The sequence below is a fragment of the Primulina tabacum genome, chromosome 5 (genome assembly GCF_025594145.1).
Source record: "Primulina tabacum isolate GXHZ01 chromosome 5, ASM2559414v2, whole genome shotgun sequence".
In the NCBI taxonomy this organism is placed as follows: Eukaryota; Viridiplantae; Streptophyta; class Magnoliopsida; order Lamiales; family Gesneriaceae; genus Primulina; species Primulina tabacum.
This window is the reverse complement of record NC_134554.1, coordinates 33,589,585-33,733,763: the sequence shown is the minus strand read 5'-3', so window position 1 is coordinate 33,733,763 and position 144,179 is coordinate 33,589,585. Positions and strand designations below refer to the sequence as shown.

Here is a 144,179-nt window from a genome sequence, read left to right as displayed (position 1 = left end):
ACAAATAAAATACTGTAGTTTAGAAAATGTGCCAACTCGGCCCTTAACCATGTATGAACGAAATTAAAACATGTAAAATACTGAATTTCATCATCATAACAAAATAAACGTAACAAAATGTTCATGTCCCCTCAAACTCATATAAACTTGATGTGCGGAAAAATGTGGTCCACGGGTCGTGTGTGCACATCCAGCCCTGCCTACTCAGTGTTCGGCACCTCCAGTTTTCTCATCCAAATGCTCACATGCATCACACACGCCTATGAATCTAAAGACTCAACACACCTGTATCGTTAATAGCAAGTACATATACATAGCACACAGCACTGAAAAATACTGTAATCAACATACATTTCTTGAACTTAAAAGCATAAATGTAAACGTGTCGTATAAAATCATAACGTGTAAAATATGTCTCAACATCTCTTCATATATATATATATATATATATATATAGATATACGTTTTCTTTTATTTTAATTCAGTTCATTAGTATCAGCTCTATTCGATGGATCCATCTAATATAACCGCGGTACCCAGCGGCGGGGATATCAAAGACGGCATTACCCGTCCACTGAGACTTGGCATCATCTCGTAATATCTCATATAATCATGTTAGTTAAAACCAACTCCCTTGCTTCAAAACGTGTTATCATGTTCCTCACTTAATAAAAACATGCATATACGTAGATTTTCCTTAAAACCAAGCATGCACCGTATTTCTCATAATTACATAAAAACCATATACATAATGCATAAACATTTAAAAACATGATAAATTTGTGCTCAAGGCATTGCCAGGACTAAAAACTCACTCCGGGTGTAAAAGGACCATTTTTCCCCTGGAAACCCAAAATGACCGTTTTACCCCTGGACCTCTAAATTTCGATCCGAAGTTTACCAAACTCCTTAAAACACCCCAAAACATATATATAAGCATTCCTTAGGTGTAAAATCGAGCCCATTTCCAAAATTAAATGATTTGTTTTAAAACCTGGATCGAGATCTTGGTTTTAACCCGAATCGACCCGAAATTTAACCGAATTTTCCCCAAAATTTTACCATACCTAAAACACACTCTAACAGCCCCTAAACCTCACATTCCAGCCCACTATTACTCATGAAAACAAGGCGACAAGCTGCTGGAAAAATCTGCATATCCCCACTCGAAAACCCTAGATGCAACAACCCTCCAAATTTCGTCCCTAGCTCAAGACCAAGCGGACCAGCCCATAACCAATCCTACCTAGACCACCTTAAGACCCTACTGGACCTTCCTAACCCAAGCTCATAGCCCCATTCTTGATGCAACTCGCTGGACACAGAGGAAGCACCACCCGCGACCATCCTCCACTCAACCTGATCTAGTGGATTTGGGGCTGGTTCCAGTAGGGGTCGGACCCTCCTAGGCCTTGTTTCAGACCCACCAGGGCCTGGTACGTGGCTTGGATCGGTCCTTGCGCTGCTGGCTCAGCACCTTACACGCTGTCTCTCCAAAATCGCAACACCTATGGGTAAAGCAACCCTCGGCCTACATCCAGCTCCCAACGTCTCAACTCCAGCCTAAAGCCACCTTGATCCTCAACATGTTCAGCCTCTTAGGACCCTAGTTCGATAGCTCCTTGCACCATATTAAGAAAAACGTGAGGTGCATGCAACAACATGTGGATTTCGTGTCAAACCAAGAGCATAAACATTTGGTCATGCAAATACCGAACACTACATATACATAACACACATGACAACATATATTCGATGTCAATGATGCGTAAAAGAAGATATATGGCGTGCCTTGATGACTTTATGATCGAAAGCTTGAAGAAAAGAGCGGCGGGGAAGCACCGGAGGAGCGGGGAAGGATTTTCTTGAAAGAACAAAGCTATGGCTGATGGTTGCTGCTGATTTTTGCTGTAAAAACCGAATAGGAGGGGCTGCTGATGGAGGGGAGGGGCGACCACTTAGTGAGATTAGGTTAGGGTTTGTTTAGGTTTAGTTAAGGTTTAATAAAATGCATTAATGGGCTTCCATTAAAAATAAAAAGGGTTTTGAGCCCATTAATAAATAAAACAAACCCAACAAGCCCAATAACACTCTCGAAAAATATTTCGTTTTGGTATGTTCTTGAAAATATTGCTTGAGCCCTCAAAAAGTCCTCCAATTTGATAAAATTTGCGTATCGATTAAAAATACGACCCGGCAAGTAAAAATACCCACCTAGACCAAATTTCGAAAAACACCCATAACAACACTTCAAATTAATTAATTAAAATTAATCATTCAATAAAAATATTTTTCCTGATAAATCCCCGGTCTCCGTTCCTCGTTCGAGCACCGAATGCAACTTAAAACCCTAATGCATGAAACTTTAAGATAAACATGAAATAAATCCTACTCATGCAATTACCATGAATTAAATGCATAAAAATCAATAAACTTATATTTTAAATAAAATCATAGATTGCATGCATTCAGGTTACGTCGTTTAAATTTCCTGGACCTTACAACTCCCCCCACCAAAACAAAATTTTTTCCTCGAAATTTAAAACATACCGAATAAATCTGGGTAGCGACTCCTCATCTCGACCTCAGTTTCCCAAGTAGCCTCCTCCTCATAATGATTCAACCACTTGACATTGGCCATGTGGATCACCTTGTTCTGGAGCCTCATCTCCTGTCTGTCCAGTATCTGAGTGGGTCTTTCCTCGAATGATAGGTGCGGTGTTAGCTGAAGTTGCTCATAGTTCAGCACATGCGAAGGATTCAACATGTACTTCCACAGTATAGAGACATGGAACACATTATGAACTCCCTCCAGATTCGGCAGTAATACAACTCTGTATGCGAGTGTCCCAACCCACTCTGGAATCTCGAACGGTCCGATGAATCTAGGAGCTTGCCCTTCTTCTCAAATCTCATCACACCCTTCATCGGTGCGACTTTCACAAAAATGTGATCCCCTACTGCGAACTCAAGTTCTCTACGTCTCTGATCTACATAACTTTTCTGACGGCTATGAGTGGTCCTCATCCCGTCTCGAATCCCGCCCACTAACTCTATTGTCTGCCTGACAATATCCGTACCCAACTCTGCTCTCTCTCCTACCTCATCCCAATACACAGGCGACCTACACTTCCTCCAGTACAGTGCCTCATATGGAGCCATATCGATCGATGCCTGATAAACGTTGTTGTATGTGAACTCCACGAGAGGTAACTTTTGCTCCCAGCTGCACTGGAAGTCGATCATGCAAGATCGGAGTAGGTCTTCCGAAATCTGAATCACCATTTCTGATTGTCCGTCTGTCTGAGGATGGAAGGCAGTACTGAACAACATCTTAGTACCCAATGCCTAGTGTAGAATCTTCCAGAATGCAGACGTGAACCTCAGATCCTTGTCTAACACGATGGACACTGGAATCCCGTGCAGTTCGACTATCTTTCTGATGAACAGCTCTGCGTACGGAGTCATGGTGAAATTCTTCTTGTTCGGTAGAAAATGAGCTGATTTAGTGAGCCGATCAACTATCACCCAGATGGCATTATATCCTCCAATAGTCCTCGGAAGCCCTGTCACAAATTCCATGGTGATGTTCTCCCATTTTCACTGGGGTATAGGGAGTTGTCTCAGCTTCCCTGCAGGTCTCTGATGCTCTGCCTTGACCTGCTGACAAGTCAAACACTCGAAAAAGAATCGCAGGATATCCCGCTTCATGCTCGGCCACCAACAAAGAGTCTGCAGATCCTTATACATCTTTGTACTCCCTGGGTGGATGGAGTACTGGGTGTTGTGGGCCTCACTCAAGATATCTGCTCTAAGAGAATCACTATCAGGAACCCATAGACGATCCACATATCTAACTATGTCATCCACAATTGTATACAATTTCTGGCCCTTAGCCTCGTCCCTCTGTCTCCACTTCTGAAACTGCTCGTCAGAAGTCTACCCTGCTCGAATTCTGTCTCTCAATGTCGGCTGTAGTGTTAGAGTAGCGAGATTTGGGGCATCGCCCTGGTATAAACTGCAAGCTCGAACCTCTGAATCTCCACCTATATTGGCCTCTGTACCGACAAATGGGCAATCACTACGTGCTTCCAGTTCAGAGCGTCTGCAACCACATTAGCCTTACGCGGATGGTAGCTAAGTCACAGTCCTAATCCTTCACTAGCTCTAGCCATCTCCTTTGCCTCATGTTCAGCTCTTTCTGTGTGAAGAAATACTTCAGGCTCTTGTGATAAGTGAAAATCCTGCACTTCTCCCCATACAGATAGTGTCTCCAAATCTCGAGAGCAAATATCAATGCTGCTAGCTCGAGGTCATGAGTCGGATAGTTCTTCTCATGGACCTTCGGCTGTCGGGATGCATAGGCTATAACTCTGTCATGCTGCATCAGAACCGCGCCCAACTCGAGCTTCGAAGCATCTATATAAACCGCGAACTCTCCTTGCCACGATGGCATAGCTAGAACTGGTGGATTTGTCAATGCTTGCTTCAATCTGTCAAAGCTCCCCTGGCACTCAGATCCCCAAATAAACTTGGCATTATTCTTCGTCAAGGTGGTCAAAGGCACCGCAATGGAAGAGAAGCCCTGAAAGAATTTCTTGTAGTACCCAGCCAAACCCAAGAAGCTACGGATCTCTGTCACGCTCTTAGGCACTGGCCAATCTCTGACTGCCTCGACCTTACTGGGGTCGACCTCAATACTATCTAGAGATACAATGTGGCCCAAGAATGCCACTCTGTTAATCCAGAACTCGCACTTACTGAACTTGGCATACAGCCGTCTGTCCTGTAGAGTCTGCAGTACGGTCCTCAGATGCTGACTTTGCTCTTCTCTGCTCTTCGAATGGATCAGGATATTGTCAATGAAAACTATGAAGAACTTATCTAAATAAGACTGAAACACGCGATTCATGATATCCATGAAGATCACTGGCGCGTTCGTCAAACCGAAGGGCATCACCATAAACTCATAGTGCCCTTAGCGCGTCCGGAAGGCTGTCTTATGCACGTCAGACTCTCTCACCTTCAACTGATGGTCTCCCAATCGAATATCTATCTTTGAGAACACTGATGCTCCCTGAAGCTGATCACAAAAATCCTCGATCGTTGGCAACTGATACTTGTTCTTGACTGTGACCCTGTTTAGCTCTCGGTATTCAATGCAAAGTCTCATGCTGCCATCCTTCTTTTTAACAAACAATACTGGCGCAACCCAAGGAAAAAAGCTAGGGAAAATGAATCCCTTATCTAGCAAATCCTATATCTGATCTTTCTGTTCTTTCATCTCGGCAGGTGCTAGACAGTAGGATGCCTTAGAAATCGACACTGTACCTGACATGAGCTCAATAGAAAAGTCCACCTCTCTGTCTGGTGGAATGCCTGAAACATCTTCAGGGAAAACAATGGAGAATTCTTTGACCACATAGACGTCTTCTAGCCTCTGTTTTACTGGTTCTTACACTGATACAATGCTGGCCAAAAACTCTGGCAGCCTCTCTTCATAAGCTTCCTCGCACACATGCAGGAAATGACGTGTGGCATCTGCTGGAGTCTGGCTGCCTAAAAAATAAACGGCTTACCACGAGGCGGTCGGACGGACACTGAACTCTGTCAAAAGTCTATGACGACTCCGTTCAAAGAAAGCCAGTCCATACCCAGAATATTGTCGAACTCCGGCAACGGTAGCACTATCAAATCTGCATGTACCGTATATTTCTGTAATCAAAGCTCCAATCCCTTCAATATCTAGGAAGTGAACATCTGATACCCGGATGTGATCAATACTCTAAACCCTGAATCCATCGCCACTGGTATGATTTGTGGTGCCCAAATTCAATACACGTAGAACTCATGCACCTATTTAATTATTAAATCATTTATTAAATTTTAAAATGAGTTTAGCAGTGCATGAATTATTTAATTGCATTATTTTAAATAATTTATGTTTATGTGATGCACGTTAAAATATTTCACGGGTTTCATGTTTCAGGCAACTATTCGATGCGGGACCGAGAAAAAGAGACCGGTGACGATTTTGGCAATTTTTAAATGCGGTATTTTATTTTTTTTGTTAGAATTGGGGCATTTTAAATGATTTATAAGTTTTAGTAATTTTTAAAAAGCCTAATTTATTTATTTAATGATTTTAGGATTTTAAAACTTTTCAAGTTTAGCAAGTGTGCATTTTATTTTAAATTAGGGGACTTGGCTTAGTAGGGAGAATTAATATTTTTAATTAGCATTTTAAATTAATATTGTTAGTGGTGTAATTAAGACATTTAATTCCCTAATTAAACCTAAAACTCACTCACACACACCTACCCACACACTTACACGTTAAACACACAAACACACACACAATTCCTTACACTCTATTTCAGATTTTGAGAGAAAAATATTAGGGTTCTTAGAGCAGGAGCAGCCGCCCCTCTCCTTTTATTTCTCCAGCAATTTTTCGCAAGTTTTGTTGCAAGAAAATCGTCGCACGATCTTCCCGGATCAACTCTCGCTTCCTTCCCGTGTCGGAGTCGTCGTTTCGGTAACGTTAAAGATTTAAAGACACGTATATTCTTTTTTCCTGCGTCGATCTTGTCATCGTATTTATGTTGATGTTTGTTATGCGTAAAATTAATGTATGATGTTCATAGTTTGAGCAGAAAATTGGTTGGATCAGTTTTGAAACAATTTTTTGATCTAAATTTTCGTTTTTTATTGTATTTTGAAAATTGAGACTTTTCGGTCGAGAATTTGGGAAAACTTTCAACATATAAAACGTAGAATTTTTTGATACCTTCGATTTGATATAAAATTCGAATTATTTCGATAAAATTTAGTGATTTATAGTGATTTTCGTGGGACTGCTCAAACTGCGTTTTCTGAAAATTATGCTATTGATGTGTTCTTGAATTGTTATTGTTGCAGGCTTCGTTGAGGATCGACGGGTGATCGCTGCTGCATTTAGGTATATCATTAATGAGGTTGGGATGATTATTGTTGATTCATTTCGCGTCGTTAGGCACTTGGGAGAATGAGTAGTCATAAAATTGTTTTGTTGTCAAAAGGCGTGTTCATGGGTTTGTTGTGTACTTGTCATGCGTGGTTGTTTTGGGACAATTGTGTAGGCTCGAGTCAGTGTTATAGTATCCTAGGATGGGTCTCGAGGTGTCGATTCATGATCGGGATGATCGAGTTAGGGGGAATAAGTCACAAGCATAGAAATTTTCGTGAGTTTACTCCTCCCGCAGGTACACGGACCCGTACATGGACCCTGGCACGGGATCCGTGCCTTTGTTTCCTTCGAGGTGTCATTTTCCATAGCCTACACGGACCCTTACACGGACCTAGGTGCGGGGTCCGTGCCTTCCCTTTCCTTCACACATATTTTACAGTACCTACACGGACCCGGAGCCAGACCTGGGCACGGGGTCCGTGTACCTCCTGTTTGAGAATAGTTTAGGCTTCCATTTGAGATTTGTTTTGGGGTTCTATGCCATGGGTTAATACGATGATTAAACAAGGTCAAGTACCGAGTGATTTAGAATGTCATAAGCTACTGATTTGACTCGATGGTGAGAGCGAGCTACCTAAGTCTAAGCTATGCAAAATAAGGGGTTGAACTCATGTTAGTATGTGCAGCAATGGCCCCAAGCGAGATCCAACGAATCCCTCAACGCCAAGTAAGTATGTTCGACGTGCAAAGAAATTATTTTAAGTTTTTGAGGTATGCTAGATGTCTTGTGACCAAATTATGTATGGGATTGGAAAGCGGTAAATCATGACCAGGGACCAATCCACCCCATTAAAGCATGAACATGTTTAGATCAGGATTGGAAAGCGGTAAAGCATGACAATGGACCACCCGTTAAAGCATGAACGGGGATCTCATGTATGTGGCAGTGGATCTTCCTTGTCAGCCCAGTACTGTGGTTTAGTCTGATGAGACGTATTTATGTATGGGTCACTTGTTTTGAAATATGCCTCTACGCAAAATGATGAAGTTTATGTATGTACAAGTATGCAAGCATGTTTAAGAAAAGTTTCATGTTATGACACATCTATGTTATGTATGTAAGTTCAAGCATTTAAGTTCTATTTTTAAAGTTGCATTTGATTTTATTTCGTATTACTTGCTACTTTCAGTTTATATGTGTTGAGCCTTTAGACTCACTAGACTTGATCGATGCAAGTGAGGATGAGTTTGAAGAGACGACGGTGGAGACCAGTGAGCTGGCTTGGACTGAGCGGGAGGCTAAACCCGAGGACCGCGATATTTTAAGTTTATGAAATGTTCAAAATACTCTGATTTTTATGTTTTAGTTTTGATCTTTAAACAAGAACTTTCTTTAGCAAAATTTATCGTGATCCATCTTATTGAAAATACTTTGTTGGATAGTTTATTCATGATCAATTTGAAAGTTTAGTTTATATTTAAGAAAATTTTTATTTTTCCGCAAATTTCAAGTAGTTTAAAAGTACGGTACGTTACAGTTGTTATCAGAGCGGTGTTCTTGTGAAGGGTTATGCCTACTGCCAGTTGCGAGAAGCTCACGAAGCCGCACCTCAGTCTGTAGGTTTTAATGTTTTGAATTATGTTATGTATTAAGCATTAAGTCATGATTTCAGCATGTCCATGTTTTAAGTTTAGATTACGTGCATCTTATACTATTGATAGTATGTTCATGCATATTGGGTTTATGTGTTGGGTAAATTGTTGGAACAGTATGCCTCCTAGACGCTTGATTAGCCGGGAAGCAAGAGAAGAGGACAGAGAGGCCCAAGAGGAGGGGAGAGACGCTCCTCCTCCTCCACCGCCAGATATGCAAGCACAGATGCTTGCAGGTATGACTCAGTTCTTCGCTCAATTTGCAGGGAACCAGGCTGCAGTTGATACGGGGGCTAGGCCCAGACTAGAGACGATGTACGAGAGGTTCAGGCGGATGAGTCTAAAGGAGTTTTCTGGGACCACTTACCCGATGATAGCCGAGGGATGGATTAAATTCATTGAGGTGATTTTGCCTTTATGGAGCTGCAAGATGCAGATAGGTTCAGGTGTACCACATTTTTACTGACTGGGGACGCCAGACTGTGGTGGGAGAGCGCGTCCGTAGCAGTGAATTTGCAGACCCTTTTCTGTGATGGCTTTAAGGAGGTCTTTTACTCCAAGTACTTCAATGAAGAAGTACGATCCAGATTGAATAGGGAGTTCATGACATTGCGTTAGGGAGACAGCAGCGTGGCAGACTTTGTAAGAAAGTTTGAAAGGGGTGTCACTTTGTGCCCCTGATAGCTAATGATGCCCAGGGGAAGATGAGGCATTTCATGGACGGGTTGCGGCCGATCTTGCGCCGTGATGTGAGGGTTGCTGGTCCTACTACCTATGCAGTTGCCGTGTCTAGAGCTTTGGCGGCAGAACAAGATCAGCGAGATATTGAGGTTGATAGGCAGGGCAAGAGGCCCTATCAGGCACCGCAGCAGCAGCAGTAATGACCTCAGTTCAAGAGGCCCTTCCGGGGGCAGCAAGGGAAGAAGCCATTTCAGGGAGCACCGAAGGGCAAGGGTCCTGTCCCTTAGCAGAAGGCACCCCGAGGCCGGGTGAGCACCCGGTGTGCCCGAAGTGCAACCGCCAGCACCCGGGACAATATTTATATGGGTCATTCAAGTGATTTAAATGTGGAGCCAGTGACCACATGCGGAAGAAGTGCCCACACTGGAGGCAGCCGACGCAGGGAAGAGTGTTCGCCATGCATGCTCAAGAGGCGAACCCAGACACGACATTACTGACCGGTAAACTTATTTAAATGAGCGCAGTATTGTTTTGCCATGCATATTTCAAATTTTAATTGGGATGATTAGTGTGCTAGTAGTATTTTGGGATCTTGGGTAGTGGTTTTCTACTGTGCTTGAGGTTAAGATTAGAATTGTTGGGATATAAGTTTTTGTGTTGTGCTGACGTCTCACAGGAAACATTTGCATAAAGAGAGTAGCAACAAAGCCCCTGATAGACTCATGAGCCACTCACTCTTTTATTTCAGAGACAATCGCTAGTCACCAGGACGTCAATTCTATTGGACTCGACGTGAGCTATTCAGTGACAGTCCCATCAGGGGAAGAATTGTCAGCTGCTAGCGTGGTCAGGGACATCGATCTCGAGCTGCAAGGCCACCTAGTGTATGTCGATTTGATTGTGTTGCCGATGCCAGAGTTTGATATCGTTTTGGGAATGGATTGGCTGACAAAGAACAGAGTTCTTGTCGATTTCCAGAAAAGTTCAGTGTTGGTAAGACCTTTGGGCATGGAGCAGTTTCTCTTCGAGCCAGCTAGATGGAGGAGTTTCCCTTGCTTGATCTCTTGCATGCAAGCGCGGAGACTTATGCACAAGGGTTGTCAGGCTTTCTTGGCCAGCGTTGTTTCTGCACCTGACATACCCACTCCGTCTATAACTGATGTACCAGTGGTCAAAGATTTTCCTGACGTCTTTCCAGATGACGTCACAGGCTTTCCACCAGAGAGAGAGGTGGAGTTTTCCATTGACCTTGTGCTAGACACTGTGCCAATCTCTAAGGCACCGTACCGTTTAACTCCAGCTGAGATGTTAGAGCTCAAGCAGCAGATTCAGGAGCTTCGAGAAAAAAATTCATTCGCCCTAGTTTCTCACCATGGGGCTGTTAGAGTAGGTGCCCGTCTAGCCAATTGTTGGCCGAGTGTTCACAATGAAACTCTATGTATGAACAGTCTTTATTTTAATAATATTTGAAATTATTATTTTGGCACATCTTTATCTGTATACCCATGCTAGTTGCATAGATAAAGCCCTTGAATATACAAATAGTAGAAAGCATATGAGATGCTCATATGATGAGTATCATGAAACTCATATTTGGAATACTGTATATTCTAAACAGTTCCTAGTCGATTCAGCCGCCACTAAGAAGGATATAGGCCGCTCGAGTTCGAGACTAGTATCTGCGATGTGAGTATCATGTTTCATTGGTAGGGGACATTGTGATGTCGAAGCATGCAGATAGGTGCTCTTGGTAGAGTGCACTGAACAACCCTTCATAAAGGACTTTCCAAGTGGTTCTCACTTATCGAGTGGAAAAGTCCTAGTTTATGGTTGTACACCATTAGTCCTTATGACCCGGAACAACATTGAGACTCTATGTGCTAGAATTACACTTTGACTTGTTTACCGACTCTCATGGGGTCATCAGGTGGCAAGGTTGGGTGTTCTGTCGAAACATATAGGAGTCGATGCATTGTAGTCGGGGATTCACCGCTTACCTTCGGGTAGGAATATCCTATGTGTTCTCATGTATGTGTAGTATGAAATCTCTGATCAGAGTATGGTGGTAATTATGAAAGGGGTTTCATAGATTACACCATCGATGCAACTACGACATGACACATAGTATCGATTCATTGACAACTCTCGATATACCAATGGTTGTCGCATCGATCGGGATATATGAGTTGAAGGGACCGTACTGTACACTAACCATAATTGAATGGTTCTTGCAGGCACTATCATTTGATACCTAGGGAATCATGTAAGCGATGCTGCTAGGCGTTTAACATGATTGGTTGGGTACTATCAGACTTGAGTTCTGACGTTCTTGTTATCAAGGAGTTGATAAGTAAGAATGGAGCAATTGGGGTATGCTCATATAAGGACATGTTTAGTCCGAATCACATGGAGATGTGAACCCACGGCTAGTTGTATCAATGAACCATTGAGGGCCACACAAGTACTAGCTTTCTAGATCCCGTTGAGAAGTAAAATAGTTCAATGTGTTGAACGGCTTATAAATGAGTTTATAAGCGTAAAGAAAAATAGAAGTATGACTTCTATGAGAGAAATGTATTTTTTAATTTATGAATGTGTTCCTAAATTAAAAGTAGGCCAAATGAATAATGTATTTGAAAATTGTGATTTTCATAAACATTATTATGGACTAAATTAAATTAATTCAAGTGTTGAATTAATTAAACACTAGTGGGCCTAGTAGAGTCCAAATAATTAAATTAATTCAAGTGTTGAATTAATCAAATAACATTGGGCCTTGTAGAGCCCAATTAGAAATAATTATTAAACTAGTGGGCTTGAGTATAATCAAGTAAACTTTAAATGGACTCAAATATGTTTGGGAAATTTAAATAAAAGTCCATGGGCTTTGTAAATGTTACAAGCCGACTTAAAAAACATGCTAGGAAGGTGAAGAGTTGGGGATTACTTTTTCATTAAAAAAAATTGCATGGCATGCCAAAAGTGACTACTACTTTTCCCACAACCAAGGCAACTCATCCCTCTCCCATTACCTCACCTTGGCCGAAACTTCATCAAGATTTTCTCCCAAAAATTCTCTCAATTTTCTTCTTCAAGAGTTGAAGAAAGAAATCACTTCTCCTTGAAAAATCCTTTTGTTTTTCTAGTGCAAAATAAGAGGGGATCTTCTCAGCAAGTGGTGGGCCTAATTTTGAGCAAGGTGTGCTCAAGGAAAGCTTGTAGAAGTTCATCCTTTGAAGAGCTAAAGTGTTTACATTTTAGTTGGAGCCATCATCAATCTTGAGAGATTGATAGGTAAATTTCTAAACACCCTATGAATGTCATAGTTTGTGTTTTTGTATATGTTACATACTAGTACTAAGGTGCTCGATTTTTCTCTTGCAAAAACCGAAAATTTTGTACCTTCTGTTGCGCATTCGGGCACCTAAAATCGATCTCTATCAATTGATATCATGAGCTAAGGGTTCTAGTTTTTTGTAGCATATACATAGTATTATATTGAGATCAATTTCTAACCGAATGAGATGAATATTTGCAACAAAAATCAAGGCCATGTGAGGGGATATTTCGGGCAGCATGTTGCTGCCCATTTCGGGGCTGCCCGAACAGCCCCTATTTTTAATTTAATTTTTTTTTTGTTGCCGAAATCCAGCGACGGAGCTCCGGCGACGACGATGACGACTAGGGTTTTCAAAAGTGTTTTGGATTATCAAAGTGTCATGGGCCTTGAGTTGTTGGGCCATTGGATGGCTAACACATTTGTGAAATTTAAATGGGCCAAAATGTTTTTGGGTGAAAAATGAATTTTTGGGCCCTTAAGTTTAAATTTACAAAAGTTGCAAATATTTTCTCATGAAATAAATAATTGAAGTTGGACTTTAATTATTTATAGTAAATGGTGATTTACAAGAAATTCTGTTATAAATAAATTAATTAGAAAGTAGACAAAGATGTTTGTATACTTTGTTAATTTAGTTTATAATCGTGGCGGTTAGTGATTGGATCAAGATATATAAGATTGGATCAATTAATTATTGTGATAATTAATTGATGGTGTATGATATGTGATATTATGCATGAAGGATGAACAAAAGCCCAAGCCCAATTTGCTAGGTGTATGCTAGGATATTTTGTGTTGAATGATTGTAATAATTATCAATTTATAAAGTGGGCTTGGTTTATGGCCCGTTCCCACCCCATGAGATGTATCCCTATTTGCCATGGATATTTACTTGTAAATATTAGTATAGTGGATGATCAAGATTGGAAGATGGTGGCCATGATGATTATGAAGATCGAAGACATGTAAATATTGGAAGCTAATGTAATAGTTGCATTTGCATCCCTTGCATTTCCTTAGGATTGGACCTAGGCCCGTGCTTAGCTCACACGGGCCATTAGTTTTGGGGTGATTGATCATCCTTGTTTTGTTTATTGTTTATAATATATGCATGATATGTTATAAATAATGAGTATGTGCGTTATTATTATGATAATAACAAAGTTGCATGAATCCGGCAAACATACGATCAAACATGGCGAGCTTTTAAATAAAATTAATGATGAGACCTTTCAAAATTAAAAACCTTCATTTTGAATAAGATTCAAAATTAATATGAAGCCCGAAAAGGGGAATTATAAATTTGTTTATAATTTCCATGTCTTCCATCGACAATGGGTGCATGATGAACGCTACCCGTACTCGGGGCTCGGCTCATATTATTGGGGGGGCCCCGGGTGCCGGAAAGCTGTGACATCCATTGACATGGTGATGTGAACTACGTGGAACTCCCATGATTTCGGCTCATATTATTGGGGAACTCACGGTGACCGTCCATTAAGGTTCAACATCGATGGGTAAGGTTTGACACGTAAAGATGAACGACGTCATATTATTGGGTCCTAATCAAACGTGAGACAAAAGTTTGCGTAGAGGGTTGCATGGTGATGCAATTGGAAACTACCTTTTAGGAATTATGATTGGCTGATATTATTCGGGATCATAATTCGCTTATTGGACCTTGCGTACCTACTGAGGAAAGGAGTTTCCCGTTTTCACTAGAGGGTAGTGAAAGATGTCAAAACAATGGGAGTAAACATTTATAAAGTAAAAGTCCATACTTTATATCTTATTAAATATTTTAAAATAGTCATTAACATTTATCTGTTTTACTTTTCAGTACAAAATTTGACAATGTCTTCAATTCGCAATCCGCTTTCTGTCATACTCGAAAAACATGTATTAACCGGACCTAATTACATCACTTGGCTAAGAAATCTGAAAATCGTCTTGAACTCGGGAAAGATTGCATATACATTGATTGAGTCGCCCCCTGCTGAGGCTCCGACTAGCTGCACTCCTGAAGAATTGCAGACCTACAAGGATTGGTGCGACCATGACTTCAAGGCCAGGTGTTATATGCAGGCTTCTATGAATGATGAGTTGCAGAGGCGTTTTGAGGATGCAAAGAGTGCTGTTGACATTCATTTGCACCTCAAGGGGCTCTTTGGAGAGCAAACACGTCCTCTTAGGCATGCTACCGTCAAGGAGCTGATCACTTTGCGCATGCGAGATGGGGCCTCGGTCCATGAGCATGGCCTAAAGATGATTGGGCTCGTGGACAAGCTCGTTGGCATGGATTTGATATTGCCTTCGGAGTTGACCACCGACGTGTTGCTGTTATCGCTGCCTAGCTCATTTGATCCTTTTGTGGAGAACTTCAACATGAACAAGATGGAGCCGACCCTTGAGGAGTTGGTGAACATGCTTGTGACCTTTGAGTCCACCATTAAGAAAGAGAAGCCGGTTCTTCTTGTGGGCTCTTCATCTGGTACGAAGACCGGTCCACCTAGGAAGGGAAAGAAGCGTTCTTTCCAACGTCCCAAGAAGAACGTGCCCTTGAAGAAGCAAACTCCGGGTCCCGTTGTGGCAGCCATACCAGTGAAGACTGACAAGACTGTTGACTTCTGTCATCACTGCAAGAAGCCTGGACATTGGAGGCGTAATTGCAGGGAATATCTGGCCCAGAAGAGTTCTGGAAACGGTTTATTCTATATTGAAGTAAACATTTCAATTAACTCTACTTCTTGGATATTGGATACCGGATGTGGCTCACATCTCTGTAATGATTTGCAGGCGATGGGAAGAAGTAGGAGGCTCAGGGAAGGTGAGACCTTCTTGAGGATGGGCAATGGAGCAAAGGTTGCTGCCAAGGCTGTGGGAGATGTTTACTTGCATTTGAACAATGATTTTAAGTTGATTTTGAGAGATGTTTTGTTTGTACCAGACTTGGTGAAGAACATTATTTCCATTTCTATGTTAGATAAAGATGGATTTTCTTGTTTATTTAGCAAAGGTGTTTGCAACATTTACAAGAATGAATGTTTAATTGGTACTGGAGAACTTGAAAACGATCTCTACACCTTAAAATTGAAAGATATTCCACTTAACAATGTCCAAGCTATAACAACAAACAAGCGCAAACAAGATACTCTAAAGTCGGCACAATTATGGCATGCTCGATTAGGACATATTTCCTTAAGAAGGATGAACAAGCTAGTGGGAGTGGGCATGTTTGATATGTCTGATATTAATGTTCTCACGACTTGTGAATCCTGTCTAAAAGGAAAGATGACCAAAATTCCCTTTAAGGGCCATGTGGAGCGAGCCAAAGGGTTATTGGATTTGATCCATACCGATGTGTGCGGTCCGCTTAGCATCACCACTAAGCATGGACATGCCTACTTCATCACCTTTACCGATGACTTTTCGAGGTATGGGTATGTGTATTTGATGAAATACAAGTCTGAAGCCTTTGAAAGGTTCAAAGAATTCAGAAGTGAAGTAGAGAAGCAATTGGGACGAAGCATCAAGACACTTCGATCGGATCGAGGTGGTGAGTACTTGAGTGCCGAGTTCCAAGAGTATCTTAGGGAGAATGAGATTTTCTCGCAATGGACTCCACCCGCTATACCACAGTTGAATGGTGTTTCGGAGCGTCGTAACCGGACTTTGATGGACATGGTTCGGTCTATGATGGGGTTCACGGAGTTGCCGCCATCCTTTTGGGGATATGCGCTTGAGACAGCGGCACTGTTGTTGAACAATGTCCATTCAAAGACAGTTGACAAGACACCATATGAGATATGGATGGGTAAGCCACCCAAATATTCTTATCTTAGAATATGGGGGTGCCCTGCTTATGTGAAGCAGGTAGTGGGAGATAAATTGGATAGTCGATCCATTTTATGTTACTTCGTGGGATATCCAAAGAATTCGATTGGATACTACTTCTATCATCCCAAAGAAACAAAGAAGTTTATTTCTAGGAATGCAACCTTTTTGGAAAAGGAATTTCTATTGAATAGAAAAGGGGAGATGATAGAACTCGAAGAGGTTCGAGAGACACCCACAATTATAGAACCCACACCCGAAGAGCCAAGAGAGGAGATACAAGCTCCTAGAAGATCCGAGAGAGTCTCGAGACCACCTATGAGGTATTGTCTGCTTCTTGAAGAGGGCCATGATGAGCCTATCCATGGATGTGATCCAAGGACCTTTAAGGAAGCGTTATCTGATGCCGATTCATCCAAGTGGCTTGAAGCCATGGAATCTGAGATGAATTCCATGCATTCGAACCAAGTGTGGAATCTCGTGGATCCACATGAGGGAATTGTTCCCATAGGGTGTAAATGGATTTACAAGAGGAAACTTGGGGTGGATGGGAAGGTATTGACCTTCAAGGCGCGATTGGTGGCAAAAGGATATACTCAAAGACAAGGAGTTGACTTTGAGGAAACCTTTTCTCCAGTTGCAATGTCCAAGTCCATAAGGATTTTGCTAGCCATAGCTGCATGGTATGACTATAATATATGGCAGATGGATGTTAAGACAGCCTTTCTTAATGGGGATATTAAGGAAGAGATTTACATGTCTCAACCTGAAGGGTTTACATCTATCGGAAGTGAGCATTGGTATGCAAACTTCAAAGATCTATTTATGGTCTAAAGCAGGCATCTAGGAGTTGGAACCTCAGATTTGATAATACAATCAAAGAGTTTGGTTTTGCTAAGAATCCTGAGGAACCCTGTGTGTATAAGAAGGTTAGTGGGAGTGCTGTGACATTCCTTGTGCTTTATGTTGATGACATTCTACTCATTGGGAATGATGTAGGGATGTTGCAATCAACTAAGATATGGTTAGCGAGTAAGTTCTCGATGCAGGACTTGGGTGAAGCATCTTTTGTATTGGGAATACAGATCTATAGAGATAGATAAAAAAGATTGCTTGGTCTCACCCAGTCCACATACATTGATACCATCATGAAGAGGTTCTCGATGGATGAGTCTAAGAGAGGACATCTACCAATGTGTCATGGCGTGTCCCTATCCAAGTCTATGTCTCCCAAGACTGATGCTGAGATAGCGGCGATGACAAGCATTCCTTATGCATCTGCGATTGGTAGCATCATGTATGAGATGATATCTACACGTCCTGACGTGGCTTTTGCACTAAGTGTAGTGAGTAGATATCAATCCAACCCTGGTCTTCCACACTGGAAAGCTGTGAAAGACATCCTCAAGTATTTGAGAAGGACCAATAAGTTGTTCTTGGTCTATGGGGGTGGAGAACTTAAATTGGAAGGCTATACCGACTCTAGCTTCCAAAGCGATATCGATGACTCGAAGTCAACCTCTAGGTTCATATTCATGCTGAATGGTGCTGCTGTCTCTTGGAAGAGTTCCAAGCAAGACAGTACTGCGGATTCCACCACTGAGGCAGAATATATTGCTGCATCAGCTGCAGCAAAGGAGGCTGTTTGGATAAGAAATTTCATCCAAGAGTTGGGCGTCATTCCTAATGGAGTTGCTCCTGTCCCGGTGTTTTGTGACAACACGGGAGCCATTGCTCAAGCAAAGGAGCCGAAGTCTCATCAGAAGTCCAAACACGTGTTGAGAAAGTACCACATCCTCAGAAAGATCGTGGAAAGAGGAGATGTCATGATTGAAAAAGTCGGCTCCGCAGATAATGTTGCTGATCCACTAACTAAGCCTTTACCTGGACCATTATTCGATAAGCATCGCGAATCGATGAGTTTGAAGCCTATAAGTAATTGGCTCTACTGCAAGTGAGAGATTGTTAGAGTAGGTGCCCGTCGAGCCAAGTGTTGGCCGAGTGTTCACAATGAAACTCTATGTATGAACAGTCTTTATTTTAATAATATTTGAAATTATTATTTTGGCACATCTTTATCTGTATACCCATGCTAGTTGCATAGATAAAGCCCTTGAATATACAAATAGTAGAAAGAATATGAGATGCTCATATGATGAGTATCATGAAACTCTTATTTGGAATACTGTATATTCTAAACAGTTCCAAGTCGATTCAGCCGCCACTAAGAAGGATATAGGCCGCTCGAGTTCGAGACTAGTATCTGCGATGTGAGTACCATGTTTCATTGGTAGGGGACATTGTGATGTCCGAGCATGCAGATAGGTGCTCCTGGTAGAGTGCACTGAACAAGCCTCCATAAAGGACTTTCCAAGTGGTTCTCACTTATCGAGTGGAAAAGTCCTAGTTTATGGTTGTACACCATTAGTCCTTATGACCCGGAACAACATTGAGACTCTATGTGCTAGAATTACACTTTGACTTGTTTATCGACTCTCATGGGGTCATCAGGTGGCAAGATTGGGAGTTCTGTTGAAAAATATAGGAGTCGATGCATTGTAGTCGGGGATTCACCGCTTACCTTCGGGTATGGATATCCTATGTGTTCTCATGTATGTGTAGTATGAAATCTCTGATCAGAGTATGATGGTAATTATGAAAGGGGTTTCATAGATTACACCATCGATGCAACTACGACATGACACATAGTATCGATTCATTGACAACTCTCGATATACCAATGATTGTCGAATCGGTCGTGATATATGAGTTGAAGGGACCGTACTGTACGCTAACCATAATTGAATGGTTCTTGCAGGCACTATCATTTGATACCTAGGGAATCATGTAAGAGATGCTGCTAGGCGTTTAACATGATTGGTTGGGTACTATCAGACTTGAGTTCTGACGTTCTTGTTATCAAGGAGTTGATAAGTAAGAATGGAGCAATTGGGGTATGCTCATATAAGGACATGTTTAGTCCGAATCACATGGAGATGTGAACCCACGGCTAGTTGTATCAATGAACCATTGAGGACCACACAAGTACTAGCTTTCTAGATCCCGTTGAGAAGTAAAATAGTTCAATGTGTTGAACGGCTTATAAATGAGTTTATAAGCGTAAAGAAAAATAGAAGTATGACTTCTATGAGAGAAATGTATTTTTTAATTTATGAATGTGTTCCTAAATTAAAAGTAGGTCAAGTGAATAATGTATTTGAAAATTGTGATTTTCATAAACATTATTATGGACTAAATTAAATTAATTCAAGTGTTGAATTAATTAAACACTAGTGGGCCTAGTAGAGTCCAAATAATTAAATTAATTCAAGTGTTGAATTAATCAAATAACATTGGGCCTTGTAGAGCCCAATTAGAAATAATTATTAAACTAGTGGGCTTGAGTATAATCAAGTAAACTTTAAATGGACTCAAATATGTTTGGGAAATTTAAATAAAAGTCCATGGGCTTTGTAAATGTTACAAGCCGACTTAAAAAACATGCTAGGAAGGTGAAGAGTTGGGGATTACTTTTTCATTAAAAAAAATTGCATGGCATGCTAAAAGTGACTACTACTTTTCCCACAACCAAGGCAACTCATCCCTCTCCCATTACCTCACCTTGGCCGAAACTTCATCAAGATTTTCTCCCAAAAATTCTCTCAATTTTCTTCTTCAAGAGTTGAAGAAAGAAATCACTTCTCCTTGAAAAATCCTTTTGTTTTTCTAGTGCAGAATAAGAGGGGATCTTCTCAGCAAGTGGTGGGCCTAATTTTGAGCAAGGTGTGCTCAAGGAAAGCTTGTAGAAGTTCATCCTTTGAAGAACTAAAGTGTTTACACTTTAGTTGGAGCCATCATCAATCTTGAGAGATTGATAGGTAAATTTCTAAACACCCTATGAATGTCATAGTTTGTGTTTTTATATGTTACATACTAGTACTAAGGTGCTCGATTTTTCTCTTGCAAAAACCGAAAATTTTGTACCTTCCGTTGCGCATTCGGACACCTAAAATCCATCCCTATCAGGGGCGCACCAGTACTCTTCGTAAAGAAGAAGGATGGGAGTATGAGGCTATGTATCGATTACCAAGAATTGAACAAGGTAACGATCAAGAATAAATATCCACTCCCAAGGATCGAGGACTTGTTCGATCAGTTGCAGGGAGCCACAGTGTTCTCTAAGATATATCTTCGATCGGGGTATCACCAGTTGAAGGTGAAAGATGCAGATGTTCATAAGACGATCTTCAGAACCAGATATGGACATTACGAGTTCTTAGTGATGCCGTTTGGACTGACGAATGCTCCAGCAATTTTTATGGACCTCATGAACCGAGTATTTCTTCCCTACTTAGATCAGTTCGTCATAGTGTTCATTGACGACATTTTTATATACTCGAAGAGCCATGAAGAGCACAGTCAACATCTGAGTACAGTGTTGCTGGTTTTGCAGAGTCGCAAGCTGTTTGCGAAATTCAGTAAGTGTGAATTCTGGTTGGAGAAGATAACGTTTTTGGATCATATAATATTGAGGTGGATCTAGCTACGGTAGCAGCAATCAAGGAATGGGTTGAACCAAAGAATGCGTCAGAGATTCGCAGTTTTCTAGGCCTAGGAGGCTACTACAAGAAATTTATTCAAGGGTTTTCTTCGATAGCAGTGCCACTCACTTTACTGACGAAGAAGAATGCTAAATTTGTGTGGAGTGATGAATGTCAGAAGAGCTTTGATACCTTGATGCAAGCTCTTATTTCAGCGCCAGTGTTAGCCACGCCATCAGGGCAAGGAGATTTTGTGTTATATACCGATGCATCTAAGCTTGGGTTAGGCGCAGTGTTGATGCAGCATGGTCGGGTTATGGCTTATGCTTCTAGGCAGTTAAAGGTGCATGAGAAGAACTACCTGACTCAAGATCTTGAGTTAGCCGCCGTTGTCTTTGCTTTGAAGATATGGAGACATTACTTGTATGGCGAGAAATGACAGATATTTACTGACCACAAGAGTCTCAAGTATTTCTTCATGCAGAAAAAATTGAATATGAGACAAAGACGATGGTTGGAATTGGTAAAAGACTACGATTGTGAAATTAGCTACCATCCGAGGAAAGCTAATGTTGTGGCAGATGTCTTGAGCCGTAAAGTTGCAGTAGTAGCACAACTGTCAGTACAGACACCTCTTCAGTCAGAGATTCAGAGATTTGGGTTAGAGGTTTATCATAAGGGCAGAACTCCTAAACTGTCTAATCTGACAGTCCAGTCATCTTTGCTAGACCAAATCCGTGCAGGTCAGTTTTCAGATGAGCAGTTACATAAATGGAGGCTGAAAGATGAGGCCAAGGGCAGTGTAGTCTACGCAGTGTCTGATGGTATTGTGAGATACAGAGGTAGAATGTAGGTGCCTAGTGTTGATTCAATCAGAGACGATATCTTGTCAGAGGCACAAGCATCTCTGTATTCTATTCACCAAGGAGGTACCAAGATGTACAAGGATTTACAGATCCTGTATTGGTGGCCAGGTATGAAACGAGACATCCGCCGATTTGTGTTTGAATGCCTCACTTGTCAGCAGGTGAAGGCAGAGCATCAGAGGCCAGCAGGTAAGCTTAAGCCACTCTCTATCCCCGAGTGGAAATGGGAGAATATCACCATGGATTTCGTTGTTGGCTTGTCGAGGTCAGTCAGAGGATCCAATGCTATTTGGGTTATAGTGGATCGACTAACTAAGTCAGCACACTTCTTGCAAGTGAAGACGACTTTCTCCATGATGCAGTATGCGGAGCTTTATATCAAGAAGATAGTCCGATTGCACGGAATCTCAGTTTGTATTGTGTCCGACAGAGACCCGAGGTTTAAATCGTCCTTTTGGAAGAGTTTGCATGCAACCTTTGGGACGAAGTTGCTGTTCGGTACAGCTTTCTACCAGCAGACAGATGGCCAGTCTAAGCGAGTGATCCAGATTTTGGAGGATCTATTGCGAGCCTGTATGATCGATTTCCATGAAACTTGGGAATCTAAGCTACCTCTAGTGGAGTTCACCTACAACAACAGTTTTCAATCATCTATAGGTATGGCTCCCTACGAGGCATTGTATGGAAGGAAGGGCATATCGCCGATTCATTGGGATGACGTTGGTGAAAGAGCAGAACTTGGTCCAGAAATAGTTCAGCAGACTGCAAATGTGGTGTTCAAGATTCGAGACATGATGAAGACTGCCCAAAGTCGTCAAAAGAGTTATGCTGACAAGAGGAGAAGGGATCTAGAGTTTGCCGTAGGTGATCACGTTTTTGTAAAGATAGCACCCATGAAGGGTGTTATGAGATTTGGGAAGAGATGCAAGCTCAGTCCGAGGTTTATTGGACCGTTTGAGATTCTTGACAGAGTTGGGACACTAGCTTATCGTGTAGCATTACCGCCGAATCTGGCCAGTTTAGACAATGTGTTCCATGTCTCGATGCTAAGGAAATATCTAGCTAATCCTTCACATGTATTGAGCTATGAACCGTTACAGCTTGCTCTAGATCTGTCATATGAGGAGAGACCTGTCCAAATCCTACACAGACAGGAGCGCAGACTTCGGAACAAGGTAACCAAGTTGGTCAAAGACCGTTGGCTGAATCAATCCGTGGAGGAGGCCACTTGGGAGACAGAATCAATATGAGGAGTCGTTATCCAGAACTGTTTGGTAAGATTTAATTTCGAGGACGAAATTTATATAAGTGGGGGAGGAACTGTGGTGCCCAAATTCAGTACACGTAGAACCCATGTATCTATTTAATTATTAAATCATTTATTAAATTTTAAAATGAGTTTAGCAGTGCATGAATGATTTAATTGCATTATTTTAAATTATTTATGTTTATGTGATGCACGTTAAAATATTTCACGGGTTTCATGTTTCAGGCGAGTATTCGATGCGGGACCGAGGAAAAGAGACCGGTGACGATTTTGGCAATTTTTAAATGCGGTATTTTATTTTTTTGTTAGAATTGGGGCATTTTAAATGATTTATAAGTTTTAGTATTTTTTAAAAAGCCTAATTTATTTATTTAATGATTTTAAAACTTTTTAATTTTAGTAAGTGTGCATTTTATTTTAAATTAGGGGACTTGGCTTGGTAGGGAGAATTAACATTTTTAATTAGCATTTTAATTAACATTTTAAATTAATATTGTTAATGGTGTAATTAAGCCATTTAATTCCCTAATTAAACCTAAAACTCACGCACACACACTACCCACACACTTACACATTAAACACACAAACACACACACACAATTTCTTACACTGTATTTCAGATTTTGAGAGAAAAATATTAGGATTATTAGAGCAAGAGCAGCCGCCCCTCTCCTTTTATTTCTCCAGCAATTTTTCGTAAGTTTTGTTGCAAGAAAATCGTCGCACGATCGTCCCGGATCAACCCTCGTTTCCTTCCCGCGTCGGAGTCGTCGTTTCGGTAACGTTAAAGATTTAAAGGCACGTATATTCTGTTTTTCCTGCGTCGATCTTGTCATAGTATTTATGTTGATGTTTGATATGCGTAAAATTCATGTATAATGTTCATAATTTGAGCAGAAAATTGGTTGGATCAGTTTTGAAATAATTTTTAAATCTAAATTATCGTTTTTCACTGTATTTTGAAAACTGCGATTTTTCGGTCGAGAATTTGAGAAAACTTTCAACATATGAAACGTAGAACTTTTTGATACCTTCGATTTGATTTAAAATTTGAAACATTTGGATAAAAATTGTGTGAGTTATGGTAATTTCGTGGGACTGCTCAAACTGCGTTTTCTGAAAATTATGCTATTGATGTGTTCTTGAAGTTTTATTGTTGCAGGCTTCGTTGGAGATCGATGGGTGATCGCTGCTGCGTTTAGGTATATCGTTAATGAGGTTGGGATGATTATTGTTGATTCGTTTCGCGTCGTTAGGCAATTGGGAGAATGAGTAGTCGTAAAAATGGTTTTGTTGTCAAAAGGTGTGTTCACGGGTTTGTTCTGTACTTGTCATGCATGGTTGTTTTGGGACAATTGTGTAGGCTTGAGTCAGTGTTATAGTATCCTAGGACGGGTCTCGAGGTGTCGATTCATGGTCGGGATGATCGAGTTAGGGAGAATAAGTCACAAGCACAGAAAGTTTCTTGAGTTTACTCCTCCCGCAGGTACACGGACCCTGGCACAGGGTCCGTGCCTTTGTTTCCTCCGAGGTGTCATTTTCTAGAGCCTACACGGACCTTTACACGGACCTAGGCACGGGATCCATGCCTTCCCTTTCCTTCACACGCATTTTACAGTACCTACACGGACCCGGAGCCGGACTTGGGCACGGGGTCCGTGTACCTCCTGTTTGGGAATAGTTTAGGCTTCCCTTTGAGATTTGTTTTGGGGTTCTATGCCATGGGTTAATATGATGATTAAACGAGGCCAAATCCCGAGTGATTTAGAATGTCATAAGCTACTGATTTGAATCGGTGGAGAGAGCGAGCTACCTACGTCTAAGTTATGCAAAATAAGGGGTTGAACTCATGTTAGTATGTGCAGCAGTGGACCCAAGCGAGATCCAACGAATCTCTCAACGCCCAGTAAGTATGTTCGACGTGCAAAGAAAATATTTTAAAATTTTGAGGTATGCTAAATGTCTTGTGACCAAATTATGTATGGGATTGGAAAGCGGTAAATCATGACCAGGGACCAATCCACCACGTTAAAGCATGAACGAGTTTAGATCTGGATTGGAAAGCGGTAAAGCATGACCAGGGACCAATCCACCCGTTAAATCATGAACAGGGATCTCATGTATGTGGCAGTGGATCTTCCATGTCATCCCAGTACTATGTCATCTCAGTACTGTGGTTTAGTCTGATGAGACGTATTTATGTATGGGTCACTTGTTTTGAAATATGCCTCTACGCAAAATGATGAAGTTTATGTATGTACAAGTATGCAAGCATGTTTAAGAAAGTTTCATGTTATGACACGTCTATGTTATGTATGTAAGTTCAAGCATTTAAGTTCTATTTTTAAAGTTGCATTTGATTTTATTTCGTATTACTTGCTACTTCCAGTTTATATGTGTTGAGCCTTTAGACTCACTAGACTTGATCGATGCAGGTGAGGATGAGTTTGAAGAGACGAGGGTGGAGACCAGTGAGCTGGCTTGGACTGAGCGGGAGGCTAAACCCGAGGACCGCGATATTTTATGTTTATGAAATGTTCAAAATACTTTGATTTTTACATTTTAGTTTTGATCTTTAAACAAGCACTTACTTTAGCAAAATTTATCGTGATCCATCTTATTGCAAATACTTTGTTGGACAGTTTATTCTCGGTCAATTTGAAAGTTTAGTTTATATTTAAGAAAATTTTTATTTTTTCGCAAATTTCATGTAGTTTAAAAGTACGGTACGTTACATGATTCCTAGTCGCTTGACGAAAAATTCGGATATAAGCGAACGTGTAGCTCTTGAATCTAGCAATGCATGCGTGGCTACACTTGAAATATATATCCTCCCTGCGACAAAGCATACCGTCAAATCTGATCGCGTTGAAACTTAATAAATTTCTTAGCGGCATTTTGTCCCAAGTTCCTCAAAATTTTATTGAATTAACACTCAAAAATCTCGAAATTAGAAATTTAACCCCTAAAGTTTCGAAATCACACTTTGACCCGTTACAATAAATTTCAAAATTTGCAATATTGCCCCATGAAAATTTCGAATTTAGGTCCCTGAACACGTAAAATTCTCAAAACTAAGTATTAAATCCCATTAATTCACAAAATCCGAAAATATCCCCTTAAAAGTTTGAGTTTAGCAATTAGGTCCTCAAATTATCGGTTGTTACACTCGGGTCCTTAAATTTCTCCAACATGCAATTAAATCCTTAAATCTAACTAGGTAAATCATGCCTCCTAATTCTTTCTATATGTTAACAACCCATAAATTAAATCTCATAATAAACATATACCCCAAGTAATCAAGCGATAAATTAAAATCTTAAACATAAGGGTTACCAGTAATCTGCGTCGAATCTGGCTCTGCCTCGGCCTCCTCGGCATGCATCACATATGCTCGGCCAGTAGTGAGGCCCTTTTCCTAGGGCAGTCTGCTGCCTTATGGCTCTCTTGTCCGCAAATGAAGCATTTAAAGGTTCCCCACATGCACTTGTCGAAATGGAACCTGTTACACTGTCTGTAAGGCTGTCCGTCCTCAGGCTGAGGCGCCCCTGGCGCCTGAGAAGGTCTCTGCTGCTGGGGCCTCCTAAACTGTCCCTGGGCTTTTGCTGCCTCGTTGGCCACTTAAACTGTTAGAGTAGGTGCATGTCGAGCCAAGTGTTGGCCGAGTGTTCACAATGAAACTCTATGAATAAACAGTCTTTATTTTAATAATATTTGAAATTATTGTTTTGGCACTTCTTTATCTGTATACCCATGCTAGTTGCATAGATAAAGTCATTGAATATACAAATAGTAGAAAAAATATGAGATGCTCATATGATGAGTATCATGAAACTCATATTTGCAATACTGTATATTCTAAATAGTTCCTAGTCGGTTCAGCCGTCGCTAAGAAGGATATAGGCCGCTCGAGTTCGAGACTAGTATCTGCGATGTGAGTACCATGTTTCATTGGTAGGGGACATTGTGATGTCCGAGCATGCAGATAGGTGCTCCTGGTAGAGTGCACTGAACAACCCTCCAGAAAGAACATTCCAAGTGGTTCTCACTTATCGAGTGGAAACGTCCTAGTTTATGGTTGTACACCATTAGTTCTTATGACCCGGGACAACATTGAGACTCTATATGCTAGCATTGCACTTTGACTTGTTTACCGACTCTCATGGGATCATCAGGTGGCAAGGTTGGGTGTTCTGTCGAAAAATATAGGAGTCGATGCATTGTAGTCGGGGATTCACCGCTTACCTTCGGGTATGGATATCCTATGTGTTCTAATGTATGTGTAGTATGAAATCTCTGATCAGAGTATGGTGGTAATTATGAAAGGGGTTTCATAGATTACACCATCGATGCAACTACGACATGACACATAGTATCGATTCATTGACAACTCTCGATATACCAATGGTTGTCGAATCGGTCGGGATATATGAGTTGAAGGGACCGTACTGTACGCTAACCATAATTGAATGGTTCTTGCAGGCACTATCATTTGATACCTAGGGAATCATGTAAGAGATGCTGCTAGGCGTTTAACATGATTGGTTGGGTACTATCAGACTTGAGTTCTGACGTTCTTGTTATCAAGGAGTTGATAAGTAAGAATGGAGCAATTGGGGTATGCTCATATAAGGACATGTTTAGTCCGAATCACATGGAGATGTGAACCCACGGCTAGTTGTATCAATGAACCATTGAGGACCACACAAGTACTAGCTTTCTAGATCCCGTTGAGAAGTAAAATAGTTCAATGTGTTGAACGGCTTATAAATGAGTTTATAAGCGTAAAGAAAAATAGAAGTATGACTTCTATAAGGAGAATATAACTTTTAATTTGAAGAAGTGTTCCTAAAGTAAAAGTTGGCCAAACGAGTAATGTATTTGAAAATTGTGATTTTCATATACATTATTATGGACTAAATTAATCTTATTAAGGTGTTGAATTAATTAAACACTAGTGGACCTAGTAGAGTTCAAATAATTAAACTGATTCAAGTATTGAATTAATTAAATAATATTGGGCCTTGTAGAGCCCAATTAGAAATAATTATTAAACTATTGGGCTTGAGTAAAATCAAGTAAACTTTAAATAGACTCAAATATGTTTGGGACATTTAAATAAAAGTCCATGGGCCTTGTAATTGTTACAAGCCCAAGTCAAAAGGCATGCATGGGAGGTGAAGAGTTGGGAGACAACCTTTTTCAATTAACGAGGCATGTGTCTCCCATGCTCACTTTAACTTTTTAATACACCAAGAAAAATGAATTATTCTCTCCTCCCATCATGCAATGGCCAAAACTTTGCATCTTATTCTCCCAATTTTTCTCTTCAATTTTGTTGAGGAATTCCTATACTTCTCAATGAAAAATACCCTAATTTTTCTAGTGCAAAATTAGGATGGTTCTACTTTGTTAGTGGTGGACCTTATTTGAAGGATAGAAAGTAGCTTGTAAATCAACTCATCCCTTCAAGAGCTTAGTTATTTGACAACTAAGTTGGAGCAAACATCAATCTTTTAAGATTGATAGGTAATATCTTTAAAACACCCTATGTATGACATATTTTGTGTTTTTGTATTTGCTACACACTAGTACATGAGGTGCTCGATTTTTGCCTTGAAAAACAATTTTAAAACTTCCGTTGCGCATTCGGGCACCTTAATCGATCCTCTTTCAAGTGGTATCAGAGCTAAGGATACTATTTTGTGTAGTATTTACATAATATTATATTGATGTCGATTTCTAACCACATGAGATGAATTTTTGCAACAAAAATCGAGACCATCGTGGGGTGATTTTGGGGCAGCAAGTTGCTGCCTATTTCGGGCAGCTGGCTGCCTGAAACGAACAGCCCCCCTTCGAAAATAAAAAAAAAAATTCTGCTAAGTTGACCGGAATCCGGCGACGGAGCTCTGGCGACGGTGATGACGACTAGGGTATTCAAAAGTGTTTTGGAATATCAAAGTGTCAAGGGCCTTGAAGTTGTTGGGCCATTAGATGGCTAATACAATTTGTGAATTTAAATGGGCCAAAATGCTTTTTGGTGAAAATTATTTTTTGGGCCCTTAAGTTTAAATCCACAAAAGTTGTACATATTATCTCATGAAATAAATAATTGAAGTTGGACATTAATTATTTATAGTAAATTGTGATTTACAAGAAATTCGGTTATAAATAAATTAATTAGAAAGTAGACAAAAGAGTTTGTATACTTTGTTAATTTAGTTTATAATCGTGGCGGTTAGTGATTGGATCAAGATATATAATATTGGATCAATTAATTATTGTGATAATTAATTGATGGTGTATGATATGTGATATTATGCATGAAGGATGATCAAAAGCCCAAGCCCAATTTGTTAGGTGTATGCTAGGATATCTTGTGTTGAATGATTGTAATAATTATCAAATTTAAAGTGGGCTTGGTTTATGGCCCGTTCCCACCCATGAGATGTATCTCTATTTGCCATGGATATTTATTTGTAAATATTAGTATAGTGGAAGATCAAGATTGGAAGATGGTTGCCTTGATGATTATGAAGATCGAAGACATGTAAATATTGGAAGCTTATTTAATAATTGCATTTGCATCCCATGCATTTCCTTAGGATTGGACCTAGGCCCGTGTTTAACTCACACGGGCCATTAGTATTGGGCGATTGATCATCCTTGTTTTGTTTACTATGAATGATATGTTATAAATAATGAGTATGTGCGTTATTATTATCATAATAACAAAGTTGCATGAATCCGGCAAACATACGGTCAAACATGGCGATTATTTAAATAAAATTAATGATGAGACCTTTCAAAATTAAAACCCTCATTTTGATTAAGATTCAAAATTAATATCAAGCCCGAAAAGTGAAATTATAAAGTTGTTTATAATTTCCATGTCTTCCATCGACAATTGGTGCATGATGAACGCTACCCATGCTCGGGGCTCGGCTCATATTATTGGGGGGGCCCAGGGTGCCGAAAAGCTGTCACATCCATTGACAAGGTGATGTGAACTACGTGAAACTCCCATGATTTCGGTTCATATTACTGAGGGAACTCATGGTGACCGTCTGTAGAGCCAAAAATTAGTACACGTAAAACACGTGCATTTATTTAAATTTTAAAAAAAATATTTATTTAAGTTTAAAAGGAATTTTTAAATTATGGAGTATTTTATTCTATGACAATTAATATTTTATTTTCCCTTAATTTTGGTGCAACTTTTGTAAATTTAGGAATATTTTATGTATTTGTTTTCAAGCCTCGAGTAGTCTATATTTTATTTGGACTACACCATATATTGATTAATTAGTTTAAACCTAATCAATATATTTAAATTATTCCTAAATTACCCTAAATCCATTCAACTTGCCTCCAATTGCAAGACTTTGTCCAAGTCTTCTCCGGAAGAAAATTCATTCCCATCAATTCTCCTCCATTTCTCCTCATTTATTTCTCTTCTCTCCTCAAGTATTGTTGAGCTCCATTTCCATCTATTCTACCATTAGAGAATAGCAAGAAGCTCCAAATTTCTTCCTCGTGTCTGGATCGTCGAGATTTGCGAGATTTCCTACGTTTCAAGACCAAAGGCATGTATAATCTTTCGTTTTATGCATCGATCTCGTCATAGTAGATATTTTGATGTATGTTATGCGTAAAAGTTTAATTATTATGAGCAAAGTTTGAGCGATTATGCATTGAATCGATTTCTGAAGTATTTTAGATCTCAAAAAGACGTTTTGCTGTCATTTCGGTTCCTGTGTAATTTCGGTTCGTTTTCTGAAAATATTGTCAACATATAAAACGTAGAACTTTTTGATACCTTCGATTTGATAAAAAATTCGTAATTTTCAAACAAGAAACGAGTGAGTTATGGTTATTTTCGTGTGACTGCTCAAACCTTTGATCTTATGAAAATGATGTTCATCATGTTCTTGAAGTTATTTGTTGCAGGCTTCGTTGGGTATCGCCGGGCTTGTGATACTGCATTTAGGTATGTTATGGGATGTGTTTAGGTGTTATTTGGTGGTTCGTTTGAGTCGGGATTGGCTTGGGATGTAATAGAAGTTGTAGGAAGCGAAACGATGTCGAATTACGGGTTATTGTTGTATTGAAGTTTCTTGTCGATGTTTGGTGATGTTTGGGGTGTTTGTACGGGTTTGAATCAATGTAATAGCATTCTAGGATGAGTCTTGAGGTGTTGGTTCATGGTCCTTAGGCTTGGGTTGGAAGAATGAATCATTAAGTTAGTGAATTTCAACGTCCAGAGGCTACACGGACCCCTTCCCGGACCTCGACACGGAGTCCGTGTCCTTTTTCCTTCAAAATTAAGAAATTTTTGTGCCTACCCGGACCCCTACCCTGACCCCTACACGGGGTCCGTGTACCCTCCTCTAAAAAAAAAATTAAAATTTTTTTTTATTTGCCTCGGGGTTCTATATCATGGTTTAGTATGATGGTTAAAATTTATTTATGTAAAAATATAGGATTTTGTTTTGGGTTCTATATCATGGCTCAGTAAGATTATTACTACACGAGGTCAAGTCCCGAGAGATTTAGAATGTCATAAGCTATTTATTTACTTCGGTGGTGAGCACGAGTACCTACGTCTAAGCTATGAAAGATAAGTGTTTGAACTCATGTTAGTATGTTGCAGCAGCGGGCCCAAGTGAGATCCAACGAATCGCTCAACGCCAAGTAAGTATGTTCGACGTGCAAAAGAAAATATTTCAAGTTTTTGAGGTATGCTAAATGTCTCGTGACCAAATTATGAATGGGTTTGGAAGTCGGTAAACGTGGCCGAGGACCTCTCCACCCCGTTAAAGCTTGAACGGGTTTAGATCAGGATTGGGAAACGTTAAAGCATGAACGGGGACCAATCCACCCGTTAAAGCATGAACGGGGATCTCATGTATGTGGCAGTGGATCTTCCCTGTCAGCCCAGTACTGTGGTTTAGTCTGATCAGGCGAATTTAAGTATGGGTCACTTGCTTTGAAACATGCCTCTACGCAAAATGATGAAGTTTATGAATGTTCAAGTATGTACAAGTATGCAAGCATGTTTAAGAAAAGTCTTATGATGATGGCACGTCTATGTTTATCTATGTATGCACAAGTTTCAAGTATGTTACGTTCAGGCTTTTAAGTATGCAAGTTCAAGTTTCAAGTACGTACGCTCTATTTTAAGGTTTCATGTGATTTTATTATGTATTAATCGTTACTCCTAGTTTATACATGTTGAGTCTTTAGACTCACTAGACTTGATCGATGCAGGTGAGGATGCATTTGAGGAGACGAGGGGTGAGGACCAGTGAGCTGGCTTGGACTGAGCGGGAGGCTAAACCCGAGGACCGCCCATGTTTTTATGAATATTTTTATGCATGTTGTTTCAAATACTATGATTTTTATGAAGTGTTTATGATGTTTAAACGATTATTTCTTTTGGCAAATTTGGTTTTGGTTGTTTTTATTTCAAATGTTTTAGACGAGAAATTTATTTTAATTGCAAATTTGAAAGTTTATTTTGTATTTAAGAAAATTTTTATTTTTTCGAAAATTTCAAGTATTTTAAAAGTACGGTACATTACATTTGGTATCAGAGCCGTGTTCTTGTAAAGGGTTATGCCTACTGCCAGTTGCGAGAAGCTCACGAAGCCACACTTCAAGTCTGTAAGTTTTAAAGTTTTGAATTATGTTATGTTTTAAGCATTAAGTCATGATTTCAGCATGTCCATGTTTTAAGTTCGATTTACGTGATATTAGTAGTATGTTCATGCATGAGGGTTTATGTGTTGGGAAAATTTTGGGACAATATGCCTCCTAGACGCATGATTAATCGGGAATCAAGGGATGAGGACAGAGAGACTCGAGAGGATGAGAGAGACACCCATCCTCCTCCACCCCCAGATTTGCAGGCTCAGGTGCTTGCAGGGCTGACCCAGTTCTTCGCACAGTTTTCGGGGAACCAAATTGCAGTAGACACAGGGGCGAGGCCCAGACCGGAGACAGTTTATGAGAGGTCTAAGAGGATGGATCCGAAGGAGTTTTCGGGGACTACTGACTCGATGATAGCTGAAGGATGGATTAAGTTCATCGAGGTAATCTTTGCGTTTATGGAGCTGCATGATGCAGACAGAGTTAGATGTGCCACCTTCTTGTTGACTGGAGATGCCAGGCTTTGGAGGGAAGGCGCGTAAGTGTCAGTGAACTTACAAATACTGACGTGGAATGGCTTCAAGGAGGTTTTCTACTCCAAGTACTTCACTGAAGAAGTACGCTCCCGCCTGACCAGGGAGTTCATGTTGCTGCAACAGGGAGACAACATCATGGCAGACTTTGTCAGGAAGTTCGAAAGGGGGTGTCACTTTGTACCCCTAATTGCTAACGAAGTCCGGGAGAATCTGAGGCATTGTATGGATTGTTTGCGGTCGATATTGCTCCTTGGTTTCAGGGTTGCTGGTCCTACGACTTATACAGTTGCCGTGTCGAGAGTTTTGGCGGGAGGGCAGGACCAGATGGACATTGAGGTCGATAGGCGTGGCAAGAGGCCCTATCAGGCACCTTGTTTTGAGGAATCTTTGTAAGTCATTAAGAAACTTAGGATTAAGTGGATATGAGTACTGGAATTAGGTTATCTATGACTAATTGGGTTGTGTAAGTTTTAATTTCAAGTTTATGAAATGATGATCATAGGGGATATTGGGTGAAATAAAAACAAAAAAGAATTAGTTGTATTCAACATAGGTTACCAATGGTCGAATATTAAGATTTTTATCGAGTAAGAAATATAAAATCTTTATATGAGGATTCTAGAATTCTGTGGGTTATAAGTGAAGTTGATTTATTAAATAAGTATCATTAACAGGGGGAAACTTATTAAGCTTTATACGTTCGAATGAATTAAGTATTGAGGATACGTCAAAGTGTGACATTTGTTCTAATGAGGAAGGTTTAAGTGTCTTAGGCCTCAACTATAATGGAATTGGGAAGGAAATAGTTTAAGCATGTGTTTGATGCTAGGAAGGTTTTATTATCTAAGCAGAATATCGATATTCTATATTTTGGGGTTTTATGGATTAATGTTACTCGAAATTTAAGATTAGCAACAATCTTTATTTGGATGTACTTATAAATAGTTAAGTTACGTAAGTTTGGCGTCGTAAGGTAAAGATTTGATTCAAGGATCGTAAGTCAATATTATTACGGGATTAAGATAAGGTTTAACTTTTGAGTGTAGTACCACGGATAGAAGTTGATCAGTAACTTTTGGTGCTAAGATTTCTTAGGGTGAACTGCATAAATGCTAAGGAAATAGATCGATGAACATTACGGGTATAGTATAAAGAAAGTAAGATAAGATAAATTTGAACCTCCATTTCTAATATTGGGAATTGTGAGAAAAGTCAGAATTCGAGGTCATAGTAAAGTAAAACTAAGACAACCTTCAGGAATAGATATGGGAATTACGAGTTTTTAGTAATGTCGTTTGGACTGACTAATGCTCCAGCAATTTTTATGGACCTCATGAACCGAGTATTTCAACCCTACTTAGATCAGTTCGTCATAGTGTTCATTGACGACATTCTTATATACTCAAAGAACCATGAGGAGCACAGTCAGCATTTAAGAACAGTATTGCAGGTTTTGCAGAGCCACAAATTGTATGCAAAATTCAGTAAGTGTGAATTCTGGTTGGAGAAAATAGCATTTTTGGGTCATATAGTATCTAGCAGTGGTATTGAGGTGGATCCAGCAAAGGTGAAAGCCGTTAAGGATTGGGTTGAGCCGAAGAATGCATCAGAGATCCGCAGTTTCCTAGGCTTAGCAGGTTACTACAGAAAGTTTATTCAAGGATTTTCTTCGATAGCAGTGCCACTCACTTCATTGACCAAGAAGAATGCTAAATTCGTATGGAGTGAAGAGTGTCAGAAGAGCTTCGATACTTTGAACCAAGCTCTTATTTCGGCGCCAGTTTTAGCCATGCCATCAGGGCAAGACAATTTTGTGTTGTACATCGATGCATCTAAGCTCGGATTAGGCGCAGTGTTGATGCAACATGGTCGGGTTATAGTTTATGCTTCCTGACAGTTGAAAGTGCATGAAAAAAAAATTATCCGACTCATGATCTCGAGTTAGCTGCCGTGGTCTTTGCGTTGAAGATTTGGAGACATTATTTGTACGGCGAGAAATCCCAGATATTCACTGATCACAAGAGTCTCAAGTATTTCTTCACACAGAAAGAGCTTAACATGAGACAAAGACGGTGGTTGGAGTTGGTAAAAGACTACGATTGTGAAATTAGCTACCATCTAGGGAAAGCTAATGTTGTAGTAGCAGATGCTTTGAGCAGAAAGGTAGCATTTGTAAGCACAGCTGTCAGTGCAGAGACCTCTTCAGTCAGAGATTCAGAGGTTTGGCTTAGAAGTTTATCCTAAGGGCAGAGCTCCCAAGCTGTCTAATCTGACAGTCAAGTCTTCTTTGCTAGACCGAATCCTGTAAAGGACAATCTTCAGATGAGCAGTTACAGAAATGGAAACTGAAAGATGAAGCCAAAGGCAATGTACTTTACACAGTGTTCGATGGTATTATGAGATACAGAGGGAGGATGTGGGTGCCTAGTGTTGATTCGATCAGAGAAGATATCTTGTCTGAGGCACATACATCTCCGTATTCCATCCATCCAGGAGGTACCAAGATGTACAAGGATTTGCAGATGCTGTATTGGTGGCCAGGTATGAAGCGCGACATCCGCCGATTTGTATCTGAATGTCTCACTTGCCAGCAAGTGAAAGCAGAGCATCAGAGGCCAGCAGGAATGCTTAAGCCGCTCCCTATTCCCGATTGGAAATGGGAGAATATCACCATGGATTTTGTTGTTGGTTTGCCGAGATCAGTCAGAGGATCCAATGACATTTGGGTTATAGTGGATCGACTTACTAAGTCGGCACACTTCTTGCCTGTGAAGACGACTTTCTCCATGACGCAGTATGCGGAGCTCTATATTAGGGAGATAGTTCGTTTGCACGGGATCCCAATTACTATTGTGTCTGACAGGGACCCAAGGTTCACATCGTCCTTCTGGAAAAATTTACATGCAGTCATGGGGACAAAGTTGTTATTCAGTACTGCACTCCACCCTCAGACAGATGGTTAGTCTGAGCGAGTGATTCAGATATTGGAAGATCTGTTGCGAGCCTGTGTGATAGATTTCCATGGGAATTGGGAATCGAAGCTACCTCTAGTGGAGTTTACCTACAACAACAGTTTTCAATCATCTATAGGTATGGCTCCTTACGAGGCACTGTATGGGAGGAAGTGCAGATCGCCGATTCATTGGGATGAAGTCGGTGAGAGATCAGAACTTGGTCCAGAGATTGTTCAGCAGACTGCAGATGTTGTGGTCAAGATATGAGACAGAATGAAGACCGCCCAGAGTCGTCAAATGAGTTATGCTGATAAGAGGAAGAAGGGATCTAGAGTTTGCCGTAGGTGATCACGTTTTCGTCAAAATAGCACCTATGAAAGGTGTTATGAGGTTTGGAAAGAGAGGCAAGCTGAGTCCAAGATTTATTGGACCGTTTGAAATTCTTGACAGAGTTGGGACATTAGCTTATCGTGTAGCCCTACCGCCGAATCTGGCTGGAGTGCACATTGTGTTCCACGTCTTGATGCTGATGAAGTATATAGCAAACTCTTCGCATGTTTTGAGTTTTGAGCCGTTGCAGTTGGCTCCAGATATGTCGTATGAGGAAAGACCTGTCCAAATTCTAGACAGACAGGAGCGGAGACTTCAGAACAAAGTGACCAAATTGGTTAAAATTTGGTGGCTGAATCAATCAGTGGAGGAGGCCACTTGGGAGATCGAAGCAGATATGAAAAGTCGCTATTCGGAACTGTTTGGTAAGATTTAATTTTGAGGACGAAATTTATTAAAGTGGGGGAGAAACTGTAGAGCCCAAAATCAGTACACGTAAAACACGCGCATTTATTTAAATTTTTAAAAAAATATTTATTTAAGTTTAAAAGGAATTTTTAAATTATGGAGTATTTTATTCTATAACAATTAATATTTTATTTTCCCTTAATTGTGGTGCAACTATTGTAAATTTAGGAATATTTTATATATTTGTTTTCAAGCCTCAAGTAGTCTAGAAGTTATTTGGACCACACCATATATTGATTAATTAGTTTAAACCTAATCAATATATTTAAATTATTACCGAAATTACCCTAAATCCATTCCACTTGCCTCCAATTGCAAGACTTTGCCCAAATCTTCTCCGGAAGAAAATTCATTCCCATCAATTCTCCTCCATTTCCCCTCATTTATTTCCCTTCTCTCCTCAAGTGTTCTTGAGCTCCATTTCCATCTATTCTACCATTAGAGAATAGCAAGAAGCTACAAATTTCTTCCTCGTGTCCGGATCGTCGAGATTTACGAGATTTCCTACGTTTCAAGACCAAAAGCATGTATAATCTTTCGTTTTATGCATCGATCTCCTCATAGTAGATATTTTGATGTATGTTATGCGTAAAAGTTTAATTATTATGAGCAAAGTTTGAGCGATTATGCATTGAATAGATTTCTGAAGTATTTTAGATCTCAAAAAGACGTTTTGCTGTCATTTCGGTTCCTGTGTAATTTCGGTTCGTTTTCTGAAAATATTGTCAACATATAAAACGTGGAACTTTTTGATACCTTTGATTTGATATAAAATTCGTAATTTTCGAACAAGAAACGAGTGAGTTATGGTTATTTTCGTGTGACTGCTCAAACCTTTGATCTTATGAAAATGATGTTCATCATGTTCTTGAAGTTATTTGTTGCAGGCTTCGTTGGGTATCGCCGGGCTTGTGATACTGCATTTAGGTATGTTATGGGATGTGTTTAGGTGTTATTTGGTGGTTCGTTTGAGTCGGGATTGGCTTGGGATGTAATAGAAGTTGTAGGAAGCGAAACGATGTCGAATTACGGGTTATTGTTGTATTGAAGTTTCTTGTCGATGTTTGGGGTGTTTGTACGGGTTTGAATCAATGTAATAGCATTCTAGGATGAGTCTTGAGGTGTTGGTTCATGGTCCTTAGGCTTGGGTTGGAAGAATGAATCATTAAGTTAGTGAATTTCAACGTCCAGAGGCTACACGGACCCCTTCCCGGACCTCGACACGGAGTCCGTGTCCTTTTTCCTTCAAAAATAAGAAATTTTTGTGCCTACCCGGACCCCTACCCTGACCCCTACACGGGGTCCGTGTACCCTCCTCTAAAAAAAAAAATTAAAATTCTTTTTTTTATTTGCTTCGGGGTTCTATATCATGGTTTAGTATGATGGTTAAAATTTATTTATGTAAAAATATAGGATTTTGTTTTGGGTTCTATATCATGGCTTAGTAAGATTATTACTACACGAGGTCAAGTCCCGAGAGATTTAGAATGTCATAAGCTATTTATTTACTTCGGTGGTGAGCACGAGTACCTACGTCTAAGCTATGAAAGATAAGTGTTTGAACTCATGTTAGTATGTTGCAGTAGTGGGCCCAAGCGAGATCCAACGAATCGCTCAACGTCAAGTAAGTATGTTCGACGTGCAAAAGAAAATATTTTAAGTTTTTGAGGTATGCTAAATGTCTCGTGACCAAATTATGAATGAGTTTGGAAGTCGGTGAACGTGACCGAGGACCTCTCCACCCCGTTAAAGCTTGAACGGGTTTAGATCAGGATTGGGAAGCGTTAAAGCATGAACGGGGACCAATCCACCCGCATGAACGGGGATCTCATGTATGTGGCAGTGGATCTTCCCTGTCAGCCCAGTACTGTGGTTTAGTCTGATCAGGCGAATTTATGTATGGGTCACTTGCTTTGAAACATGCCTCTACGCAAAATGATGAAGTTTATGAATGTTCAAGTATGTACAAGTATGCAAGCATGTTTAAGAAAAGTCTTATGATGATGGCACGTCTATGTTTATCTATGTATGCACAAGTTTTCAAGTATGTTACGTTCAGACTTTTAAGTATGCAAGTTCAAGTTTCAAGTACGTACGCTCTATTTTAAGGTTTCATGTGATTTTATTATGTATTAATCGTTACTCCTAGTTTATACATGTTGAGTCTTTAGACTCACTAGACTTGATCGATGCAGGTGAGGATGCATTTGAGGAGACGAGGGGTGAGGACCAGTGAGCTGGCTTGGACTGAGCGGGAGGCTAAACCCGAGGACCGCCCATGTTTTTATGAATACTTTTATGCATGTTGTTTCAAATACTATGATTTTTATGAAGTGTTTATAATGTTTAAACGATTATTTCTTTTGGCAAATTTGGTTGTGGTTTTTTTTATTTCAAATGTTTTAGACGAGAAATTTATTTTAAATGCAATTTGAAAGTTTATTTTGTATTTAAGAAAATTTTTATTTTTCCGAAAATTTCAAATAGTTTAAAAGTACGGTATGTTACACCGTCCATTAAGGTTCAACATCGATGGGTAAGGCTTGACACGTAAAGATGAACGACGTCATATTATTGGGTCCTAATCAAACGTGAGACAAAAGTTTGCGTAGAGGGTTGCATGGTGATGCAATTGGAAACTACCTTTTAGGAATTGTGATTGGCTGATATTATTCGGGATCATAATTCGCTAATTGGACCTTGCGTACCTACTGAGGAAAGGAGTTTCCCGTTTTCACTATAGGGTAGTGAAAGATGTCAAAACAGTGGGAGTAAACATTTATAAAGTAAAAGTCCATACTTTATATCTTACTAAATATTTTAAAATAGTCATTAACATTTATCTGTTTTACTTTTCAGTACAATTTTTGACAATGTCTTCGATTCGCAATCCGCTATCTGCAATACTCGACAAACACGTATTAACCGGACCTAACTACCTCAACTGGCTAAGAAACTTAAAAATTGTCTTGAATTCGGAAATGATAGCATATACACTGACTGAGTCGCCCCCTGTTGAGGCTCCAACTGACTGCACTCCTGAGGAATTGCAGACTTACAAGGAATGGTGTGACCATGACTTGAAAGCCAAGTGCTATATGCAGGCTTCTATGAATGATGAGCTACAGAGGCGTTTTGAGGATGCAAAGAATGCTGCTGACATTCATTTACATCTCAAGGAGCTCTTTGGTGAGCAGACTCGACCTCTTAGGCATGCTACCGTCAAGGAGCTGATCACTTTGTGCATGCGAGATGGGGCCTCGGTCCATGAGCATGGCCTAAAGTTGATTGGGCTCGTGGACAAGCTCGTTGGCATGGATTTGATGTTGCCTTCGGAGTTGACCACCGACGTGTTGCTCTTGTCACTGCCTAGCTCGTTTTCGATTCTTTTATGGTGAATTTCAATATGAACAAGATGGAGCCGACCCTTGAGGAGTTGGTGAACATGCTTGTGACCTTTGAGTCCACCATCAAGAAAGAGAAGCCGGTTCTTTATGTGGGTTCTTCATCTGGTACGAAGACCGATCCACGTGGGAAGGGAAAGAAGCGTTCTTTCCAACGTCCCAAGAAGAACGTGCCCTTGAAGAGGCAGACTCCGATTCCTGCTGTGGCAGCCACACCAGTTAAGGCTGACAAGACTTTTGATATTTGTCATCACTGCAAGAAGCCTGGACATTGGAGGCGTAATTGCAGGGAATATCTTTCCCAGAAGAGTTCTGGAAACGGTATGTTCTATATTGAAGTAAACATTTTAATTAACTCTACTTCTTGGGTATTGGACTACCGGCTGTGGCTCACATTTCTGTAATGATTTGCAGGTGATGAGAAGAAGTAGAAGGCTTAGGGAAGATGAGACCTTCTTGAGGATGGGCAATGGAGTAAGAGTTGCTGCCAAAGGTCGTAGGAGATGTTTGCTTGCATTTGAACAATAATTTTAAGTTAATGTTAAGAGATGTTTTGTTTGTACCTGAATGGGTGAAAAACATTATTTCCATTTCTATGCTTGATAAAGATGGATTTTCTTGTTTATTTAGCAAAGGTGTTTGCAACATTTACAAGAATGAATGTTTAATTGGTACTGGAGAACTTGAAAACGATCTCTACACCTTAAAATTGAAAGATATTCCACTAAACAATGTCCAAGCAATAACAACAACAAACAAGAGAAAACAAGATACTCTAAATTCGGCACAATTGTGGCATGCTCGATTAGGACATGTTTCCCTAAGAAGGATGAACAAGCTAGTGGGAGTGGGCATGTTTGATATGTCTGATATTAATGCTCTCACGACTTGTGAATCCTATCTAAAAGAAAAGATGACCAAAATTTCCTTTAAGGGCCACGTGGGGCGAGCCAAAGGGTTATTGGATTTGATCCATACCGATGTGTGCGGTCCACTTAGCATCACCACTAAGCATGGACATGCCTACTTCATCACCTTTACCGATGACTTTTCGAGGTATGGGTATGTGTATTTGATGAAATACAAGTCTGAAGCCTTTGAAAGGTTCAAAGAATTCAGAAGTGAGGTAGAGAAACAGTTGGGACGAAGCATCAAGACACTTCGATCGGATCGAGGTGGTGAGTACTTGAGTGCCGAGTTCCAAGAGTATCATAGGGAGAATGGGATTCTCTCGCAGTGGACTCCGCCTGCTACACCACAGTTGAATGGTGTTTCGGAGCGTCGTAGCCGGACTTTGATAGACATGGTTCGGTCTATGATGGGGTTCACGGAGTTGCCGCCATCCTTTTGGGGATATGCGCTTGAGACAGCGGCACTATTGTTGAACAATGTCCATTCAAAGGCAGTTGATAAGATACCATATGTGATATGGATGGGTAAGCCTCCAAGTATTCTTATCTTAGAATATGTGGGTGCCCTACTTATGTGAAGCAGGTAGTGAGAGATAAATTGGATAGTCGATCCATTTTATGTTACTTTGTGGGATATATAAGGAATTCTGTTGGATATTATTTCTATCATCCCCAAGAAACAAAGATGTTTGTTTCTAGGAATGCAACCTTTTTGGAAAAGAAATTTCTATTGGATAGAAAAGGGTAGATGATAGAACTCGAAGAGGTTCGAGAGACACCCACAATTATAGAACCCACACCCGAAGAGCCAAGAGAGGAGATACAAGCTCCTAGAAGATCCGAGAGTGTCTCGAGACCACCTATCTCTTGAAGAGGGCCATGATGAGCCTAACCATGGATGTGATCCAAGGACCTTCAAGGAAGCGTTATCTGATGCAGATTCATCTAAGTGGCTTGAAGCAATGGAATCTGAGATGAATTCCATGCATTCAAACCAAGTGTGGAATCTCGTGGATCTACCTGAGGAAATTGTTCCCATAGGGTGTAAATGGATTTACAAGAGGAAACTTGGGGCGGATGGGAAGGTATTGACCTTCAAGGCGCGATTGGTGGCAAAAGGATATACTCAAAGACAAGGAGTTGACTTTGAGGAAACCTTTTCTCCAATTGCAATGTTCAAGTCTATTAGGATATTGCTAGCCATAGCTGCATGGTATGACTATGAGATATTGCAGATAGATGTTAAGACAGCCTTTCTTAATGGGGATATTAAGGAAGAGATTTACATGTCTCAACTTGAAGGGTTTACAGTCTGTCGGAAGTGAGCATATGATATGCAAACTTCAGAGATCTATTTATGGTCTAAAGCAGGCATCTAGAAGTTGGAACCTTAGATTCGATAGTACAATCAAAGAGTTTGGTTTTACTAAGAATCTTCAAGAACCCTGTGTGTATAAGAAAGTCAGTGGGAGTGCTGTGACATTCTTGGTCCTTTATGTTGATAACATTCTACTCATTGGGAATGATGTAGGAATGTTGCAATCAACTAAGATATGGTTAGCGAGTAAGTTCTCGATGCAGGACTTGGGTGAAGCATCTTTTGTATCAGGAATACAGATCTATAGAGATAGATCAAGAAGATTGCTTGGTCTCACCCAGTCCACATACATTGATACCATCGTGAAGAGGTTCTCGATGGATGAGTCCAAGAGAGGACATCTACCAATGTGTCATGGCGTGTCCCTATCCAAGTCTATGTCTCCCAAGACTGATGCAGAGATATCAGCGATGACACGCATTCCATATGCATCTGCGATTGGTAGCATCATGTATGGGATGATATCTACACGTCCTGACATGGCTTTCGCACTAAGTGTAGTGAGTAGATATCAATGGAACCCTGGTCTTCCACATTGGAAAGCTATAAAAAACATCCTCAAGTATTTGAGAAGGACCAATAAGTTGTTCTTGGTCTATGGGGGTGAAGAACTGAAATTGGAAGGCTATACCGACTCTAGCTTCCAAAGCGATATCGATGACTCGAAGTCAACCTCTGGGTTCATATTCATGCTCAATGGTGCTGCTGTCTCTTGAAAGAGTTCCAAACAAGACAGTACAGCGGATTCCACCACTGAGGCAGAATACATTGCTGCATCAGCTGCAGCAAAGGAGGCTGTTTGGATAAGGAATTTCGTCCAAGAGTTGGGCGTCATTCCTAATGGAGTTGCTCCTGTCCCGGTGTTTTGTGACAATACGGGAGATATTGCCCAAGCAAAGGAGCCAAGGTCTCATCAGAAGTCCAAACATGTATTGAGAAAGTACCACATCCTCCGAGAGATTGTGGAAAGAGGAAAAGTCTCGATTGACAAATTCGGCTCCGCAGATAATGTTGCTGATCCGCTAACTAAGCCTTTACCTAGACCATTATTCGAGAAGCATCGCGAATCAATGGGTTTGAAGCATATGGGTAGTTGGCTCTAGTGCAAGTGGGAGATTGTTAGAGTAGCTGTCCGTCGAGCCAAGTGTTGGCCGAGTGTTCACAATGAAACTCTATGTATGAACAGTATTTATTTTAATAATATTTGAAATTATTGTTTTGGCACTTCTTATCTGTATACACATGCTAGTTGCATAGATAAAGTCCTTGAATATACAAATACTAGAAAGAATATGAGATGCTCATATGATGAGTATCATGAAACTCATATTTGCAATACTGTATATTCTAAACAGTTCCTAGTCGATTCAGCCACCGCTAAGAATGATATAGGCCGCTCGAGTTCGAGACTAGTATCTGCGATGTGAGTACCATGTTTCATTGATAGGGGACATTGTGATGTCCGAGCATACAGATAGGTGCTCCTGGTAGAGTGCACTGAACAACCCTCCATAAAGGACTTTCCAAGTGGTTCTCACTCATCGAGTGGAAACTTTCTAGTTATGGTTGTACACCATTAGTCCTTATGACCCGGGACAACATTGAGACTCTATATGCTAGCATTGCACTTTGACTTGTTTACCGACTCTCATGGGATCATCAGGTGGCAAGGTTGGGTGTTCTGTCGAAAAATATAGGAGTCGATGCATTGTAGTCGGGGATTCACCGCTTACCTTCGGGTATGGATATCCTATGTGTTCTCATGTATGTGTAGTATGAAATCTCTGATCAGAGTATGGTGGTAATTATGAAAGGGGTTTCATAGATTACACCATCGATGCAACTACGACATGACACATAGTATCGATTCATTGACAACTCTCGATATACCAATGGTTGTCGAATCGGTCGGGATATATGAGTTGAAGGGACCGTACTGTACGCTAACTATAATTGAATGGTTCCCGCATGCACTATCATTTGATACCTAGGGAATCATGTAAGAGATGCTGCTAGGCATTTAACATGATTGGTTGGGTACTATCAGACTTGAGTTCTGACGTTCTTGTTATCAATGAGTTGATAATTAAGAATGTAGCAATTGGGGTATGCTCGAATAAGGACATGTTTAGTCCGAATCACATGGAGATGTGAACCCACGGCTAGTTGTATCAATGAACCATTGAGAGTCACACAAGTGCTAACTTTTTAGATCCCGTTGAGAAGTAAAATAGTTCAATGTGTTGAACGGCTTGTAAAGGATTTTATAAGCGTAAATAAAAATTGAAGTATGACTTCTATAAGGAGAATGTAACTTTTAATTTGAGGAAGTGTTCCTAAATTAAAAGTTGGCCAAACGAGTAATGTATTTGAAAATTGTGATTTTCATATACATTATTATGAACTAAATTAAATTAATTCAAGTGTTGAATTAATTAAACACTAGTGGACCTAGTAGAGTCCAAATAATTAAATTAATTCAAGTATTGAATTAAATAAATAACATTGGGCCTTGTAGAGCTCAATTAAAAATAATTATTAAAATACTGGGCTTGAGTAAAATCAAGTAAACTTTAAATAGACTCAAATATGTTTGGGACATTTAAATAAAAGTCCATGGGCCTTGTAATTGTTACAAGCCCAAGTCAAAATGCATGCATGAGAGGTGAAGAGTTGGAAGACAACCTTTTTCAATTAACAAGGCATGTGTCTCCCATGCTCACTTTAACTTTTTAATACACCAAGAAAAATGAATTCTTCTCTCCTCCCATCATGCAATGGCCGAAACTTTGCATCTTATTCTCCCAATTTTTCTCTTCAATTTTGTTGAGAAATTCCTACACTTCTCAATGAAAAATACCCTAATTTTTCTAGGAAAAATTAGGGTCGTTCTAATTTGTTAGTGGTGGAAAAATTAGGGTGGTTCTAATTTGTTAGTGGTAGACCTTATTTGAAGGAAAGAAGGAAGCTTGAAGATCAACGCATCCCTTCAAGAGCTTAGTTGTTTGACAACTAAGTTGGAGTCAACATCAATCTTTTAAGATTAATATTTAAAGCACCCTATGTATGACAAATTTTGTGTTTTTGTATTTGCTACACACTAGTACATGATGTGCTTGATTTTTGCCTTGGAAAACATTTTTAGAACTTATGTTGCGCATTCGGGCACCTTAATCAATCCTCTTTCATAAACAGCTTTTTCAACGGCTATGAGCTGGATTGAGTCTGTTGTCTCTTCCGCTGCATCTCAAAATCAATCTCTCGAAGAACCTGCTCCGCCTGAAAAGCAAAAGTGGTGGCCTCATCATTGCTCACCGGCCTCATCAACATAATATCTCGGCGCAGGGTGGGTCTCAGTCCGTCCATAAAATGCCTCAACTTCTGAGCAGCATCTCTTGGCGGTGGTGGTGGTGGTCCCCTGCCCCCTTCCAGGAATATCTTCCTGTTTGTCTACGCTGGGTTCACATCTGATAGGCATGATATCTGAATACAGTCCAAATTCCAAATGTAACTCATCATGCAATTTAATCTAGTTTTTTAAAATAGTAAATCCTTAAATCGTGAAAGCATCTAAACATGCACTGAGAATCATAAATCACGTAACCATACAGGTGATAGTAGTAAAAACATTTAAACATTTAAAACATAAAATTTTACAGACTTGAGGCGTGGAGACTGAGCTGCAATAGCTGACGGTGGCACAACCCTATACAGAACCTTTGCTCTGATACCAACTGTAACATCTACTAATTTAAAATGCTGCTAATTTTTTTTTAAAAGCTCATATTTTCAAAAATAAACATTTAAATGTATTGCATGCATGCAACCCTACTGAAAATATATCATTTAAATAATCTTACACAATCGACAAATAAAATACTGTAGTTTAGAAAATGTGCCAACTCGGCCCTTAACCATGCATGAACAAAATTAAAATGTGTAAAATACTGAAATTCATCATCATAACAAAATCAACGTAACAAAATGTTCACATCCCCTCGAACTCATTTAAACGTGATGTGCGGAAAAGTGTGGTCCTCGGGTCGTGTGTGCACATCCAGCCCTGCCTACTCAGAGTTCGGCACCTCCAGTCTCCTCATCCAAATTCTCACCTGCATCACACACGCCTAGTGAGTCTAAAGACTCAACACACCTGTATCGTTAATAGAAAGTACATATACATTGCACACAACACTGAAAAATACTGTAATCAACATACATTTCATGAACTTAAAAGCATAAACTAAATTGTGTCGTATAAAATCATAACGTGTCAAACATGTCTCAACTTCTCATCATATACGTATACATTTTCTTTTAGTTGAATTCAGTTTATTAGTTGTGACTTTCGTATCAGCTCTATCGTATCAACTCTATTTGATGGATCCATCTAATATAGCCGCGGTACCCGGCGGCGGGGACATTAGCGACGGCATTAACCGTCCACTGAGCCTTGGCCTCAGATCATAATATCTCATATAATCGTGTTAGCCACAACCAACTCTCCTCCTTCAAAACGTGTTATCATGTTTATCACTTAATAAAAAAATGCCTATACGTAAATTTTTCTTAAAACCAATCATGCACCGTATTTCTCATAATTACATAAAAATCATATACATGATGCATAAACATTTAAAAAAATGATATATTTGTGCTCAGGGCGCTGCCAGGACTAAAAAATCACCCCTGGTGCAAAATGACCATTTTGCCCCTGGAAACTCAAAATGACCGTTTACCCCTGGACCTCTAAATTTCGACCCGAAGTTTACCAAACTCCTTAAAACACCCCAAAACTTATTTATAAGCATTCTTTAGGCGTAAACTCGAGCCCATTGCTAAAATTAAATGATTCTTTTTAAAACCTGGACGCTGTATTTTTCTGCGCAAGATTCCTAGTTCTAGTGTGATTCGATCCTAGGCTAGCTTCAACAACAGCCCCTTAGCCACATGACTAGACACTTGGCCACACTCTTAGGACCCTAACCAAACCCTAAGTAAGCTTCTGGAAAGACGCTAACCCCCCGACGGCAGCCCATCCTTCCCCCTCAAACGTCCAAGTCGCGCACGGTTTCCATTGTGCGCCGTGCGTATCTTCACTTCAGCCCTCCCGTGGTCAACCTAGGATCATGAATAGCCTCTCTTAGGTCCCTTGAACGCACCCCAATAGCAGCAAGGTGCCATGTTTCCCTAGGGGTCCTAGCCGAAACCCTAGCCTACCCTTGACTTCAATTTTCGTTCAACATGCTTCACCTTACTGTCCAGCCCTTAAATCTTCATCTATGGACCCTTAAAAAAGTCGAAAAACATCCATTCCCATAGTCCTACCACGGCAGTCCCTTTATGTATCAATAGGAAGAGTTTTAAAAAGAGAAAACTCTAGTTTTATGTATGTATAGCCTTAAAAACGAAAATAAAACGTGTGCATCATATTCCTCATGCAAACATAATCAAATATTCATAATATGTGGTGAAAGATGTTTAAAAATAAGTGAAGGCGTACCTTTGCGTATTTTACGCACGAAAACAATTCCTTGACACGAGGGACGTTGACGGAGCGACGGGGAGGGAGCTTTGCTGAATTTTTCCTTGCCCAATTCACGTGAAGGTGTTGGTGTGTGATGTGTGTGGCAGTGTGATGGATGATGAAGAGTCATATTATTTTTCCTTGTGGTGTGCGTGAGTGTTGTGAAGTAGAAATAAGGTTTTGACGGCCTTTAATTTGATATATGTACTTGTTAGCAAGTTAGGCTCATTTATCATGGTATACTAGGACCATTAAGTAATAATTAAAACATTTTGTTAAGGGAAGTTTGTAAAAATATTATCCGAGTTTCCAAAAAGTTCATATTTTAGTCGAAAATCGAACATTGGTTGAAAATACGACTCAGCGTATAAAAACACCTCAAAAGTTGTCATTTTCGAAAATACCATTTAAAATATACTATACTTTAAACATTTAAAAATAATTATTTAATAAAATATTTTCCTTCATATGGATCTCAGTTCTCTGTTCCTCGATCGCGCCATGAATAACCTTTAAAATTCAGTTTGATACATTATTTTAAACATTATTTTAAACATGTAAACATCCATACATAAGAAATTTGATAACTTGCATGCATGTGGTTCACATGTACCTTCAAATTTTCGGAACGTTACATAAAATTTGTCTTGCATGCTTGTCAAAGGTGTAACTTGATTTAGGATATCTTCTCGTAACCCTATCAAGATGTAACTATGGTATGATATATATTTCAAAGATATTGACTCGAGATTTGGTGTTATGCTTAGCACGTCTGGGAAAATCCTTTACCTTTTTTTATCTCATTGTCGAAAACATTTTTCTCAACATGTCCAATACGGAAGCTCTCAAAAAATAGTTGTTCTTTTCCATCCATATGTGATCAAGTTACATATTTATTTGTTTTTTGTCTCAGCTTTAACCTCGTATGAAGTCCTAAAACCAACATTTTCCAACTCATTCAGTATTCATCTCCTTGTTTTACATTAGGGGCATAATACAACACTCTTCTACAACAGACGAACATGTGCCTATTGTGATGTAGTGGGTGACCTTCAGATAGGAACTTCATGTGATTGTCGAACCCAAGGTCTTGCTACTGTGTGGGAGAGTGAATGCCTATAAATCTGACATGCAGTGAGGACATGCTTGTCTTCCAACCGCGCTCAAACCTGATAACATCGTGTACGCTGAGAAATCGCTTATTGTTCAAATCAAAACAGCCCTTATAGTAAAATTTCTCTTTGCGTGAATGTCATATGTATGGGCACCATTAGGCCAAAGTGATTGGAGTTTTGAAATAAGTGGCTGGAGGAACACATCAAATTTATCTTTCGGGCTCTTGGGCCAAGTGCAATTACAATAAAAACAAGTAATATTTTTTCACACACATCCAAGATGGCATGTTAAATTGCATTAAAATTAAATGCCACGATGAATATTGTTGGCCCGTCTGACCAAATAGTTGGAAGGCATCGACTGATAATCATAATCACATATTTCGAATCTCTAATGTAAAACATGAGTGTATAGCATCACAATGATGCCACACTGGCAAATCAGATGGTTGTGTCATAGTTTCACCATCATAATGGTGGTCGTGGTGCCACCACATAAATGAAGTTGTAGTAGATTAAGCATATAACCTTTGTAGATGATGGATGATTGGAAAGTAATACATTTTCTTGTGTGGATTCTGCTATAGCATTATGAGATCCACACCTACTAAGTTTATACCGAGGATATTTACATATCTTACATTCAGTTAAAACTGCGTCTAAACCCCTAATAGATAATGTATTTATTGTTAAAAGCATCAATACTTTGCCCTTTAATAAGCATTCACAATGATTTAGTGCAAACATCACAATTGCCTCCACACACCATCATAATCCCTCTTAGGTTATGAATTCATTCTCCAACTTATGATCATTTAACTCATATTGTTGTTATCCTTTTATCCTACAACAGATGAAAATTTTATTCATGATTTTAATTTTGATGATTATTATGAGTAATTATCAAAAAATAATATGATTTATTTTAGTGATAACATAAAAATAATAAAATGCATACATGTTATAATTATTTCCATATTTTTTTTAAAAATGAAATACTTCAAAAATTAACTAAGCAAGTATTAATTAAAACTAACAATATTACATATATTTTTATTCAATTATATGAGAAACATACAATATTAATTTATAAAAATTTAAGATTTTTCAAATATATATATTTCAAAATAAAAAAATATATTTTATTTTTTAAAAGTTTAAACAAAATTAAACAATATAAGTATATAATATAAATATAGCTAATATTAAACTACATTACTTAATATTAATATAAGTAAGCTATAATATATTCTTGTAAGCTAATATGTAATATGTGTGTCCTTCTTTGTATCTTCACATACTCTTGTTTTTCTACAATGCTATATTGGTCTTCAATGATCTTCTATTTATAGACGGGAAATTGATCGTACAGTAAGACTCAATAATTGTATCCGTTGCAGCTTGAATGTGTTCCCAGAGATTTGTGTTTCGACTTTTCCGACATCTATGCTGGAACATTTTGTCTTTAAGCTTTGCTGCAAGGTCCATTATTGTAACTTTGATCGCACAATAACTTTTCTACAGTGTGCACAGCTGGATTCCATTGAATAATCTTGTCGTGTAATGTAAACTGATTGATTCCTAACTGATGTTTTGAACTGGTCATTTGAACAGATCTTGAACTTTTTTGGTGAAATCAGTTGGCTCGTCAGCTGAACTGATTTCGCCGCTTCAGTTAAATTGGTCAACTGAACTCTTCATCAGCTGGCCGGGCTTCTGTAGGTCTTCTGCTGAACTGCTTATCAGCTGGACAATCAGTTGAACTGGTCTTTGATATATTAGTTGAACTGATTCAGTTTGGTCGATCAGTTGGTGTTTTCAGTTTGCGTCTCGATAGCTTCAGTTTTGGCTCGATAATTGATCAATTTGATGCCTGATCAGTTCCAGCTTCTTGTGCACTTAGGTAAATCATTAGAAACAAAATAACAAGTTTTGTTATCATCAAAATCAAGATTGCGAACATAAAATGTTCCAACAGAAGCAATTATATTCATAATATATAGCAATAAATTAATTATGTAACATATGTGTGTGCGCGCACGCATGAAATATATATAAAAATAGAACTTTGTTTAAATGTGGGGAAAAATTGAAGTCAAAGATATGTGAAAGCAGGCAAAAACACATATTAGAATATAATTAAATATATGAAAATTGAAAAAAAAAACACAAAAACTTAAAGAGAATGAGAGAAAACTATTGAAGAAAATGAGGAGAGGGAGGTTTCCATAAGCTAACGGTTTTGTATTAAAATCGTCATTATATGCGAGGTATTTTTAAAAACCATCGTTACGATAGTTCAAAACAATTCGTCGCAAAATTCCGTCAATGAATCAAATTTTGAATTTGCAAAAAAATAAACAATTAAATTCCGTGACAGATTAGCGACACAAAGTATTCATGAACCGTCACAAAGTAAAAGTATTTTCTCAAGCTCTTGTATTTGCGACGATTTATGAAGAACCGTCAAAAAATATTGCGAGGGTTTACGGAGGATGGTTTTCCAATACCGTTGCTAGTAACAGAGATAGTTCAAGTCAAACTCTCACCAAATATAATGACGGTTTAAATAAAATCGACGCTAATTTCGTACGGTATTGGATAATAGTGGTAATATGCTCACAATATTATTAAATCTGTTTGTAAATTAGAAATGGCGACGAACTTAAGAAGAATCATCGATAAAATTAGCGAGAATTTATTTAATTTTGTCTCTAAGTCATCAGGTTTTTTGTAATGATAAGTAACGGAAAAATTGCAATTTAATTATTGTAAATTGTCCTATTTTTTGTTTAAATAATGTAATTTTTCCAAGTTTGGTTTTCAAACAATAACGGGGATTTTTTTTGTTTTGGTAATTTTTTTTTTTTGCTTGAAATCAATAAATCAACCGAGTATAATTTATTTAGTATTAATTTCTTCTACGTGGAACATGCGGCGAATATTAAGCCCATATTATTCAAATTAATTGTGGGGACCCGGACGCTAATCATATTCTTAATCATCATTGGGACTAATTAATCAATTATAAAACAGGGTCTAAATTTTTTTTTTTAAAATGCGGAACGTAGTGAAATAAAACATACATACATCTCAGTATAAAAGTACAAGTCCTGTACTACATACATTTATTCAACTAAGGTTTAAATGCTAATATCAAGTGTCCAACCCTATCTCTAATCCAAGTCCGGAGCCTCCACTCTAATCACGATCTCTCTTCATCTTCTCAACCCTGAACCTGTCCCACCTGTTGTCATGCACACATACAAAACAAGACAACAGCCGGATAACTCCGGTGAGAATAAATCCCAATATAAAGAATGTAAACATGCAATCATATAAAAACATATACAAAAGCATATAACAAATATCATGCACATGCGGCAAATCAACAAACATGAATGATATAAATCTGTAAATCAACTAGTCATCACAGACTCGACTCAAACAACGCGTCGTCTCAGACTCGACTCAACTCTAACCTAGGGATCCCAATGTCTGGATATTGATAATTATATCGAATCTCAGTCGATAGGAATGAATCAACCATAAACGGCATCGATATAATTCATATATCCAGTGTCTGGCCGAAACAGCTGCAGAATTGACGAATCAGTCAAGAATTAAGCGAATCCGCCAATAACTAGACGAATCAGCCAGTAGTTAAGCGAATCAGCCAAAGTTTAGACGAATCAGTCGATAACTAGACGAATCAGCCAATAACCAGACGAATCAGTCGGTGACTAGGCGAATCAGCCAATGACTAAACGAATCAGTAATCAATACATGCAGTGGCTATAAATCAATAGCCTACAAATATCAATCTCATCAATTACAAATATCAATGTAATAAACTAAGTATGTGATTTAGGGAGACTCGAGTCAAACCTCACTCGAGTTGTGCAATCCCAACTCAACATTAATTTATACATTTCCTTCTGATACTCTGACTTTGTCGAAGTCTCGAACTCAAAGTCTGTCAATACTCAATCTGACAATAACAATATCGAGGGTATGGTATCAATACACCACTCAATCAATACTGGATATAATCAGAATTCAATCAAATTCTGGTTCAACGGCATAACATCATAATCTCAATATATCCAGCCATACCATATCAGTCAGATATAAATTCTAACATCTTATACTCGATAATCACTCAATCATGATATCAATTTTTACTCAACTTAACTCTAAAAATCATAACAATTTCATATGGTATCTGTTCCTCAGTCCGGTTTCGATTATACGATGTCTAACATGACAAGAACATCATATATGAATCATATCAGATTCTGACAATGCCATAATTTCAAATCATATCAAAACGTAGCAAAACTTACGTCCAGTTGTAGCCTACGTCGATAGAAACTCAATACCGAAGTCGAATTCAAAATCGGATAGACGGATTTCTCCCAAAAGGCGTAAGGATTTTCGGAGCTTCTCTGAATCTTCTCTTTCTTCGTTTCTCTTGTCTGAAGAGGAATGTTATATATATATATATATATATATATATATATATATATCTCGTGCATGCAGCAAGGCAATTGGCACATTCTTCACGCAACACGTCTCGCGCATATGCGCGACATCAACCGGCGCATATGCGCGAGACCTTAAGTCTCGGCGCGTGTCTTCCCGAATGCTGGCGCATATGCGCGACACATTTCCGCGCATATGCGCCTAACTCTCTGGACTCGGCATTCTTGAATACACCTGCTCGCGCATATGCGCGTCATGTCTCACGCATATGCGCGAGACTTACTGTCTCGGCAATCACCCCAAATACTTGCCTCGCGCATATGCGCGCCCCTTCTCGCGCATATGCGCGAGGTCCTCTGCCCATGTCGCGCATCTGTGCCGCGCATATGCACGAGGGCTACTGTTCCTCGCACATTTTCATGCATTATCTCGTCTTTCCAGGTCCGATCCTTTCCGTCTATAATCATATCAATTATCCCCAAATCATTTCGGATTATCATAATCAAAATCTCGGGCATTACATTAATATTCATCCCATAAAAAAATAGAAGGAACATAAAATAAAAGGACCCAAATTACTTCAAAATGAGAAAGAAAAAGTTTGTCATTTGGTGTGTTATCGTTGTGCCACCAAACTTAAACTCATACTCTTTAAATAAAATTAGTGTACTGGTGAGCAGGGTCGAATCCATAGGGAACGGTGGATTATTTCTCTCGAGAAAAATGCAATTAAAAAGGGGGATTTTTGTATATGAACTAAATAAAATATTAAACTAGATTAAATTAAAATGATAATTAATCAACTAGGATAAAAATGAAGAATTTAATATGAGAAAGATCTGATTCAAGGGAGTTCTACTATTTAATTATATCACTGTTCATCAGCTAACAAATAATTTATTCAAGTGGTTCCAAGTAATTAACCTTAGAATTATAGGATAGCCGCTAAAATTCTTGTGTTTTCCTAAATTAATTGACCAAACTCAGCATCTCGTCAAAACTTATCAATAACCAGCTGGGCATGATAGCGTTCCAAATTAATTAAAGATAGCTTTTAGATTTGTGAAAACAGTTAATCCTGAAATCTAACAATCGAGATAGCTGCAATTGATACATTCAGTTATGTTGATTTATTTAGATTAAATATATTATGATAGCACAACACATCTAATCTATGATACTCATGTACCAATCTTTTATGACAATTACGGATCACTAAATTCATGGTTAGCCGTAGAAATTCATATATCAAATTAAATTGTCAGATTAATCGATATATAATATTCATAGAATTAAATCATAAATCGACAAATACTTGGAATAAAAAGCATATTAAATATAAGAACGAATACCTCACAATGATAAATTAAACGGTAAAAAAAACCCTTAAACCAGACTAGGAAATTAGCCAAGCATAGCTCGGTTTACAATCTCCATAAAAATACATAAAGAAAGGAAAAGTACTAGAATTGTGGAGAAAATTGGAGAGAAATCATTGAGCCATTTTCCTCTTCTTCTTTTCACGTGAGTTTTTTAAGGTAAAAAGAAAATTTTTTTGGTCCAAAAATATAAAAGCCCAATAATTATAACATAACCATTAAAATCTAAAAGATAATAGGAAATATCCACTAAGAATATAGAATTTTTTTATGGAAAAACTCTATTTAGCATTCTTCCTTTATATAAAAAATCTTTGATCCTCCCTAGGCAGCGGAAGAGTAGTCACAAAGCGTGATTACCCCTTGTCCAAAAACCACTTCTGAATTTTTATGCTTCAGGTGTAAAGGGGCCTAAAACTCCTTTCTTGAAATTTGCGGAAAATTAAAAATTTTCTTTTTAAAAGAACTTAAATGGCCTCATTCATAAAATCACTGGGGAATCAAGTTCGATGTTTAAAATAATAGCAGCGGAAGAAAATAAAGTTTTGCCAACAATAACAACTTAAATATTATCCAACGACTGATAAAAATTGTTTGCGGAATAAAATAACAACTGCTGCACTGAGGTCCTCGGGTGCCACTACTGCCGACCCAAGCTGGCTCACTGGTCCCCGCCCTCGGCCCTGGCCTCATCAGTACCTACAACAATCAAGTCTAGTGAGCCTAAAGACTCAGCATGCATAAATCGCATCTAACGAGAAAAAATCTGAATTTAAAATATGCATGAGTTAACATATCCTGTCCTGAGGCATACTGAAAAATAATCTGTACTGAGCAATTATAATACGTGCATAAATGAACTGATAATCACAGTAAAAATGTCTGCTCCTTGGAGCCTGTACTGAAATAACTGATAAAATTTTCTGTTGAGATTATGTTTTACGCCTGTGGCCACTGCACTAAGCTGAACTGATCGGTAACTGGCTACCGGGGAGGCTGAAACTGAACTGAGCTGGCCGGTCACTGCCGACCGGGTGGTACCATACTGAACTGATCGGTCACTGGCGACCGTATAAAATAACACTCCCACATAGTGAATGAACCACAAGCCATATCGCATAAATCTCAAGAATAATCATTTTCTATTTAATGCACGTAAAATAATTAACTGGCGTAATGAAAATTCCTGGTAATTTTACCAACTGGATTGGATTGGATCGTCCCCAGGCTCGGTGCAACCTAACTGGGCTATGAAAAATATGCAATAGCTTAAACTTGACCAACTATGCAATTTACGTTCAAAAGAATTGGTCAAAGTTGATGAGTTGGAATGAATTGCTTAATAAATCCAAGGGGCCGAAATCATGCTAATAAAATGAGTGGGAAGTGTTGGTTATCTAGTCAACTAATAATCCTTTAAATAATTTAGTGAGCTAACCCCTTAATTTAATAACTTCAATGAGCTCATTTCTTAATCACCTCAAATAATTAAATTAAATCCTCAAACCTCCCTTACTAACTTAAATGAACTTACTTGCTAGCTAACTTAACTTCTGGAATTATTTCTCGAATCTTAAATTCTACCTCAAAACTCCGACTCCGGTCCGGCCTCACTGAAATAACTGAAATGCTAAAATCAAACTACTGAACTGAAATAATGAATAATTAACTTCAAATAAATGGATTTAAAATAATCATGCAATGAAGTCAATTAAATTTAAAAATCTAGAATTATGCATGGCTTATACGTCTACTGATTTACGGGTTTTACAATCCTTCCCCCCTTAAAAGAAATTTCGTCCTCGAAATTAGAACTTACCGAAAAACTCAGGGTATCGACTTCTCATCTCCTGCTCAGACTCCCACGTAGCTTCCTCCTCTGAATGGTTGAGCCATTTGACTTTGACTCGCTTAACGAGCTTGTTCCGAAGTTTCTTCTCCTGTCTGTCTAGGATCTGCACGGGTCTCTCCTCATAAGATAAGTTCGGAGTAAGCTGCAACGGCTCGAAATTCAGCACATGCGAAGGATTTGCCATATACTTCCTCAGCATGGAGACGTGAAAGACATTGTGTACTCCGGCCAGATTCGGCGGAAGAGCCACACGATAAGCAAGCGTCCCAACTCTGTCAAGGATCTCAAACGGTCCAATGAATCTCGGACTGAGCTTCCCTTTCTTGCCAAATCTCATGACACCCTTCATAGGTGCCACTTTCACGAAGACATGATCGCCCACTGCAAACTCTAAGTCTCTCCTCCCCTGATCGGCATAACTCTTCTGTCGGCTCTGAGCAGTCCTCATCCTATCACGGATCTTGACTACTACATCTTCTGCCTGCTGAACAATCTCTGGACCCAACTCTGCTCTCTCTCCTACTTCATCCCAATGAACAGGAGATCTACACTTGCGGCCATACAGTGCTTCATACGGAGCCATACCTATAGACGACTGGAAACTGTTGTTATAGGTGAACTCTACCAATGGTAAGTTCGACTCCCAACTCCCAGAGAAATCAATGACGCAAGCGCGAAGAAGATCCTCCAAAATCTGAATAACTGGCTCTGACTGCCCATCCGTCTGCGGATGGAAAGCTGTGCTAAACAGCAACTTCGTACCCAAAATCGAATGCAAACTCTTCCAAAATGAGGAAGTGAATCTGGGATCTCTGTCGGATACGATCGAAACTGGAATACCATGGAGTCGGACTATCTCTCGGATATACAGCTCTGCATACTGAACCATGGTGAAAGTCGTCTTAATAGGCAAGAAGTGCGCTGATTTGGTAAGACGATCTACAATCACCCAGATGGCATTCGATCCTCTGGCTGACCTCGGCAATCCGGTCACAAAGTCCATGGTAACATTCTCCCACTTCCACTCGGGAATAGGGAGAGTCTTGAGCAAACCTGCTGGTCTATGATGCTCGGCCTTCACTAACTGGCAAGTCAGGCACTCGGATACAAAACGCCTGATGTCCTTCTTCATCCCTGGCCACCAATACAATAGCTGCAGATCTTTGTACATCTTCGTACTCCCAGGGTGAATGGAGTACGGGGACGTATGGGCCTCTGATAAGATGTCTGCTCAGATAGAATCACTGCTGGGAACCCATATCCTATCTCGGTATCTCACAATACCGTCGCTGACTGCATACAAAACACTGCCCTTGGCTTCATCTCTCTTCTTCCACTGTGCCAACTGCTCATCTGCGGTCTGACCACTGCAAATACGATCCAAAAGGGAAGACTGAATGGTCAAGGTAGATAAACGAGGAACTCTACCTCGCGGATAAGTCTCAAGATCGAACTTCTGCATCTCAATCTGAAGAGGTTTCTGAATCGTCAAGTGAGCCATCACTGCGACTTTCCTGCTCAAAGCATCCGCAACTACGTTAGCTTTACCCGGGTGGTAGCTAATGTCACAATCGTAGTCTTTCACAAGCTCCAACCAACGCCTCTGACGCATGTTCAGCTCCTTCTGCGTAAAGAAATACTTGAGGCTTTTGTGGTCGGTAAAGATCTGACACTTCTCTCCATACAGATAGTGCCTCCAAATCTTCAAAGCAAAAACTACGGCCGCTAACTCCAGATCATGGGTAGGGTAATTCTTCTCATGAATTTTCAGCTGTCGAGAAGCATACGCTATCACTCTCCCATGCTGCATCAAAACTGCACCTAAACCAAGCTTCGAAGCATCGGTATAAAGGACAAACTCACCAGATCCTGACGGTACAGCCAAAACGGGTGCTGAGATAAGAGCTTGCTTCAAAGTATCAAAGCTCTTCCGACACTCCTCGCTCCACACAAACTTTACATTTTTCTTGGTCAGTGCTGTGAGTGGAACGGCAATGGATGAGAATCCCTGAATGAACTTCCTGTAATATCCTGCTAGCCCAAGAAAACTGCGGATCTCTGATGCATTCTGAGGCACAACCCAATCTCTGACTGCTGCAACTTTCGCCGGGTCTACCTCAATGCCACTGCTAGAAACAATGTGGCCCAAGAACGCCACCTTCTCTAACCAGAATTCGCACTTATTGAACTTTGCGAATAGTTTATGTTTCTGCAATGTCTGCAACACTGTGGTCAGATGCCTGCTGTGCTCCTCCCGACTCTTGGAGTAGACGAGAATGTCATCTATGAACACTATCACAAACTGGTTGAGGTACGGCTGATATACGCGATTCATTAGATCCATGAAGATCGCTGGCGCATTCGTCAGACCGAACGGCATCACTAGGAACTCGTAGTGGCCATAACGAGTCCTGAAAGCTGTCTTCGAGACATCAGCATCTCTCACCCTCAACTGGTGATAACCAGAACGCAGATCTATCTTGGAGAAAATCGAAGCTCCCTGCAACTGGTCAAACAGATCCTCAATCCTCGGCAGTGGGTATTTATTCTTCACCGTAACCCTTTTCAACTCCCTGTAGTCAATGCAAAGCCTCATCGAGCCATCCTTCTTTTTCACAAATAAGACCGGCGCGCCCCATGGAGAAAAGCTCGGGCGAATGAACTCCTTGTCGAGAAGTTCCTGAATCTGCTTCTTAAGCTCTGCCATCTCTGTCGGTGCTAGTCGGTACGGCGCTTTGGATATCGGAGCCGTACCTGGCATAAGCTCAATGGAAAACTCCACCTCTCTCTCGGGTGGCATACCAGAGACGTCTTCGGGAAAAACGTCTAAGAAATCTCTGACAATCGGAACATCTGAGGCTGACTGGCTGGGTTCCTCGGGGACAGATAAAAAGGTCGCTAGAAATGCCCGACACCCTCTATGCATGAGTTTCCTAGCCTGAACATAAGGAATAATGCGCGGTAAAGGAAAGTACCTGTCCGGCTCAAATACGAACTGCTCCATTCCAGGCGGTCGGACAAGAACGGATCTCCGCTGGAAGTCTATCAACACTCTGTTCCTCAATAGCCAGTCCATCCCTAGGATGATGTCAAATTTCGGCATCGGTAGCACAATCAGATCCGCATAAACAAGATTACCGTGCAGCTCAAGGTCTATATCTCGGATAACATTGGTGGCTGCCATCTCCTCGCCTGACGGCAACACTACTGAAAAGGCTGTATCTAGCCCAATGGTCTGGATCTTGAGAAAGTTTGCAAAGACCTCCGAAATAAATGAGTGAGTGGCCCCTGAATCTATCAAGGCCTTGGTAGCGGAACCAGATATAAAAATTCTCCCTGAAAGAGCGGAGCTCTAAGTTGAATCCCACTACAAGATCTAAACTTATAGACATGCAAAGGTCAAGGTTTCTCTAGCTTAATTCCTCTGAAATAAATCTGAGTAGAGCATGCAATCCTATAACAGTTCTAAGTTCAAAAATCTAAATCCCGATTCCCAAAATGCTGAAATTCGAAGAATAACTTAAAGTTTAAAGGTACCTGTCAACAACATAGTCTCCGGGTTGGTTTCCGCGGCATGGAGAGCAAAAACTCTGCCTTGGGTAGGCAGATTCCTCTGAGGGCACTGCAGCAACATGTGGTCTGGACTGCCACACTTAAAACACTTTCCTGAGCCAGCCATACATGCTCCAGGATGGCGACGTGAGCATCTGGGACAAACTGGGTGCTCCTGAGTCCTCGGGGCTGGGCGTCCCCGCTGCTGCTGCTGCTGCTGCTGGCCTCGGTTCCTGGGCGGTCCATGAAAAGGCCTCTTATTCTGCTGCTAATGCTGATGAGGAGGAGGGCGGTGCGGTGCCTGGACTGGGCGCTTGCCCTGGCGATCCCTCTCGATATCCCGCAGATCCTGCTCTGCGGCTAAGGCCTTGGAGACGGCAATCTCATAAGTAGCAGGGTCAGATACCATAACATCCCGGCGCAAGATCGGCCGTAAACCCACCAGGAAGTGCATCAGCTTGGCTCTGGCATCATTCGCGATCAGGGGCACAAAGTGACAGCCCCTCTCGAACTTACGGATAAACTCCGTAACCGTCATATCCCCCTGTCTCAGACTCATGAACTCGGTGGTCAGCCTGGTGCGAACCTCCTCAGCAAAATACTTGGAGTAGAAAACCTCCGTAAAGCGGGTCCAAGAAAGTGTAGCCAAGGTCAGGGCTACCGAAGCTCCTTCCCACCATAAGCGGGCGTCTCCAGTGAACAGGTAGGTGGCACATCGGACTCGGTCTGCGTCTCCCAGCTCCATGAACTCGAAGATAACCTCGAGGGATTTGATCCATCCCTCAGCAACCATGGGGTCAGATGTCCCAGAGAATTCCTTCGGGCGCATCTTCATGAATCGCTCATAAACAGCCTCGGGCCCTGTCGGCCTGGCTGCGGCTGCGGCTACGGCTGCGGCATTGCCCCCCGCAAACTGTGCGAAGAACTGTGCCATCTCAGCTAACATCTGGGCACTCATGTCCGGTGGGGGTGGTGGAGGAGGTGGTAGGTCTCCCTCCGGTCTACGCTCCTCCCTGTCCTCTCGGCGAGGCTCCACCTCTCTGTTGCGCTCTAAGATGCGTCTAGGGGGCATACTGTTCCAACATAACCCATACGTAACTAACATGCATAATTCCATACTTTATTTTAAATGAACACTGAAATACTGAAAATCTGGAAGCATGCTGACAAAATAATTCATGCTTTAACTGAAATGCTGAACAAAATGCTGAACTGAAAAACTTACAGACCGAAGACGTGGCTTCGTGAGCTTCTCGCGGTCAGTAGTAGTGAAACCCTATACAGAACCACCGCTCTGATACCAACTGTAAAGGGGCCTAAAACTCCTTTCTTGAAATTTGCGGAAAAATAAAAATTTTCTTTTTAAAAGAACTTAAATGGCCTCATTCATAAAATCACTGGGGAATCAAGTTTGATGTTTAAAATAATAGCAGCGGAAGAAAATAAAGTTTTGCCAACAATAACAACTTAAAAATTATCCAACGACTGATAAAAATTGTTTGCGGAATAAAATAACAACTGCTGCACTGAGGTCCTCGGGTGCCACTGCTGCACTGAGGTCCTCGGGTGGCTCACCGGTCCCCGCCCTCGGCCCTGGCCTCATCAGTACCTACAACAATCAAGTCTAGTGAGCCTAAAGACTCAGCATGCATAAATCGCATCTAACGAGAAAAAATCTGAATTTAAAATATGCATGAGTTAACATATCCTGTCCTGAGGCATACTGAAAAATAATCTGTACTGAGCAATTATAATACGTGCATAAATGAACTGATAATCACAGTAAAAATGTCTGCTCCTTGGAGCCTGTACTGAAATAACTGATAAAATTTTCTGTTGAGATTATGTTTTACGCCTGTGGCCACTGCACTAAGCTGAACTGATCGGTAACTGGCTACCGGGGAGGCTGAAACTGAACTGAGCTGGCCGGTCACTGCCGACCGGGTGGTACCATACTGAACTGATCAGTCACTGGCGACCGTATAAAATAACACTCCCACATAGTGAATGAACCACAAGCCATATCGCATAAATCTCAAGAATAATCATTTTCTATTTAATGCACGTAAAATAATTAACTGGCGTAATGAAAATTCCTGTAATTTTACCAACTGGATTGGATTGGATCGTCCCCAGGCTCGGTGCAACCTAACTGGGCTATGAAAAATATGCAATAGCTTAAACTTGACCAACTATGCAATTTACGTTCAAAAGATGCGACTATGATGCCTAATGACTTCGCATTTAATCATGACTCCGAGCCAACCTGAACCGACACCGAACCGACATATAGTCATGATTAAAATACGCTGAAAAATCATAAAATAATGCTCCTAAAATGATAGGGTCGAAATCTAGGTGGAATGGAGGCCAAAACACGAAACGCTCTTTCGAGAGTCAATTTGGCACATTGCACCGTAAATTCTCGTACGACCTCGAAAATGATCCGAATGATGAACGGTCAAAAACATGACCTTCCCAACTCAATGAGGCACTGTCCAGTCCAAGGCCATGGGCTAAAAGCCAACCAAGAACTCAAACGAGCCTTCTAAACGACACAGCAACTTGCTGTAATTTCCAGCAGCTGCGCAACTACAAGACTTGCGTTGGTTTCGAGACTATCGGCCATTAGGGGCGTGAACCACCGACCAGAGACTCTTACCAACATCCCAAGGAATGATTTGAACCATGGCTAAGGGCCCTAGGCCAGCCACAATCCGCATCATATCAAAACTCAACCGAAGGGTCCAACCGAGAGCAACGTGCATGCGTGTGTAGTGTTTATGCTATGATCGATGTCTCGTGTCATTCCAATGGCCATTTGATTGACCATGGCACGATCTAGACATCTAGGAGCATGATATGAACCGTGGCTAAGGGCCATAGGCCAACCAAGATCCATACCAAGCAACAAAAGAAACGAAACCATATGCTGAAAAATGGAAGGGGCCGAATGGGGAAAGGGGCTGTTCTTGTTGATTATTTAAAAACCGATGAGCCATGGACCAAGCCACCAAAAGGGCGACTTAGTCATGTCTTATACATGCTAGGGGAGTGATCCAACCATGGCTAAGAGCCCTTAGGGCAGCCAAGATCAGATCCAACCCCTTGACACAAAAACTGAAATTTTCGAACACAAATCTGCGCCTATGGGAACTTGCTGTCATTCTGAATTTCCAGCAAGCATGGGGCTGGTTTGAATGGACCAAAATGGTCCTAATGCATCCTATTACGTGTCTAGGAGTCGCCTTGGGAGCCTGGAGTCGAACCAATCACCTGAAACTCACAAACCAAGAAAAACGTGAAGCTTGCCAAGGAAAAACGAAAATTCTGCATGTGTTGTTCCAAAATGTTTTGACATGTATCTCGGTTTTTGCTTGAATAAACATGATCATGTACTGAAAAATAAATGATAATATGACTTGATTGAGGTTTGAAAGAAATCTAGACATGCCTGGTTTCGTTTCGAAAGAAAACGAACGAAACGACGACGACGCGGCACGGAGGAGGTGGAGCGCTTCTCTTGTTTACCTTTCTTGCTCTCGATTTTTCTTCCCTTGCTTCCTACTGAATTCCCACGGTTTTCCTCTCTCAAAAACACTCTGAATTTCGTGACTAAGGGAGGGGGAATGATGGTTAGGAGGGTGAGGGAAGTGGGTGCAAGATATAAGGAAAGAATCAAGACCAAGTCTTCTCATTTTTGAATTTTGAATTATGGTTTGATATCAAATGAGTTGGTGGATGCTTCTAGGAGGTAGTGGCCGATTTTTCTTATTTTCTAGTCTAGGATATGTCCATTTATTTAATTAAATTGTGCTCTCAAAAATCCTAGAATTATCCTACTAATTACATGCAAAGAATTGGTCAAAGTTGATGAGTTGGAATGAATTGCTTAATAAATCCAAGGGGCCGAAATCATGCTAATAAAATGAGTGGGAAGTGTTGGTTATCTAGTCAACTAATAATCCTTTAAATAATTTAGTGAGCTAACCCCTTAATTTAATAACTTAAATGAGCTCATTTCTTAATCACCTCAAATAATTAAATTAAATCCTCAAACCTCCCTTACTAACTTAAATGAACTTACTTGCTAGCTAACTTAACTTCTGTAATTATTTCTCGAATCTTAAATTCTACCTCAAAACTCCGACTCCGGTCCGGCCTCACTGAAATAACTGAAATGCTAAAATCAAACTACTGAACTGAAATAATGAATAATTAACTTCAAATAAATGGATTTAAAATAATCATGCAATGAAGTCAATTAAATTTAAAAATCTAGAATTATGCATGGCTTATACGTCTACTGATTTACGGGTTCTACATCAGGTCTTCCACTAAGATCATATCGACAACTTTAATTGTGATATAAAATCACCATTTTTAGCCAAGATTTATCGCAAGAGCAGAAAACTTCCTCTTAAAATAAAATAACACAAAAATGTGTAAATTAAGTTCGTTGAAAGTGGTAACAATGAGAGATATGACAACAAAAATGCAAATTATTATGAGTCTATCATCATTTTCATTATTTTTGTTTATGTATATTTAATGTGTGTAATATAAATTTTATTCTTATCACATGAGCCACATTGGATACTATCAGTACCAAATAAGAAATATATTGTGGATTTAGTGGTTTCGGAAAAAAGACCAAAAAAATCCAATTTACTGAATGAAAGCTAAAGTTTAACAAGCTAAAGGACCAAACAAAAAAACAGATCAACTTACATCGTTAAAATTTCAATTTTTCCAATAATTAAAATATGAATGTTTCTAAATGGAAATTGATGAATGTAAATAAGGTCACAACAATTCATTCCATTTTATTTATATATAGATACTTGGTAAACTCCCTAAGGATATCTCAAACCAATAATTTATCATAACTTCCTACACCCAAAAACTTTGTTTAAACTCCCTAAAATAATAAAAATGACAAAAATACCCTTATTTGTTAATTTTAATTAATTGATATACTAACAAAAATGGTATGAAGGCCTAGCTAAAATTATTCCAAACTTAAAATAATTATTATTACTAAGTAATTAAATGTTTGAGAATGAGAATTTTTTCAAAAAATATGGATCCGAACCCATGTTCAAGATTAATTATTTGCTGGACTTATTACAATAATTTGGAATATTTAAAACAAGATGATCTAACCAATGTTAGATATTAGGAGCACTGTGGAATTTATCAGAATTCAAATTTAAAATTATAATTCAGTCCTAATAAGTTCCTGGAAATGATATCATATTCTTCCAAAATCTCTGGAGATTATATGAAAATCCAAAAGACGGTACATAATTACGGTAGTATGTTGTATTATGTACCACAAAAGCTGGAAAAATCCTTGAAAAACAAGAAGAAATTCTTGTAACACTAAAAGATATTCAAGCAAGAATCCAAACTCTAAAACAACAAATAGGTTCTGGTAAAATAACTTCGATATGAAGGTCACCACCATCCTTTGGTATTGAACATTTATTACATCAAAAGGGACGGCCAAGGTGATGCCAAAACTTTTAATCGACGAAGAAAAAATGATCATTCTAACAAAAAATTCCTCATAGAAGAATTTTATTCTGATGACAACTTTAGAAAGGATTGGTCTAGAGAATTTTCAAGACCTTGCAGAATCTTTTGCAAATCTTAGTATCGTAGATCTAAAGATGAACACAACTGAGGGAGAACTGACCGACGATTTCGGTTGGGAATAAATCTAGCAAGCAGACTAGGTCAAGTTATTGTATTTGGAGATGAGTCCAGGTATCGTACCCACAGAGATCGATGTTTAATTACTAGAATATGAATTATTTTTCCTAATTTAGGCTAATAAAATTCAAATGATGGGAGATAAATTAATTAAAACTAAATAACACGATTTAAATAAATTAACTAAAGCAAAACTAATCCAAACTATTAATTTAGACGAAAATTCAAATTATTTAAAAAACGACTAAGGCGCACAACGGTACCGAGATAATTTATAATTTACGTGTCAAATTCATATTCAATAAATTAATTATTTAATTCACGACGGAATTCCCAAAATTATTTATTAAACGATTCCTCGAATTAATAAACCTAATTAAATCTAACAGTCCAATTATTTCTAGCTGAATTTAATTAGATTTAACCGCATTAGATCGCTGTGAAATTCCAGTTTTTCAACCTAAAGTCGCACACTGAAATCGAATACCATCTCTAGTCAATTCAACCATGTGTTGATTGATGTGTGAAGCAAATATTAATCTATTGCCTTCCGGTTTTAGATTAACCAACAAATATTCTATTTAATTGGCCAGATTAAAAAAACACGTGATAAACGACATCAATCAATGAATAAAATAAATAATCTAATTGAATTAAACTCAAAACATCAAAAAATAATATGTCTCGGCCCTATCATGGCCTTAGTCTATAAAAATCTACTCCATAAACTTAAAATAAAAGTGTAAGTCTCTGTTTAAAGTCAATGGAGAAAACATGATTAAGAAGGAATGGAAAGAGATTCTCTGTAATTTGTAGCGTGTGAGGAATTCCTCGCTGGTTTTGCCTTCCTTCTTCCTCCCCTTTTTTCTTCTTCCGCGCTGTTCTCCTATTCCGTCTCCTTCTGTGCTTCTGTTATGGCAGCCCTCTGTACGCTTTTTTTATCCCTCTTAATGGGCCTCTCCTTCCTTTCCTTTTTAAGCCCATGTCCAGTAAAGAAAGTGTAAATAAGATATTTATAAAGATTTACATAGATTTTTCCAAGATTTCAATATCATCAAGGAATAGAATATAAGAGTATTTAATTTCCTTTTTTTCTGATATTTTGTTCCCTTTGAAATCTAGTAAATTTATATTCTCTATCAATTTAAACATTTTTCACTTTTTATTCAAATCTACAATTATTAATTAAATTAAGCACATAATTAGGATAAAAAGTCTAGATAAGGGCAAATATTATCAAATCAAATCCCTAAAATCTTTGTAAGATTTGGCCTTATCAATCCCCCCACACTTAAGCCTTTGTTCGTCCTCGAGCAAATCAGAGAATAAAAATATAATCGAGGAATATTCAATAATTCACCACAAAATTGACACAATCAACACTTTTCAACCTACTAAATTTCGTCACACTCAATCAAAAGATCACACTTTGAAAATCGTAAAATTCACTTTCGTTGCAACTTTAAAACTCAAGCATTCACTAGAAAAGATCAAGATAATGAGACGTGTGTAGTGTGGAAGTCAAAACTCATATTCGTCAAAGGTGTTTTAGTTCAAGGAGTGCTCATATTTTCTGAATTTTTTTTATATATAAAGAAACTCTCCTATAAGCTTATCTTTCATATCTTCCTCCACTAAATGTTGGAGGAATATGACCCGGTCAATAGGTCTTTTTAAGCTTATAACGTTAGGCCACGGCTCACGGCTACAATAAAGGTAGGGAGATTCAAAATGAGAGAAAATAAACAATTTAATCATACAGCGCACTCCTTCATCTCTTATCTTCCTTTCCTTATGGCATTTCATCATTCATCCACCTATCTTTTTCATCTTCCTTGTACTTTCATTCATATTCCCCCATATTTTCTTTCTCTTCCTCCAGTTTTTTTTTCGATCTTCAACAACATTCCCTTTTAGGTTTTTCAATCATCACATCAATATTCCTCCTTCCTTTCTTTTTCATTATGTATCTTTTCATCAATCCCTTTCTCATTCTTCATGATTTTTTTCAAACTCCTCCAATTTTTCTTATCAATTATCAACACATGAGAGTTATTGAAAATTTTAAAGCGCTAAAGGGGTTTATTTCTCTCAAAATTAAGGTAGAGGAATATTATATATGCTAAAATTGGGTAGTTGATGTGGGATTTTGAAGGAATACGAATGGTGGCTAATTGTATGTCTTTGACACACTCCATTCGATTTATTATAGGCTCAAAATGGGGTACTAGGGATATAAATGATGCATTGGGTAGGCTCGAAAGGCTCAAACGGTCCAAGGATCGCCTAAATCATCCCTAAGTCATTCTCCTCCGTATTTTCGCCTCGAAAGATAATCAGACAAGTTCTAGATTGTTTCTTTTCTTTCTATTTTTTTTTTCATTTTTTTTTCATGAGCTCGCCTCTTGCTAATTCACAATTAATTCATATAAGTATGACTCAAAGTGCATAGATGATGTCTCAAAACATGATACAAAACTAGTTTGTGCTCAAATCCTTCGGGTACAACTAAAGATCATCTCAATCAATTCTAGGTGTGATGTAATTTCTTGAGTGTTCAAAAATCTAGAAAGTCAATTAGTGTATCATGTAATCACAAGTGCAGTTTCTCAAAGAATAACCAGAAAAAATTTCATGCTCGAGGATTAAACATTGAAGCACATGCTAAGTGTGGTGACGTGAAACAAACACAAATCAAATCCCCCCCCCCCCCACACACTTTAGATTTACACTGCCCTCAGTGTCATGCCATTCAAAAAAAATATAAAAGTTGGATGCAGAATAGCAAGAGAACACTTTCCTGACAGTGTTGCTTCAAATTCCAAGGACTGTTACATGGGGATGGTAGAATTCCTCAGTACTGAAAATTTTTTATTTCAACAGTTTAGCTTTTCCAGAATCTTAATCATATTCCTTCATTCCAATATTCCCTACACACACCAAAATCACAGAGAATTAACCTAATAGAATGAAAAGTAAAAAAATAAAAAAAATAAAATGAAACGAAATAAAATAAATCACTGGGTTGCCTCCCAGCAAGCGCTAAATTTCTTGTCTATAGCTAGACAACTCCCTTTATGGATTAGGTTGGATCGTGCAAAGGAGTACTCGGCTCCTCTTGCTCCACAATTCCTTCATGAAAAATTTTCAGTCGATGTCCATTCACCTTAAAGGGATTTCCAGAATCTCCACGGATTTCTACAACACCAAAGGGAAAAACTTCAATAACAGTAAAAGGCCCGGACCATTTGGAACGAAGTTTACCTGGCATGAGTTTCAAACGAGAGTTATAAAGAAGAACTTTTTGCCCAGACTCAAATTCCCTGTGCACAATCCTTGCATCATGCCACTTCTTTGTCTTTTCCTTGTAGATTTTTGCATTCTCATATGCATCAAGACGAAATTCCTCCAGCTCATTGAGTTGTAGAAGACGCTGATAACCTATAGCTTGCAAATCAAAGTTCAAAAATTTAGTAGCCCATAATGCCCTATGCTCTAATTCAACAGAAAGGTGACAAGCTTTTCCATAGACCAAACGAAAAGGGGAAGTTCCTATAGGGGTTTTGAATGCTGTTCTATATGCCCACAAAGCATCATCCAATTTACTGGCCCATTCCTTCCTCGAAGATCCAACGGTCTTCTCAAGAATTTTCTTAATCTCCCTATTTGACACTTCTACTTGACCACTAGTTTGAGGATGATAAGGTGTTGCCACCTTGTGCGTGACCTCATATTTAGCCAAAAGAGATTCAAAATTGCGATTACAAAAATGTGTTCCCCCATCGCTAATAATGGCTCTAGGTGTGCGAAATCTTGCAAAAATATTTTTCTTTAAAAATTGGATCACAACCTTAGAGTCATTGGTTCTACAAGCACTTGCTTCCACCCACTTGGATACGTAATCCACAGCCACCAAAATATATTTATTTCCTAAGGAATCTGGAAATGGCCCCATGAAATCAATTCCCCACACATCAAACAATTCACAGACTAAAATATTATTCAATGGCATTTCGTGTCTCCTTGAAATATTACCAACACATTGGCATTCATTGCAATTCAAAACATAAGTGTGTGCATCCTTGAACAGTGTAGGCCAGTAGAATCCAGCTTGAAGGATTTTTGTGGCCGTTTTACTTGCCCCAAAATGTCCTCCAGTTGGACCACTATGACAATGAGAAAGTATAGGACTTACCTCTTCGGCTGGAATACACCTACGAATAATGCCATCTGCACAAATTCTAAACAAAAGAGGATCTTCCCAAAGATAATATTTTAAATCTGAAAAGAACTTCTTTTTCTGCTGATATGTAAGATGAGAAGGAATAAATTTGCATGACAAATAATTGACAAAATCAGCATACCATGGTAAATTAGAGATGCCATAAAGTTTCTCGTCAGGGAATTCATCTCTAATTACATACCTACCTTCCTTGGGCTTCTCCAATCTCGATAGATGATCAGCAACTTGGTTTTCAGTCCCCTTGCGATCCACGATCTCTATGTCAAATTCTTGCAGTAGAAGGATCCATCTTATCAATCTTGGCTTGGCATCCTTCTTGTTTAAGAGATACTTCAAAGCTGAATGATCCATGTGGACTATCACTTTACTCCCTACAAGGTATGGCCGAAACTTGTCCAAAGAAAAAACAACAGCCAGCAACTCTTTTTCTGTGGTGGAGTAGTTCAATTGAGCTCCTGAAAGTGTCATGCTTGCATAGTAGATTACATGCAAGAATTTGTCCCTCTTTTGCCCCAAAACAGCCCCTAAAGCAATATCACTTGCGTCACACATGATATCAAACGGTAGATGCCAATCTGGTGCAACAATGATCGGGGTTGTGGTCAACTTTTGCTTTAATGCCTGAAAAGCTTGTAAACAATCCTCAGAAAAAACAAAAGGAACATCTTTCATTAGCAAATTAGTTAAAGGCTTAGTAATACTTGAGAAATCCTTGATAAATCGCCTATAAAAACCTGCATGCCCAATAAAGCTACGAATTCCTTTGACATTAGTGGGAAGAGGAAGCTTTTCTATGATCTCTACCTTAGCTCTATCCACTTCAATACCTTTTTCAGAAATTTTGTGACCAAGGACAATTCCTTCCTTTACCATGAAATGACATTTCTCCCAGTTAAGTACAAGATTCGTTTCTTCACATCTCCTTAGCACTTTTGACAAATTAATCAAACAAGAGTCGAAGGAAGAACCAAAAACAGAAAAGTCATCCATGAAGACCTCAATATACTTTTCAACCATATCATGAAAAATCGACATCATACAACGTTGAAAAGTAGCGGGAGCATTACACAAACCAAATGGCATTCTTTTATAAGCAAATGTACCATAGGGACAAGTAAAAGTGGTCTTATCTTGATCTTCGGGGTCTATGGGGATTTGCATATATCCAGAATAACCATCTAAAAAACAATAGAAAGCATGACCTGCCAAACGCTCTAACATTTGATCAACAAAAGGTAAGGGGAAGTGATCTTTTCTTGTGGCATCATTCAATTTGCGATAATCAATACAAACACGCCACCCAGTCACAGTTCTAGTGGGGATTAATTCGTTATTTTCATTTTCAACAACAGTGATTCCCCCTTTCTTAGGACAACATGCACAGGACTTACCCACTTGCTATCGGATATAGGAAAGATCATACCTGCATCAAGGAGTTTGATTACCTCCTTTTTGACGACCTCTTGCATAGCTGGATTCAATCTCCTTTGAGGTTGAGTGGTGGGAGAGTGCTCCTTCTCCATTAAAATTTTGTGCATGCACATGGATGGATTTATTCCCTTGATGTCAGCTATGCTCCATCCAATGGCATATATGTGATCCTTCAGCACTCTCAAGAGCTTATCTTCCTCATCACCTGTCAAGGAAGAAGAAACAATTACTGGCAGTTTATGTTCTTCCTTCAAAAATAAATATTTTAAATGAGGAGAAAGTGGTTTGAGTTCGAGGAATGGGGGTTCTTCTATGGAAGGTTTAAGTGATTTTGGAATATGTCCAAGCTCCCCAATCTTCGAATTCACCGATCTTGGCAAAGGCTTTGATCCCTCCAAGTAGTTCATACATTCATCCACTTCTTCTCTGCTGGATTCCGTGGACTTTGGGCTAACCAAAAGCTTTTTCAGTGGGTCTTCAATCAAAGTATCATGCACACTACACTCAACAATATCATCAATAGCATCTATTCTATAACAATCAGAAGATCCAGGATATTTCATACTATGAAAAACATTAAAAGTTACCTTCTCATCATTCAACCTCAAAACTAACTCACCTTTTTGCACATCTATGAGAGCTCTTCCAGTAGCTAAGAAAAGACGACCTAAAATTAGGGGGATCTCACGATCCTCCTCCATGTCTAGCACAACAAAGTCAACTGGAAATATAAATTTATCAACCTTAACCAAAACATCCTCTATTACCCCTCTAGGATATTTAATAGATCTATCAGCAAGTTGAAGGGAAATAGTGGTTGGTTTAACTTCTCCAATCCCCAATTTCTCAAAGCAAGAATAAGGCATAAGATTTATGCTAGCACCAAGATCACACAATGCCTTGTTAAAATTAGAATTTCCTATAGTGCAAGGAATGGAGAAACTACCTGGATCCTTAAGCTTTGGAGGTAATTTATTTTGCAAAATAGCTGAACATTCCTCAGAAAGCTTAACAGTTTCAAAATTAACAAGTTTCCTCTTTTTAGTCAAAATATCTTTCAAGAATTTAGCATAAGAAGGCATTTGAGCCAAAGCCTCAACAAAAGGAATATTTATGTGCAATTTCTTAAAAACTTCAAGAAATTTTGAAAATTGTTGATCCAATTGTAGTTGCCTTGCTCTTTGAGGGAAAGGAAGTGTATTAATATCAATATTATCATTAGAATCAAACTCCTTACCTTTCTTACCTGTCTTCTAGTCTGAGTGTTCTGTTCCTTAGCATCTTCCATTTTTGGTTTCATTCCTCCATCATTCTTTGCCTCCATATCTGTAGAATTCTGCCTCTTTGGTTCCTCTTCCTCGGCCTTGATCACTGTACTCACTGCATTCACTCCTTTCGGATTTTTCTCAGTATCACTTGGTAGTGTTCCAAGGGGTCAATTTGCTAATTGATTGGCTATTTGACCCATTTGAGCATCCAACCTTCGTAAGATAGCATCATGATTCTGCAGTCTCGTCTCCATTCCCACAACATGTTTCATCATAAAATCCTCATAAATTGGTCTTTGATCTTCTTGCTTGAATCCTGGAGGTGCTGCAGGTACCAATAATCCTTGTTGTCTCACTTGTTGAGGAATGGGCAGTGGAGGAATATGTGTTGGATTAAGGGAATTCTCCGTATTCTTCCAAGACAAATTAGGGTGATGCTTCCATCCTGGATTGTATGTGGAACTGTATGGATTGGATTGCTGTCTCCATTGATTCCCCACAAAATTCATTGCTTCTTCATCAAGAATGGGTTGTTCCTCGATGACTATTCCTTGGACCTGATTTGCTTGATTTGATTTCAGCTGAGAGAATTGATGGGCCAACCCATCAATCTTAGCAGTAAGTGCATTCAACACATCCATTTCAAGAACTCCAGCCTTCTTTTCTCGTTTAATATCTGTCCAACCCGCACTATTTTCAGCCATATTTGAAATTATTTCAAGTGCAACTCGTGGAGTCTTCCTGTATAAGCTACCATTGGCTGCTGCATCTAGCATGGAACGCACAGAAGGATCTACTCCGTAATAGAAAATCTGAACTTGTTCAGATGAAGAGAAACCATGTTGAGGACACTTCCTCAACATCTTTCTAAATCTTCCCCAAGCTGTATGTAATGTCTCCCCATCCTTCTGGCGAAAAGATGATATATCCATACGCAGTTGTGCTAGCTTGGTGGGTGGAAAATATTGATTCATGAACATTTCCACCAAACCATTCCATGTAGTAATAGAACCAGCTGGTAGATCTCTAAGCCATTCTGCTGCTTCACCATGCAAAGAGAAGGGGAATAGTCTCAATCTTATGGCATCCGTACTCACTCCATTGAATTTGATTGTGTCACAGATAGATAGAAATCCCTCCAGATGTGCATTAGGATCCTCGGTCTGTGATCCTCCAAATCTCACTTGATATTGTATCATTTGAATGATGGATGGCTTCAACTCAAAATTATTTGCTTCCACAGTAGGGCGAGTGATGCTAGAACCATAACCTCCAGTGGTTTGTCTAGTGAGATCATAGACAGTGCGATCATCTTCCTCGTTGTCCATTACTTCCATCCCTGCTGTTTCAACTTTCTCCTCTTGTTTTAATTGTTCTTCCACGTCAAAGTCTGAGGATTTCTCCCTTTGTGCTCTACGTCTCCGTCGAAAAGTATTCTCAATCTCTGGATCAAATGGCTCCAATTCTGTCCTTCCTTTAGCACGGCTCATGCACAGTAAGATAATCCCTGAAAATAAATAACAAACTTCAAACGTGCTAATATGCGTAGAATCGACAAAATAAAATAAAAACCTAATCTCAAGAAAATAATAAATCCTAATATTAAACAATTCAATCCGCGGCAACGGCGCCAAAAACTTGACCGACGATTTCGGTTGGGAATAAATCTAGCAAGCGGACTAGGTCAAGTTATAGTATTTGGAGATGAGTCCAGGTATCGTACCCACAGAGATCGATGTTTAATTACTAGAATATGAATTATTTTTCCTAATTTAGGCTAATAAAATTCAAATGATGGGAGATAAATTAATTAAAACTAAATAACACGATTTAAATAAATTAACTAAAGCAAAACTAATCCAAACTATTAATTTAGACGAAAATTCAAATTATTTAAAAAACGACTAAGGCGCACAACGGTACCGAGACAATTTATAATCTACGTGTCAAATTCATATTCAATAAATTATTTATTTAATTCACGACGGAATTCCCAAAATTATTTATTAAACGATTCCTCGAATTAATAAACCTAATTAAATCTAACAGTCCAATTATTCCTAACTGAATTTAATTAGATTTAACCGCATTAGATCGCTGTGAAATTCCAGTTTTTCAACCTAAAGTCGCACACTGAAATCGAATACTATCTCTAGTCAATTTAACCATGTGTTGATTGATGTGTGAAGCAAATATTAATCTATTGCCTTCCGATTTTAGATTAACCAACAAATATTCTATTTAATTGGCCAGATTAAAAAAACACGTGATAAACGACATCAATCAATGAATAAAATAAATAATCTAATTGAATTAAACTCAAAACATCAAAAAATAATATGTCTCGGCCCTATCATGGCCTTAGTCTATAAAAATCTACTCCATAAACTTAAAATAAAAGTGTAAGTCTCTGTTTCAAGTCAATGGAGAAAACATGATTAAGACGGAATGGAAAGAGATTCTCTGTAATTTGTAGCGTGTGAGGAATTCCTCGCTGGTTTTGCCTTCCTTCTTCCTCCCCTTTTTTCTTCTTCCGCGCTGTTCTCCTATCCCGTCTCCTTCTATGCTTCTGTTATGCCAGCCCTCTGTACGCTTTTTTTATCCCTCTTAATGGGCCTCTCCTTCCTTTCCTTTTAAGCCCATGTCCGGTAAAGAAAGTGTAAATAAGATATTTATAAAGATTTACATAGATTTTTCCAAGATTTCAATATCATCAAGGAATAGAATATAAGAGTATTTAATTTTCTTTTTTTCTGATATTTTGTTTCCTTTGAAATCTAGTAAATTTATATTCTCTATCAATTTAAACACTTTTCATTTTTATTCAAATCTACAATTATTAATTAAATTAAGCACATAATTAGGATAAAAAGTTTAGATAAGGGCAAATATTATCAAATCAAATCCCTAAAATCTTTGTAAGATTTGGCCTTATCAAGAACCATCTGCAATAATTTGGTCATCTTCTCACGAATCAGCAAGGGAAAGTGTGGGATCTCATGATACAAATATGAGAAGACTCCAAACAGATTTTCATGTTAGTGGAGAAGCACACTTGGCGGAATAAGGTGAAGTAGAAGTCAAATTCCCCTCACCAAACGTATATGGAAAATCTATTTTAGAACATATACATCCTTATAGGGTTATGATTAACCTTGAGGTATTAGATTTCAAAAACAAAGAAGATTTCATAAATGATTGGACGTTGGCTATAAGAATCACAGCTGGAACACCGATCTAAAGAGAAGGAATCATTAAACTTTTATAAATGAGTCTTATGAGATCAGTGAAATTGCATGGGACATGACTTCGATGGAAATCAAAGAATTGGTCCTAACCAGATAATCTCTCAATGAGATAGCCGGAAGAATGACTATCATGTTTAAAGCACAATTTATAGGACAGACTATTTCAACTGTCAAGAAACAGAGAAGAAAAAGAAATATACTCAAGATATGTATAGTCTTGAATTATATGACATATGTTTAGTGGATGAATATATTATGTTATTCACTATATATAGATGGAATTCAGAGGTCGAAGAAAATATACAATGTAATTTTTCTTCGTCAAAATGTCAAGTCCCTGGAGAAAAATGCTTATTAGAGAATATGTCATTAACAATCCAGATACTTTGGTACTAAGAGCCTCTTTTTTTAAAAGAAAATTAACATAATAATGTCATATGATAGTATTACAAAAGAATTACAAACAAATAAGGAGTATTAAATTGGAGCAAAATGTCACATCTCGACCAACTATCCAGAAAGTTAAAAAGAGGAATAAAACGCTTCGATCTGACCGTGGATATTGAAGAAGCGGTTTATTACCAATATCTTGTTCAAATATACCAGTTTAAGGATATTGCCTCAGACGAAAGTATATATATGAGGAAAAAGAATTCTTATGTTAGGAAGAATCTGATGGAACATAATCAAAATCTAACTGAAGATGAGATGTTTCGACACGAAACACATGAAGAATTGTTTGGTTTCTTTATTCAAACAACAATATCCAATAATATTGTCCAAAACTTCATGAGAGAAAATCTTAGCCTATGGAAATATCAAAGATTTTCTGCAGGACAAGTAGAAAAGTTCTTAGAGAATCTTGACCTAAGAAAAAAAAAGTATCATCTTAATCTATAAAGTTTCTAGGAGGGAAATGTTAATCTCAATGAAACTCATGGTGTTAAGAAATTATATTCCAAGAATTTTGGTGAATGACAAAAACAAGACAGCACAAAAACAGCTGCGGTTTATATATGTGATATGCATCAGTTCAACCGCCCAGTTCATCAGATGTAATATCTTTCTAACCGGCTAAAGCTCAAAGTAGTCTCAACCGCTTATTTCAAACCACTAGCAAATTCAGCTTGGACTTAAATGATCCTCAGAACCGGATCATTAAAGAGAACCATTTATTGCTCAAAGACATTCTCTGATCGGCTTAATACATTCAAAGTATTACACCGTCTTGAAGTCAATGTATACATACATCAGTTCCAAGAATGATCTGCATTTATGTCTCTATCTCAGAAAAGGTAGACCAAGTATAGACTTCAAGTTCTGATGCTAAAAGACAGTTACCATAAAAGGAACTACTCAGGAAAAGCGCTTCAGAACTATGCTGAGCAAAAAGAACATTAAATGCTTTTATTGAAGATCAATTAATGCTCATAAAGACGACAGCAACACATCTGTTCAGTGGATCAAGTTAACGTTGATGCATCCATCTCGACCGTTAAGAAGATCGTGTATATTAATGGAGGAGTGTGCTAGCTAAGACCACCTCTTGATTCACAGCTAAAAATCTCGTTGCTAGCATATACAAAGATCTTAGAGCGCTATCAAAAGTCTACACACTTCAACGCTCTTTTAGCACGCTTTAAACAAGAATTACTTTTGATCATATAAGGAACAATTTCGTGCTACTCAAACCAAAATTGATTGTTCATATCAGTAACCCTTGGTTATTTGATTTAGTGTCTGGTGAACTGAAAGTTCTTAAACATCCAGTAGTGTAAAATGATCACTAAGAGCTCCAAAATAGGCAGTGTGATAAGTCCTGATTGGAGTGGGCTGTTGCAAAAAGTTTGTAAAGCCAAAGTCTTTTAGTGGAAATCTTCCTAAGAATGAATAAGGGGTGACGTAGGAGTATTCATTCTCTGAACATCCATAAAAAATCTTTTGTCACTTTATTTATCGCAAGAATTTTCTTTGTCTCTAATTGTTGATTAAGCTTGTTAACGTGTTTAAGTTTCTATTGGAAATTGTAAACCGTTTTCCGCACTTAATAGTGGTTCACATTTTCAACCGTTTGAGAAGAATTTTCAACCGCCTAAAAAACGGTTGAAATAAACATTTTAAAAAAGAAGAAAGTTTGAAAGAGTTCATTCACTCCCCCTAAACTCTTTCCCGATCCTAACAAGTGGTATCAGAGCGGGGGTCTCTCAAACACTGATATCTCTTAAACACGTATGGCATCTTTCAACAAGATTCCGATGTTTTCTAAAGAAGATTATGATGACTGAAAAATTTGTATGCAGGCACACTTAGCAGCCCAAGATGACGATATGTGGTATATTATCACTGATGGGCCGATGAGAATCTTGAAGGTAAATACAGCTGCTGTCACAACCGAAGGTGCTCCTCAGATGGTAGAAAAGCACAGATCAGAATGGACAGCTGAGTACAAAAAAAAAAGGCAAATCTGAACAATGTTGCAAAAGACATCCTTTACAAGACTTTGGACAAAAATATGTTTGCCAAAATCAAGACATGCACTACTGCTAAGGAAATATGGGTAAAGGTCACTCAACTATGTGAAGGCAACGATCAGACAAAAGAAAACAAGTCAACTGTTGTCATTCAAAATTTCGACAATGCAAAAATGAAGCCAGGAGAAACTTTAGCGGAATTTGACGAACGATTCAGCGGTATTAATTTCGAACTCATTTCATTAGGAAAAGAATATTCTAACCGAGAAATTGCTTTGAAGGTTATGCGAGCTCTTCCCAGAGAATGGGACGTAAAGACTATAGCAATGCGAGAATCTAAAGATCTGAACAAACTGGAACTTCATGATCTCTTCGTCGACCTTAAAGCGTATGAGTTCGAGCTTGGAATATGAACTGAAGAAGATCCATCCACCTCCCAACAAACAAAGGCCTTGGCAGCTACTACAGTGACTCTTCCAGTCGAAGAGTCCACAGGTAAGAAATCGGCCGAGCAATTAAGCAATGGAGCCATGTCTTTATTTGTTAAAAAATTCAGCAAATTCATGCGCAAGAATCAATCACAGATGAATGAACCTTACTTCAACAAGGACCATACTTATGATGGTCAAACTTGTTTTAACTGTGGAAAGAAAAGACACTTTATTGCAGAATGCAACAGTCCAAGAAAAGATGAAAATAGATCAAGTGACAAAAGACGAGTTAAAGAAAACAAGAGATTTATCAAAAAGATGAATCAGCGAGTCTTAGTTGCAGAAGAAGATCAAGGCAAATGGGCTGAATCAGGATCAGAAAAATCCATCTCCGAAGAATCTTCAATTGAAAGCGAAGATGAGAAAGTAGAATGTCTCATGGCCAAAGAAGATCAAGAATCTACCGATGAAATGGTATTTGACTTTAACTCTGATGAATTCACACGAGAAGATCTTGTCACTGCACTTCACGACATGGTAAATGAGTTTAAGAGACTATCACAGCAGTTCAATGAAGCCAAAACAGAAAAACAAAACTTGGAAAACAAGTTAACTCTCTCTAGCTGTTCGCAGCAAAAAGAGGTTGACAGTTTGAGAGTAAAGTTAAGTTTGTTAACGGCTGAGAACGATGACCTGCGAAGATTGTTCCATGCCACGTTAAAAGAAAATAAACGATTGATAAATACAATCAACACTTGGAACAAGTCCTCTGTTTCTCTTAACAAGATGCATGAAATGCAGAAGCCAGCCGGAGACAGAACCGGACTAGGCTATAGCATTAATGAATGCAGCACTTCTGGAGCATCAACTCAACCGCTACTAGAGAAAGACAGTTTAAAACCAATTAAATTTGTCAGATCTAGAATGGTATATGAACATGATAAGACTGAAGTTCAAGGTACTCAGAATGTAAATCTTGAAAATAACAGAAGGCATTGTGGTTTAGGATACGTCAAAATTGAGAATATTAAAACCAACCGATCATGGCTCAGACGCCGGCCAAATACAACTGTTCACAACGGTTCAGGTTGGGCCAGCAGAAAGTCAGGGTCAACTGGAAATCATTCAAAAACTAGACCTAACCATTACCACAACAGCCGACCTGTTCAAAAGAGGTACCGATTGAGTGACATTGACAGATGGTCGAAACAACATACTGGAAAAGAAAAGGCACTGCATACTCCACTTGATTATGCACACAACAGCACTTACTTTAGGACACATCATGAAAAATCCTTCAGGATAATTCAAGTGTGGATTCCTAAAGGACTAATAAACTCAGGACCCAGATAGAAAAGGGTACCAATCTCTTATTTCAAATAATGATACGTAACAAAGAAAAAGGAGCTGGAAGAATCCATCTGGTTCCTGGATAGTGGCTGCTCTAGACACATGACTGGAAACAAAGATCGTTTATCAGAAATAGTCAACTACAGAGGTCCAACAATCACCTTTGGTGATAATTCTAAAGGTAGAGCTGTGGGTAAAGGTAAGATTATCCACGGCAAAGTTATCATTAAAGATGTGCTTCTTGTAGAAAATCTATGTTATAACTTGATAAGCATAAGCCAACTATGTGACAAGAGTTACACCGTTGTGTTTCAAAAACTCGTATGCACTGTTAAAACCGCAGCTGGTAATATCATGTTGACTGGTCATAGAGAGCAAAATATATATAAAGTAAAATGGAATGATGATTATCTTAATGCACCTACCTGCTTTATTGCCTTAAATGGAAATAAAAATTGGCTTTGGCATAAACGACTCAACCATCTCAACTTTAAATCCATTGCTACTATTAGCATACTTAAACTTGTATCTGATTTGCCTAACATTGACTTTTCCAAAGATAGAATTTGCAATGCTTGTCAATTAGGAAAACAAGTCCGTTCAACATTCAAAAGCAGAGGAAGAAACTCATCAGCAAGATGTCTGGAACTTCTTCGTATGGATTTTTTTGGAACAATACCCGTAATGAGCTTAGGGGGAAAGAAATATACTCTCGTAGTAATTGATGATTTCTCCAAATTTACATGGGTAGCATTTCTAAACTCCAAAGATCAAACCGCCGATCATCTAATCAAGCTGCTCAAAAGACATCAAATTGAGAAAAGCGAAGCAATTGACAGAATCAGGAGTGACAGATGAACTGAATTTTTGAACCAATACCTGAAATCATATCTTGAAAATCATGGCGTAAAACATGAATTGTCAGTGGATAGATCACCTCAACAGAACGGAGTAGCTGAAAGGAGAAACCGCACATTGAAGGAAGCAGCTAGAACCATGCTAGCCGAATCTAGTATTTCACAAAGATTTTGGGCAGAAGCTATTAACACAGCCTGTTACACTCAAAACCAGTCCATGATCAATAAAAATCATGAAAAGACTCCATATGAAATCTGGACCGGCAAGCAACCAGAAGTTGGATACTTTCGCATTTTTGGTTGTAAGTGTTTTATTCATATTAACGGCAAAACACATCTCACCGCATTTGATGTAAAAGCTGATAACTGTATCTTTTTAGGAAATTCAGCAGTGAGCAAAGCATACAGAGTTTATAATCAAAGAACTCTCACTGTTGAAGAATCCATACACATTGTATTTGATGAATCTTCTATATGTCATGACAATAGTAGTAACAGTATACATGATTCAATAAATAATCTTGATGCTACTAACCTTGAAGCAAGCAGTTATGATGAGGTAGATCTGAGAAAAACAGGGGGAAACATATCAAAAGAAAATCCAATTGCACAAGAACAAACTCAACAGGTGCACGAACCAGAGGACAACCAACAAAATACACAAATAGAAGAAGCACTGGAGCAAGAAGAGGAAATCATTCAACCAATCGAGCTAAATCCATATGGACCATGTCTCTAGTGGAAAAAGGATCATCCACTGGAGCTGGTCATCGGTAACCCGAGTGCTCCTCTTAGAACTAGAAATCATATGATAAATGAATTTATGCATGATGCGTTTGTATCTCTGATAGAACCTAAGAAAATCGATGATGCACTACTTGACACAAATTGGATAGAGGCCATGCAAGAGGAACTTAATCAGTTTGAAAGGAGTAAGGTTTGGCATCTAGTCCCTCGGCCTAATAATACTCATGTGATTGGAACAAGATGGGTGTTTAGTAATAAAATGGATGAAAATGGTTTAATTAAAAGAAACAAGGCTAGACTAGTAGCTCAAGGCTATAGACAAGAGGAAGGTATAGACTTTGATGAATCATTTGCCCCAGTAGCCAGGTTAGAAGCCATTAGAATATTTCTGGAATTTGCAGCATTTAAGGACTTCAAAGTATATCAAATGGATGTTAAATCTGCATTTTTGAATGGGTTATTAAATGAGGAAATTCATGTAGAACAACCACCTAGCTTTGTTAATCACACTCTCCCTGATTATGTTTATAAACTTGACAAAGCTCTATATGGACTAAAACAGGCCCCGAGAGCATGGTATGACACTTTAACCAAATTTTCTTGAGCATGTTTCTCAATCGGAACGGTTAACAAAACGCTGTTTAGATTCTCAAAAAATGATCATTCATTGTTTGTACAAATATATGTGGACGATATTATTTTCGGATCAACTAACCCTAAGCTATGTGAAATTTTTTAAGATGATGCAAGAGCAATTTGATATGAGCATGATGGGCAAATTAAATTATTTTTTAGGACTGCAAGTTAAGCAGTCCGAAAATGGTATATTTATCAATCAAGCCAAATACACTCGAGATATGCTAAAGAAATTCGGCATGGAAAATTGCTCTCAAGCTACCAACCCAATGAGTTCATCAATCAAACTGGATAAAGATGAAGGGGGAATCTCTGTGGATACAAAAATGTACAGAGGGTTAATTGGTTATCTACTTTATTTGACTTCAAGTAGACCGGATATTATGTTTGCTATATGTTTATGTGCACGGTTTTAAGCTAAACCTATGCAATCTCATTTTGTTGCTTCTAAACGCATACTTAAATATCTTAAAAGGTACCACTAATGTGGGTATTTGGTATCCCAAAGATTCAAGTCTTAATCTTGTAGGGTATTCAGACGCAGATTATGCTGGATGCAAAATCGACAGAAAAAAACGAGCGGTTCATGTCAGTTCTTAGGCGAAAGACTAATATCATGGCTTAGTAAGAAACAGACGTCAATTGCTACATCAACCGCTGAAGCAGAATACCTTGCGGCTGGAAGTTGCTGTGCTCAGATGCTATGGATACAACAACAATTAAAATATTATGGCATCCAAGCTACTGAGTCACCCATTTTTTGCGACAATACCAGCGCAATAGCCATCACATACAACCCTGTTATGCACTCTAGGACAAAACATATTGACATCAGACACCATTTCATCCGAGAACACGTCATGAAAAAAGAAATACGGCTTGAATATGTTCATACGGATCAAAAAACGGCAGATATTTTCACAAAACCATTACCAGATGCTAATTTTTCACATTTCCGAAATATGCTTGGATTAATTGATTTATCTTGACATAATTATTTCTTGTGTATGTTCAGTTTTTAATGCAGGAAATAAACGGAAATATAAAGAGACAGTCAGTAGTACAAAATAGAAAATTTTGTTAGAACAAGCGGGCACGTACAACCATAATTTCATTATCAACCGCCCTCGTCCAGCTATCCAACCAGGCGGTCAGCCCACCGGTGGAGGTACGTAAAAAATCATCTGAGAAGGCAATCCTTCTCAGAGTCCTCTGCTCTTTTAGGAGCATGAGGAGGTAGAGGCCATCATCAGAAAAGACGTCTGCATTATCAGTTACGTAAAGACGTCGCCGATATTTCTTCAGAGTTGCCACCTCCTTGAGGGTAGAAACTGTTAGAGTAGGTGCCCGTCGAGCCAAGTGTTGGCCGAGGGTTCATGATTAAACTCTATGTATAAACAGTCTTTATTTTAATAATATTTGATTTTATCGTTTTGGCACTTCTTTATCTGTATACCCATGCTAGTTGCATAGATAAAGCCCTTGAATATACAAATAGTAGAAAGAATATGAGATGCTCATATGATGAGTATCATGAAACTCATATTTGTAATATTGTATATTCTAAACGGTTCCTAGTTGATTCAGCCGCCACTAAGAAGGATATAGGCCGCTCGAGTTCGAGACTAGTATCTGCGATGTGAGTACCATGTTTCATTGGTCGGGGACATTGTGATGTCCGAGCATGCAGATAGGTGCTCCTTGTAGAGTGCACTGAACAACCCTCCATAAAAGGACTTTCCAAGTGGTTCTCACTTATCGAGTGGAAAAGTCCTAGTTTATGGTTGTACATCATTAGTCCTTATGACCCGGGACAACATTGAGACTCTATATGCTAGAATTACACTTTGACTTGTTTACCGACTCTCATGGGGTCATCAGGTGGCAAGGTTGGGTGTTCTGTCGAAACATATAGGAGTCGATGCATTGTAGTCGGGGATTCACCGCTTACCTTCGGGTATGGATATCCTATGTGTTCTCATGTGTATGTAGGTTGAAATCTCTGATCAGAGTATGGTGGTAATTATGAAAGGGGTTTCATAGATTACACCATCGATGCAACTACGACATGACACATAGTATCGATTCATTGACAACTCTCGATAAACCAATGGTTGTCGAATTGGTCGGGATATATGAGTTGAAGGAACCGTACTGTACGCTAACCATAATTGAATGGTTCTTGCAGGCACTATCATTTGATACCTAGGGAATCATGTAAGCGATGCTGCTAGGCGTTTAACATGATTGGTTGGGTACTATCAGACTTGAGTTCTGACGTTCTTGTTATCAAGGAGTTGATAAGTAAGAATGGAGCAATTGGGGTATGCTCATATAAGGACATGTTTAGGCCGAATCACATGGAGATGTGAACCCACGGCTAGTTGTATCAATGAACCATTGAGGGCCACACAAGTACTAGCTTTCTATATCCCGTTGAGAAGTAAAAATAGTTCAATGTGTTGAACGGCTTATAAATGAGTTTATAAGCGTTGAGAAAAATAGAAGTATGACTTCTATGAGAGAAATGTAATTTTTTAATTTATGAATGTGTTCCTAAATTAAAAATAGGCCAAGTAAATAATGTATTTGAAAATTGTGATTTTCATAAACATTATTATCGACTAAATTAAATTAATTCAAGTATTGAATTAATTAAACACTAGTGAGCCTAGTAGAGTCCAAATAATTAAATTAATTCAAGTGTTGAATTAATTAAATAACATTGGGCCTTGTAGAGCCCAATTGGAAATAATTATTTAACTAGTGGGCTTGAGTAAAATCAAGTAAAGTCTAATTGGGCTCAAATATGTTTGAGACAATTTAAATAGTCCATGGGCCTTGTAATAGTTACAAGCCCAAATCACATTGCATGCTTGGGAGGTGAAGAGTTGGGGAATACTTTTGATTAAAAAATTGGCATGGCATGCAACCTTTTTGGATCAACTTTTTGCACTACCAAGAAAACTCATCCTCCCTCATTCAAACCTCACCTTGGCCGAAACTTGAGGTTTTTTCTCTCCAAATTTTTCCTCTTCTTTTCTTCTTCAAGTGTTGAGGAAGAAATATTATTCTCCTTGAAAAATCCTCTTAATTTTCTAGTGCAAATTAAGAGGGGATTTACCTAGCAAGTGGTGGGCCTAATTTAAGAAGGAAGGAGAGCTTGTAGACTTGTCATCCTTGAAGAGCCAAGTTGTTTACAACTTGGTTGGTGCCATTCATCAATCTCTTGAGATTGATAGGTAAATTCTAAAACACCCTATGTATGTTTTTGGTGTTTGTTGTATTTGCTACACAAAATAATATGAGGTGGCCGAAATTCTTGATGAAAAAATCAAAATTTTAACTTCCGTTGCGCTTCCGGTCACCGTAACCGATCCCCTTTCAAGTGGTATCCGAGCTATGGTTACGATTTTGTGTAGCAATTACAAGATATTATGTTGAGATCGATTTCTAACCGCATGAGTGTATTTTTCCAACCAAAATCCGAGGCTTATTGTGGGGAACTTCGAGCAGCATGTTGCTGCCCGTTTCGGGCAGCTCGGGTGCCCGAGGGGCTGCCCATTACGGGCAGCTAGGGCAGCCCGAGGGGCTGCCCGAACAGCCTCATTAAAAAATTAAAAAAAAAAATTTTTTGTTGCCGGAATCCGGCGACGGCGATGACGACTAGGGTTTCCAAAAGTGTTTTGAAATATCAAAGTGTCATGGGCCTTGAGTTGTTGGGCCATTGGATGGCTAACATATTTGTGAATTTTAAATGGGCCAAAATGTTTTTGGTGAAAAATAAGTTTTTGGGCCCTTAAGTTTAAAATTACAAAAGTTGCAAATATTTTCTCATGAAATAAATATTTTAAGTTGGACTTTAAATATTTATAGTAAATGGTGATTTACAAGAAATTCGGTTATAAATAAATTAATTTGAAAGTAGACAAAGGTGTTTGTATACTTTGTTAATTTAGATTATAATCGTGGCGGTTAGTGATTGGATCAAGATATATAATATTGGATCAATTAATTATTGTGATAATTAATTGATGGTGTATGATATGTGATATTATGCATGAAGGATGATCAAAAGCCCACGCCCAATTTGCTAGGTGTATGCTATGATATTTTGTGTTGAATAATTGTAATAATTATCAAATTTAAAGTGGGCTTGGTTTATGGCACGTTTCCACCCCATGAGATGTATCCCTATTTGCCATGAATATTTATTTGTAAATATTAGTATAGTGGATGATCAAGATTGGAAGATGGTGGCCATGATGATTATGAAGATCGAAGACATGTAAATATTGGAAGCTTATGTAATAGTTGCATTTGCATCCCGTGCATTTCCCTAGGATTGGACCTAGGCCCGTGTTTAGCTCACACGGTCCTTTAGTATTGGGGCGATTGATCATCTTTGTTTTGTTTACTGTTTATAATATATGCATGATATGTTATAAATAATGAGTATGTGCGTTATTATTATGATAATAACAAAGTTGCATTAATCCGGCAAACATACGATCAAACATGGCGAGCTTTTAAATAAAATTAATGATGAGACCTTTCAAAATTAAAAACCCTCATTTTGAATAAGATTCAAAATTAATATCAAGCCCGAAAAGGGGAATTATAAATTTGTTTATAATTTCCTTGTCTTCCATCGACAATGGGTGCATGATGAACGCTACCCGTACTCGGGGCTCGGCTCATATTATTGGGGGAGCTTTGGGTGCCGGAAAGCTGTGACATCCATTGACATGGTGAAGTGAACTACGTGGAACTCCCATGATTTCGGCTCATATTATTGAGGGAACTCATGGCGACCGTCCATTAAGGTTCAACATCGATGGGTAAGGCTTGACACGTAAAGATGAACGACGTCATATTATTGGGTCCTAACCAAACGTGAGACAAAAGTTTACGTAGAGGGTTGCATTGTGATGCAATTGGAAACTACCTTTTAGGAATTATGATTGGCTGATATTATTCGGGATCATGATTCGCTAATTGGATCTTACGTACCTACTGAGGAAAGGAGTTTCCCGTTTTCACTAGAGGGTAGTGAAAATGTCAAAACAGTGGGAGTGAAAATTTATAAAGTTAAAGTCCAAACTTTATATCTTATTAAATATTTTAAAATAGTCATTGACATTTATCTGTTTTACTTTTCAGTACAAAACTTTGACAATGTCTTCGATTCGCAACCCGCTATCCTCTATACTCGAAAAACATGTGTTAACCGGACCTAACTATCTCACTTGGCTAAGAAATCTGAAAATCGTCCTAAACTCGGAAAAGATTGCATATACACTGACTGAGTCGCCCCCTGCTGAGGCTCCGACTAGCTGCATTGAGGAATTGCAGACCTACAAGGATTGGTGTGACCATGACTTGAAGGCTAGGTGTTATATGCAGGCTTCTATGAACAATGAGCTGCAGAGGCGTTTTGAGGATGCAAAGAATGCTGCTGACATTCATTTGCACCTCAAGGAGCTCTTTGGTGAGCAGACTCGGCCTCTTAGGCATGCTACCATCAAGGAGCTGATCACTATGCGCATGCGAGATGGGGCCTCGGTCCATGAGCATGGCTTGAAGATGATTGGGCTCGTGGACAAGCTCATTGGCATGGATCTGATCTTGCCTTCGGAGTTGACCACCGACGTGTTGCTCTTATCGCTGCCTAGCTCATTTGATCCTTTTGTGGTGAACTTCAATATGAACAAGATGGAGCCGACCCTTGAGGAGTTGGTGAACATGCTTGTGACCTTTGAGTCCACCATCAAGAAAGAGAAGCCGGTTCTTTTTGTGGGCTCTTTATCTGGTACGAAGACCGGTCCACCTGGGAAGGGAAAGAAGCGTTCTTTCCAACGTCCCAAGAAGAGCGTGCCCTTGAAGAGGCAGACTCCGGGTCCCGTAGTGGCAGCCACACCAGCGAAGGCTGACAAGACTGTTGACATCTGTCATCACTGCAAGAAGCCTGGACATTGGAGGCGTAACTGCAGGGAATATCTTGCCCAGAAGAGTTCTGGAAACGGTATGTTCTATATCGAAGTAAACATTTCAATTAACTCTACTTCTTGGGTATTGGATACCGGCTGTGGCTCACATCTCTGTAATGATTTGCAGGTGATGGGAAGAAGTAAGAGGCTCAGGGAAGGTGAGACCTTCTTGAGGATGGGCAATGGGGCAAGAGTTGCTGCCAAAGCTGTTGGAGATGTTTCTTTAATTTTGAACAATGATTTTAAGTTGTTGTTAAGAGATGTTTTATTTGTACCAGACTTGGTGAAAAACATTATTTCCATTTCTATGTTAGACAAAGATGGATTTTCTTGTTTGTTTAGCAAAAGTGTTTGCAATATTTACAAGAATGAATGTTTAATTGGTACTGGAGAACTTGAAAACGATCTCTACACCTTAAAATTGAAAGATATTCCACTTAACAATGTCCAAGCTATAACAACAACAAACAAGCGCAAACAAGATACTCTTAATATGGCACAATTATGGCATGCTCGATTAGGACATATTTCCCTAAGAAGGATGAACAAGTTAGTGGGAGTAGGCATGTTTGATATGTCTGATATTAATGCTCTCACGACTTGTGAATCCTGTCTAAAAGGAAATATGACCAAGATTCCCTTTAAGGGCCATGTGGAGCAAGCCAAAGGGTTATTGGATTTGATCCATACCGATGTGTGCGGTCCTCTTAGCATCAACACTAAGCATGGACATGCCTACTTCATCACCTTTACCGATGACTTTTCGAGGTATGGGTATGTGTATTTGATGAAATACAAGTCTGAAGCCTTTGAAAGGTTCAAAGAATTCAAAAGTGAAGTAGAGAAGCAATTGGGACGAAGCATCAAGGCACTTCGATCGGATCGAGGTGGTGAGTACTTGAGTGCCGAGTTCCAAGAGTATCTTAGGGAGAATGGGATTCTCTCGCAGTGGACTCCGCCCGCTACACGAAAGTTGAATGGTGTTTCGGAGCGTCGTAACCGGACCTTGATGGACATGGTTCGGTCTATGATGGGGTTCACGGAGTTGCCGCCATCCTTTTGGGGATATGCGCTTGAGACAGCGGCAATGTTGTTGAACAATGTCCATACAAAGGCAGTTGATAAGACACCATATGAGATATGGATGGGTAAGCCACCCAAATATTCTTATCTTAGAATATGGGGGTGCCCTGCTTATGTGAAGCAGGTAGTGGGAGATAAATTGGATAGTCGATCCATTTTATGTTACTTTGTGGGATATCCAAAGAATTCGGTTGGATACTACTTCTATCATCCCCAAGAAACAAAGGTGTTTGTTTCTAGGAATGCAACCTTTTTAGAAAAGGAATTTCTATTAGATAGAAAAGGCAAGATGATAGAACTCGAAGAAGTTCGAGAGACACCCACAATTGTAGAACCCACACCCGAAGAGCCAAGAGAAGAGATACAAGCTCCTAGAAGATCCGAGAGAGTCTCGAGACCACCTATGAGGTATGGTCTGCTTCTTGAAGAGGGCCATGATGAGCCTAACCATGGATGTGATCCAAGGACCTTCAAGGAAGCATTATCTGATGCCGATTCATCCAAGTGGCTTGAAGCGATGGAATCTGAGATGAATTCCATGCATTCGAACCAAGTGTGGAATCTCGTGGATCCACCTGAGGGAATTGTTCCCATAGGGTGTAAATGGATTTACAAGAGGAAACTTGGGGCGGATGGGAAGGTATTGACCTTCAAGGCGCGATTGGTGGCAAAAGGATATACTCAAAGACAAGGAGTTGACTTTGAGGAAACCTTTTCTCCAGTTGCAATGTTCAAGTCCATAAGGATTTTGCTAGTTATAGCTGCATGGTATGACTATGAGATATAGCAGATGGATGTTAAGACAGCCTTTCTTAATGGGGATATTAAGGAAGAGATTTACCTGTCTCAACTTGAAGGGTTTACATCTATCGGAAGTGAGCATATGGTATGCAAACTTCAAAGATCTATTTATGGTCTAAAACAAGCATCTAGGAGTTGGAACCTCAGATTCGATAGTACAATCAAAGAGTTTGGTTTTGCTAAGAATCCTGAGGAACCCTGTGTGTATAAGAAGGTCAGTGGGAGTGCTGTGACATTCCTGGTGTTGTATGTTGATGACATTCTACTCATTGGGAATGATGTAGGGATGTTGCAATCAACTAAGATATGGTTAGCGAGTAAGTTCTCGATGCAGGACTTGGGTGAAGCATCTTTTGTATTGGGAATACAGATCTATAGAGATAGATCAAAAAGATTGCTTGGTCTCACCCAGTCCACATACATTGATACCATCGTGAAGTGGTTCTCGATGGATGAGTCCAAGAGAGGACATCTACCAATGTGTCATGGCGTGTCCCTATCCAAGTCTATGTCTCCCAAGACTGATGCAGAGATAGCGGCGATGACCAGCATTCCTTATGCATCTGCGATTGGTAGCATCATGTATGGGATGATATCTACACGTCCTGACGTGGCTTTTGCACTAAGTGTAGTAAGTAGATATCAATCCAACCCTAGTCTTCCACACTGGAAAGCTGTGAAAGACATCCTCAAGTATTTGAGAAGGACCAATAAATTGTTCTTGGTCTATGGGGGTGGAGAACTGAAATTGGAAGGCTATACCGACTCTAGCTTCCAAAGCGATATCGATGACTCGAAGTCAACCTCTGGATTCTTATTCATGCTCAATGGTGCTGCTGTCTCTTGGAAGAGTTCCAAGCAAGACAGTACAGCGGATTCCACCACTGAGGCAGAATATATTGCTGCATCAGCTGCAGCAAAGGAGGCTGTTTGGATAAGGAATTTCGTCCAAGAATTGGGCGTCATTCCTAATGGAGTTGCTCCTGTCCCGGTGTTTTGTGACAACACGGGAGCCATTGCTCAAGCAAAGGAGCCGAGTTCTCATCAGAAGTCCAAACACGTATTGAGAAAGTACCACATCCTCAGAGAGATCGTGGAAAGAGGAGATGTCACCATTGACAAAGTGGGCTCCGCAGATAATGTTGCTGATCCACTAACTAAGCCTTTACCTGGACCATTGTTCGAGAAGCATCGCGAATCGATGGGTTTGAAGCATATGGGTAGTTGGCTCTAGTGCAAGTAGGAGATTGTTAGAGTAGGTGCCCGTCGAGCCAAGTGTTGACCGAGGGTTCATGATTAAACTCTATGTATAAACAGTCTTTATTTTAATAATATTTGATTTTATCGTTTTGGCACTTCTTTATCTGTATACCCATGCTAGTTGCATAGATAAAGCCCTTGAATATACAAATAGTAGAAAGAATATGAGATGCTCATATGATGAGTATAATGAAACTCATATTTGTAATACTGTATATTCTAAACGGTTCCTAGTGGATTCAGCCGCCACTAAGAAGGATATAGGCCGCTCGAGTTCGAGACTAGTATCTGCGATGTGAGTACCATGTTTCATTGGTAGGGGACATTGTGATGTCCGAGCATGCAGATAGGTGCTCCTTGTAGAGTGCACTGAATAACCCTCCATAAAAAGACTTTCCAAGTGATTCTCACTTATCGAGTGGAAAAGTCCTAGTTTATGGTTGTACATCATTAGTCCTTATGACCCGGGACAACATTGAGACTCTATATGCTAGAATTACACTTTGACTTGTTTACCGACTCTCATGGGGTCATCAGGTGGCAAGGTTGGGTGTTATGTCGAAACATATAGGAGTCGATGCATTGTAGTCGGGGATTCACCGCTTACCTTCGGGTATGGATATTCTATGTGTTCTCATGTGTATGTAGGTTGAAATCTCTGATCAGAGTATGGTGGTAATTATAAAAGGGGTTTCATAGATTACACCATCGATGCAACTACGACATGACACGTAGTATCGATTCATTAACAACTCTCGATAAACCAATGGTTGTCGAATCGATCGGGATATATGAGTTGAAGGGACCGTACTGTACGCTAACCATAATTGAATGGTTCTTGCAGGCACTATCATTTGATACCTAGGGAATCATGTAAGCGATGCTGCTAGGCGTTTAACATGATAGGTTGGGTACTATCAGACTTGAGTTCTGACGTTCTTGTTATCAAGGAGTTGATAAGTAAGAATGGAGCAATTGGGGTATGCTCATATAAGGACATGTTTAGTCCGAATCACATGGAGATGTGAACCCACGGCTAGTTGTATCAATGAACCATTGAGGGCCACACAAGTACTAGCTTTCTAGATCCCGTTGAGAAGTAAAAATAGTTCAATGTGTTGAATGGCTTATAAATGAGTTTATAAGCGTTGAGAAAAATAGAAGTATGACTTCTATGAGAGAAATGTAATTTTTTAATTTATGAATGTGTTCCTAAATTAAAAATAGGCCAAGTAAATAATGTATTTGAAAATTGTGATTTTCATAAACATTTTTATGGACTAAATTAAATTAATTCAAGTATTGAATTAATTAAACACTAGTGGGTCTAGTAGAGTCCAAATAATTAAATTAATTCAAGTGTTGAATTAATTAAATAACATTGGGCCTTGTAGAGCCCAATTACAAATAATTATTTAACTAGTGGGCTTGAGTAAAATCAAGTAAAGTCTAATTGAGCTCAAATATATTTGAGCCAATTTAAATAGTCCATGGGCTCTGTAATAGTTACAAGCCCAAATCACATTGCATGCTTGAGAGGTGAAGAGTTGGGGAATACTTTTGATTAAAAAATTGGCATGGCATGCAACCTTTTTGGATCAACTTTTTGCACTACCAAGAAAATTCATCCTCCCTCATTCAAACCTCACCTTGGCCGAAACTTGAGGTTTTTTCTCTCCAAATTTTTCCTCTTCTTTTCTTCTTCAAGTGTTGAGGAAAAAATATTATTCTCCTTGAAAAATCCTCTTAATTTTCTAGTGCAAATTAAGAGGGGATTTACCTAGCAAGTGGTGGGCCTAATTTAAGAAGGAAGGAGAGCTTGTAAACTTGTCATCCTTGAAGAGCCAAGTTGTTTACAACTTGGTTGGTGCCATTCATCAATCTCTTGAGATTGATAGGTAAATTCTAAAACACCCTATGTATGTTTTTGGTATTTGTTGTATTTGCTACACAAAATAATATGAGGTGGCCGAAATTCTTGATGAAAAAATCAAAATTTTAACTTCCGTTGCGCTTCCGGTCACCGTAACCGACCCCCTTTCAGAAACTAGTCCTCCCTCAAGGGAGGACTAAAGCTCCTGGACCTCTATCTAGGTTGCCAGCATCTTCTCAAAGACGCTGTCCTTAAGAGCAGTCTTGCGGGAATCCACCACCGATTCCATAAATGCTTTAACCAAGTCTGGCTCACTTGAACTGCCTGCCTTCGCCATCCTGATATCTGCTTTTTATCTCTAGTACTGGTATTTGTAAAACTAACCCCTCTACCTGTATTTATAGATGAGTACCATATGAAGGGTCTCTCTCTCTCTCGTGATGACAGTTACTAGGGTTTGAAGAGGCTTTCTGTCATAGCTACCGTCGGTTCATCTTACAGGATTAGCTTTAATCAACATGCTTAGGGGGAACAATGGTTAAGTCATTAATTAAATAGACTTCTCAACCGTTTCCTCCTAATTACATTACTTATACAGTTCATTTTCCTTGGGCACGATGCTTCCACGTCATTTCGTAAAAATTACTCAAACTTTTCGACTGCCTCTGATTGACGTGACGGTTTTTATTTTTGAAATTTGAAATTAATAATTTTACCGCCACCCAAAATTTTTTCAAAACTTTTAAACACCTCCACTAACAGTCCTCCACGTGGACTGACTTGTGATTATCCGAACCGTATATACTTACTCTAAATTTGAAGCTTTGATAGTTTTATCTTGCTATTACACTCGATCGCGTTTAATCTTATCTTGCAGGTGCTAAATTCAAACCTTCTCGGTAAATCAAGGAAATGGCTGCCTCCATTGCTCAAAACACAGTTGCTGTTAACTTTGTGTCAGTATTTGCCATGCCCATAAGTCTATGCAAGCCATGTTTCGCACGATAGAACATTCTGGGCTTCGCTCTTTTCTGGGTTGCCGCTACAATAACTCCGACACACTACTGAAGGAATTCTTTGATTCCGCGTACATGAAGAACGGAGAAATTGTTTGTGTTGTTCAAAACAAAAACCTCCAGTTCACCCAGAAGATGTTTGCTGATTTGTTCAGCTTACCTACGGCAGGAATTACTGATTTCTCCACACTGCCGGTCGGAATATTGACATTTTGGCGTAGTACCTTCTCAAACACAGATTCTCCAATTTCTCATCCAACATGTCAAAAACGCGATTTAAAGATTGAATTCAGACTGTTGGCTGATATCGTGGCAAAAGGACTACTTGCCAAGGCTGGTGCCTATGATAAAATAACCTTAGAGAAATTTCTTGTTATGGCCACCATCTCATCCAAATTGCGGATAAACTGGTCTGATGTTCTATTCAAGATATTTATCGACATGATCAATAAATAAAACCAATCTCAAGGTTTTGCGGTTCAAATCTGCCATATGCTGATTGATGCCGGGGTTCAACAGGTTGATATGATAGAAGTTGGAAAAACCAAGCTTTTCAACTGGGTAACGGTTGAAAAATTAATCAAGAAAAATAGACCGAAAGATGAGGAGATAGTCTCCATCAAAACTGAAACTGGGGAAGAATTTGTGAAATAGAAGAAGACATCAAAGACCGTTTCAACACCCAAAGAAACCAAAAGGAAGCTGGTTCTAAAATCCAGTTCCGATGACAAGTCCAAGGATGAAATTCCCGTATCTCAAGCTTTTTAAAAGAAAAGAACTGCAACATCAAAAAGAGCATAGATCAGACTGGTTAAACATCTTTCTGCACCACTCATTCCTGCCCCAATCCCAGCGATCTCAGCCACAAAGCTAAAAGGGATTCAAATTACTGAAACAGAGATTGAGTCCCCTTACACAGGAGTTCCTATAATTCTCTCCACAGATAAGGGCAAACAAGTACTGATTGAAAATCCGCCAAAAAGCAATTCAGTACATACGGCCATAGTCCTCACCAGCGAACGTGTCAATGAGGCCGTATAGAAGAAGATGGAGATGTTTGATCAATGGGTTCAATATCGGACCGCTGTAACTTTTGACTCATTGATTCAAACCGGCAAAATCAAAGCGGCCGCTAAGCTTGAACGATCCATTTTGGAATGGACTGAAACATCTGATATTCAAACCGCTCTATGTTGTCGAGACTTGTTGGAACTTCATATGAAAGAAAGTACTCTCCGAGTCATCATTCAATTAAAAAAGAAAAATTTTGATCCTTTTTGTCCTACGACCAAAGATGATTCAGCTATTATCTCTCAACTTGATATGGATGCATTATCGCTTGCTACGCATGTTGCTCTAATGCGACAAGATCTTAATCTTCCAGCAGGTATAGAACAGGGTAAGTTCGACTCTATGATGGAAATACATGAAGATCCCTGCTCTAAACAGTTTCAAGTCATCTCTACACTTAAGGATCATTCATCTACGTCACCGGGTACAAGCATTAAGCCTTCATCACCAGTACTTACCGTCACCACTCAACTGGATGATGAGGACAACACTCTGCCTCCCTCTGAAAATATCATGCCAGAGGACATTCCATGTGCTGAAACCGAGTCTGCGCAACTGCCTCCCTCTGAAAAGATCACGTCGGAGGACATTCCATGTGCTGAAACCAAGTCTGCGCAACTGCCTCCACTTCATCCTTCAGAAGCTCAAACTCTTTCTACTGATGAGGCAGTGCTGCAGTTTTTATCTGATTTTGATCAAGTTGCTATATTTCAAGAAAAATTGGGTTCTCCATCAGGCCCTCCCACTAACGATGATCCAACCGCTCTTCCAAAACAGATGTTGACCTTTCCCAAGGAATTGCAGGAAACCGAGCTGATTAGTTCTTCAATACCTACACACTCTCCTCCACTTAGTCCTCAATCAACAAAACCAGAGGAACCAAATGTCACCGGCTCTAAAAGCTCTGATTCTCCTGAAGACATGGATCAAATCATTGAGAGCATTACACTTGAACTCCACAAGCCAGAATCGTCAAAATTTGCTTCCTCTCAACTGGTCTCTCTCAAGAACAGCTTACTATCTGAAGAAGGCAATCCTGAAGAACGTGATTTTCAAGAAGAAAGTTGCCAATAGCAGATTCTGACCAAACTTACCACTATTGATCAATCCGTTTTGGCTCTAAATCAAAACCAATTTGATCTCAAGGAGGCCCTTCGATCAATGAAGTCTGCTCTCCGAAATGATCTTTCCACCATGGAAACAAGTATCTACCTCCAGCAAGCAAAACACAATTCTGCACATGTTAACCTCTGCCTTGGCCTATCGAAGCAAATGACTTGTCTTCAAACAAATCTAGAACAACGCATAAATGCTCAAGGTGCTCAGCTTGTAGAAATTATGACTTTCCTTGTTCATGGTGATGTCAAAAATGGGGAAAGAGAGCGACAAAGGGTAATTCAAGAAGCAGAATTATCTGTTATGAAGGAATTGCATGAGTTGAAAGAAAAGGAAGACAAGGACAAAGCAGCAGAACAGAGTAAAGGTCCAAAGAAACACTAAGTTGATTATTTTTACTACAGTTGACTAATTTTAATATTATAATTTCATTTACTTAATGAAACACAATATTTTTGCTCTTATATATCTTCTTCAAAATTATTGTTACATAGCCTTACAGCTAGATTTTGTCATCACCAAAAAGGGGAGAAATTGTTAAGAAATTATATTCCCAAGAATTTTGGTGAATGACAAAAACAAGACAGCACAAAAACAGCTGCGGTTTATATATGTGATATGCATCAGTTCAACCGTCTAGTTCATCAGATGGAATATCTTTCTAACCGGCTAAAGGTCAAAGTAGTCTCAACTGCTTATTTCAGACCGCTAGCAAATTCAGCTTGGACTTAAATGATCCTCAGAACCGGATCATTAAAGAGAACCATTTATTGCACAAATACATTCTCTGATCGGCTTAATACATTCAAAGTATTACACCGCCTTGAAGTCAACGTATACATACATCAGTTCCAAGAATGATCTGTATTTATGTCTCTATCCCAGAAAAGGTAGACCAAGTATAGACTTCAAGTTCTGATGTTAAAAGACAGTTACCATAAAAGAAACTCCTCAGGAAAAGCGCTTCAGAACTATGCTGAGCAAAAGGAACATTAAATGCTTTTATTGAAGATCAATTAGTGCTCATAAAGACGACAGCAACACATCTGTTCAGTGGATCAGGTTAACATTGTTTCATCCTTCCCGACCGTTAAGAAGATCGTGTATATTAACGGAGGAGTGTGCTAGCTAAGACCACCTCTTGATTCACAGCTAAAAATCTCGTTGCTAGCATAAACAAAGATCTTAGAGCACTATCAAAAGTCTACACACTTCAACGCTCTTTCAGCACACTTTAAACAAGAATTACTTTTGATCATCTATGGATCAATTTCGTGCTACTCAAACCAAAACTGATTGTTCATATCAGTGACCCTTTGGTTATTTGATTTAGTGTCTGGTGAACTGAGAGTTCTTAAATATTCAGTAGTGTAAATTGATCACTAAGAGTTCCAAAACAGGCAGTATGATAAGTCCTGATTGGAGTAGGCTGTTGTAAAAAGTTTGTAAAGCCAAAGTCTTTTAGTGGAAACTTTCCTAAGAAGGAAGAAAGGGTGACGTTGGAGTATTCATTCTCCGAACATCCATAAAAAATCTTGCGTGACTTTACTTATCGCAAGCATTTTCTTTGTCTCTAATTGTTGATTAAGCTTGTTAACTTGTTTAAGTTTCTATTGGAAATTGTAAACCGTTTTCCGCACTTAATAGTGGTTCACATTTTCAACCGTTTGAGAAGAATTTTCAACCGCCTAACAAACTGTTGAAATAAACATTTTAAAACAGAAGAAAGTTTGAAAGAGTTCATCCACCCCTCCCCCTCTAAACTCTTTCCCGATCCTAACAGATGGGAAATAGAATGGAGATAAAATTAATTCCTTCTGAAGAAATAAAGGAAGAATTAGAAAAACTTAAGATAAAAGTAGCACGAACCATGTCCTTTATTCATATCGGAACAATCCAAATTATGATAAAAGTTTCTTTTAAAGAATGAATAGATTTACCCATTGATATTGTTATATGAGACAAACAAATGAGTAAGCTTCAAGATTCTATACAGGGAACAATCTCAGTGAATCTATGTGCAGGGAAAAATTATAGAAATAATTTATCCAATAGTTGCCTACAACCTGACATCGAAATTTCGGCCTAAATTTTATGTTGCATCAGAACTTCAAGGAAAAAAAACTTATGAGATAAGGTAATAGACTATATTTTATTACCTATCAAATTTTGTATGCTCTATCTAATACACATCATTAAGAATTGTTTATCATAAATGAGTTTTATTTAAAATACCAAATATATTTGGAAAGTTGCTCCGGAGATTTATCCAAAAAGAATGTAGTTTCCATTAATATAAGAACCAGATATCCAGATCCAAGACAAATTGATTATACAAAGAAGTCAAAGTCTTAGACTGGAACCAAGAAGATTATCTTTTCAAGCAGATAAAATAAGAAGTTATTGGTGGAGAAAAACCTCTATCAAAGAAATCCAACTGAGAACGAATTTTTTTTCAATAATACGAAAAATTAGATATCCAGAATGATGGAGAGAAGTCGAAATAGTATTTGATATTACATGACAAAAAAATTCAATTTTCTTTTAATATTAATCTATTCAGAAAAACCTATGATAGGAATTTACTAATGTATGATCAATATTGGAGTACGGGAAGTTCATATCAAAGGAACCCCAGGAAAAGAACCAGATCAATTAGTTCTTGGGCTAGAGTTTTTCGAGGAACACAAACCTTGGAAACGACTGGAGAATGATGAAATTCATGGTGGAGGATAGATTGTGAAAAATCCAACGACCACGAGATCATTCTCGATATACATCCCAACAAGAATATTATATGAACAATATAAGGCATGATATTTTGTTGCCTATATTAATCCATGAGTTGGAATTTATAAAGAAGAAAGGAATTTCCCAATATAATTAGAAGAAAATTTACCTCTGATTGATGAGCGAGATTTCTCCAAGATAAGATTTATTTTATGTAAAGAAATTAAGATGACATAAATATTAATCGGAGGTGCTGGACAAAAACCTTGGTACAAGAAAAAAAACACCACCGATTTATTCTCATTATACAGGAGCTGACATTTTATTAGGAAACAATTTCCTACAAATGTTTGTCCTATACACAAGAATATAAGACTAGGAGATTAGTATTCACAACACCATGTGATCACAAAGTCATAGTTCAGATACTAAGACAGACATTTTATATAAATTTGTCAATTCAGTTTCGCAACAAGCATGGTGATGAAATAAAACTTCTGAATCCAAAATGTGAAGGATTCTAGACGTTTTAGAGAAACAATGCTTCAATGAAGAGTAGATAAAGACCTCCAACAAGAATAAATAGAATTCATTAAGATAGATCTACACCAGATGAGGTAGAGTTAGAATAAAAAATATCCCTAGAAGATGTCAGAAAAGGATCAAAGAAAATTACAATGAAGATCCCTTGGCATAATGGGACAAAAATCAACTTAAAGCCAGCATTAAAATCAAGGAAGACAAAGAGTATGAATTTTTCTGATGTAAGCCTATCCCGATTAACATAATTGATCAAAATGATATGCATATTATTATCAAGGAACATATGTACCTTGGACTAATCAAAGCAGGAATACTACCATACAGCAGTCCAGGTTTTCTGGTAAGAAATCATGATGAGATTAAAAGAAACAAACCTAGGTTGGTAACTAATTATCAAGAAATTAATGAAATCTTGGATTTTGATGGGTATTTTATCTCTAATAGAGAAAAATTTTATTTAGTCTGTTGCATATGCAATGCCAAAATATTCCCTAAATTCGATTGTAAATCTGGTTTTTATCAGCACGCTACAAGGATATTATATTTGAGAAGTCTTACCAATGAGATTGACTAATCCACCCCAGATATTTCAAAAGAAGATGGATAATGTATTTAAGCATTATTGCAAATTCATGTTTGTCTATATTGATGATGTTTTTATAGCATCTAATCTAAAAATATAAAAGAACATATATAACACTTAGATATTTTCTCTAAATTTTGCAAGATGGCTGGTTTTATCAGAAAATAAAGTAGTCATTGCCACATGAAAGATTGAATTCCTCGAAATAGAAATCGATGAATCGAGAATAATTTTGCAAGAACACATTGTAGAAAGGTGAAAATTTTTCCAATTAGACTAAAGGAAAAAAATAACTTCAAAGTTTCTTAGGAGTTGTTAATTTTGTTGGGATGTTTATTAAAAACCTAGAAAAATACAGAAAATGTTTAGTCCATTACTGAAAAAATATACAAGATTTATATGGAAAAAATAACACATGAAGGGACTTAGCCAACTAAAAGATATTTTCAAAAAATTTCCAAAAATGACAATTCTCCAAGTTGAAGATGATATGATATTATATACAGATTCCAGTGATCATTGATGGGCATTAGTTTTAATAAAGCTCACACCAGAAGGAGAACAAACATGGAAGTATTGTAGTTGTAATGCCCGAGAATTGTAGGTTGATAACATGAAATTATGAAAGTGTGACATTGAGGAGAACCGCCCCCGCGCCCTATCTTTTACCGCACTCGCGGTGTGGTGGCAGAAAGTTAAGAGTTTGATTTCGAGAGGACACTGCACCCACGCCTCTGGTTCTACCGCACCTGCGGTGGGGAGGCAGTAGGGTAGGATATTGGTACAGTAAGGTCACCGCACCTGCGGTCCAAGAAGCAGCGCACCCATGGTCGATTATTCTGAATTTCTGATTGTGGTGCCGTGAGCTGAGCGCACCCGCGGTGCAAAGGTAGCGCACCCGCGGTGCGACGTGTTTGATGAAAATTTAACCATGTGTCACTTGCCATGCAATTTAATGAGTTGTCCTTCATTCTTCATTCCTCAGCAGAAAGAACCGAGAGAAGCTTCAGACAATTCCTTCAAGTGCATTCTAGCTTAGAATTTGAATTGTGCAAGATTTATCTATCCAAATTTCAATCCAAGCATAGATTCTTGCTCCTCTCATCAAGTGCTATAAAAGGATGTAAGTATTGTTAGATTTCAGCACGATTCAGATTTCAGATGTTAGGGAAATTATGATATCATGGTTATGATGTGTTATTATGTTTATGGTGAATGTATATTCACAATCGGATCAAAGAAATGATATAGTATGTGAATATTATGAATTTCAGCATGTCTTGAGTTGGGTATATGCAGATTTCAGTATGATAGATTGTGTTCTTGAGAATTAGGAGTTATTGTGATGATATGGTATTGACTATTCAGGGTTGAGAGTTGATTATTGTTGATCGGTATTGCAAGTTTATGCCGTTATGCCGTCGAATTGTATCGAGATTGATTATTGAATTGTATATGTGTTGATTTGAGTTAGAGATTGACAGAATACATCTTAAATGTACCATTTCAGAGTTGATACTGACATATTCGGCATCGAGACTTCGATTACGACAAAGACTGTGCAACGAAAGGTATAATTCATGTGAATTCGGGAAGATACAACTCGAATTAGATTTGATTTGAGTTTCCCAAAATCACATACTAGATTGTTGTTTATATCTTGTTATGTTTATACTTTGTTTATAGATGTATATTCAAGCATTAAGATAGGAGAGTCATTGGCAGATTTGCCAAATTTCTAGATGTTCGGTGGTATCGACGCATAGGAGCAGATTGACTCCGATTGTAGACATTCGATACAGACAGGACCGAAGTCTAGGAATAAGATGTACCGTCACCCCGATTGGGAGGGTAGGTGGCAGACTATGACGTCTTATTCACACCGGGATCCCTAGATTTAGATACGAGTCGAGTTAAAGAGTAAGAGTCGAATTGTTTTATCTGTATTCACTAATGCGTCATAATTACTGAAACATGTGTTATGATTTATTATGAAATCGCATGACATGCATGTATACATGTTTTATACTGGGATTTGTTCTCACCGGAGTTTCCGGCTGTTGTTGTTCTGTATGTGTGCATAACGACATGTGGGACAGGATCTGAGTCGCGACAGAGATGAGAGATCGAGATAGCGTGGAGATTACGGGCCAAGAAGAAGGACTAGTGATGTAATACTAGACATGTATTAGATCCTAAACACTAGTAGAATACTTGTAGTTTAACATGTGAATGTTATTTGGAGTTCAATAATATGACAACATTGTGTATGGTGTATGATTTATATACATTAGTTTATAATGTTTAAAAGAAATTTTTTTAATGATCCACATTTTCTAGCAAAGATCCAATTAATCCCAAAAAGGAATTGAGTTAGTGCCCGGGTCCCCACAACAGGTGGTATCAGAGAGATAGATCCTTTAGATTGAGATAGAGTAGAATGAGCGGGGTAGATTGAATTTTCTTCCTTGCTTTTGTGGTGCTAGCATGATTTATTGCTTTCCCTATTACATGTTGTCTCGTTATCTGAGTTGATTTACAGCATGTATTCGCAAAGACTGAATCAGAACCGATTCTGGATCAGAGCTATATGATCAAAGGAGGGCTGAGACAGATTATATAGATTGTGTACTAATCTGTTTGATAATCAGATATGCCGCCTCGACGAGTACCGCAACCAGCAGCAGGTCGAGCACCAGAACAGGGCAGTACATCCAATGATCCAATGGATGTGACCGCTACACCGATGGAGACCTTGCTGAAAAGGTTTCAGTCGTTTCGACCACCGACACTGAAGGGCACAGAAAATTCAGTTGAGTGTGAAAGTTGGCTCGATGATATAGAGATGTTATTTGAATCTCTTGGCTACCCCGACGAGCGACGAGTGAAATTGGTTGGACATCAACTGCAAGAAGTAGCAAAGAACTGGTGGTTGACTACGAAAAGAGCATTGGAGCATCGTGGCACGCAGATTACTTGGAAGGTGTTCAAGACTGAGTTTTATCAGCGATTTTTCCCCATGTCCTACCGAAAAGACAAATGTGCTGAATTTTCCAATTTGAGACAGGGACAGCTGAACATTGAGGAGTATGTTTCTAAGTTCTCTGCATTGCTCCGATTTGCTCCTCATGTCGCAGAAAATGATGATTCCGTTGCTGATCAGTTTATCAATGGCCTGAATCCAGAAATCTTTACCTTGGTAATTACCGGTAGGCCCAATAATTTTGCTGAAGCATTGAACCGTGCCAAGGGGGCAGAAGCTGGATTGCTTAGGCAACGAAGCACTTCCTATGTCACTTCGACTCATAGACCGCCACAACCCTCATTTCAACCCCGTCCCAGATTTGAGAGTGGTGGTAGCAGCAGCGGAAGGAAAGACCAGTTGAAAGCAAAGGGCAAACAGTTTAAGAGATCAGGGTGCAGTTCGTCGAGCTCCAGTGGGTCTCGACAGAGAGGTCCTGGCCAGAGTACAGAGTATACAGGGGTATATTGCAGTTCCTGTGGAGGCCGACATGCCATCGAGCAGTGTCAGGGTGTTATGGGTCGCTGCAACATCTGCAAACTAGCAGGGACACTTTGCCAGAGTTTTTCCCCAGCAAGCTCAGAGTGTAGGAGCATCTGGTTCGGTAGCTCAGCCTGAGAGGCAAGCTTCATCTGTTCATTCCTTTCAGCCCACTCCTACACAGACACAGCCCAGAGCCAGAGGTAGCCAGACTGTGAGCCAACCTCCCATGACAGCAGGCTCGAGTATTTGCACTGACTGAAGAACAGGACCAAGATGCACCAGATGATGCGGTTATCCTGCCTATGTATTGATAGACACGGGTGCATCTCATACTTTCATATCTGAGCGTTTTGCATTGTTGCATTTATTGCCTGTCGAGTCATTATTTACTGTAGTGTCTATTTCTTCTCCGTTGGGAAGTGGTCTTATATCTGTGACTTCAGTTAGACATTGTATACTACAGTTTGAGGGTCACGAGATTGATTTAGATTGTATTGTGCTTGGGTTAGCTGATTTTGATTGTATTGTTGGGATTGATATGTTAACCAAGTACCGAGCCACTGTAGACTGTTTCCAGAAGATTGTCAGGTTCAGACCAGAGATGGCTGATGAGTGGAAATTCTACGGTAAGGGTTCCAGATCTCGGATTCCCTTAGTATCTGTTTTGACGATGACTAGATTATTGCAGAAAGGAGCAGAGGGGTTCCTTATATATTCAGTAGATCTACTGAAACCGAGTTCGTCATTGGCAGATCTGCCAGTGGTACGTGAGTTTGCGGATGTATTCCCAGACGAGATTTCAGGGTAACCTCCAGCCCGAGAGGTTGATTTCAGTATTGATCTTATACCAGGTACAGTCCCTATATCTCGAGCTCCTTATAGAATAGCGCCTATTGAATTGAAAGAATTGAAAGAACAGCTCGAAGATTTATTGGCCAAGTGTTACATCAGACCGAGTGTATCTCCTTGGGGTGCTCTGGTATTATTTGTTCGAAAGAAAGACAGTTTGATGAGATTGTGTATTGATTACCGACAACTAAACAAGGCAACAGTGAAGAACAAATATCCATTGCCTCGTATCGACGACTTATTTGATCAATTGCAGGGATCCTCTGTCTATTCCAAGATCGATATGAGATCTGGATATCACCAGCTGACAGTCCGAGATGTTGATATACCGAAGACAGCGTTCCGAACCAGGTATGGACATTACGAATTTATTGTCATGCCTTTTGGTTTAACGAATGCTCCAGCGGCGTTTATGAGTTTGATGAACCGTATCTTTCAGAAGCATCTAGATGAGTTTGTTATTGTTTTTATTGATGATATTTTGGTATATTCCAAGAGTGAGACTGATCATGCCAAGCATTTAAGAATTGTGTTGCAGACATTGAGAACAGAGAAATTGTATGTTAAACTGTCAAAGTGTGAGTTTTGGTTGAGACAGGTTGTCTTTTTGGGTCATATCATATCTGGAGACGGTATTTCTGTGGATCCGAGTAAATTTGAAGCTGTGATCAGTTGGCCTAGACCGACTTCTGTACCAGAGATACGCAGTTTCATGGGTCTAGCAGGATACTACCGACGATTTATCAGAGATTTCTCCAGTATCGCGAAATCGATTACCCAGTTGACACAGAAGAATGCGCCATTTGTGTGGTCTGAAGCTTGTGAGTCTAACTTCTTGGAGTTGAAGAAACGACTGACTAGTGCTCCAGTGTTGACGATACCTTCAGGTACTGGTAATTTCGTCGTATATTGTGATGCATCTCACAGGGGGCTAGGCTGTGTTCTTATGCAGCGAGGACATGTGATTTCATATGCCTCGAGACAGCTGAAGCCACACGAGATTCGTTATCCAATTCATGATCTTGAATTGGCGGCCATCGTATTTGCTCTGAAGATATGGAGACACTACCTCTATGGCGAGAAGTTTGACATCTACTCTGATCACAAAAGCCTGAAGTATCTGTTTTCTCAGACAGATTTAAACATGAGACAGCGTAGATGGCTCGATTTGTTAAAGGACTTTGATTGCGAGATCAAATACTATCCAGGAAAGTCAATTGCAGCAGCGGATGCCTTGAGTCGAAAGGTATGTTCCCTATCCTTATCGACGATAGGTGTTTCGAATATGATTGAAGATTGCTGTTTGTCTGGATTAGCGTTTGATATAGATAGTAGACCACTACGACTTGCTACGATTCAAGTTGAGCCAGATTTGATTTTGGGAATTAAAGCAGCACAAAAAATTGATCAGAATATTCAGAAATCGATTCAGATGGTCAGATCAGGAAATCAATCAGAATATCAGGTACATGATCATATTCTGTATGTGAATAACCGTCTTGTAGTGCCAGATGTTTCAGATTTGAAACAACAGATATTGTCAGAAGCGCACTGTAGTCGGTTCAGTATTCATCATGGTGGCAGGAAGATGTACAACGATCTTAAGACACAATTTTGGTGGAAATAGATGAAGTCAGATATTGCAGAGTTTGTGTCTAAGTGCTTGAATTGCCAACAGGTGAAGGCCGAGAGGAAGAAGCCCGGAGGTTTACTTCAGAGTTTATCTATTCCTGAATGAAAATGGGATCACATTTCCATGGATTTCGTTACGAAGTTACCACGATCATCCCGAGGCTGTGATGCGATTTGGGTCATTATTGACAGATTGACCAAATCTGCATGCTTTATTCCGTACAGAATGACATATCGACATGATCAGATGGCCGAGATATATATCGGAGAGGTGGTCAGATTGCATGGTGTGCCGAAGTTGATCGTATCAGATCGTGATCCCCGATTCACTTCTCATTTTTATCACAGTCTGCAGCAGGCTTTTGGTACGACATTGCATCTGAGCACTGCTTATCATCCCCAGACAGACGAACAGTCAGAGCGGACTATCCAAACATTAGAGGATATGTTGAGAGCTGTAGTGCTAGATTTTGGCACTAGTTGGCAAGGTTCACTACCACTTTGTGAATTATCGTACAACAACAGCTATCAGACGAGTATCGAGATGGCACCGTTTGAGGCGTTATATGGCAAGAAGTGCAGATCTCCTCTGTATTGGGATGAGGTATCTGAGGTACCAGAACTTGGACCTGATATGATTCGTGAAATGACTGAGAAGGTGAAGATCATTCAGAAGAGAATGAAGACGGCGGAGGATAGACAAGCCAAGTATGCGAACATCAGACGTAAACCGTTAGTATTTGAACAGGGAGACAGAGTATTCTTGAAGATTTCTCCAGGCGTTGTAAGATTTGGCAAACGCGGGAAGTTATCTCCTAGATACATCGATCCGTACGAGATTCTTGAGAAGATTGGCGATCGAGCATATCGACTTGCTCTTCCTCCTTCTTTATATGGGATGCATGATGTTTTTCATGTATCGATGCTGCGTAGACACATGCCTGATGCTTCTCATGTCATTCAGCTTGATGAGGCCGAGCTTGACGATACACTGAGTTAATTTTGAGCAACCATTACAGATTTTGGATCGAAAAGAAAAGCAGCTCAGAACGAAGAATATTCCGCTAGTGAAAGTCCAGTGGAGTCGTCATGGCATTGAAAAAGCGACTTGGGAGACAGAATCAGAGATGAAACAGAGATATCCCGAGCTATTTTCATGATGTGAGTATTTATTCAGTTTTGATGATATCGTTTCTGTTATATACTTTGTATTGATTGCCTGTGAGTTCGAGGACGAACTCATATCTAAGAGGGGGAGAAATGTAATGCCCGAGAATTGTAGGTTGATAACATGAAATTATGAAAGTGTGACATTGAGGAGAACCGCCCCCGCACCCTATCTTTTACCGCACTCGCGGTGTGGTGGCAGAAAGTTAAGAGTTTGATTTCGAGAGGACACCGCACCCGCGCCTCTGGTTCTACCGCACCTGCGGTGGGGAGGCAGTATGGTAGGATATTGGTACAGTAAGGTCACCGCACCTACGGTCCAAGAAGCAGCGCACCCGCGGTCGATTATTCTGAATTTCTGATTGTGGTGCCGTGAGCTGAGCGCACCCGCGGTACAAAGTTGGCGCACCCGCGGTGCGACGTGTTTGATGAAAATTTAACCATGTGTCACTTGCCATGCAATTTAATGAGTTGTCCTTCATTCTTCATTCCTCAGCAGAAAGAACCGAGAGAAGCTTCAGACAATTCCTTCAAGTGCATTCTAGCTTAGAATTTGAATTGTGTAAGATTTATCTATCCAAATTTAAATCCAAGCATAGATTCTTGCTCCTCTCATCAAGTGCTATCAAAGGGATGTAAGTATTGTTAGATTTCAGCACGATTCAGATTTCAGATGTTAGGGAAATTATGATATCATGGTTATGATGTGTTATTATGTTTATGGTGAATGTATATTCACAATCGGATCAAAGAAATGATATAGTATGTGAATATTGTGAATTTCAACATGTCTTGAGTTGGGTACATGCAGATTTCAGTATGATAGATTGTGTTCTTGAGAATTAGGAGTTATTGTGATGATATGGTATTGACTATTCAGGGTTGAGAGTTGATTATTGTTGATCGGTATTGCAAGTTTATGCCGTTATGCCGTCGAATTGTATCGAGATTGATTATTGATTTGTATATGTGTTGATTTGAGTTAGAGATCGATAGAATACATCTTAAATGTACCATTTCAGAGTTGATACTGACAGATTCAACATCGAGACTTCGATTACGACAAAGACTATGCAACGAAAGGTATAATTCATGTGAATTCGGGAAGATACAACTCGAATTAGATTTGATTTGAGTTTCCCAAAATCACATACTAGATTGTTGTTTATATCTTTTTATGTTTATACTTTGTTTATAGATGTATATTCAAGCATTAAGATAGGAGAGTCATTGGCAGATTTGCCAAATTTCTAGATGTTCGGTGATATCGACGCATAGGAGCAGATTGACTCCAATTGTAGACATTCGATACAGACAGGACCGAAGTCTAGGAATAAGACGTACCGTCACCCCGATTGGGAGGGTAGGTGGCAGACTGTGACGTCTTATTCACAGCGGGATCCCTAGATTTAGATACGAGTCGAGTTAAAGAGTAAGAGTCGAATTGTTTTATCTGTATTCACTAATGTGTCAAAATTACTGAAACATGTGTTATGATTTATTATGAAATCGCATGACATGCATGTATACATGTTTTATACTGGGATTTGTTCTCACCGAAGTTTCCGGCTGTTGTTGTTCTGGATGTGTGCATAACGACAGGTGGGACAGGATCTGGGTCGCGACAGAGATGAGAGATCGAGATAGCGTGGAGATTACGGGCCAAGAAGAAGGACTAGTGATGTAATACTAGACATGTATTAGATCCTAAACACTAGTAGAATACTTGTAGTTGAACATGTGAATGTTATTTGGAGTTCAATAATATGACAACATTGTGTATGGTGTATGATTTATATACATTAGTTTATAATGTTTAAAAGAAATTTTTTTTATGACCCACATTTTCTAGCAAAGATCAAATTAATCCCAAAAAGGAATTGAGTTAGAGCACGGGTCCCCACAGTAGTGGTCTATTCTAATAAGCAGAAGCTGTAAGATGGCATATCAACGAGAAAAAATTTTATGCAGCAAAAAAAGTTTTTGAAAAATAGTCATTATTTTTACTAGCAAAGAAATTTACCTTAAAATTTATAATACACGGGTAAAGGCTTTTCTAAAAAATATAACTAAATTTAAACCTGAGAAAACTAGATTTTTATGGTGGCAAACTTTATATAAAAATTATATTGCAGATTTCTTAATAAGAAATGGACAAATGTGATATCAATGTCATCATAAAAATGTAGAGTCATTTTAGAGAACACCTTGAAATGCTTCGAAACGAGTTCAACTAGCTTGCCCTAAATGGAAAAGTTGAGGGTAGGTTATAGCAAGCCGATAAGAGAATCGTCTCTTATCGAATTACAATATGTTTTATAGGCTTATACCCAGCTATGTTCTATAATACAAAGACCTATCCTCCAAGGCATTGAGAAGCCACTGATTTTCCAAATGAAGATTTTTCGAGTACAAGACTCTATACCTGGAGCAGGGGATTCAAATACCTCTAGCACATATGTTAAGTCGGGATCATCTCCATATAAGTCGGTCAAAATAAAATTTGAGACTCCAGATCTTTATATCGAGTCTTCAAGTCAACTCTTCGTCTCGGAGATTCAAGATGGAGATATCAATCTTAGACCTCATAAATGCAAGAGTAAATCTAAGGTTGGTACTGATGAATCTGCAATTTTTCCTTTTCAGGTATATCAACAGAACTGGGCGAAATTGAAAACAAAAATATGCAATAACTCATCCACAATTCGGGTTGATGTAGCAGGAAAATATCCTTACGTATAAATAAAACCAAATTCATATCCAAAGGAGTTCAAGACACGGTATGAATTCGGGGCCCTTACCTCAGTTTATACTACATCACCCAACTTCCCAGAAATTCTAGATTACCTAAGTGGATTCAAGAATCGATTCATGAAACATGGGCAAACAACGAATATTTGTCTAGAGGAAACATTTTGGAGCTATACTTTTTTAGTAGAGCACAAGAACCAGTTGGAAAATGCCCACACAAAGCCTTTCATATTATCAAGCTAAGAATGTCATATACAAATGTTCAAAAATTTATCAAGGATCCTCCAGTAGAAGAAACACTCTTTGTCGCTTCAATAACTGAATATGACATCTCTATTAGAAGAGCATGAGTTCTATGGGTCTGTCAAACCGAGTTGACAAAGTCAAGTTTTCATTTAAGTTTTATCATAATTCTATAAATGGATCTTTCCCATTAAACACTATGAAAGGAAAACCAACAAGTTTTACAGAAGACCTATTTGAAATGAAAAGAAATCTTTTGTAAAATAGAAAGCTTCCTGGGAGCAAAGAAACTCACCGGAAATTTTGTAGCATGGCTAATGTGGGAAAATGATCAGAAAGTATCTGCCCAGAATGCCGGAAACAAAAGAGTCAGAATTCGGGTTGGCTTTTCAGCCAAGATCTTACCAAAAGCATAATGTAGAGACAGGTCCAAGTGGTGAAGGATCACATAAAAAAAATTTCCTCGGGTATCATACAAAAGTAGAAGATTCTTTGACAAAGATAAAGCATACATATGATCCAACCATTCCATTAATGGAGGATGAACCACCACTAAAAGACGATACCACTAACTGGTGGAAGAATATACCACTCAAACCACCCATAAAATAAGTCACCAACTAGTGGTTGAAGAGAGCACCACTCACAAGAAGTTGTCGGCCACAACTGGTAGAAGAATTCATAAGATTTAAAGTCCGGATTTGAAATTCACCAAGACTTCTTTAAATATCAAGGTAGAAGGAAGATAAAGACAGCATTCAACCTATTCATTTTCTTTCCGATAAATGGTAATATTTATGTTTCTAAATTTATGTGTTATATTCCGGCTACTATAAATAACTAAACAAGTTCTTCCTTCTCTACAGAAAATTATTATGTAATAATAGTTTGTATGTTTAAATAAAACGATCAAAGCTTATTGTCCCTCTCATGTATTATTTTCAATTGAACTACTTTACTGTACACCATGAGGTATGAAACGAAACATGGTTGTGCTAGGTGATGTTGAAGGAATCTATGTCAGGAACCATCGGTTAGACTACGTGGTTACGCTGTGAGAATCAGTCTGTAAAACATGATGGATACAACCCGACGACACTTCGGTCAAAGAGTTAAACTGTTCCATTTATTTTACGAAAGCATGATTTTGGAAAATTTAAATGATTAGGAAGCTCAAACAAATATTTAAATGAACTGAGAGTGAGGAGAAAGTTATAATTGAAAAGGAAGAGTTATTGTAAGTTTGCTCGTAGATACTTCTGTAAAGCAATATAAATAGCTAGGCACACACCAAAACATATGACTTTGTGGCATCTCCTTACAAGCATGATCTGATTTCTTGTTCTTGAGATCATTTTTTCGAGAAATTCAAGAATGGGCCACAGCTTGTTGGAGGCCTTGAACGTGCGGGTAGTGGGCTCCGGCGAAAAGATTCTGGTGCTGGCTCACGGGTTCGGCACCGATCAATCGGCGTGGCAGCGCATTCTGCCGTTCTTTGTGCGGGACCACCGCGTGGTTCTGTATGACTTGGTGTGCGCGGGCAGCGTCAACCCTGATTACTTCGATTTCGGCCGCTACATCACTTTGGACGCCTACGTTGACGACTTGTTCCATATCCTTGAAGCCCTCGGCGTGCAGCGCTGCACCTATGTTGGCCACTCGGTGTCCGGCATGATCGGGATTCTCGCCGCCATTCGCCGCCCCGAGCTGTTCATTAAGCTGATTCTCATCGGCGCCTCCCCTAGGTACGCGCGTTACAAATTCCAAATTCCCACCCGAGCTGATTTTACTGTTTGTTTTGATTTCGAATCAATTCCCAAATCCCAATAAACTGGAATTGAATCCCAGTTAGTCAAAACATAATTCGCAGCTACTGTTGGACCAAGTTGATTGATTTTGATTCATATATAGTTAATAATGATCACGAATAGTGATCGATCTTATCCAATTCTTATTCGTGACGGGAATCAACATCAACTCCCAGGTTCTTGAATGATAATGACTACCACGGAGGATTCGAGCAAGGCGAGATCGAGAAGGTATTCTCTGCCATGGAGGCAAACTACGAGGCGTGGGTCAACGGGGTCGCGCCGCTAGCGGTGGGTGCGGACGTGCCGGTGGCGGTGCGCGAATTCAGCCGCACGCTGTTCAACATGCGACCGGACATAACGCTGTTCGTGTCACGGGTTGTATTCAACAGCGACTTCCGAGGAGTACTGGGACTGGTGAAGGTGCCGTGCTCCATAATCCAGACGGCGAAAGACGTATCGGTGCCGGCAACGGTGGCGTACTACATGAAGAACCACCTGGGGGGACGAACCACCGTGCACCCGCTGAACATCGAAGGCCATCTCCCGCATCTCTCGGCCCCCAATCTGCTGGCTCAAGTGCTCCGCCAAGCGCTACCCAGATAAATCCAAGTTTTGGGGGGAATAAGATTCTGACACGTGGCGAATAAGGAGCTATTGAGTACTATAATTTTGTTCTGTTATTTTTGTTTTTGTTTTTTTGGAGAGGATAAGGAATATCACGTGTTTGTCACATGATGATGTTCACGTTTTGTCTTCTGCTGCTTCTTTTTTTGAAATGGGGTGGGGACCTGTTTTCTGTATTTGTTTAAAATTTTATTTTCCATAACTAAATTAGTTTAATTTTAAAAATATTTCTATTTGTTAAAAAATTTCCACCAATTTATTAGAATAAAATTATGAAGGAAAATATATTGAATAAAGAGAGATTAAGAAAAAATAAATATTAAAAATTTATATTTGAAAAATATATGAGGACTGAGTAATGGCTTGAAGATTATATTTTTGTCAACATATGTAAATACAAAATTTAAATGTTCTTTTAATTTATTTATATACATTTTTTTATAACATAGAAACTGTATTGGTAGTTTTACCAAAAGTTATAGTTAATGATAATGATACAACTCAAATCTTGTGAATCATACATCAACACAAGCGTCTCAGTTCGATCGCTTTTTCAGTAGATACATTTATTGCACAACAATAATCTCACTCACAATAATTTCATTTTTTTTTAATCAATAAGAATCAAATCCATGACCTTAGATTTAATACAATTGCAAGACCAGACATTTATCGCTTTACAAAAATTTATAGTTAGTGGTAATGGTGCAACAGAAATATTTTAAATCATACGGCACCCCAAACGCTACAGTCCAATCACTCTCTCAACAAAAACAATTATTGCACCCAACATTAATATATACATAAGATTGCAAGATTGGAGGGTTAGAATATTTTTATAATTGCTCACTATTTTTCTGAATGAAATAATCAGTGATACCTTTTTTTTACTATTTTAATTAACCTATATATAATTTTTTTATAATTTATCATTTCAATTCACTTGTAAATAGAATATTGATCCCAAAAAAAAAAAACTAACTTACAAAGATTTGACAAAAAATGGATTTCAAAATTATATATAACACATCATATATGAAAAAATTGATATTTTCTCTAAAATATCTAATGATCCAACTAAGGACAAACCAAATAATATAACAAAAGAAGATTAGAAAAAAATTAATTTACGAAAATTTTAACTTTAATACTTAGGATTTAACATAACAAATTTTCAAATTTGCAATAGAATTTCATTTTCAATTCTAAAAATTAAATTATTTTTGCTGAAGTTTAAAATAAGTATTAATTTTAAATATATTTATAATTACATTTTAAAATATATACATTTATAAAATATAAATTATATATGTAAAAAAATTGCCCCTGGTTTATAGTAGGAATAGCTATAACATATAGAAAAAAATTAAACACGGATGTTTATAACATAGAAAAAAAAATATTTATTTTTTTTCTATATTTTACAAAATAAATGGTATTGAACTGGAATTTCATCAAACATAAGAATTTCATTTTTCATAGATATATAATATTGTTTATATACAAAAAAAAAAACCAAAAAACAAAAAACAAGAGATTAATCCTCAAAATCGAAATTCGAATCGCCTCATTTGGTTACAAGTCAGCATTTTGGTTTGGATTTGAGCAAAAGATTAGCAGTAAAAGGCCGCAGGGATGATTAAGACCAAAGATTTGGAGATATTTTGTCGTAGAGGCCAATGTTCATCCCATTGTAAGCAATTGGAGCATACATCCATAACTCATCCGAGCTTAGCAACTGCAAACGTTAAACATTATTAACTTAGTTTTCACAATCTTGTCTCGACGGAGAAATTTTGTGGGCGAAATTTGAATTTTCGTCATTTGTCGAAAAATACCTTGATTTGATGTTGCAAAAATTTCACGTAGTGAACTGCCTCCTCCAGCATTGTGCTAATATCGACCTAATGCAACGCAAATTAGATTATGGGAGGATCGCATAATATTCAAATGGTACGTAGTTGTATTAATTACCTTTGTTCCATTTGGGACAAGATTTTGCAAGATCCTCAATCTCTCGTTGATTCTTTCTCTTCTTCTCTAAAAATCACAAAAAGGGTTCTCATGTAAATTATTAATGCGTGCACTTTCATAACAAATTTAACTAGCTAGTTAGGCCTTGAAATCTTGAAAGTTTTTTGAGTCTTTACCCTTGCATATAGGCTTTGAGGATCAGTTGCCGACCCTCGGTTAGCTCTTGCTTTCCCTTTCGAGTTTGACGCTACGTCATGATCTTGAGAAGCATTGGAGTGATCATCCTCAGAGCTGAAACTGCTTGAAATTTGTCCGTTTGTCACAGCAGCATTATTAATGTTGTCTTCTTCAGTATCATTGCTGATTGGGATGTTGAGTTTCTTGTTCTTTTTCGAGCGAGTATTCCTCTTATTTTGCTGTATCGTTATCAAGAATCACAGTATTAATCCATGGAATCAGGTAAATGAAACAAGAAACATGCAAGAACATATGCATGTAGTTGGAAATTAATCTTTATTATACTCACATCTTTCGAAACCCGACATCTTTTCTTGGGACTTTGGCATGAATTATCCTCAGATTTATCCTCCAGCGATTGGAGTTGGTACCCCTTATCCTGATCAATCTGAATTCTTGTTGTTTCATACTTCCTCTTGAGCTGCATTTCTTCGGAAGAATGATCCCCGGATACAATAGCGTGGATTTTTCCTGCATTACTCAATTGCAGAATCTCTTCCATCATATCGTCAGGAAAAACCGGCTCGTTTTCGCAATCCATGGGATAACACAGGATGGATTCATCATGAAGAAAATCAACATCATTAGCATTGAGATTATTTCCATAGCCATGATCGAGTAAAAAGGCACAGTCGAATTCGACGCAGTTGCCACTTTCCTGTGGAACACAACTAAAATCAGTGAAAAATATGCTATCATCCATATGATACATATTTTCAGCCAGAAAACTTGATGGGATTTGAACATGATTGGAGAAAAAGTCGGTGGCAAGCAAAGATTCGGAATCAAGAAAAGCTCCAAATGACTCCATTGATCTTGGTACAAGCAATATGGGAATTTGGAGGGTTTCTTCTTTCCTTTTTTTTTTTAATATATTTTGTGCAGTTGCTTGGAAATACCCACTAATTCAGCTGCATATTTATAGTGGCTATGGGAGATATTTAAAATGGCAGAAATAAGGATTGACTTTATTTTTTTATTGATTTATTTTTTATAAATTATTTTATAGTTAATATGGTTTGATCCTAATTCTGTGCATGTAACTACTAATGTCATTAGTCTATTGTTGGTGGAAAACAGAATACTAGTTAATAGTATTTTTTTTTAATTAAGTTAGAATAGGTATCTTATGAGACGGTCTCACGAATCTTTATATGTGAGATGGGTCAATCCCACCGATATTCACAATAAAAAGTAATACTTTTTGCATAAAAAATAATATTTTTCATGGATGACTCAAATAAGAGATCTGTCTCACAAAATATGACCCATGAAACCGTCTCACACAAGTTTTTGTCATTAAGTTAATGATACAAAATTAAGTACATCCATTTATTATCATGACCAAAAAAAAAAGATACCCCTTTTAAAATTTCTTGCCGACTCAAACGTTGGACTTACAAAAAAATAATATTACTGACAAAAACTTATGCGAGACAGTCTCACAGGTCGTATTTTGTGATACGGATCTCTTATTTGGGTCATACATGAAAAGTATTACTTTTTATGCTAAGAATATTACTTTTTATTGTGAATATCGGTAGTGTTGACCCGTCTCACAGATAAAGATTCGTGAGACCGTCTCACAAGAGACCTACTCAATATTACTACTCATCCATTTTTTTTTCTATTTTTCATAATACATGAATAAATTGTCTTTTTTCCATGTCACTTCAATATTAATGATAAAATTATTTAAATTTTATCTCAAGTAATTAATTAAACATTTTAAGCTTATTACAATGAGTCTATCCTTGTAATCTCATCATAATTACTAAATTTCTACGGGAAAACTAAATTTGCTAAATTTATGAGAATCAGAATCAGAATCGTGTTCAATAATAATAATGAAAAACAATCGGGTTCATGTATTTAATTAGATCTATCTCAGTTCTGATTTTATAATGGTGAAGTTGAAATTATTTAATTTACTAACTTTGTATTTTAACATGATCGTGTGGTTTGGTGAAATTAAAAATTAAGGATATATAGAAGGAAAAATAAAGTATTTCAGAATTGGCAGAACGTGGAATTAATTATAAGCACGATTATTCATAAATAATTGGGATGATTTGTGGATAACACGATTTTCTAAATTGAAGAAAGTCATCTACATAATTCAGCATAAATTCAAATAGAAGAATTTTAAAGTTAAGTAATATGATGTATTAAAAAGGATACATGCATTGGGACTTATAAGTGTGAAAGAATGATATACGGAACAATCATCAATAGTTAGATCTCGATGTTGTGCAATAGAAAGTATTCATGCGTGTGGGATCACATCTTGGACATATGAAATAAAAGTGTTGCATATATCGAATTCACATCTATATTCTCAGCGCTAATAAGTGAAATTTCGAGTAAGTGTTTCCATAATCTTCTTCAATCCGAAAAAAATGATTCATCGAAATAATGAGTCACCATTGATATCGACACATCTGAAATCGCCAAATGTTTGAGAGTTCCTGTAATGCCCTAGATTGTATGTGGATAAAATGAAAAGATGAAGTGTTGCTTGAAGAAAGGGACCGCACCCGCGCCTAAAGAAGCACCGCACCCGCGGTGCATGGATAGAAAATTGGTCATTTTTACAATAGGGTCACCGCACCCGCGGTCCAAGAAAGAGTGCACCCGCGGTTGATGGACAGAGAGTTGGGAATTAATTACAGAAATGACACCGCACCCGCGGTTCAAACGTAACCGCACCCGCGTTGATGTCACCGCACCCGCGGTCTTATATGTAGCGCACCCGCGGTCGACGTTTATGCAAATATGGATGGACCGCCGAAGCTTGAACGCACCCGCGGTTCATGAACTACCGCACCCGCGGTCATGCGTGTTACTTGAAAAATATGACACTTGCCCCTCAACATGCAAGATATATATATGGTTGTCATTCATTTCTTCCTCAATTCCAGCAGAGGGAACGAGAGAGAAAGGCTTCAAGAATTCCTTCATGCTCTATTTCTTTTGGAAATTGATTGTATAAGATATCTTCATCAGAATTTTAATTAGAGTTCAGATTTATGATCTTCTCAACCAAGGCTACAAGAAGAGGTAAATATTGTTCAATTCCAACATGATTCAGATTTTATGTGTTGGAGAAATTATGATATGGTTACTATTAGAGATTCTTGAGATTATAGATGTCGTATATTCGTAACCGGATCGAAGAAATAGTACCGTATGCATTTGTTATGAATTTTAGCATATCTTGATTGAGAATATGCGGAGTTCGAGTACTATCATATGCTTATAATGAGGATTATGAGTTGAGACTTATGAATTGTTGATATATGTTGAGAGTTGGATTGACCGATAACGGGAAATTACGTCGTTATGCCGTTAAATTATACCGAGATCAAGTATTGAATTGGATATGTGTTGATTGAGATTAGAGGTTAATAGAATATGTATCAACATTTCCATTTCAGATTTGATATTGACAGATTCGTCTTCAAGACTTTGACTACGACAGATTGTACGACGAAAGGTATAATTCATGTTTTGTTTGGGGAAGACACAACTCAAATGAGATTCAATTTGAGTTTCCCAACCAAATCACATACTAGAATTGTTGTTTATCTTGTGATATGAATTTGATTTGTTTATAGATTATATTCAAATCTCTTGATATGATGATGTCTTGTTTAGAGATTTATATTCAAGCCTTTGAGATAGGAGAGTCATTGGCAGACTTGCCAAACTAGACGTTCGGTGGTATCGACGCTTCGGATCAGATTCACTCCGATTGTAGACATTCGATACAGACAGGGCCGAAGTCTAGGAATAAGACGTACAGTTACCCGATTGGGAGGGTAGGTGACAGACAGTGACGTCTTATTCACACCGGGATCCCTAGAGTAGAGTCGAGTCGAGTCAAGACATGATTTGATTTGAATTGCATGTTTATATAGACTGGTTTCATACACTATGGAGCCCATTATTATTGCTTTGATTCATGATTTATGATTATGTATCAGCATGTATACATGTTTTATACTGGGATTTGTTCTCACCGGAGTTTCCGGCTGTTGTTATGTCTGTATGTGTGCATAACAACAGGTGGGGCAGGATCAGGGTCGCGACAGAGATGAGGGATGGACATAGCGTGGTGACTACGGGCGCAGAAGATCACTAGTGATGTTGTACTAGATTTGTACTACTCGTAGTTTATGGTTTGTATTAAACACTAGTGATGTGTTTGTAGTAGAACATGACATGTATATTATATGTGTTGTAATTAAATAAAGAAAGATATTATGCTTAGTATTTACATTTGAATTAATGTTAAAAAGTGAAAATTTTGACCCACATTTTGAATAAAAATCCAATTAATCCCGAAAAGAATTGAGTTAGAGCCCGGGTCCCCACAGTTCCTCTATTCGATTATTTTCCTTCTTCTTGTTGCTGGATATCTCGTTCGTACATGACTTTTTTTTGTTGTCTGGGCCTCTAATAAGTCACCGAAAGAGTTCGAAAAAGTCAAATATTTGATGATTCCATCATCTATCAATGAACTAAATGATATAACCAGGACTTTGCTTTTTGATAGTCGAAATAGGGCTAATGCCATGCAATCCCCACATACATTTGTTAAAAGGATATGTTTAAATTGTTCTATAAAATAAAATGTCACGTCACAATAATAACTAGTTAATATATTTTTACAAGGAATATGAAAATTAATCACTTTTAAAATATTCTCATTTTGTAGCTAGGTGTGAAAATATTTCTTTGAGACAAAAACATATCGAACCCAACCTACATTGGTTATATTATTATCTTATACTCGAATGAAATTCAGAGACCATCCAAGGAAATTTCGTTCGATACGGAGAATTGCACCGCCCATCGCACGATGTCCGTAAGGAAACAGAGTACCAATTCATATTTGTAAATGCATTACAATTTAACAAATGAAAAGTGGGAATGATATCTACTCGTTTTTTGACACAAGTTTATCACAATGAAAACTTATTTTGAGTCAATTTTATGAGATAAATATTCTATTTGATCATCAACAAAAAATTATATTTTTTGTTGTATAATATATATAGACAGAACTGATCTGTCTCACGAATAAAAATCCGTGAATCGACGTACTCTTTGCTCGCACAGTTAAATATCCCAAACTGGCAAAATCAGATATTGTTCCAAATTTTCTAGTGCTTCAGCCGGCTTTTCACCATTATTTATTTTAAGGGTCCTTTTTTTTCATATTGTCGGGTATAAATATATATGTATATATAATATTGTGATAATTAAGACAGCCAATCTTGAGTGTCTGTCATCGACCTACCAAACCAAACATCCAACCCAAAGCTAGCCAACTCAAAATTCAGGACACAACGCCACGTATGTACTACTTCGAAGATCAGATTTTTTATATTAAAAAAAATGGAAATTGAAATCCGTACTGAATTTTATATTAATTAATTACGTATTTTAAAATTTTCCTTTCGTCGGATAAATATTGTTTAGAGTTAAGTTTTGCTCTAACAAAGGTTTAATTTATCTAAATATGTTTTTAACCATTAATTAAGCACTAGTTTCAAGTGTTAATTTATCGATTTTGATCTAAATTTGAAATATTCCTAAAAATTAAAAGAAGTCTCTGATTTTTTTTTTATTTTTTTTTGTGGGTGGGGTTTGATTAAAATTTGATTAATATTAAATAGAAATAATGACATTTATAATAATATGATAATATTAAATGAGTCATCAATCCCTAAGTAATCATGTCGTAATTAATCACAAATAATTTGTTAATGACTTCATTTTGACCATTGTTAAAATAATAAATTGTGATTGTTCCTACCTTTTCTCGATAAATTAAAAGAGAGGGAAGCAGTCTCTTACGAGTAAAATTGCCTTCGAATATATGTTATCATCGTTCTTTGATACAACTGGTGACGTGCTGAGTATATTAATGGTATATATGAAATATTAAAAAAAAAACTGATAAGTGGCTAATATAAATTTTTTTAAATTATTATATGTACTTTTATGTAAGAGTTTTTAATAAGAGTATATTTCTTGAAAGACGATGTTACATGTTTTTTTTCGTGAGACGGGTCAATTTTTCTCATATTTATAATAAAAATAATATTTTTGACATAAAAATTAATACTTTTCCATATGTTTTTTTTAATAAAAATATGTGATGATCTCAATGATGCTTATTCGTTAGATAATTCAACATTTCCCGTATTTATAATAAAAAATAATATTTTTATCACAAAAAAATAATATTTATATCTCACAGAATTAACCTACAAGCTCACAAGATATTTTGAATTTTAATAATCCATGTTGGGAAATACTTTTATATTATAAGGTATATTTTATGTTCTCAAAATAATTTTATTATCGGTTAAATATATACCCTTCAAGAAATTAAATTAAATACTTAAAAAGACCCAAATTTGATCATGATTTCTTAATGTAGATGTCAAAAGAACTCGTACTTTTTTTGGAGATTTTTTTTTCCTTTTACATTTTCGTACATAAATATTAAAATTTTATTTTACATTTGTCATAATTTTCAAGAAAGTTCTCTGTTTGTCACATTATATCATAACAAAAATATACTATTAAACATATTATATCATAAGTAATTTATAACATAATTTCACACACACACACACACACACACACAACGAAAATAAAATTAAAACCTATATATATTGAAATGTACTTATAATTAGTTATTATATTATATATTTGCTTAAGGTTTGACCTTTATAACATCACTTCTTCTAATTGGAGGAATAATTCAGAAGTCAGACCACGTACGTACGATATATATATATATATATATATATATATATAAAATGTGTTGACTGGATTAAGTTATGTTATTTTTTCTTAGATGAGAGAATTTTTTTATAGAAATATTGAGATCGTGATAAAATGATTAATTAATGGTTATAATGTGCATGATCATTATCAGCAAATCTGAATTATGTTATGTTTCTTCGTTAGGATGCATGCATCATAACATAATTTTAAGCATCAAACAAATTATATATACATATATATATAGATATATATATATATGGGGCTAGTATGTTTTGTCTGGATTTTAAAATTTTCTTTGTCGTGTATGTCAGAATTTTTCTCGAAATCATGTTTCCACATATATATAAACATGATAAATAATATCCGGAAGCGAATCGAGTGTGACCTCTGACCATTGAATAATTTGAAACTTTTTTGATTTCCTCCGATTGATGTCTTCTAAGCACTCAACGCTCTCTGTAGATGATATATATTTTTTCTTATGAGGTGAGTGCTTAGGGACCTCAATCACCTCTATTTATAAGCGTTTCTCATACCATCAACGAGAAAAGACGGGAGTCTGAATGTTAAAAGAAGAGGCGCATGCCGTCTCAATTGTCAAATATTTGAGGCTGCATGTACTGTTCGTAAAAAATGATAGGCTTCTTGGCCGTCGCCAATTCCTACACGCTACTTCTTTTAATATGTGTCATATTTCTTACATTCTCCCACTTGACACATATATCTCATTTACCATAGAAGAAAATAAAATACATGAATCATGACGATATATCATCTAAAAACGATTATTATCTTCCATGTATCACAATGTATTATATCTCTCAAATAACTTAATGAATAAACCCTATGTTTATTCGAGGTCCAACTTTATTGATATTTCTCGAATCATTGAATGTGTGCACAACAAATATGAGAAATCACATCATAGTTTCATTAATTTGTTCTTACAAAAAAATTACATAAAGGAACCAAGTCTCATTATTTCTGTATGATCCTTAAATTTTAATGGTGGCATGCCTTTAGTCAAAGGATCTGTAATCATCAATCAGTGCTAATGTGCTCGATAAGTAACTTCTTATCTTTAACACGTTCTCGTATGGCTAAATACTTAATGTCAATGTGCTTGCTTCGACTACCACTTTTGTTATTTTTAACCATAAAAACAGCAGCTGAATTGTCACAATACATTCTTAATGGTCTAGATATAAAATCTATAATTCCAAGCCTTGAAATGAAACTCTTCAACCATACACCATGTGAAGTTGCCTCAAAACAAGATACGAACTCAGCTTCCATAGTGGAAGTAGCAGTCAATGTCTGCTTTACACTCCTCCAAGATAAAGCTCCACCAGCTAGCATAAAAATATATCCTGAAGTGGATTTTCGTGAATCAATGCAGCCAGCGTAGTCTGAATCAGAGTAGCCAATTACTTCCAAATTCTCAGTTCGTCTGAACATAGCATATAATCTTTGGTCCCTTGAAAGTACCTCATCACTTTCTTTGCAATTTTCCAATGGTCTAAACCTTACTCTGATATCTTCCCAATCTTCCCAACATTCCAACAACAAATGCAATGTCAGGTCTAATGCAAACCTGAGCATACATTAAGCTTCCGACAGCAGAAGCATAAAGAATGTTTTTCATTTGTTCCCGCTCTAGATCATTCTTTGGGCATTGACTTAAATTGAATTATCTCCTTTCACAATGGGAGCTATACTTGGTGAACAATCTTTCATCTGATATCTCTCTAAAACTTTGTTGATATAGGTTTTTTGAGACAGACATAGAATACCTCAAATCCGGTCTCTATGCATCTTAATGTCAATGACATAAGATACATCGCCCATATCCTTCATATCAAATTTTTTAGAGAGAAATTGTTTCACCTCGTATAACAATCCCTTGTCATTGGTTGCAAGTAATAAATAATCCACATATAGAATAAGGAAACAAATCTTACTCTCACTTATCTTCTGGTATATACATTGATCTATGATGTTCTCTATGAATCCTAATGAAGAGATGACATCATGAAATTTCAAATACCATTGACGGGAGGCTTGTTTCAATCCATATATAGATTTCTTAAGCTTACATACCAAGTGCTCACTATTACTAGAGAAGAATCCTTCAGGTTGTTTCATATATTCTTCTTCCTCTGGTTCTTCGTTGAGAAAAGTTGTTTTCACATCCATTTGTTGTAAATTTCAGTCAAAATGTGAAATTAATGCTAGAATGATACGGAGAGAATCTTTCTTAGATACAGGAGAAAAAGTCTCCTTATAGTCGATTTCTTCATGCTGAGTGAATCCTATATTTACGAGTCTTGCTTTATATCTTTCAATGTTGCCTAATGAGTCTTTCTTTGTTTTGAAAACCCATTTACATCCAATGGCTTTCATACCATCAGGCAATTGAACAAGATCTCAGACTCCATTAAATGTCACAGAATTCATCTCTTCTTTCATAGCATTAAATCATAATTTTGACTCATTACAACTCATAGCTTGTAAAAACGTTTCAGGATCATTTTCGGCTCCAATGTTAAAATCCGCTTCTTGTAAATACAAAACATAATCACTAGATATAGCTGATTTTATTATTCTAGTAGATCTCCTCAAGTTGTTTGACTGGTCAACAATTTCTTGTTGTTCTTCATTAACAACTTGATCTACTGGATTTTCATCAGCGATTTGCGGAACTTCAGTAACTTGTTGTCTAACACTCATTTGGTCTTGAGGGGTGTGAATAACGACCAATCTGTCATTTGAATAAGAGGATTGTACATTAATGTGATCATTCTCAGAAACCATGTCATGATCACTCCCACTAATCAAGTCATTTTCAAGAAATTTTGCATTTCTTGATTCCACAATTCTAGTGTTGTGAGATGAGCAATAGAATCTATACCCTTTGGATTTTCGGCATACCCAATGCAATATCCACTTATAGTTCTTGGGTCCAGTTTCTTTTCATGTGGGTTGTAAACTCTTATTTCAGAAGGACAACCCCAAACGCGTATATGTTGCAAACTCGGTTTCCAACCTTTAAATAATTCAAATGGCGTATTTGGGACAGCCTTAGTTGGAACTCGGTTTAATATATACACCGATGTCTTAAGAGCTTCAGTCCACAAGAATTTAGGAATTTTTTAGCTACTAAACATGCTCCTCACCATGTCCAATAATGTTCGGTTTCTCCTCTCAGCTACGCCATTCAGGTCAGGAGCCAGGCATAGTATATTGGGCAACAATCCCACTGTTCCTGGAGAAACTTCGCAAACGGACCAGGTGCATGTACATTCTCAGTGTATCTACCATAATATCTCCAACTCTATCAGTTCTTACGATCTTAATTTGTTTATCACATTGCTTCTCCACTTCAGCCTTAAAAATTTTAAAGGCTTCAAGTGCTTCGGTTTGGTTATGAAGCATGTAGATATACATGTATCGTGAGCAATCATCAATGAAATAGATGAAGTATTTCGAACTTTGCATGTCCATATCTGGAAACAAATAACTGAATGTATTATTTCTAATATTTTTGTACTTCTCTTGGCACCTTTTTTAGACTTATTGGTCTGCTTTTCCTTTATGCAGTCCACACAAGTCTCAAATCAGTAAAATCTAAAGTACTAAGTACTCCATCATTTACTAATCTTTTAACCCTCTCTATAGAGATGTGTCCCAATCTTCGATGTCATATTATAGATGAATCTTCATTTATAACACATCTTTTAATACCTTCTTGAACATGCCTAGTGGTGTTAATATTTTGTAAAGAAATAGAGAAAAGACCATCAACCATTGTACCATTTCCAATAAGATTTGATTTATAAAACAAATTTATTGATTTATCCAAAAACTGAAAGGAATAACCAAGAGGTACAAGTTTTGAAACTGAAATTTAATTCCTAGCAAAACTAGGAACATAAAAGGTCTTTTTCAATTTTAAAATATAATCAATATTCAACACTAGGCAGCAAGTCTCAATAGCCTTCACTTGAAAAATATCTTGTTTCTTGAATAGATGTTCCGCTCATTTCCTTGAGGTTTCCTTAGGCTTTGCATACACTGCAAGGTACTTGTAACATGGATTATAGAACTAGAATCAATCCACCATGTGTTATAAATCATATCAACCATATTAGATTCATAACAGACAAATGAAGTAGGAATATCTTTCTTTTCAAGCCAATATTTAAATTTATTGCAATTCTTCTTCATGCGTCCCGTTTTTTTAAATAAGAAACACTTGGATTCTTTCTTGATGTCAGGTTGGGGTGGAATTATTCATTTCCCTTTTCTTGATTTTGGCTTGCTTCTTATACTTTCCTTGTGTGGTCATAAATACATTATCACTCGTTTTCATCAACAACCTTCCTTCCTCTTGAACATACATGGTCATTAATTCATTGATTGATAATTTATCCTTATGTGTGTTGTAAGAAATTTTGAAGGGTCCATATTGATGTGGAAGAGTGCATAAAATATAGTCCACAAGAAAAGTCTCAGACATTTCCATTTCAAGTGTCTTGAGCCGAGCCGCTATGTCCCACATTTTCATTATGTGCTCTCGCACATCTCTCACACAGATGAGCCTTAATGAACAGAATTCCATAATTAAAGTACTGGCAAGTGCCTTATCTGAAGACTGAAATTGTTCATCAATAGCCTTCAGTAATTATTTGACATTATTATGCTGATCGATAGAACCACGCATACCAGCAGAGATTTTGGTCTTTATGAACATTACGCAGAGTCTATTAGATTGCTCCCATCAACATCATCTGGAATGTTGTTTTCAGTAATAGCAGATGGTTCGTCTTTCCGTATAGCATAATCAATATCCATCCACCCCAACTGAAGAAGAATTCTTTCTTTCCAGATTTTATAATTATCGTTCTTCAGTTCGGGAATGTCACATTTCATATCAGAAAAACTCGCATGTTGCATAATTGCACAAAATATCATATGTTTAAAATTTTTAGACAATATCATGTTTTACCAATGTAATTCATGTTTTTAAAAAATCTAGTGATATAAAATTTGTCTGTGGGCTAGAGTTTTAATTCAATAAGATTTTTCTGTAACTTTATGATAAAACTATCAAAATGTATTTTTCTTAACTCCTGTGGGTAAATTAAGAAAATATATTTGATATTTTAACCTAATTAGTTATATAAATATAATAAAAATCCATGTGGGGTAAAATTTATTATGTTTACATGATTAATTACAATTGATGTCCACTATGTAATCCAAATCTACTTAATAGATAATTTTCCATAATTAAGGATGTTGTGACTATTCCTTAATTATTTAAAATTATACGGTTCACTTGAACAAAATTTTGGTTTTGCTTTAATACTTTATATAATAATTATTTAATAACATAATCAACATTTTCCAAGAGTGCTCCTAGAAAAGATAGGTAGGGCTAAGGCCCTTTAAATACCTAACTCCTAGACAGAGCAACGTTCCTCAGGGGCTAGTCAAGGCAGTTTAAACCGATCTATGAAGAACTCCCCCAGATCATGTTTTCTCATGTCACCTTATAATTATTATTCACTTTAATTATCCACATTTATGTGAATCTTTATAAACCAAAATTTTTCTTTAAATAACTTTATATTCACATTTTTACTTAATATGGTCAAATACGTTTCACATCAGTTTTTCTCTTCAATCAGAGTAGTGATAAAGTGAGAATCACATTTACGTGAAAATGTGGGCTCCTCATCAGTTTTTCTCTATTATCAGAGTAGTGATAAAGTGAGGATTTTTTGTTTATTTGTGAATATCTGAAATATTTTATTTTATAATATTATATTCACATCTTACTTGATATGTTCATTTCAAATTATAAACAACTTCATATAATTTAATATGAACATAATGTGAATATTGATATACTAATTATTTTATTTTTTTTAATATTTATTTGTATTTTAAATTTCAAGAATAAATGCAAACATAATATTAAATTTGCATGTACACATCAAACACTTATCCATAATATTTGACATTATATATAACATGCAAAAATAGTTTTTAAACATGTATTAAAACTACGTCGAACTTGAAATTATTTTAATGTGTACAAATTATTTAATCAAATGCTATATGTATACTGAATTATACATATAACTTAATTACACATTATTGATTTATTTATTATTATTATTATTAAAAATAATAAAATAAATAAATTTTTTTACCGACAATTGCAAGCAATTGTCAAATTGATGTGGATTTCGCATTAATTTTTTTAATTAAATAAATAAAAAATAAGAATTGATTGCCGACAATTCTCTGCAATGGTATTCAATGAGGTAGGTCTTCATTTGTAATAATTCCACAACACATGCACGAGATTATTGAATTCAAGACTATTTCATTTAGCTTCAATTCAATTGCCGATAATCACAAGCATTCGAAGTCTTCTTCATTTTCCGAAGGATTTCTCAAAATTTGTCCTCCCAAAAAAATTTTTTCTTTTCATTTTCAAATTCAGAAACTTTATTTAATTTTCAAGATTCAAGAAAGAACTTCAAACTGCAATCAAGAAGAAATTTGTCCTAAAAATTTTCAAATAAATTTCTTAATTTATGATATTCAAAATTCCATTTTTACGTAAACTTTCATAAATCAATTTTTTAAGTTTATGACATCCAATCTTCAAGCTTCTTAAACAAATGATAGAAAGAAATTTTTCAAAATTTCATGATAATCGGATTTTCAGAAAATGAAAACAAAAATTTTCAAGGCGGAGGTATCACGGCTCTGATACCAAATGTCAGAATTTTTCTTTAAATCATGTTTCCACGTATATATAAACATGATAAATAATATGTGGAAGCTAATCGAGTGTTACCTCCGACCATTGAATAATTTGAAACATTTCTGATTTCCTCCGATCGATGTCTTTTAAGCACTCAACACTCTCTGTAGATGGTGTATATTTTTTCTTATGAGGTGTGTGCTTAGGGACCTCAATCACTTCTATTTATAGGCGTTTCTCATACCATCAACGATAAAATTCAGGAGTCTGAATGTCAAAAGAAGAGGTGCATGCCGTCTCAATTGTCAAAAATTTGAGGCTGTATGTACTGTGCGTCAAAAAATGGTAGGCTTATTGGCTGTCACCAATTCCTACACGCTGCTTCTTTTAATATGTGTCATATTTCTTACAGGGTAAACAATCAAAATATGACGTTTGAGTTGTTTACAATTTAAAATATTTGTGTCACGCCCCAAGACCGAGGCTTAGGTGACATCCGACATTGTTAATCAAATAGCAATATGCCTCGTAGAAAATAGCCAAATACCAGTCTATTTCATAAAATTATATTGTCTTTACATGAAAGGACAAATACAGAGGTTGCAGAAGCGAAAAGTTCAAACATTTACGAAGAAAGACAAAGGAACACTAATGGGCTTGAACATCCAGAACTTGAATTCCTTCCTTCTAATTCTTTACCAGCCCCAGAACTTGTAAAGGCCTAAAATCCTTACTTGGAAATTTGCGGAAAATTTAAAATTTTTCTTTTTAAATAATTAAAATTGCCTCCTTCATAAATGAACTTATAAATAAAGTTTGATGTTCAATGTGGCAGCGGAAGAATTAACATTTTTGAAATAACAGTAAAAAGTAACGTTTGAGCCATCAATTAAAAATAAATGCTGAACTAAGGTCCTCGGGTCCTACTACTGCCGACTCGAGCCTGCTCACTGGTCCCCGCCCTCGGCCCCGACATCATCAGAACCTACAACAATCAAGTCTAGTGAGTCTAAAGACTCAACATGCATATATTGTAAATAACGAGTAAATACTATAGTAAAATTTCATGGAATAAAAATGTCGTGTCATGAGGCATATCGTAAAAGTGTCGTGTCATGATTAATTATAATACGTGCATAACTGAACTGAAAATATCATGGTAAAAATGTTTGCTCCTTGGAGCCCTGTACTGAAATAGCCTGTAATAATTTTTCCTGGTGGGATTATGGTATACGCAAGTGGCCCCTGCACTGAAACTGACCGGTAACTGGCGACCGGATAATAAAATGCTCCCATGACCGGTAACTGGCGGCCAGGATAAAATAGTAAACGTCTGATCAGACTGTAGCCACAGTATACTGGGTGAAACAAACTCAACTGACTGGTAACTGGCGACCGGATTTAGCAATAATCCCATGATAGTGAAATGGCCACAAGCAATATCGCATAATCTCAAAAATGAACATTTTATATATTTATGCACGTAATATAATTAAATGGCACAATTAAATATCTTGTAATAATTTACTGCTTGGATTGGATCGCTCCCAGGCTCGCTGCAACCTAAATATGTCATGAAAAATATGCAATAGATTTATGGGATCAAACTATGCAATAACATTCTAAAATGTGACAATTACGCCTACCGACTTCGTATTTAATCATGACTCCGAACCAACCCGAACCAACACTGAACCGTCATGTAGTCATGATTAAAATACACCTAAAATGATAAAATAATGCTCCTAAAATGGTGAGGGCCGAAATCTAGGTGAATGGAGGCCAAAACATGAAACGCTCTTTCGAGAGTCAATTTGGCACATCGCACCGTAAATTCTCGTACGACCTCAAAAATGATGCGAATAACAAACGGTCAAAAACATGACCTTCCTAACTCAATGAGGCACTGTCCAGTCCAAGGCCATAGGCTAAAAGCCGACCGAGAACTCGAACGAACCACTGAACCGACACAGCAAGTTGCTGTCCCAAAAATACAGCAACCGTGCTTGGTTTGCTTGCGTCGTTTTGCGAGGCTAATGGCCATTGGGGCTTGAACCACCGACCAAAACCTCTTACCAAAATCCCAAGGAATGATTTGAACCATGGCTAGGGGCCCTAGGCCAGCCACAATCCTCACCATTCCAGCAACCAACCGAAAAGATTCACCCGAGAGCACCTTTGCGCGCGTGAGGGGTGTTGTGCTTCGCTTGTTGTCTCGTCTCGTTCCAGTGGCCATTTGATTGACCATGGCATGATCTAGACATCTTGGGGCATGGTGTGAACCGTGGCTAAGGGCTTTAGGCCAACCAAGATCCACACCATTCCACCATACTCGAACCAACACATGCTGTCAAAATCAAAGGGGCCGAGAAGGGGAGGGGCTGTTCTTGCGTTTGATTTAAAAACCGATTAACCATGGACCAAGCCACCAAAAGGGCAACTTAGTCACGTCTTAGACATGCTAGGGAAGTGATCTAATCATGGCTATAGGCCCCTAGGGCAGCCAAGATCCGATCTATTCCCTTATGACCGCAACATCAGATTTTCGAACACAAATGGAGTTGCTGTCATTTTCGAATTTCCAGCAAGCATGGGGGCTGAAACAATGGACTGAAGTGATCCTAATCCATCCTAGAACATTTCTAGATGTTGCCTTGGGAGCCTGGAATCGAACCATCCACCTGAAACCACAAAACAAGAGGAAGTCGTGAACTGCACAAGAAAACCGAAATCTGCATGTGATGTTTTCTGAAAATTCTTTGATGTATTTCGGTTCATACATGAAATGATGATCATAAAACATAAAAATAATGATAGTATGACTTGATTGAAGAGTCAAGGAAGAATATATGCATGCCTGGTTTCGTTTGAAAGAAAAACGAAAAGAAGAGACGATCCAGCGCGGAGGAGTGGAGCGCTTTCTATTCTCCCTAGCTTGCTCGATTTTCTCTCTTCTTTTCTCTAGTGCTAGCCACGATTTTTCTTCTCAAAAACACTCTGAATTTCGGTGATGGAGGGGGGAATAATAGTGGTTAAAAGAGTGAGGAGAATGAGTGCAAAATATAGGGAAAGATATCAAGACCAAGTCTACTCTTTTTGAATTTTGAATTCTAGTTGCTATCAAGTCTTCTTGGATGGATCTAGAAAGGGTTGGCCGATAATCCTTGCTAATCTAGACTAATATAATGCTCATTAATTAATTAAATAAGGTTGACTACTAATTAAAAAGATTAGCATGCTAAAACAACAAGGAATGAGTCAAAAGGGTGATGAGTTGGCAAGGCAATGGTCTAGACATCTAAGGTGGCCGAAAATTCACTAATAAATGGAGCGGAAATGTTGATTATCTAGTAAATCAATAACCCTTAAAAGCCTCACTAATCCTTTAATTAATTTAGTGAATTAAACCCTTAATTATTGGAACTTAAATGAACTTATTTCCTACTCACCTCAAGTAATTAAATTAAATCCCCAAACCTCCTTATTAACTTAAATGAACTTACTTGCTAGCTAAAATAAATTCCGGAAATGTTTTCTAAATCTTAAATTCTATCTCAAAACTCCAACTCCTGTCCGGCCTCACTGAAATAACTGAAATAGTAAAAATCAAACTACTGCATGAAATAATAAAATAATTAACTTTAAATACTCATGCAACAAAAATTATTTTAATTTAAATACTAGAATTATGCATGGTTTATACGTAGTCTAAGTTACGGGTTCTACAGAACTACTCATGCTCCTTTTGTTCTACTTGTTCTTCATTCTCATCTGGAGAGGGACGTAAGGGGGGTGAGCGTTTTGGGAAACACTCAGCAAGCAGGGCCGATCAAATACCAGAAAACATTTGATACATAATACTTTTAAATCATTCTTCTTTTTATGTAGCATAGTATATCATAGTTGAATGAACATAAGTCAAACATCGAACAAATCAGAGCTTCAGAGTTGGATGAACAGAAATCAGACTTAGAACAAATCAAAACTTCGAATCAGAACATTTCGAAACAGAACTTATCAGACAAACAGATTATAATGATCATGGGCTATCCTTGATCTTGGGCTTAACTTAGAATTTCGAAATCATCACTTATACACAACTTGCAGTAGACGATCAAATTTTAAAACATACATAATCTTTAAAACATATAAACTCCTTACCTAAAGATTGTTCCAAAAATCTTGGAATGAACAAGTTGGAGTTTGACACTGAAAACCAGCCATCTTACAAAAATATTTGCGCCTAATTGAACCGTTGGATCGATCTGAATTTTGGATATGTTGCTCCAAACACGTGTAGGTATATTCTAAACGATGGAGATCGGATTTGAACATGTAAAACAATGAGTAAAACTTTCTGAAATTGAGTAGAAGTTTAGTTTCTCGAAAATTACAACTTTTGGAGAGAACTTTTGATGTTGTTTTGATATGATTTCACTCATTCCTTTGTCACTATTTATAGGCACCAATGTGACTTTAGGTCTTCCTTCCTCCATACCAAAGGTTGCATGATTTATGGCATTAATCACCAATGTGACTTTATGTCTTCCCCCTCCATGCCAAATGTTGCATGATTTATGGACTTAAATGTCACCAATGTGACTTTAGGCCTTCCCCCTCAATGCCAAATATTGCATGAAAAAATTTTATTCTCCTCCATGACATAATCCATCTTCAATGCAAAAATAAATTCAACTTGGTACTTTATCTCTTTGTAATGTAAAATTTTGGGTCTTCACTATTTGAGTTGTATTATTACCACCAGCTATAATTTTGATAAAACGTTAAATGCTCTGTCCTACATATTCTTTTTTTTTAAAAAGTAAAATTATATAATTAATGCATTATTTAATATTGTCCAATAATTAATTAATCCATTTTGGATATATATAAACGTCTACTTTGATACAAACTATGTTGCAAGTATTGAATAAAAAAAGAATAATTAATTTAAAATGTAACGCGACTTTTTTTAAAAAAAATACTTTTGATATGTTTAATAGTTGAATTTTATTCTTTGAACTATTCATGTTTTGCTTTTCGATTTAAAATTCTTCGTTCTTAGTTTTATTATATTTTATATATGATTGTATCCATTTTTTAAAAAAGAATTGGTTGCCGACAAATTGAGTTTGAACCGAGAGGAAAAAAGAATAAATTAAAGAAGATATTTTTAATATATAAAGTTGACATATACCAAATTTTTTAAGTGCACCATATTGCAGCACTACATTAAGTAGTTTATTATTAATATTCTTTAACAAACACACGTATTGTACATGTACATTAAACATTTATTTTTTAAAAAATAATATATATTTTTTATAGAATATATTTAGTGACAAAATATAAATAGCAGCTAAAATAATGAGAGAGAGAAATTAAATTATAATATAATTCAATTATATTATTTTTTACGGTAACAATATCATGTTTATAAATGCAGGAAAATTTTAATGCTTCAAGCTGGCATTATTTGTGTGAATCAAATTAAGTTGATAAAATTAAATTAAATGAACTTGACTTTGTACTCAATACGAGAAAATTGAATTCTCAAAAAAAAAAAAAAAAAAAAATTGCGGCAACAATCAATTTTTTCTATAAAGCAAGCAAGTATATTTTTTGGAAGCGTGCCTTCAAAAATATCGAAACATTTTTTTCCCTAAATTACAAGTGCTTGTAAATATTAATAAATAATTGATAATATGTGGGCATATAGTATCCAACATCATTCATATGCATCATGTTAGGTTAAGCGTGAGTGAATAAAAGCAAAAAAAGATTAATGTTTAGACTATATTGGGTCGTAACCCAACCCAATTTATATATATTTTTAATTAACTAACACTACAAGAAAAAAGCTTAAAGACAACGCTTTATATGTGGCTAAAAAAACATTGTTAAAAGAGCTGTTGTTAAAAGTCTGTTCGATGACAACGCATAAAAATCATTGTCTATTCTAGCAAAAAAAAACATTTCTGTACGCATTTTTTATATTTAAATTATTTTGGGTTTATACTTATTAATTAAAATATTAATTACAAAATCTATTTCGAATGCAACATTTAATTTATATAAAGTTTATATAAAAACTCTTACATATGCTAAATATATTATTGGAACATTTTATGTTCGCAATCTTGATTTTGATGTTAACAAAACTTGTTATTTTGTTTCTAACAAGGTTATCTAATGCGCAGAAAAGCTGAAACTGATCAGGTCTCAAACTGATCAGTTCTCGAGCCAAAATTGAAGCTATCGAGACGCCAATTAATTACCAAAACTGAACCAGTCCAAACTGATTTCACCAGACCAATTCAAGAAACCAGTTCACCAGACCAGTTCAGAGCATCAGTTGTAACTGATCAATTCGCATATCATAATAAGACTATCAAATGGAATCCAGCTAAGCACGAATATATAAGGTACAAACTACTTCACGGACGAAGGTACAATAATGAACGATGAGGAAAGCTTCCAGAACATTTGTCAAAATGCAGAGCCCTATCATAAGGAAGCACATGAAAATACAACGGACATTATTATTAAGTCTTCATATATAGTCAGCTAAGCAAATATAAATACCAGATCAAGACCATTGAAGAAAACGCGGAACAACAACAAAATATTAGTGTGAATAAAACAGATGGCACGCTCATTCATATCAGCTTACCAGAAGCATTTAGTTCAGTTGTGTGAGAACACTTTCATGTTGTATTGATTAGATCAGTTCTCATACATTCACACAATTACTTACATATACAGAGAGTTGAGCTTATTGTTTAGCTAAGTGAGTCTTCACACAAAGACATTAAACATTTTGTTTGTAGTCTTGGCATAAGAGATGTTAAACATTATGCGGATTGTCAGGTGCAGCCTGCAATCTTGAGTGCTAGGAGTTCTAGTTGGGTGCTATCCTTCTGGAATGAGTTTGTACAAGGTGTAGTATAAATCAAAGTATTCAAATGGATCCTACCGGGGTGGTAGAAAGAGTGCCGTAGGAGCAGTTGAAGTATCCGAACATCCATTAACATATCTCGTGTCTTTTAACTCTTTAACTATTGTTTTAAAACTGATTTGATCAGTTCAGTTGATATCAATTCAGTTATTCTCATAACTGAACTGATACAAGCCCGAACTGATCCCCTTAGTTCACTACAAGAAAAACGCTATACGACAATGATTTTATCCGTTGTCGTAGGCCATTTAAAACTGTTGTAACTGAGGGTGTTGTTGAAAGTGCGTTCAAAGACAATGCTTAAAAACCATTGTCGTAGCTTCATATTGCGACGAGTTTTTTTTTGAAGCGACGGTTTTCTGATATGGTTTCCGTCGCTAATTAGCGACGTTTTGTATAAATCGCCGCACAAAACCGTCGTTAAAATTAGCAACAATTTTTTAATAAGCCGTCGCTAATTAGCGACGGATTTTGATCAAACCGTCGCTTATTAGCGATGGTGTCTGACTAAATCCCGTCGCGATTTTTTTACGTAAAATAAAAAAAATTACATTTTATAATTTAATAAATCATCCAAAAAAAAGCGTACAATCCGACTAAACTAATAATATTCATGATTTTAACTAACACTTAGAAATTTACCAAGATTTGAAACGAAAAAACTTATCCTATCTCGAATTTAAAATCGTTTAATAGAGAAAATTTATGGTATGAAAAAAATGGACCGAGGGTGCGGATATTTATAGACAATTTGTGACGATTTTTTATTAAACAGTCGCTATTAGCGACAGTTTATGGTTAAATTGTCTCAATTAGCGACTGGTTTTTTTTAAAAAATGTAACTATTAGCGACGGTTTGTTAATAAAACCGTTGTAATTTTTAAATTATCGACGGTTTGAACAAAAACTGTCGTTAATTTAAAAATAAAACCGTCACTAAATTAAACATGCGACGATTTTGATAAAACCGTCGCTATCTCTAAATATAACAATAGTTTACAAAAATCGTTGTTGTTTGTCCAAAAAACACACTAATCCACAACGGTTTTCTAAATCCGTTGTTGTTTGTCCAAATAAACACCCTAAAAAAACTCTCAAAGAAAAAACCGTTTTTCTTTGAGCGCCAAAAAAACGCTAAAAGACCCTTAAAAAAACGTTATACGACAACGGTTTTCATTAAAACCGCTATTAAAAAGTATACGACAACGGTTTCGTAGGTGCGTTGTTGAAGGTGTTTTTTCTTGTAGTAGTTATTCAGTTTACACAAGCTAAAAGTTTTAAACTATTCAGTTTTCTTAACGAATGATTATTTCGAGTGTCTTCCGCTTGGTTCGAAAACCAAACTTGATTTATTTATCGGTGTATTCATTCTTAGAACACAAGCTATTGCAGCTTATGGAAAATATTGTGTTTGAACCACCTTCAAGGATGTCAAACCGATCATTCATATACATTACGAACAAAATACTACAAAAATCATAAACATAACAAACAAACACTTGTGATATTTGCTATATAATTTACTAATCACTGTCACTATTGATTTCACATAGTAGTTTTGTACAGAAGAACACTTTCCCTCTAATTTGCACCACTAATGCGACAACATATTATTCATGTTCATCCATACCATACAAAGATAAATCATCAATGCCATTTTCTTGTTCCACTTTTTCATTAAATTTCCAGTAGCCGATGTCTCATTCTAACAAATATAAGATGACAATTAGTCATTTATTCCCTTAAAAATAGTCAATGAAATATCAGCTGAAATCTTCCTGTGCAAGCATCGATAATCCACAAACCAATAGAGTGCATGAAATTATGATCGATAGAGTGCATGGAATTAGGAATATCACTTCTCAACCGGGTCAACAAGAAAGTGAATTTTCTTCTGATTGGTAGGTATTACAAGGGGACTGCACCACATCAATAAGAAGAAATCTTACTTCTATTGAAACGTTTACTGTTTAAAATACAACTGAAATATTTTTTTTTTAAAAAGCCTTGGCCAAAATATACATACATACATACATATACATATATATATATATATATAAATTTGTCCCACTCGTTTACCAAACAACCCAAATAATGAATAAAATAACTGCGGTTTAAAAAAAATCTAAAAGGTGTGACCAACGGAAATGTTTACTGTTTGAAGTAAAACAACAGCATAGTACTAAAAATTTGCCAAACCTCAAAGTATAAAAATCATGAACGTTTTGAAATATTGTTTAACCAAATCCTTCATAAAATCATGAAATGCGGAAGAAACTCAAGGTCCTCGGGCTTCCATTGCGCCACCAGCCCAGTTCACTCAGTTCTCAGCACCTCCAGTCTCCTCATCAACAAACTTCTCACCTACATCAATCACACCTAGTGAGTCTAAAGACTCAACACACCTGAACAGTTATGACAAAGTACATATACATATCAAGCAACAGTGAAAAGTACTGTAATTAAAATAATTTTCGTGATCTTCAAAAACAATGAACATAAACATAAACATACATATTCATATCGTGTCATGTCATTTCATGCCATCGTATACATATTCATTTTTCCTTTATTGAATTCAGTTAATTAGTTGTGACTTTCGTATCAGCTGTTGTTCGATGGATCCATCTACGTATAACCATGGTACCAGGAGGCGGGGACATCGACGACACTCTCACCCGTCAACTGAGCCTTGATCTTACATGTTTCGTGTTCGTGTTAGTCACAAACAAGTCACATCCTTCAAACATGTCGTCATATTCATAACTTAATAAAATTCCATGCATGTACATTTATTTTCTTGAAACCAAGCATGCAACATATTACCAGTGTTTTTCATAAAAATTCCATATTCATATAAATAAACATTTTAAACATGTATTTCAGTTGTCAGGGCACTGCCAAGACCGTTAAGTTGACCTTAGTGCAAAATGATCAGTTTGCCCCTGAAACCCTAATTTGCTCATTTTACACATGAATCTTAAAATTTCTACCTGAATCAACCCAAAACTTAATCAAACTTTCCCAAACTTGAATCATGACCTTACCGCACCCTACCAGATCTTAAACCACCTAGACCAGACCACTTAAGACCCTCGAAATGCACTTGGAAGTTGCTGGAATTTTCTGCACAAAAGAAAACCGAACCCTAGTACACCTAGCCTCCAACTTTTTGATCCGAGGCCCAAAACCAACACGTCCAAACCTTAGCCAACCACCCTAGAACCATGACAAACCCACGTGCACCTGACTGGACCACCCACAAAAAGCCATGCACGCAAGAATGCGGCATCATCCGATCCATGCTTCCCACGCATCTACGCGCCTAATCATCACGGCTTACCCTTAACCCTTCGATCCAACCTAGCACCGACCTCCCAGGACCCTGAATTAGACTTTCCAATGTCTGAACCACGGCTTGGAGCAGACCTACGCACAGCCGCCTCGACCCATCACTCGATCGAACAACCTCTTTCCCAAAACATGAAGATCCAATCGTAACCATCACACAACCCGTTCTAGGTCTGATCTTAACCTTCGAAGACCATCTACCTAGTCGTGATTTGAGTCCTATAACTCTCGACCTAGGCATCCCATTACGAAACATGCCAAGAACGTGAGTTCCCAATCAAGAAAATTCGATATATTCATGCAGAATCATGTAAAATCAATTTATAACAGTATAATCATGCAAAATAATTCAAAGTGCATAATATGGTGTGAAAGATGAGAAAACGAAGGTAACGGGCCTGCCTTTGCGTATATACGCTCGAAATCTACACGAACGGTGCGAGGGACGAACACCAAAGGGATGGGACAATAATTCTTATGAAAATACTTGCAAAAATCGTTTAAAAACCTGCTGCTGGATGTGAGTGATTGTGCGGCTGAGTGAGGCGGTGGGAGCTAGGGTTTTGGAGTAGAAATAAAGGAGAAAATAATAAAAGAGTGGGTCTATCTTTTGATATACAAGGGAGTAGCATCTTAGGCCCAAAATCATACTACCCATTAATGAGTACGTAAAATATTTGTTTAAATATGTTTTCCAAAACATTTATCGAGCCTCCAAAAAGTCCCTATTTTGCCAAAAATCGACTATTGGTTTAAAATATGGTTCGACGAGAAAAATATATCATAAAATCCTATTTTTCGAAAATTACATATTAACTACATCATATCTTAAATAATTATTTAATAAAACATTTTTCCTCAAACTGTCTCTGGTCTCCATTCCTCATTCGAGCGTGAAATACTGTTAAAATCCCAAATAAATTCAATCTAGTAATTCATGAAATAAAAACATATAATCATGTCATAATCATGTATATAGTGCATTTACAATAATAATTTACATTTTAATAATACCCTAGATTTGCTTGTGATAAGTGCAATTTGTGCACTTAAATTATCCTTATATTTCGTATAGATTGTTAGTTTCTTGGGCGGAATTATGCGTTCTTTGTTATTTTTGGTGTGATTGCAGGAATCTAGGTGAGGCAGTAATATGGGCGTAAAAAAAGGAGCAAAAAGGGCGCTTAGAAGAAAATTGTGAAAATGGCCCTTCTCTGAAGACAGCAAAACCCGCGCATATGCGCGGAGATATGCGCGCGGGAATAAAATCATTCATAGCAGGACCCACGCATATGCGCGAGTTTAGGGCGTGCATATGCGCTTGACGCGAATGCCAAATTCTGTAGGTTTCTTCGTGGGCTTTATAAGGGAGGAATTAAGAAAAACAAAGAGACGACGACCGGCATACGAGAAAAATGAGAGCTAAAGTTAGAGCGCACGGAAGACGGAACGCGAAGAACGGAGATATAAGACCTTTAATCCGGACACGGAGACGCCCTTTCATCTTTCTTCAACCCGTTTCTTTATTTTTACGTTTTTAATGATTACAAACAGGTGTTGTATTGATTTAGATTCGAGTATGAACTAATCTTATTTTCTAGAGATTGACGTAGTCATGGTTGAACATCTGTTATTGACGTTTTAAATTTTCATTGAATTAATTCATCGTGTTTATTTGTGATTTCTTGTTCTTAATACTTTTGGATTACTGACCATAATTCGATTGATCAAATAATTAAGATCTAACACGAGAGAGAGGATTGAAATTAGGACAGGGGAAATCACATCGTCAGATGTTTATAACGTGCAAAAGACGTATAACTCTGACGAATCCATAAAGAGAACCTTGTTTGCATTTATTACGTGTTATGTGATTTTGAATAGACATATTAAAATCGGTAATAGGTAATACAGTTCTATTTATCACTTGGAAAAGGGAATGGGAAAATTGCGAGTTTTTGGTTAGTAAACATGATGCAATTTAATAACATGTTAGTCAATTTTAATTTAGCATAGGGGAGACCAGATGAAATCATATCTCTAGATTGATCTGCTCATTGAATTTCAACTGCGTGCTAAGAATTAATAGGATTCGTTATTTGTTTTGAATTGATTACCAACTATCTATTTGAATTTTCTAAATAAAGTTGAGCTATGTCAATTATGGTACTTAATATACAGTTTTAAATAATTACTCCTCGTGGGATCGATATCTGTACTCATACCAGCACTAAAACTTGACACCGTACACTTGCGGTAGTGAAAATACGCAACAAGTTTTTGGCGCCGTTGCCGGGGAGTAAATTATTTAATTGCATATTAATATCATTACTAAGTAGTCTGGACTTTAATTTAGAATTTATTTTATTTATTTATTTTGTTAATTGATAATCTTCTCTGTTTTGAAGTGCATGCGAAAATATCAAAATCCCGACTTGCTGATTTTTGATCCAGAAATCGAAAGGACTGCCAGGAGATTAAGGAAAGCAAGAAGAGAGGAAATTAAAGCAATGGCTGAGAATAGAGATAATCAGAATGAACTCCCGAGAGAGGTGCCAATCCGAGAACATTTCCGCCCAGTCATCAACGCTCATTATTCTGGAATAGCTCGCGGAACCATTGCTGCTAATAACTTCGAGCTAAAGCCCGCACTCATCAACATGGTTCAATAGAACCAGTTTGGAGGAGCAACCACTGCAGATCCCTATCTTCACCTCAGAACCTTTCTAGAGATCACGGACACGGTAAAAATTAACGGTATTTCTGACGAAATTATTCGATTGCGCCTGTTTATGTTTTATCTCAGGGATCAAGCAAGGAGTTGGCTCCAATCTCTACCTCTGGGAAGTATTACTACATGGTCAGATTTGGTTACAAAGTTTCTGTCAAAATATTTTCCTCCTGCCAAATCTGCTCAGCTGAAAATAGAGATCACCAATTTCAGGCAGAAGGAACTCGAGGTGTTATATGAGGCTTGGGAGCGATACAAAGAATTACTCAGGAAGTGTTCGAATCATGGATATGCAGATTGGGTGCAAATTGAGCTATTTTACAATGGTTTAGATTGGCCAACTAGAGGGAATGTGGATGCTGCCGCCGGAGGTACTATTTTCTCCAAAACACCTGATGAGGCTTATGAATTGCTTGAGCAGATGACCATTAATAGTTACCAATGGCCAAGTGAGAGATATGGATCAAGGAAACCTGCTGGATTGTATGCCATAGACCCGATCACATCACTTACTGCACAGGTCTCGGCACTGACCACACAGATTGCAGCAATGAAAAAGGCAGGCCAATCTACGTCTGATGTTGCAGCCGAAGAAGAGCCTGTTGTGGAGGAAGCTCAGTACATCAACAACAATCGTGGCTATGGAGGATATCGAGGTAACCCTCCCCCTAATACTTATCATCCAGGTTTAAGGAATCACGAGAATTTCTCTTATGCGAGCAACAAGAACGTGTTGAATCCTCCACCGGGGTTCAATACACAGAAGGGGGAAGGAAAGCCATCTTTTGAGGATCTAGTCGGGACGTTTGTGGCTGAGTCTGGGAAAAGAATGGCATGAACTGAGTCTCGTTTTGATAGCATGGAGACACACATGGGAAACATGGGTGCCACGATGAAATCCCTAGAAACACAGATTGGGCAACTAGCCAATGCTTTGAAAGATCAGAATAGAGGACAGTTCCCAAGCAATACGGAGGTAAATCCTAGGGAGCAATGCAAAGCTGTCACACTGAGGAGTGGCAAGGAAATTGGAATCTCAGACCCTACTGAAGAGAATGTAGAGATTCTTGTTGAGGAAGATGATGAAAACGGTGTAAGTGTTAGGAAAGAAAAAGTAGAGGAACTCAAGAAAGTGCTTGAACAACAACCTTTACCAAATGTGAATCTTCCATATCCACAGAGGTTCAAGGAAAAATGGTTAGATGATCAGTTTGCGAAGTTCCTAGAAATCTTCAAGAAAATACCCATTAACATCCCATTTGCCGATGCATTGGAACAAATGCCCAACTATGCTAAGTTCATCAAGAATGTGATGTCCAAGAAGAGGAAACTTCAAGAATTTGAGACCGTGAAGCTAACCGAAGAGCACAGTGTCATACTCCAAAGGAAATTACCACAAAAATTCAAAGATCCAGTGAGTTTTACTATTCCTTGTGTTATTGGTGGTTCTAGAGTAAATAGAGCTTTATGTGATTTAGGTGCCAATATTAATTTAATGTTTTTTTCTATTTACAGGACCTTGGAGCTTGGCGAGGTGAAGCCTAGCACTATTACTTTGCAGCTGGCGGACAGATCACTTACATATCCACGAGGGATAGTAGAGGATGTGCTGG

At 37.9% G+C, this 144,179-nt stretch overlaps 2 protein-coding genes across 2 annotated transcripts; one reads left to right on the top strand and one right to left on the bottom strand.

Annotated features, from left to right (window-relative positions):
- Positions 1-112,511: 112,511 nt before the first annotated feature.
- Positions 112,512-113,951, top strand: LOC142547440 (putative strigolactone esterase DAD2). Its single transcript, XM_075655741.1, has 2 exons — positions 112,512-113,034; positions 113,274-113,951. The coding sequence occupies exons 1-2, from the start codon at positions 112,664-112,666 to the stop codon at positions 113,701-113,703; spliced, it is 801 nt and encodes a 266-aa protein (XP_075511856.1). The 5' UTR covers positions 112,512-112,663; the 3' UTR covers positions 113,704-113,951.
- A 1,412-nt stretch (positions 113,952-115,363) lies between these two features.
- LOC142544343 (uncharacterized) lies at positions 115,364-116,746 on the bottom strand. The gene is made up of 5 exons (XM_075651400.1): positions 116,225-116,746; positions 115,875-116,114; positions 115,699-115,764; positions 115,563-115,628; positions 115,364-115,462 (listed from the first exon to the last, which is right to left on the bottom strand). The coding sequence occupies exons 1-5, from the start codon at positions 116,744-116,746 to the stop codon at positions 115,364-115,366; spliced, it is 993 nt and encodes a 330-aa protein (XP_075507515.1).
- Between the last annotated feature and the right edge of the window lie 27,433 nt (positions 116,747-144,179).

What these genes read in the sequence shown, in the direction of transcription:
- LOC142547440 (XM_075655741.1), top strand. Translation starts at nt 112,664, where the DNA reads ATGGGCCACAGCTTGTTGGAGGCCTTGAACGTGCGGGTAGTGGGCTCC. An exon ending in CTCATCGGCGCCTCCCCTAG is followed by an intron (nt 113,035 to 113,273) that starts GTACGCGCGTTA and finishes ATCAACTCCCAG; the next exon opens with GTTCTTGAATGATAATGACT.
- LOC142544343 (XM_075651400.1), bottom strand. Translation starts at nt 116,746, where the DNA reads ATGGAGTCATTTGGAGCTTTTCTTGATTCCGAATCTTTGCTTGCCACC. An exon ending in CTCAAAGCCTATATGCAAGG is followed by an intron (nt 115,765 to 115,874) that starts GTAAAGACTCAA and finishes TGTGATTTTTAG; the next exon opens with AGAAGAAGAGAAAGAATCAA. An exon ending in TTTTGCAACATCAAATCAAG is followed by an intron (nt 115,463 to 115,562) that starts GTATTTTTCGAC and finishes TAACGTTTGCAG; the next exon opens with TTGCTAAGCTCGGATGAGTT.